The sequence below is a fragment of the Myotis yumanensis genome, unplaced genomic scaffold (genome assembly GCF_028538775.1).
Source record: "Myotis yumanensis isolate MYYU_CA2020_CCGP unplaced genomic scaffold, mMyoYum1.0.hap1 SCAF_4, whole genome shotgun sequence".
Lineage (NCBI taxonomy): Eukaryota > Metazoa > Chordata > Mammalia > Chiroptera > Vespertilionidae > Myotis > Myotis yumanensis.
Window position 1 is genome coordinate 67,561,356 of NW_027223755.1, and position 144,179 is coordinate 67,705,534.

The window sequence follows — 144,179 nt, forward strand, 5'->3', positions numbered from 1 at the left end:
AGTGGCCCCTGTCTAGCTCTTCTACTGTCATTATTCTCTGCAGTCCTTTAAAGCCTGGCCCATGCTAATAGGTATGCCTCATGCTAAGTCTCAGCCTCTCTTCATGCCCCATAAAGCTAGAGTAGCCCACCATACTTACCATCCAATCTTGATTTAGGATCCCCAGTCAGAAGGGGATAAGGCCCTATTGTCAGTTTTGTGAAGCTAAACTCTTATGGAGTGCCCCTGAGGAACTGTCTGGAGTCTTACATTGACGGTAGATTTGTGTTATAAGCATAGGGTGCTTCCCTTGAGAAGTAGAGATGAAATCCTCGGGAACAGACTGGCGAATGTATCCTTGAAGCGGAATACTGCTGTGCTCAGCACAATCCTATTTAGGCTCAGTTCAATTCATTTTCCATGATTTATTTTATTTTGGCTGTATCAGTGTTTTCCATACCTTTTGGACAGGCTTCAATTCCTTAGTCTAGGGCACCCAACCTAAGAATACAAAAAATAAATAAAAATAAATCCCTCATCTTCTAGGCCTCTATTCAAAGTAACCCTCTTGGTCATTTGTAGAGGACAGGCATGTTTCATGCATCCATCCATTTACTGATTCATTCAGTCACACGTTCTTTCAACACATTTTCTGCTGACTCTGCTCTGCCCAGTGATGAGGCCTGGGAATACAGGGTGTGTGAGCAAGGTCATGCTGAACGTGTCCTCGTGCAGCATCTGAAGCACCTCACCTGGGCTGGGCAGTGGGGTAGGGGCCGGGGGCTTTCCAGAGGCAGCGATGATTATGCAGAAATCTGCACAGACGAAGAGGGGATATGAAGAAAATTCTAGACAGAGGGAAAGACTCAGAGGCAAGAGAATGCCTGGTCACTAAAGAATTGAAGTTCCGTAAGACTGAGAAATAACTTGCAATGGGAAGTGGTGAGAAATACAGGCAAAGTTTTGAAGGAGTCAGGTCAGGGAGTAGCTTAGAAAGCCACGTAAAATAATTGAACTTGATGCCATACAGCTTTCCTCGGGTGGAATTCAAACCTGAGCAAATGGTTCAGGACCAGGTGTGGCCTAAAGGGTGCCAAGTAAAAACCAACTTCTGCTTTTACGGGTAGGAAACTGGATATGATGCTGGAAACTAGCTAAGTCACTGGCTCCTTAGCCCGAGGACAAGTCTTTACCTAGATCTCCAGGTCGGCCTTCTGGGTCAGTGAGTAAAAAAAAAGGCAATATTTCCATGTTCCATCTCCCTCTCAACAACAGCAAAACAAACAAACAACAGCACACACCCAAACTCTAATGCAGTGCATCTATTCAGTAGGTTCTGGCACTAGAACCCCATATTGTTCCTGCCCAGAAGAGCCCTATCTGTTAAAGTTCTATCTCATCTGCCCTCAGAATAAACAATAATATCCAAGGTGTTTGTTTTAAGTATAACCGTTAACCTGGGTCCCTTAGCTCCAAAAATATAACTCATGTCTGAGTCTGAGTCTGAGTCTCTTTCTATGTCAGGTACCCAGCTGGACCTTGGGCAGGAAGACTTAGCCTCTGCCCTACTTCCCAGACCAAACCTGACACAGGCAGGCAAACCCAAATGTCCTTACTCGTCAGAACAGCAAGAGCTCCTGACCTTGAGGAAAGGATGTGTCAGCTGAGACCTGAAGGAGGTGGGGAAGTTGTAGCCAGATACTGAGGAGGGAGATGAGGTTCCAGGCATGTGGAATATCATATGTGAAGTCCTGAAGGGAAAGAGGGGCATGGTGATTCAGAGGTAGCCTCTGAGGGTTCTAGTGCTGATCATGGGTTTCCCAATTAGTACTTGCTGCTGCTGACAATATCAGCCTTTATTTAGTGTTTCTGTGTGTAAGGAGCTGTGCATAAAAGCTTTAGGATTGTTACTGCATCAAATTTTCCTAACAAATACTGTTAAGTACTACGACACAGATGGGGAACCCAAGGGGTCAAAGGTTGAGTAACTTGAGCAAAATCACATGGTTAGTCAGTGACAGGTGGAATTGGTATCTAGACAATCTGACTCTAGGACTTAATCTCCTAACCATTGTGCTACACAGCCTCCCCACTACATTTCCTCTGTTTGCTTCCCAGGCTGCCACAACCCTAAGTCCCCAGGTGCTGGAGTTGAGCTTCCCAGGCTGCCACAACCCTAAGTCCCCAGGTGCTGGAGTTGAGCTTCTGCTTATCGTTGCCTCCTGACAGGGTTCCCACCCCCCTGCGACCTGCCCTACAATCTTCAGGTGGCAGGCCTGCCCCTCTGCTGCTGGGGAAATACCAGTGAGAATGGGCCCTCCACCTTGGTCCTGCTCGTAGTTTATATCCTCAGCTATTTCTTTCATTGCTTCCTGTCTGCCTTCTCACCATTCCTGACTCCTAGACTCCTGCTCCCTGAATTCACTGCCCATTTGTAGACTTATTTGCCCCTTAGATCTGACATGTGACCATATGGCACTGGAACATCGTGGATGGCTCATATTGATTATGGTTCAATATGATCAATATTGAACTCACCCCTTGCATGCTGATGTTTCTGGCTGCTTTGAGTAAACACCTCATCCAGGAAATTCCACTCTCTGAACCTGGCTGCCTATGTGAGGCCTCCATGAGGGTGTCCATGCTAGTGTGGGGGCTAGATGTTAGGTCTTGGCCTCTGGTCAGGGTAAATGTGGAACATTTTTGTTCCACAAGGTAAGAAGGAACTGAGGGTAGTATTAGCTCCAGGGGTCAGATGGCAAAGGTTGTGATAGAGGTAAGTACTTACTTAGTTTGTGCTTTGTTATCCACTAGACAAATCTTTATTGAGCATCTATTTGTATAAGCATAGTGCAAGGCATTAGAGATTTAGTCTCTGCTCACATGGAGGGTAACCTACATTCGCTGGTTGCCTACCCAATAGCCAACCCTCTCTCCACTCCCTAACAGCACCCAGACCTCACTATTGAGAATTCTCCTTTTCTCATTTTATATTAGCCTTGAAACTTCAGTGGGGTGGACATCACCCCCACCTCCTGAAGATGGGGAAATGGTGAAGGCCCAATTGGTCTATGACCGTGGTCGGCAAACTGCAGCTCACGAGCCACATGCGGCTCTTTGGCCCCTTGAGTATGGCTCTTCCTAAGCCTTAGGAGTACCCTAATTAAGTTAATAATAATGTACCTACCTATATAGTTTAAGTTTAAAAAATTTGGCTCTCAAAAGAAATTTCAATTGTTGTACTGTTGATATTTGGCTCTGTTGACTAATGAGTTTGCCGACCACTGGTCTATGACAACAAGAGTGGTTGTATGCCACAGTCCTTCTGGTGTGATGTGGTGTGTGAATGTAAAATAATTGAACTTATATTGGAAATCAATTTGGGGATTTCCAGTACATCTGATGATTAAAAAAAAAAAAAAAGTCTGGAAATGCTGCCATCATTTTGCCATGATAAAGAAATCCAGACAGGATGGAGCTTACACAAAAATGTAAACCCAGCCAACAGATCACAGAGCCTGAATCAAATTGTCCTGAAGTTCACTCTACTTATGGAATTTTCATTTACATAATTCAATAAATCGCCTTTAAGTTTATAAAAATTTGAGTTGAGTTTTCCATTGCGTAAAAACTTAAAACCTAACTGATGCATGGAGCTTAAATCTCAAGACCCAGGAACCATTCTCCTTTCTTTGGATAATAGCACTCATTTGTTTTGTGTTAGATTTCAGGAAAATGCTTCTAAGGGAAGAGATCGTGTCCTTCCTCCTCTCATGTGTTTATGGCTAAAGCTGGAGCAGCTGCATGGGGCCATCAAGTAGAAGTGGACTGAGGAAGATGTAGGAGTTTGGGTCCTGAGAAGAAACATGCAAGCCAGAGACTACATAATTCTGGATCTCTTTTACCTGAGAGAGAACTAAACTTCCTTTTATATCATACTCTTACTGGTATATTGGAAATTAATTTGGGGACTTACAGCACATCTGATGATTAAAAAATATATAATAATAATAATAAATCTTTTCCCAAGGGGTTTTCAGCAGGGAGAAGAGCAGCCTGAAGCTACTGGGTGCCACCACATGAAGCACGCCTACCAGAAATCAACATACATGAAGGAGATGTGGACAGACACCGTGACTAGCCTGATGGCCTTGCCTAAGCCCCTGAATCCTGCAATTTCAGAGGCAGATCTCCTCCAGCCACTGGGTTGCTTACCTCCAGAATTGTTGAATGGTGCTCCCTGGAGTCAGACTCCATGCTAATCCTGTCCCAGCCACTCAGTTATGTGAGCCAATACATCCCTCCTCCCACTTTTTCTGGTTTTTGCTTCAGCCAATTTCAGTAGGTTTCATTCATTTGCTAGCAAAAGATTTCTGGGGGGAAAAAATAACCAAATAAACAATATATACAAAGTGAGACGAACACTAGGAAGGAGAAACACAGGATGTTTTTGAGAGAGTATGAGAGGGGGCCTGGCCTATTTTTAGCGCACAGGGTAGGCTACTCTGAGGAAAGGACGGTTGATAAGAAAGCTGGAGGAGAAGCAGTTAACTAGTGGAGATGAGTAAAGCAGGGAGAACGAGTAGTCCAAATGGAAGTAAATACCAGTCACTAAGAGCCCGGTACGGGTGAGGTGAAAAAAGAACTCAGTGCACTTGTGAGAGTGAAAGAAAGCCAAACCATGCATAACGTAGTAGATGAGAGTCTGGATGGACAGGCTGCGGAGTAGGCAGGGGCCAGACTAAGCAGCCGCAGAACTGCTCTGTGTCCAGACTCCTGATGGATGCAAAGTAGCTTTCACCCGGCAGAGAAATAACTTGGCGGTGGATGTAGTAGTGGTGCTGCCAGGGGGCAGACTCGTTTAAAGACCGTCCCATTAACCCTGCCAGACTCAGGCATTCATCTCCTAACAGTTGCTCTTGCCTCCTCCAACCGATTTTCCACTCAGCTAGCCAGAGAGAAAAGCATACATATCCAGCTACCCTTCTAAATTCAGTGGCTTCTCTCTGCTCTTAGGAAGAAGTCTACAGATTTTAATGTGGCTTAAAGGCCCTCCAGGATCTGGCCTGTACCCATTGTACAGTCTCATGCTTACCATTCTTCTCCATGCCTTCTATCCGCCACCTTGGTCTTGCATTCTGCCTCTGTGACACACACTTGCTCACCACTTGGCTTCAGTCCTCACAATGCCTTTCCAGCTAATGCCCACGTAACCACGCTGCCTTAGGCCTCCACTTAAATATCCTTCACAAATTCCCAAAGTCTGAAAACTAACTGGGGTCTCCCTAATATGTATTCCCATAGGTCCTTGCTCTTCACCATTATCAGGCCTTGGCTACTGTCTGCTACTCTGTGAGCTCCATGGGCCTGTGCCCCATCCTTTTCTGTTTCCTAGTGTCAAGCAGTAGTGCCAGGAACATGCGAAACATGCAGTAATTATCTGTTTAATATTCTGTGTGCTCTAGAAGGTGGGGTGGGGGTCGGGGTGGAGAGGAAGAAAGAATTTCTACCACAGTTTTCCATGTGTTGTCATGGAGTCCAGTTTCTTACCATCAACAAGAAAAATTTGCATGAATGAAGAATTTCAAGAATTCTTCCAAAGAGGACATAGGTCATTACTCGGAGGCCTTCTAATGCTAAAACTCTGCACTCTCCTTGCCTGCAAGCCTTAATTGTGTCCCTGCCACATTTTTATAATGTTCTTACATCTACTAAGCTTAGGCAGATAAGAGCACAGGCTTTAGCAGAGACAATTCAGTTCAACACACATGCATTGTCTGCACTGGGTTCAAAATAAGAGAGTCCCTCTCCTGGTGAACTTACAGTCTAGAGTGGGCAAAAGACATAAGCAGGTCATTTCGATTTAATGGGCAAGCTATGAGGAAATTATGCAGAGTGCTTCAGAGGCAACCACCATTTATAATTGTGTCCTTGGGCAAATAACAACCTCTCTCAGAGCCCCAGCTTCCCCAACTATAAAATGGGTCCACAATTCTTACTGCCAAAGGATTGCTTTGAGAACTAAGTGAGATAACATTTGTAAAATACACAGCACAGTGTTTCACACACAGGAGGCACTCAATAAATGGTATCCATTCATTATGTAATAAGGCCAGAAGCCAGCATTCTTGTTCTATCTGTGCTGGCTAAATTTGTATGATTCTCCCACCACAAACTGAATGTTCACATAACCCTATGCACTATAGTAATTTTATCAACACACTGTAATACTTGTCCTTGCTCACAGGAGAGTGTGGACAAGAAATGATGACAATATCAGCACAAATCCATAGCTGCTACTCAAAAAACACCTCAGAGAACATCCTGTGCTGACAATGAGCATGAACCGTTGTTTTAATATGTGAAGAACAAAATGTCCACGTTGTCACTGTAACTTCTTCCCACTAGTCCATCTTTTACTCTACTGCCAATGTTATATTTTTCCTGCTGTTCCAACAACATTAACCCTATTCCCTCCATTTAGAAACATCAAAGATTTCCTCTCAATCAGAATCAGACTCATGATTATGTTCTAGGCTTTCCCTTCCAGCTGGTCCTTATGTCATGCCTGTCTGCTACAAATTATTAAAGTAAATATTTTCTCTGTCTTTTGCCCATATCAGCCCTCCCATGACTCTGTCCCAAGGTCCCACTCAGGACAGCCTTCGTGGAAATAGTCTCCAAGGCTGTATGATTGAAACTCCCCTCCCCACTCCCCCCGCCGACCACCACCAAAGAGTCTTCCATATGCTGGTCACTGAGATTAGGTTTTGGGGACTTACCCAAATACAAATGAGATTTGGTTGGCTTTTTCTTACTGCTGAGATTTGACTATTCTAGATGAATCCTTGGTTTAAAGAACTAGTGGACTTTGTTTAAAGCATTTACTGTGTCATCCTGGCTGGTTTGGCTCAGTGGATAGAGCGTGGGCCTGTGGACTGAAGGGTCCCAGGTTTGATTCTGGTCAAGGGCACATGGCCCGGTTGTGGGCTCAATCCCCAGTAGGGGGTGTGCAGGAGGCAGCCGATCAATGATTCTCTCTTATCATTGATATTTCTATCTCTCCCTTCCTCTCTTCCTCTCTGAAATCAATAAAAATATATATTTTTAAATAGCATTTACTGTGAACTTTTCTCTCAGTTCTTTAATTTCCTCAAGATACCTGAAATGTGGGCTACACACAAAAAAATCCAGTAATTGCTGCAGTAGCATTATTCTAATAATGACACTCACCCAGAGGGCAGAACCAAAAGCCAGGAGAGAGAAACCAACAGCCTAGATAGTGAAGCAAAGAGTGAGGGAGAAATGGAGTCAGCCCACCTGGATGTCAAAACTGTTTTGGACTGATAACTCCTTTGTACCTTCCACTCCCTTTTTGAACTGAAATGCTGTAACTGTTAGCTTATGCCAGTCCCACCATTGGAAGTTGGAAGTGAGGGGACGGGTAACTGGTCTCGTTAGTTTCACAAGTCTACAAATAGAGAGGAATTGTGCCCAGGAGCCTCATCAGTGCCTGACTTACATGATGACATTTTTTACTTTTGAGTTGATAATATTTAGATGAGACTTTGTACTTTGAACTGATGCTGTATAGGGATAAGGCCCTGGGAAGTTTGGAGGAGGTACATGTATTTTGCATGTGGAATAGGCATAGATGGTGGGGGTTCAGAGGGTGGACTGAAGCAGTGTCCCTCAGTCCTGTATCATCACCCTCCTTTGAGTGTGGGTGGAACCTGTGAAGAGGATGAGATATCATTCCTATGATTGTGTCACCTTTAATTTCAAAAGGGAGATTATCCATCTAGGCCTAATCTGATTATGTGAGCCTTTCAAAGGAGAGAGTTTTCGCTGGCTGGTGGAAGCAGATTCAAAGCATAAGAGGCTTTAATGCGAGGAGATTCCCCTGCTGGCCTTGAAGGGTTCTGCTGCGGCCATGTTGCAAGAGAGCCTGTGAAAGGAACGTCAGTGATCTTTGAGAGAGGAGATTTATCCTTGGCCGACAGAAGCAAGACAAGGACCTTAGTCCTACCATCACAAGGAACTGACTTCTGCCAACAACCTGGATGCGGATGGAAGCAGATTCTTGCCTAGTCGAGCCTCCAGAGGAGAACGCAGCCAGCTGACACTGACTCCAGCACTCCGCAGCATCAAGCAGGGAACTCCACTCTTGCTTTCCAGGCTTCTGACAGACTGACCGTGAGCTAATACATGAGTATGACTTTAAGACATGAAGTCTGTGGTAATTTTATTATGTAGCAAGAGAAAAACAATACAATTCTTAAATACATATGACTATATTCAATGTAAGTTTGCATTTGTAAAATTGAAGCCAATTATTATTCAAGTCATCAATTGCTGACTCTCTTTTTAGTTATAATAATTCAACAGCTAACAATCACATATCCCTACTGTACTTCCAAACTCAATCAAATCACACATTTCTATTTCCCTTTTACCCCTAAGGAAATTTTAATCCATCATGTTAATCACAGCCATGGAACTATACTAAATCAAAATTCTATATGTAGTAAGTTTTACAAGGGACTTGGGTGATAACAGAACATGTCAGGCCAAGAATGGTAGATGCAGGCAGAAGACGGGTTGGCAGGCACTGCAAATTACATGGGTGTGGGAGGCAGGCTTGAAGTCAGGCCAAGAAATGTTTTAAGGAACATTATGTGAGCCCTTCAAAGGAGAGAGCCCTTCAAATGTTTTAAGGATGCAGAGCCCGGGCTAAAATATTAGAGAAACAAAGGGTCAAGGACATGAGAAAAGAGCCTGCAAAATTCTGGGATCCAAGACTCAGGCTCTAGACAAGAGTCCAGGAAAGAGACTTGCAGATTAGCAACAAGAGGAGACTTGAGACTAGGCTACCCAGAACTGATCTCAGCGTGTTGAAAGGTAAATCTAAAAGAAGGAACATAAAATCCACACAGCTGGAGCAGGGGGGGGGGGATTTCAACAGATAGAAATATACTAATAAAGGTTTTTAAAGTGTGGCTTCTATCAGCACTATGGGCATCAGTTGGGAACTCATTGGAAATGCAAATTCTCCAGCCTTACCTGAGAACTCAGGAATCAGAAGCTCTTGGGGGCAGGGCTCAGCAATTGGTGTTTTAAAACACCCTCTGGGTCATTGTGATGTGCAGTGAAGTTTGAGAACCACAGCAATAGTGTCTTCACCCTTACCTTCCACTGACGCGTATCTCAAGAACTGCAGGACTAAGCCATTAGCCTAGCTCCCTCCTTCCTCCTGAGCCTGCTTCCTCTATTTTCACACTAGAGCCTTTCTGTCAGGGCATGTGGAAGGGGAGCAATGGTCAAAATGCTGTCCATTTTGCTTTTCACTTTGGGAATGTCATGAAGTAAATGACTGTTGAGCTGCATGTATGCATATTAATTCAGGACAGGTTTATAACAGATTATAACTACAGTTGTGAGTATGTGAAACAGTTTATTTTGTATTATTATTGATTAATTATTGTAATATTATTCATATGAATAACTGTAAACCTACTTTTGCCCCACCCTGCATTACTGCAGGAACAAGTGTATGTGGAATATGATCTGGAAGGGAAGGGGGAAAAACAAACAGTAGTTTACTATAGCCAGGCACAAAAGCAAAAGAACAAAGCAGTGAGAAAGCTCGAAGGTAATTCTCACCCGTCATATTGTTCACATGAAAAACAAAAATATTTTAGAATATTAGTGTTTATATAGTTTTTCTGACTGAAGAAAATGGTTTTGCAACACAAATGAAGGACATTAACACAATACTCCTAGTGTATATTATGCTAAGGGAAATTAGACAGAGATAAATACCGTATGATCTCACTTATATGTGGAATATAAAAAACAAAGTAAATGAATAAAACAAAACAAAAACAGACCCATAGATATAGAGAACAAGTTGATGGTTGCCAAAGGAGAGGAGGGCGGAGGTAGGTGGGTGAAATGAATGAATGAATGAAATAAGAAGATCCTGTCTAAGTTAAAAGCACGTATATTAGGAATGTTGTGTGTGTGTGTGTGAGAAAGAATTTCGTGCTTTTTTTGGGTCACTTTATTATCCAAGTACTATCATTTATGAAACATCAAAGAAATAATATTTACTAAATGCTTTGATTGTTTCCTTGACTTTTTCTTACACAATATATTGTACAACTTGTAATCCAGAATCTAATTGTAGCTTTTATCATTATTCCTCTGTGTCTTTATGGTTTATTATTAGTGTGCAACTAGCCACATGGCATTACACTATTTCTAGAACTGAAACACATCAACTGAAGCTCATATATGACTTATAATATCATTCTCTGTACATTGATTAACAAGTTATTACCATGATCCTTTGTAATCTTTTGTTAAATGTAAACAAAAATAGATAAAAAGAGAAACCAGGAATAGTCAAATTATTATTCTTTTTAAAATTATTATTATTTTTTTTTAAATATATTTTATTGATTTTTTTACAGAGAGGAAGGGAGAGAGATAGAGAGTTAGAAACATCGATGAGAGAGAAACATCGATCAGCTGCCTCCTGCACATCTCCTACTGGGGATGTGCCTACAACCCAGGTACATGCCCTTGACCGGAATCGAACCCGGGACCCTTCAGTCCGCAGGCCGACGCTCTATCCACTGAGCCAAACCGGTTTTGGCAAAATTATTATTTTTTAAACTAAGAATGATTACTGGTATTTAATTGCCAAAGAATAATAAGTGTGGCTGAATAAAACATAAAGTTGAAACTCCTTTTTTAGAAATATTTTTTATTGATTTCAGAGAGGAAGGGAAAGATAGAAGCATCATTAATGAGAGAGAATCATTGATTGGTTGCCTTCTGTACATCCCCTACTGAGGACTGAGCTCAAAGCCTGGGCATATTCCCTGACCCAGAATCGAACCAGGAACTCCTGGTTCACAGGTCAATGCTCAACCACTGAGCAACACCTTTTTTGTTCTTCTTTCATACCAGGATGAAAGATATGTCCAGTCTGAGACACACCCTTCTGAGGAAATATTTTCCTGCTATCGTTGGGGTACTCCCAGTCTAACTTCCTTAAATCAGCCAAAGAGAATTATAAAATTTCCATAATGTTAACCATTAAAAGGAACAACAGCATTTCTCTCCCTTTATATTAAAGTACCATCATCTGAATTTCAAAACACAGCATTATATATAGAAAATAATGTGTGCATCTTGTCGTGTTGCACTTTGCATTGAGAAAGAAAACAAAAATGACAGTCCCTGACATTTAGAAGCTTGCCTTAACCTCACAATTAGGCCATGTTATTCTCCTACTAGACATAAATCATCTCACAGAACATTATGTTTTTCTTTTTAGACTTTATTTTGTTTATTTCTGCTCTGATCTTTATTTCCTTCCTTCTACTCACTTTTGGTTCTGTTTGTTCTTCAAGTTCCTTTAAGTGTAAAGTGTAAACTGTTTATTTGAGATTTTTCTTGTTTCTCAAATAGGCCTGTAATGCTATCAATGTCCTACTTAGGACTGCTTTCACTGTGTCCCATAGATTTTGGGTTGCTGTGTTTTCATTTTCATTTGTTTCAAAGTATCTTTTTATTTCTTCTTTGATCTCATTGTTAACCCATTCATTGTTTAGTAGCGTGTTATTCAGACTCCATGTTTTTGTGTTTTTCAGTTTTTTTCTTGTGATTGGTTTCTAATTTCATACCATTGTGGTCATAGAAGATGCTTGATATGATTTCAATCTTCTTAAACTTATTGAGACTTGTTTTATGTCCTAACATGTGGTGTATCCTAGAAAATGTTCCATGTGCACTTGAAAAGAATGTATATTCTTCTGCTTTGGGATGAAGTGCTCTGAAGATATCAGTTAAATCCAACTGATCTCGTGAATCATTTAAGGCCGCCATTCCCTTGTTGATTTTCTGTATGGAACATCTATCCACTGATGTTAATGGGGTGTTAAAATCCCTGTATTACTGTTGATCTCTCCCTTTATATCCATCAAGATTTGCTTTATTTATTTAGGTACTCCTATGTTGGGTGCCTAAATATTTACAAGGATTATATCCTCTCATTTGATTGCTCTCTTTATCATTATGTGGTGTCCTTCTTTGTCTCTTACTATAGCCTTTGTTTTTAAAGTCTGTTTTGTCAGATATAAGTATTGCATCCCAGTTTTTCTGTAAAAAAAAACCACAGGAATTGGGCTTGACAAGAGTCCATTTTAAAAGTTGATTTTAGAGAGAGGAAGGGAGAGGGAGAGAGAAAGAGTGAGACATGGATTGGAGAGAGAAATATTGAACATTTGCCTCCCATGTGCACCCCGACCTGGGATCGAACCTGCAACCTGGTTATGTGCTCTGACCAGGAATTGAACTCACAACCTTTAGGTGCACAGGATGACACTACAACCAATGGAGCCACATCAGCCAGGGCCCAGTTTTCTTTCTTTCCATTTGCATGAAGTATCCTTTTCCATCCCTTTACTTTCAGTCTATGTTTCATTCTGAAGTGAGCCTCTTGTAAACAGCTTATATATGGATCTTGTTTTCTTATGCATTCAGCTACCCTGTGTCTTTTGATTGAAGCATTTAAACCGTTTAAATTTAAAGTTAATTATTGATAGGTATATATTTATTGCCATTTTATTCTTTTAACTATGTTCCTCTGATCTCTTCTTTTTCTTCTCTTTCTCCTTCTTAAAGAAGACCCTTTAACATTTCTTGTAATACTGGTTTGATGGTAACAAACTCATTTAGCTTTTTCTTACCTGGGAAAAAGCTCTTTATTTCTCCTTTAATTTTAAATAATAGTCTTGCTGGGTGGAGTAGTCTTGGTTGTAGGCCCTTGCTTTTCATCACTTCATGCCAATCCTTTCTGGCCTGAAATGTTTGTGTTGAGAGATAAGCTGTCAGTCTTATGGTAACTCTCTTGTAAGTAACTAACTCTCTTTTTCTTGCTGCTCCCCCCGCCCCCCCCCCCCCCCAATAATAGTTTATTGATTTTTAGAGGGAGAGGAAGGGAGAGAAACATTGATGTGAGAGTGCAACATTCATCAGCTGCCTCCTACACACCCCCCACTGGGGATTGAGCCCCATAACCTTGGCATATACCTGACCAGAAATTGAACAGGCAACCTTTTGGTGCCCAGATGACACCCAACCAACTGAGCCAGGGCTCTCTTGCTGCTTTTAAGATATCGTCTTTGTCTTTAACCTTTGCCATTTTAATTATGATGTGTCTTGGTATTGGCCTCTTTGGAGTACTACTTTGCCATAAGAAGAAGAAAATCTCACCTTTTGCTACAGCATGGATGGACCTGAGAGTATTGTGGTGAGTGAAATAAGCCAGAGAAAGACAAGTACCATATGACTTCACTTATATGTCAAATCTAATGAACAAAATAAACTAACAAATGAAATAGAAACAGATAGAGACACAGATAACAGACCGACAACTGTAAAAGGGGAGGGTGGTTGGGGGCCTAGTGAAAACGGTGAGGGAATTTAAAACAAACAAAAATTTCTAGATGGTTGTTCAGAGCTCAAATGTTCTTCCTCCACCTTTCACAGTACCTCGTACAGGGAGTTTATGTCATTGCTGTGGCCATACTTTTACTTTACTTGTGTCTTTCACGTATCTGAACACTCACTGAGAGCAGGGACAGCGTCTTCTTTATATCTTCAGCCTCTTATTTAGTATATCACTAAATGCATGATGCATAGTGTGTGCTCAATGAAAAGGCTTTGAATGAAGGTGTACGAATAGCTCTATACTGCAACAACTGGGAACTATGAAACACTACAGAGTCTAGGAACAGGCCTAAAATACATGTTACTGTTTAATAGATCATAAAGTGGCATTTAAAAGTACTGGAGAAAGATAAATTATTACAAAAGGGTATTACAGCAACTAGAAAAAATTACATCAACATTTCTCACTTTGCCAAAACCGGTTTGGCTCAGTGGCTAGAGCGTCGGCCTGCGGACTGAAGGGTCCCGGGTTCGATTCCGGTTGAGGGCATGTGCAACTATTAGTGTGCACATGTTTCTCTCTCATCGATGTTTCTAACTCTCTATCTCTCTCCCTTCCTCTCTGTAAAATAGCAATAAAATATATTAAAAATATATAAAAAAAAATTTCTCACTTTACACCAAAATAAATTCCATAGAAGTCTAAGACTGTAATGTGAATAAATCCACAAAGGTACTAGAAGAAACCATAGGATAATTTTTAATAATCTTTACTTTAGGAAGTCCTTCCTAAGCATAAAAAGGTTAGGAAAAAAAAACAACTCAGATAAGCCCTAGCTGGTTTGGCTCAGTGTCGGCCTGCAGACTGATGGATTGCAAGTTTGACTCCAGTCAAGGGCACATACCTCGGTTGCAGGCTCAATCCCTGACCTTGGTTGGGGTGCGTGTGGGAGGCAATTAATCAATGTGTCTATCTCACATCAATGTTTCTCTCTCTCTGTCTCTCCCCCTCCCTTCCACTCTCTCTAAAAATCAATGGAAAAATATCCTCGGGTGAGGATTAACAACAAGAACAAAACACACAGACACAGACACACAGACACACACACATACACAAACTCTGATAAAAGAAAAATTGATAAATTCTATAATTTACACATTTAAAATAAAGTTTATGTAGAAAAAAAACTACCATAAGTAAAGTGAAAATTTACAATGAGAAATATATTTGCAACTTAAATCTCAGTCAGTGGCTAATTTATCCCACACATAAAAAGCCCCTATAAGTCAATATGAAAAGACCAATAATCCAATAAAAACTTGGGCAAAAGGCATACACAGATAGTTCACAAAAAAAGGAACACCAAAGATGTTCCACCTCACTTTTAAAAAGATACCAATTAAAATTTTGATGAGATACTATTTTTTGAGATGCTATTTTTTTATCTACTAGATTGGCAAAGATCAAAAAGTTTGGTAACATCCTTAAAAGGATCTGGGAAAACAGTCACTCTTGTATAATGTTGGTGGTGATATAAATTGATACAAACTTTGTGGAGAGTATTTTGACAGTATCTATAAAAATTTCATAGACACTTGCTCATTAGCCCAGCAAGTCCACTACTAGGCTTTTATCTTACTGATATAATTATTCATGCATGTGCAAAATTTCACACATATTATTTGTTACTAGAGGCCCAGTGCACAAATTCATGCACCAGTGTGGTCCCTCGGCCTGGCCTGTGGGGATCAGGTCGAAACCAACTCTCCGACATCCCCCAAAGGGTCCCAGATTGTGAGAGGGCGGTTCTCAGGTGATGCACCCCGGAATCGGGCTCCTTCCTCTCTGGTTCCAGGTGCATCACCCTAGAACCACAGCTGCCAAGTCACTGCAGCTTGGCAACTCCTACGTTGAGCGTCTGTCCCCTGGTGGTCAGTGTGCATCATAGTTACCAGTCAGACAGTCAGACGGTCGGACAGTCGCTTAGGCTTTTATATACATAGATAGGACCATTGTAACAGCAGATTGGAAACAACACAAAAGCCTATCAATAGAGACTGATTAAAATAAGTCATCATACATTGAAATAATGAAATATTTGAGAGTCAAGAAGAACAAAATAAGGAAGCTCTTTATGTTTTGATATGGAATGACCTCTGAGATTGATTGATTCATAAGTATGGATAGATATATATGTATATAATATATATCTATCCATACTTATACATATAGGTCTTATCGACAACATGCATAGAGTATCTTTGGAAGAGCAACCTAGGAACTGGTAATATTAATGGGCTTTGAGAATGGAAGCTGGATTGCTTCTTTGTATCCTTTGAATTTTGAAGCATTTGAATGTATTATTTGTTTTAAAAATTAAATAGAACTATGTTAATTTTTTTAAGTTGAATGGGCCTTTGTAACCACAGAAAATCGCTTGGATTCTAATGAGGTAGTCCAAGGAAGAATAAGAGAAATATCTCAGCAGAGCATAATAACCAAGACCTATTGTTCCCCTAAGTTCCCAGTTGTCAGGTAGACTGAATTATCTACTCCCCGTGCCAACCCCATGGCAGAGTACTAACCAATGCCAGAATTCCCCCAGCAACCGAAATCAGGGCTACAGCCGCCCTCACCTTCCTCTCCTTGCCTCCTAGCAATGGAGAAGCCACCACAGCACACACTTGGACTGATCAATGAAAGAATGGCTGGAGCCTTCCATTTCTTTAGCTGACATAAAACTCAGAGAAACAAAGAAAGTGTTGGAGTCCTTAGGACCAGTTACTACCAACCCTATGTCACCTCATCTTCAGAGCACAGCCTTTGAGTTCTCTCCCTTGGATCTGCTCCAATGCCTGGATGTCTGACCACATCAGGCACCTAGCCTTGGCTAGAGGGAGGCAGTGCAGCTCATCTTTACAGACGTTCTTTTTAAAGGTAATGCAATAAATCTGTTTCTGTTTAAGTGGCAGATGGGTTGTTCTTTGGCTTTAGGAAAACTTATGTGAGGAAAGTGAACCCATATGGTCTGGTAGGAAAAAAAAATAGGGCAACTATCAAGATCTGGATCAAATTACTTAGCTAATCGCTTAGCAGTCGGCCATGATTAATGAGCAAGGTCAAGATAAAAATGACTTCCTAGAATGCCTTACTCATGTTGTCTTTAAGCACTCTATTATTATTATTATTTTTTAATCCTCACCTGAGGATATTTCTCCATTGATTTTTAGAGAAAGTGGAAGAGAGAGGGAAAGACAGAGAGAAATATCGATGTGACAGAAACACATTGATGGGTTGCCTCCTGCAGGTGCCCGGACCAGGACCTGGCCGGAGAGGAGCCTGCAACCGAGGTACGTGCCCTTGACCAGAATCAAACCTGGGACCCTTTGGTCCGCAGACCGACGCTCTATCCACTGAGCTAAACCGGTTAGGACTTTAAGCACTTTACCTGTAATAACTCATTTATTTTTCACAACTCTTAAGAGGTAGTCATTACTATGATTTCCATTTTACAAATGAGGCAACTGAAACATGGAAAATTAATTGACCCAAAGTTACCCAAGGGGTAAATAACAAAACTGGGATTGAACCCAGATAATGTGGCTCCAAAAGCTGCACTCTTATGAAAACATTTGGCATTAAGTCATAGTAATTTTACCTCTACCGTGATCTAAGCATGAAGAGTAATAATTTTGTTAGAACCAGCCCTACTGAAACTCATAGATCAGAGTATATGTGAATGGCTATATTTCCTTTAGTCAATGTTTTGTACATTGCTGAATTTTTTTGTTCTGAAGACATAATAAACAACATAGTTATATGTATCCAGAAGCTTTGCAACACTAATTTTCCTGAGATAGATACAATTCCCATTCATTTTTCTTCTTCCAAATCAAGGCAGTGTTTCATTTAACGTACATATCATCTAGTGTGAGTAAAGAAAGCAAATAAAGCAAAACAGGAGTCCTCAGCAAAATTTAGGACAAAACTTGAGTCCTTAAGACTGAAGACTGGAAAAGTTAGCTAGACAGAAGCACAATGGAGTTGGAACATGTATCTCCTGACGCCCAGTCATGAGTTATTCATACGAGGCAAAAACTAGAAACAGGGCACCTTTACCTCACCACGCCATTTCTTGATTTTACCTAGAAATTGCTATGGCTTCTCCTCATGCTACTGACCCACCTCTCCGAAGATTCTCCACCCTGGGAAGAGCAGACAGATTCACGAGAAGCACCAGACTTACAGCCAGATCACTTGATATTCCAATGACTCCACTATCTACCAGCCTGTGATCTTGGGCTTATTACTTATGTCTCCAGCTTCATTATCCAGGGACTAATAAGACTAATCATGTGAAAACATGGAGACAATGTAAATTAAGTGACCAACACATTAGGTGGTAAAAAATGAAACCACAACTCAGCAGCTGCTGCATTGAGCGTGTGCCCCCTGGTGGTCAGTGCGCATCATAGCTACTGGTTGGATGGTCGGATGGTCCCTTAGGCTTTTATATACATAGATATTATTCTTATCCAGCTACTAAGTAGTCAAATTCTAATACATGCATCTAATCTCTAGTTTATGCATCTATTGAGTCTTCCTCGTTTTTTCTTTTTTCTTTTTTTAAATATATTTTTATTGATTTCAGAGAGGAAGGGCTGATAGAGAGATAGAAACATCAATGATCAGAGCGAATCATTGATTGGCTGTCTCCTGCACACCCCCTACCGGGGATCGAACCCACAACCCAGGCATGTGCCCTTGGCCGGAATCGAACCTGGGATCCTTCAGTCCGGAGGCTGACATTCTATCCACTGCACAAAATCAGCTAGGGCCCATTTTTTCATTCCTCAAATCATTGCATGTATAATAAAATTCTACAGCACTTAACATGACTTCAAGTATGTGCTAACTTAAAAAAAATGACTATTAACTATTTCAAACATACAGAAAAGCATGGAAAATATTATACTATCACCTATGTATGTATCCATTGAAAATACAGTGCTGTCTTGTATATTTTAAAACTTTATATGTGGTATCAGATTGTCCATATTATTCTATAACTTGCTCCATCCTCTCTAGCACTGTTTTTTTCAGATTTAGCTAGGTTGATATATGTAGCTTTGTCAGTTATTTTAAATGCTCTATAGTATTCAATTGTGAACCTACCACAATGTATTTCTACATTCTCCTACTGGTGGACATTTAGATCCCCCCTCCCCCCCCTCCTCCCCCCCCCCCCCCGCCCCGTTTTTCTAAGCTTACAAAGAATATAGCAATAGACATCCTCCTCATGAGTGCTTCTTTGGGTACCCGTGGGAGAGTTTCTCTAGGGTACAAATTCGGAGGAGGAATTGCTAGGTTCATAAGATATGCCCATTTCAACATAATTAGCTCTTAACAAATTATGTTCCAAATTGCTATAGCACTTTCTTGTTGCAGTTTGTGGGGTTTCTTTGTTTATTTGTTATTGAGATATATTTTACATGCCATAAAACTTACCCATTTGAAGTGTACAATTCAATAGTTTTTAGTATATTTGCCAAACTGTACAACTGTTACCCCAATAGAATTTTAGGTTCATGTAATAGTGTTTTTATTTATAAATATACTTAAGACATTTCTTTGTAAAGATGGTTATATGTTCTTTCCAGTGTATCCATGGAAATCCCCTGGGAGGAGCTAGTTTGTACAGATTTCCTTGTTTTAAACCTGTTTGAGTAGGTAGCTGGAAGGAACATTCCTAATTAGATTATGAAACTGCTTAAATGCAGGTTCCTGTTATTTGCTATAAAAAGCATTCCTATTTATTCACCTCAGAGTAAAATGACTCAGAACTAACTCTATTTGAAGAGAATGGGAGGAGTGTTATACCAAATAAAGGAGTTATTTTCCCCCAGAACAATTCTTGCTGAAGCCAGAAAGGGAGGGAGGTGTGAACCAGCATAGATGTTAGAGTAAACAGTTGTGAAAGCCAGTGCATTGGCAAAGGAGAAGAGAGCAACCATTTCCCTCCCTCTTAATCCTCCCCTACTCCCCCCCACACACAGGTTAGCTTGTTGAGCTTTTAATCAAATAATTTTCATGCTCTAAGTTATTAATTAATGAAACTTTCAAATACTGTTTACTCCAATTCAAACTTAATGTGTTCATTGACAATGTGGATTGTCAAATATGACTTAAAATAAAAATTGATATAAAAACTAGAGGCACAGTGCACGGATTCGTGCACTGGTCGGGTACCTCGGCCTGGCCTGCGGGGATCAGGCCGAAACTGGCTCTCCAACATCCCCTGAGGAGTCCCAGATTGCAAGAGGGTGGTTCTTGGGTGATGCACCCCAAAACTGGGCTCCCTCCTCTCTGGTTCAGGGTATATCACCTGAGAACCGCAGCTGCCAAGTCACTACAGCTCAGCAGCTCCTGCATTGTGAGTGTGCCCCCTGGTGGTCCGTGCGCATCATAGCTACTGGTTAGACGGTCGAACGGTCGGATGGTCGCTTAGGCTTTTATATACATAGATATTATTCTTATCCAGCTACTAAGTGTTCAAATTCTAATACATTTTTTTCTACTTGGGAGCTCATAAAAAAAATCAGGTTAATGGACAACAACATTGTACTAGCTCATTCCTTTTAGTCATTGGCTTAAGGACATCAATTTTCAGATGCTATGGTTTCATTTCCTCAGGTGCGTGGCAGCTCTCTGAAATTTCCTCCTTGCCCTTCAGACTTTCCTTCACGTACAGAGGGTACGGTCACATTCTGAGACCCACCCAGCGGGTGACATTAAGACCTGGCAATGTAAGACTGTGATGAGGAGGAAAGGCACAGGGCAGACTGCCTAAGGCAAATACACTGTATCTCACCTTGCCAGCAATGCAGCTATGGCAACAGCTTCTCAACCTTGGGCTGACCCCACCCAGTCATGAGTCAAGAGGCTTTACCTAAAGAAAGAAACGGCCTGACTCAACAGTGAAGTGTGGCACGTGGACTGAGACAATTCTGAATTGGATATTTATACTAAGCCACCCTCAATCCTCAGCAACTGGAGTGCCAGCTCAGATTTCCCTATGAGTTTATGAAAATCACTCTGCCCTCTCTCCCCTCTGCTCTGCAAGACCTCATCTACATGTGAATTTAATATTTACCACCTGGAGATGAAGTGATTGGGCTTCTCCGGGCTTTGGAACAACACTCACAACTGCAGCCAGCTTTGGGGTTTAAGAATGAGCTGCAGTCAACGTGAGGACCCAGGGAAGCTGCTTCTGTAACGGCCTGTTACTCCCCACGCATTGAAGCCTCAGGCCCACATAGGAGGTTCTGGGTCCACCCCAAGGCCCAACTAATACCTTAGGATCTGCAAAGGTGAAGAGCAACGGAATGAAATGGAAAACAGCCATGCCTTTCACTGGAAGGGATTAAGCCCAGCAAGCAATCTGAATTCAGGGTAGAAATCCAGTTAGTCTGGAAGGAGCAAAGTGAATGAGTTATTTTCTCACTACCCCCTCTGCCCACCCTAAGAAGGAACAGTCTAACTACTTCATCAAACCTTGTGTTCCCAAATGAGACAAAATTATCTAGGTGTTGCTCGGCCCCAGAAAATAATTGAGTTAAATGAGGCCCTCAAACCCCAACTCAACTGCATGCTCCATTTGTCCGTCGCTTATGAGTGTGAGGAGCAACGAACAGTGGAGGCATCCGCATCTGGGCTATTCCCCGGAACTGCTTCAGAGCTGTTACTCCTGGGCTCCCACCACCCTGCTTTCCTAGCTTATGGCCCCACTTCCCTAACTTGTCACAGTCCCAGCCATGCTCTTTCATCCCCGTGGCCTAGGCTCCCTCCTACCACAACAGCTCACACATCTCTTGCTGTTCAGGGGGCTTCTCTCAACTTTCAGAGTCCCGATGGGTACTGCCCCTAAAAACAAGGCCCAACATCTTTCTTTCTCTGTTTAAAATCTATTTCCTGAAAGCAGCAAGAGTTCTAAGAATTGGGGTATGAGTGGTTATAAACTCATATTTGCCCTTTCCCCCATCCCATGGTGCAGATTAAATGTGCATAGGCAACACTAATAGTTCTAGTAGCATAGAACTGGCATAGTAGCTATGTGTAAGACACTCTTTGAATGCTTCCCATGTATTACTTAATCCTCAAAATAACCTTACCAGGGAGGTATTATCTTTATTTTTGGATAAGGACTCTGAGACTCAGAAAAGCTAATTAAGATCACATTTTATGAGGACGAGGCGGGATTCAATCCCAGATGGGCTGACTCCACAGCAGTGGCGTTGGAAGGGACAGGGCAGGGGAGGTGGTGGGAGGAATCCACTTGGCTGCAGGTGGAGAAAATTTTAAAATAATAAAATCAACTCAAATTATTACACCAGGTATAAACTATTTTCAATATAGCAGTGATGAAATATTGTTCCTTACTTGGGTGGATCCCTCCCATCATCTTAATAGGCTAGACAGTGTTGTGTCTGTATATGGTGCCTGACAATGGAACAATCATGGTACAACTGAGGGGAGCTTGACTGCAACACTGCGGATGGCTGAGCAAAGATATGGAAAGAACCTGGGGTTTTAGAATTATTGTGGTAAAGTACACACAAAATTTACGATTTTAACCATTCAGTTCAGTGGCATTAAGTACATTCACAATGTTGTGCAACCATCACCACTATCCACTTCCAGAACTTTTTCACCATCCCAAAAAAGAAACTCTGTACCCATTAAACATGACTTTCTATTCTTCCCTCCCCCAGCCCCTGGTCACCTCTATTCTTCTGTCTCAATGAATTTGCCTCTTTTAAGTACATACAATATTTGTCCTTTTGTGTCTGGCTTTTTTTTCACTTAGCATAGTGTTTTCAAGGTTTTATCTATGTTTTAGCATGTATTAGATTTTATTCCTTTTTAAGGTGCAATATTATACTGTATGTAAGAAGCTGGGTTTTTAATGATACCTCTGAGGCACCATATATTAGGGGACCTCTTGTTAAGGTGGATGATAAGTTTACCTTATGGAGTAGGTCATGTGCATTCGGTTTTATTTCTCACAGCTGAAAGAATCCTGATTGACACATAAGGCACAATTCAGATTCTTCTGTGAAGCTCTAGGGTAGGCAACAGGCCCAGAGTACTCAGAATGGAAGCCCTCCAGCATGTGGCACAATTCTCCAGCAATTCCCCTGGGTGTGTGTGTGTGTAAATCTAAATCTATGTATGTGTACGTATGTATAGGCACACAAACACATGACCTAGCCCACACCTTTACCTCTTTCCATCCTTAGTTTAGCTATTTTGATAAATTTTTTAAAAAATGTTATTGATTTTAGAGAGAGAAGTGAGAGGGATAGAGAGATAGAAACATCACTGAGAGAGAAACATTGATCAGCTACCTCCAGTACACCTCCTACTGGGGATCAAGCCAACAACGGGCATATGCCCTGACGGGGAATCAAACTGGTGAACTCTTGGTTCATAGGTCGATGCTCAACCACTGAGCCACACCAACCAGCTATTTTGATAACCTTTTGTTAAAACTCTTGAGTTCAACATATATAATCATTCGGTACTTAACATTTTTCATCATAAAAAAACTATATTGAACTCCAAATCAAGTGAGACATTGTGTCTGGTGCTCTACAGAGAAGTACAGATTGATGCTTCTTTTGAAAATACTTTTCCACAATCTTCAATAGAGTTAGTAATAATCAAGTTTAGTCGAGGATAAAGAATAAAAACATTTATTTAAGGAAAACCATCCAGCATCAATAGCTCTGAGTTTGGCAAGTATGAAGAGTGGATGATTAATGATTTGTTGGTGTATGAAATTTGAGATACAGGAAGCAGTATGGCAAAAAAAAAAAAAAGAATACTTATTATTAAAACTGAAAAAGAAGAGTTAGTAAGCTACTATGATAGAAAAGAACTTGAGATTAAGAAAATGTCACCATGCAATGAAAATCATCATCTCTTTAATAAGTACTAGTAGAGAAGGAGGCCAGACTTACTTGCAAGATTATGGGTGAATGGTCCTCATGGAACATTTTGGTTCCGGACTATAAAGAGGTGGACTGTACAAAGATATGAGCAGACCCCAGTACTAGAAGGAGACACGGAGAAGTGGGATAAAGAAAAAGAAAAAATCAGGCAGAATGTCTTTGCTCGAGGGTCCCTATAAAAAAAACTTATTTTTAAAAATCAGAGTAAACATGTATTATAATTTTTTTCTGTGACTATAAAAATATAATAAACAGCATGAGAACTACTGTAAACATAAGAATCCCCTTTCATTGTAAACATATATAAAGTCTCCCGAGACTATATTATACATCACATTACAAAATTCTATTTTTTGCTGTTCCCTTTTCTGGTTCCTAGTTGTTCACATTCTTGGAGAGAACCAAGGCCTTTAGAGACCCATCAATCCAGTCCTTTTATTTCATAGATAAAGCGGGTAAGCAGCTTGCCCAAGGTCACATTCATCCTCAGTGGCAGAGTCTGGACTAGAACCAGGTCTCCTGATCTCCCATTGGGTGCTCTTCACATTATAACATGACCTGGCTCATACCCCAACTCCTCCTGGTCTGTACCTAATGATTCTCCCTGAGTCTCAGCTGGGCAGAAGGGCTGTGAGGGAAAGGACAGGTCTGTCTGGGTTGCTATGAGTGTGGGACACTAAAGTCCTGGTCACAGAAAATGTCCAACATGAGGAGCTTCAGGCTCCAGGGGACATCTCCACCCTCCTCCATGGAGTCTCTAACCACCACACGATCAACTGAGCTACTAATCCAGTGATGGCAAACCTATGACACGCGTGTCAGAGGTGACACGCGAACTCATTTTTTTGGTTGATTTTTCTTTGTTAAATGGCATTTAAATATATAAAATAAATAAATATCAAAAATATGTCTTTGTTTTATTATGGTTGCAAATATCAAAAAATTTCTATATGTAACACGGCACCAGAGTTAAGTTAGGTGCTGACACGCCGAGCTCAAAAGGTTCGCCATCACTATACTAATCAGTAGTGGGACTTGCCTCCAAGTATGTAAATTCCAGCAAAAAGAAAAACACACTTAACTGGATTTTTTTGAAAAGCCCCACCATTCTCACATCTATTTCTGATTTCATGTTCATCAGCACTCAACATTCCATATGTTCTATTCTGGCTAACCAGATTTCTGGGTGACAATATGGGGGATGCTTTATCACAACATTCATGAGGTGTCCCAAGAGGAAGGGTGGTCAGATCTCTTGGAGCCATTCTTATGTGTTTCCTTTGAGAATATATTTACTATTATTTTTTAATCCTCACTCGAGGATATATGTTCTTATTGATTTCAGAGAGAAAAGAAGGGAAGGAGGGAGGGAAAGGGGGAGGGGGAGAGAGAGAGAGAGAGAAAGAGAAACATTGATGTGAGAGAGAAACATCAATCAGTTGCCTCCTGTTGCACCCGAACTGGGGATCAAACACACAACCTGGGTATGTGCAGGAATCAAACCTGCAACCTTACAGTGTATCAGACGACACTCCCACCAACTGAGCCACATAGGCCAGGACGAAAGTGTTAATATTTTTTAAATGTCTATCATGCAAGTTTTTGTTCAAGGTTCAACACAAGAACTGTGAATTGAGAATATCCTTTGTCATATTCATGAATTAGGAAAACTGTGACAGCAAAGTTCTTGAAACTTTCTCGAGTTTACTGAAAATTCAAAAAGTACCACAGTTCTTTGATTGTCTGGCAGAAATTTATCTCCCTTGTGCTCTCTAGGTTCCTGTAAGAAAAGGATCTCTTTTATTTAAACTTTTCCTGGATTTACTTTCTCAAGTGAAGATAAATCATTTGTTTTATAAGTCGAGAGCCAGCCACGTGTTCTGTGGTCCACCTCAGGCAATAAATTCCCTTTGTGCCATTTTTCTTGTCTCTTTCCATATAGTTTGCTGTGTCTTATACACAGACTCCTGAAAAATTCTTTCCACTTGTGTACGAAAGCCACGACTTCCTTCCTCCAGGGCATTGATGGTTCGCAGAGCAAAGGGAGTCCTTTCCCGGGTCAGGGGATTGTTCAGGGGCCGCATGGGTATAACAGAGTTGTATTTGTGCTGCCTGTTCACGGAGTTCATTAGGGACGTATAGAACTGGAACCTACACCAGGTATCTCTTAAAAAGTTTTCAGTCAACAATAAGATGGTCCACGCAGACCCATTCACAGCATCATCTAAATTCTGTAAATGCTGTCTGCCACATGGCATCTCAGCAAAGATGATTCCAGGTTTGATGCCAAAGTCATTTTGGAGCAGATCCTGGACTCTGAGAGCTTCGTCTGTGTCATCCTCTGCGTGCAATATCACAAATTTGAAGAACACCTCTTCTTCTGCTTCCTCTTCAGACATCCCATCCACGCCCGCAGCTCCCGCCAGCTCTCCTGTTGGCATCTCTGTTGTGCAGCTGTGCTCAGCAACATCACGCAGGGAGATGTCAGATTTCTTGGAATTGGACTCATGATGTCTCTGACTTGTGGCCATACTGTGGCTTTTTCCCAAAGAGAGAGAAAGAGAGCAGTGATCTATTTTAGATTTCGTGATACCCATGATAAATATCCAAGTTAGAAGATAAAAGTTTTATTTCTCAGCATTTCTTTTCATTCTAAAAGAAGAAATAACAAAGAGAAGAACATTGTAAATTTAATCAAAACATTAAAAATAGAAACTTGCATTCAACATGAAAAGCTCAAAAAGATGACAATATATAGGTCCTAAGGAAGAAATGCCACACAGATCATTGGGAAACAAAATCAACTGTCTTTTGTGAGCTTCACAAGGGCTACTACAGGTAGTCAAAGGTAAGTTAAACCGAGTGTCCAGGCAAATATAATAGGAGACATTTGGAAGTTTTAAATGACATTCTATTAGCACTATAAACCTCCAAATTAAAATGAATTACTTTGGTATTATAGTGAAGAGGTATCATACCACTCTATCCATCTGCAGCTAAAATCCAACTTCTCTATTATCAAATTATTGTATAGACTAGAAACATGAACATTTAAAGAAATAGAATATTCAAATATTAAGTACAAAATTTATATCTGCATCAAATACAAAACATAATACAAATATTCTGAAGTTGGCCAGCAGGCAGCTCTACTGACTCAACACAAAAAGATGAAAAATGTCAAATCTCACTGGTTCGGAGCTTTTTTGTTTGTCTAAGATCAGCCATTATGGCTATAGTAGGGCTGGTGGAAAAATTATAGTAAGGGTTGTAAAAAGTAAGGAATTCTTTTTTCCAGCTAATCGTGGAAATACTGAATAAAAGTATTTATTTACATAAGGAAAAATCTCAGTTTGGAAGTGAAATCTAGAAACAAACACTTGTGATTTTCTCCAATGAAATCAACAAAGAATCATTATTGTCTAAATTCATTATTTTATTTTAAATACTAGAGGCCCAGTGCATGGGATTCGTGTACTGGTGGGGGGTGTGTGGCCTGCAGGGATCCGCCCACTATGGGCGTGCTGCTCATCCCAGTCAGCCCAGCGGTGCTCCCACTGTGTTGAGTGTCTGGCCCCTGGTAGTCAGTGTGCATCATAGCGACTGGTTGACCGGTCATTCTGCTGTTTGGTCACTGGGCTTTTATTATATAGGATTCTAATTTCAGAGTGGAAGAATTAAATCAGACATAAAAGAAAAGTATTCCATGTGAATCTAATTTAAATAAATGTTCAGATAATGTTGGTAATGTTGGTAATGTAACTCCAAAATAGGCAGTGACAAGGGGGATTCTTTTATCAAAAGACAGAAAGTTCAGAATACATAACTATAGGCTCCATATTTTCAAATATGGGCCCATTCTGTTTATTTTCCACAGCATTTTTATTTATTGTTCATGGGCAAAGACCATAGTTCAGGAAGAAATCAGAATTACATTGATATTGACACAACACAGCTTCATATACCAAAATAATTCATGTTTAGAAGAAACCATGCAAAATGGTGAAAAATTGTTATGGGAAGAAAAGATAAGGAAAAAACACCTAGAACTTCTTTCTCATATATATAAAGCATGAAAGGGTTTGCTGCTGCCCCTGAAACAGTGAAGGCATTGCCAGCTCCTGTCTGTCATTTATTATATCTGTACTTCAGGTTCTCACTCCATAGTATATTATGCCAACTACCAAGAGATATTCTAGGCATAATAATTCTAAACTGCTACATACATACATATGTACATTCCAGGTAATTAAAAACAAATGAATCTGAACTCTCTTCACTGGTTAGGATTAAGTGCCGACTTTGTTACTGCATTATGAAAACAGTTTGTACCATGCAAAGTTGCAGGAAGAAGCTTCCCCTGCCTAATAAAATAACTGTTAAGCCATTCAGACACATTGATTTACTGTGCCAATTAAAATGATCTTCACTTCTTCACTGAGTAAGTTTGTTAAAGCAACTTACTATCATTGTCTTGATCACTAGCTGCTGCAGGTAAGTGCACTTAAGTAATAAACGATATTCATAAAAATGTCAAAAACTTCTAAGGTAAAATGCTGTGTCAAGCCAGATCACAAAATCTTTTAAACTAAATTTTTTTTTAAATGACAACTTTATGCCTTAGTTTTCTTAAATACCAGTCAGCAAAAAGAGCAAAACACTCCAGAAACCTCTGTGTGCTATTCAACTTTCAAGCACTCCCACCCACCCTTAAGCAGAAAAAAGTGAATGACAGTATCTGAAAAGCTTCACTATGACCTTCTAATTTGGAGGGAGAGAGTAAGGAGATGGCCAGGGGGAAAGGATGTGGAAAGCTGTGTGCTGAGACCTGCCTTTCCTACCATCAATGATGCACAGCCAGGCAGATGGTCCAGATTCATCACTGGGGTTTGCAAGGCTGGGAGAAAGGAGAGAACCTGAGTGTGCTCACTCTGAGCCATTAACTCCATTGATAAAGGGCTTTACTAGATCAGAAGGAAGGCTTGGAATGCTGAAGGAAAAGGAGGAAGAGTGAAAAAGAATCATGGGAAGCTCCCTTTAAAGTTCTCCTTTCCATATCAGCACATAGAGAACTTCCTCACTCTTACTTACAATGACACAATCTTCCAGCATGTGGATGTACTATAACTGCCCCCTGTTCCTGCATGTGTGAGTTGTTTCCAGTCTACTACTATTATGAACAATGCTTTAATGAATAACTTTGGGCAAAAGTCATTTCATATGTGTGCAAGTTCATCTGTAGCAGAATTCTACCAAATGAGATTTATATATCAAATAACAAATGCCTTGTGATAATGATTGATTAGACCAAATTGCTCTCTATGAGATTGAACCTTTTTTGTTTGTTTGTTTTTAACTTGATACAATGACACCCCCATCTCCCGTCCCTTGCTCCAGCAAAGATCTAAGGCCATGGAAGCCATCAATTACTATTGATCACAGCCCAACAGAGCTAATCACATCCCCTTAGGCAAGCGAAATGTGGAAAAATATAACCCATCCGAATGAAGCCCGAAACTGAGGTTTTGAAGGAAAGATCAGAACAGGTCTGAGATAAGAGGGAATGAAGGCCCACAATGTACCCACTTTTTATCTAGGCTAAAGAGGTTCCGATAGAACCCCATATTAAACAGGAGTAAGAGGGAAAGAACAGCTTGCCAAATATGCAAAAATATTACAGGAAATAAAAAAGAATATAAAGAAGAATCATAGCATGCAAAAGACAAATAAAAAATTCCATTTTCCGCCGAAACCGGTTTGGCTCAGTGGATAGAGCGTCGGCCTGCGGACTCAAGGGTCCCAGGTTCGATTCCGGTCAAGGGCATGTACCTGGGTTGCCGGCACATCCCCAGTAGGAGATGTGCAGGAGGCAGTTGATTGATGTTTCTCTCTCGTTGATGTTTCTAACTCTCTATCTCTCTCCCTTCCTCTCTGTAAAAATTCAATAAAATACATTAAAAAAAAAAAATTCCATTTTCCTTAAGGCTCTGGAATCAGACTGTCTGAATGTAAATCCCAGCTCTGCTATAAAAAAACTGGGAAACCTTGTGCAAGTTACCAAATATTTTTGTGCTTTGATTTCACCATGTATAAAATGGTAATAATTACAGTACCTACATTTAGGGGTCTTAGTATATAATTATAGTACCTATGAAGATCAAAATGGCTTAGAACAATGCCCCCAAAATTTTGGCAGCAATTTCTGTTATTAAATACGTAACAAGCTAAAGAAAAATTTACACAACAAACGCTTATGCTCTGGGACAGTGCAACTCAAAGTGTAGTGCGTGGACAAGTTGCCAGTCTCTGAACTTTTTGGTGCCAGTCTATGTCACGATAAGGAGATTGTGCCAGAGTGTCCATCAACTACATCCGTTAAATATGCTGTTTAATTCTGCAGACTTTTTTTTTCATAGTAAGACATTCTCAATGAAGAAAGCAGCATGGTTTACATTGGATGCATGCTTCTTACATTACAGACAAGCACTTTGAGTAATACCGCTCTAGGAGACACAAAAGAGAATAGGTAATTCATAAAACAAAAATATTAAAAATGAGATTAACAGAATTAGATGGAAAGGGAAGCTATAGACAAATCAAGGACCTAACACTATTAGGAAAAAAATAGAAACAGCAAAGAGTGAAGTAAATATGAAATCAAAACCATATCAGTTAAACATGGGGGAAAGACTTGAAAAAAAATCACAGAATATGGAAAGGAAAAAAAGACACCCTCCACCCCAATAAAGCAATTTGAAAAAAAGATAAAGCTATGGGGATTTCTTTTTTTAAAAAATACGTTTTATTGATTTTTTACAGAGAGGAAGGGAGAAGGAAGGAGAGTTAGAAACATCGATGAGAGAGAAACATCGATCAGCTGCCTCCTGCACAATCCCTACTGGGGATGTGCCCGCAACCAAGGCACATGCCCTTGACTGGAATTGAACCTGGAACCCTTCAGTCTGCAGGCTGACGCTCTATCCACTAATCCAAACTGGCCAGGGCTGGAGATTTCTTTTAAAAGACAACCAATAAAATGAAAACCAATGCATCTGAAACAGAAAACCCAATGATCATAACAAAAAAATTCAAAGATATAACAAATTCATCACCCTAATCCAAATGATCAATCTTACTGATGACTAGACATCATGTACCTCCTGGTGTAATTTGATATGATATGCACAGCATAATGTATGACAAGATTTGCTAATGATGTCGAGTAAGCACAGCATACAGTCTGGGTTTGGAGAAGAGGCCCAGCCAGGAGGTGGGTATTTGGCATTTAAAACCTAAAGATTATATGAAATTATTAAGGGAGTGAGAAAAAGGAAGTGGATTTTGCCAGTCCCCACAATCATGTGAGCCAATTCCTAAAATAAATCTCCCTTCCTCCCTCCATCTCTCCCCTCTCTCCCTCCTCTAACCTAGTATTAGTCATGTTTCTTTGGAGAACCCTAATACCACCTTCTTTAAAAGTTTGTTGCCCTAAAATTAAGAGTTAATGTTTGCATTTTTGAAACATTATGACCACTTGGGAAAAGAGGCTCCCAAACAATAAATAAAATAAAAATCATTAATAATTTGATAATAAAATACACGCACATATACAATTTTTAAATCTGTCCATGTATTTACTACAAAAAAAATTTTTGTGTTTAAATCACAGCCCCTGAAATTTAACACATTTAAAAGTAATGCATCTAGGACTAGACTTGAATCCTCCAGCCTTTCAGTTTTCTGTCTTATCTAAACAGCTCCATCTTGTGGCAAATACATGCAAAACCAATGGGTTCTTGTCAGTTAATACATTTTCATGTTAGTAAGAAGTAAGTGTTGTTGAAAACTTACTCTGTACCAAAACCTGCTGGACTTTGGGGCTGTGAAGCCAGGATAAGTAGACGAGTAGGACCCACTGCACTGGGGCTTCATTCAGGAGAGCAGGTGCTACGCAAGCACTCGGGAAGGACACCTGCAGTGGGGAACACGGGTGTTAGCACGGCAGAGAGAGATGTGGACGTTTTCCACGCAGTGGGACCAGCATTTGCAAAAACACAGGCACCAGAGGGCAAATTTTGTTAGGATCACTTTGCACTAGGTGTTTATGTGGCTCGAGTCCACGTATATGAGGGTGGGCAGAAGGTAGTGATGAGAGATTAGAATGGAGAGATAAATAGGATTAAGAGCATAGGGGCCTACTCTGTTCAGGACTTCCAATCTGATCATGCTGGCAGAAAGAGAGCCCCTGGTAGGTGTTCAGTTTAGACAGGTTAAAATAGTTGCAGTAAGGAGACGAGGCTAGAAGCCTGTAAGGCCTTAGACAGGCAGAACAGTCCGTTGGGAGGCTGGTGCAACAATAACCTCGGTGAGAAAGCAGAGTCCTGCCCTAAGAAGTGATCATGGAGACAAGACCTATAGTAGGTAACAAAGGCAGGCGGGTGGCAGAAAGCAGAATCAGGTATGCCTTCCAAACCTGTGCCTGCTGTAATTTGGTGGTACTGCCATTTGCCTAGAATGGGGGTGGAGGCGGGTGTGAACAATTAATCCAGCTTGGGATCTAGGGAGCTTGGGGTCCCCATAACCTAGGAGATGAGCTGTCCAGTAGGCACATACACAGATAAGTTCAATGCACAAATCGGAGAACATCTTCATGGGGGATAAAAGTTTGGCACTACTTCAATTCTGTGAGGAATTGAGCATAGGCAGAAAGTAAGGTGAGAGAACAGACAGAACCAATGCCAGAGGAGGGGCCCACAAAGGAGAGGGAGGAGTGGCCCTGGAGCAGCAGGAAAATCAGACACAGATCAGTACCTGGAGCTGAGGGAGGAGAGTGTTCTGAGCAGTGATTGGTGTCCACTGCTTTTAGCACCTGGAGGTTGGGGGGAGCAATGATGGAACGATGGGAGCCCCCACGCCAGACTGCAGTGTGCTTACGAGTCCAGGAAGTGAGGGCTCGAGGAGGGGGTTTCAAGAAGGAAAGGAGAGACCAATAGTTACAAATGAACGTAGGGTCCAGAGATCTCATTAAGAAAAGTGATACTTGGAATGCCTAGGAACTGAAGGAATTCGCTAGGAGAGAGAAAGAGGATGAGAAATATGAGTGGGAGCTTCTTAGAGCTGAGCTATCTTCTTGGTGGTTGGGCAGTTCTGCCTCTCTTCAACTTCCCCTTTCCTGAGGAAAGCAGAGAGAAGCCTTAGCTCCTGAGTGTGCTAGGTCGTGGGACCACGCTCCTGAGGAACACTGCACAGTGTGGTGACCTAGCGGCTTTCAGGAGAAGGCGAGTGCACTTCTGTTCGTGTGAGGGCTTGTTGCATTATCTAGAGAGAGATATTGTTGTCCGGAAGTTTCAGTATGGATGTGAAGGGGCCAAAGGGGTATTCTGTAGCAGATACTACAGATTTGCTTACGCAAAATTGATTCCGACTTCCTTTTAATGTTCCTTCCCGAAATTCCTATACCAAAAGTACTTAAAGCTGTATTTCCTAGACTCTCTTGAAGTTAGGGTTCAAGATGTTGTTTAAGTTCTGCCTATTAGATGTAGTACTTCCACGTCTGGGTTAAATATGAAGGCAGGCAGAGCATGGGGCCCCTATTTAGCTGGTTAAGACGTGAGCAGAGTTGTGATTCAGGACCCGGCAGCTTCCCGATTTGACAGGTTTCCTGGTTGTGGCAAAAGCCCCAATGCTGCTAGGTGGTGCTAGGAGGTGTACCTAGAAACTCAACCTAAAGCCTAGCTCTTCAACTATCCCGATGAGACTGTAAATTCTGTAATATCTTCGTATGCATACCCCTCTGCTTCAACTAGCTAGAGTAGATTCTGTTCCCTGCAACTAAACTGTGATTGGTACAACATCCAAATTCAGGGCAAAACATAGCCTGCCACCTGTTTTGTAAGTACAGTTGTATTGGAAGACAGCCATGCCCACTTACTTATGTATTGTCTGTGACTAATTTCATGCTACAGAGGCAGAGCTGAGTAGTTACAGGAGAGACCATAGGGCCCATAAAGCTGATGATATTTACTATCTGACCTTTTCCAGGAAAATTTTGCCAACCCCAAGATGACAGCACAGGAATGCCAGGACACAAGAGAACAGACCTATCAGCCAGACAAGGAACATGTGGACTTGTCTTTCTTCACACTGAAAATATTTTAAAAATCCCAACTATGGTAACCAACACCAGCATAAACAGGTAGAATTTTTTAAAAATTTCTTTTATTGATTTCAGAGAGAAAGGGAGAGGGAGAAAGAGAAACATCAGTGATGAGAGAGAATCATTGAGTGGCTGCCTCCTGCACACCCCCTACTGGAGATCGAGCCTGGAACCCAGGCATGTACCCTTGACCGGAATTGAACCTGGGACCCTTCAGTCCACAGGCCGAACCACTGAGCCAAACCAACTAGGACAAAAGGTGGAATTTTAATCTATCCTGATCTTATACTGAAATAATATTATTTAGAATCAGCTGTCATCTATTTTCTTCTTTTGGATGTTGTGCAGAATTCATAAGGATGGCAGAGGCCCAGTATAAATAAAATAATTAGCAAATATTACCTAATGATACTTATTTATAGCCCAACTAATTAGTCCCTGTATTTTTCATATGAGATACCAGAGCTTGCATGAGAAAAGTTAAGGTTACAGGCTATCTAGGAGTGTAGCACCCTGCATCTTTCCTTCATGGCACTAATCATAATTACACTTTATTAATGATATGTATTATTTTCTGCTTAGTTTCTCATTTTTCCCACTGGCAGGCTGTAAACTAGTAGATTGTAAAATCTACCAGAACAATGACCAAATCTGCCTTGTTTACCACTCTACCTCCAAAGTCTCACTTACAATCACCACTCAAGAATACCCTTCTGAATGAATGAATGAGACAATTCCAAATATGACTAACAGTTTTGTTTTTGTTTTTGGTTTAGAGAGATAGCCAAACAGATAGCTTTTTATCATCTGTATTAGGTAAATTACTGGTTCAATCAGAATAGGACTAGCCAATCCAAATATATCTTGGATTTTAAAAGAGCAATTATGTTGCATTTTTTAAAAATTATGTGAACATAAATATGGTATATTCATTTCAAGACACAGCTCACGGATCATATTTGGCAGAAAGCATTTTCTGTTATCTCTAGGTTAAGTACTCCTCCCCTGGACACCCATAATGTCCTGTTCACATCTCCTATAATATGTACAGCACAGCAACCTTAACCTGTCTTCCTTGGTAGCCTGGGAGGTAGCTTCCATTCATTTTCTCATACTTCGTCAAGGTACATGGCTTCACCACTTTCCAGTTATGACTGCCAGCAACTTGAGGCATCACTGACACATTCCTCTTCCTCTCTACACTTTCACTTCAAGCTACCAAAAATCCTGTCATTCAACCTCCAAAATACATTTCTAATTGTTCCACTTTCCCTCTGCAGCACATCTTCACTCTAGATCAACATCTCTCCCCTAGTCCACGGCACTGCTTCCTAATTGGTCAATCTAATCCTTTCTCCACTCACAGCAATGATCTTTTTAAACACATACTTTGGATCAAGTTACTTCCACTTACAACCCAGGATTGGCTTCCTACTGGTCTTAGAATAAAAATTTCTTAATATGGTCAATGCTGCCCTGTATCTGACTTCTTCAGCTCCAACCCCAGCTCCTGCCTCGCTCCCCACTGTTCCTCCAGGTCCCGCACACATGTCTTTTTTTTTTTTTCCCAGATCCTCCAATTTGTTCAGCTTTTCTCCTGCCACAGGATCTATGAAGACATTTTACTGCAATTTTGAAGAATGAGTTATATGACTATATTTTCCTTTTATTAGAGAACTTGAACATAGTATCATGGACTAACCAAAATTCTATTGAAGGTAAACAATCAGAATGTCCAAAAGCTGGGAAATGGCAATTACATAAACTGTATTATATTATTTATATGACTGAATCCTATTAAATCATTTAAAATGTTTATGAATGTTATGAATAATTTTAATGACATGAGGAAATGTTTCCATAATAATAAGAGAAAAAAAGTAGAGTATAAAATAGCATATACAGTGTGATCTCAGCTTTGTAAAACAAACTGGAGAAAACAGATTGGAAAGAAGTACACCAAAAAGGTAACATTGATTATCTGTGTTTCATAGGTGTGTGAACGTACGTGTATCTACATGTATATCTATATATATATATCCTTTTTCAACAATGATAATGCAACCTGAAAAAAAACTTATTTTAGAAAATAAAAAAATTGTTTTCTGGGTTTTATACTTTTAAATGGAGATTTTGCTATAAAATCTTGATAGTCTGATGTCTGCTTAGTCACTTAAAAATTTGTGTAATATTTTCTGAACAAGCTACTTCATTTTTCTTCTTTCTATTTAAAGTACCTGTTACTGGTACCTTTAAGAAATTATTTAGAGACCACTGCTTCCTACTGAAGCAAAGGAATTAACAAAAATAATTATTACATATTCTTTTCAGTAAACTGGATGGTATTTTTCTTTCATTTCCTATATTTAAAAATGAGAACTGGCATTAAAGGGCAAATCTTCTCCCCAAACAGGAAGAACATTTTATAAAAACACAGAATTTAAGGGTAAACTGTATATCTCATCAAAATGAGGCCCAACAGAAAGATGGTTGTGCATTTTAATAATAGAGAGTCCAGCCTGGCTGGCATGACTCAAAGGTTGAGCATGGACCTATGAACCAGGAGGTCACAGTTTGATTCCCAGTCAGAGCACATGCCCAGGTTGCAGGCTGGATCCCCAAGGGGGGCCGGGCGGGGGGGGGGGGGGGGGGGGGGGGATGCAGGAGGCAGCTGATCAATGATGTTTCTATCTCATCACTGATGTTCCTATCTCTCTCTCTCCCTCTCCCTTCCTCTCTGAAATCAATTAAAAAAATATATAAAATATATTAGAGAGTCCTAGTAACCTACAATGTTCTAAAGGTGCCATATGCTTTATGGAATACCAGTATCTAACAGCAACCCACCTGAGGGTCAGTAGCAAAAAAAATTTTTAAAAATGGCACAACAGGACTATGGCAGCACTGAGACAGAGCACGTGCACTGAGAAGTGAAGGTGCACAGCCTGTGATGTCTACCAGAGGCCATCGCAGTCAAAGGGAACAGCCTCGCGGTCAGTGTCCCTACAGTGGAGTAAGCAAGGGAGAAGGTCAGAGAGGCAGCCAGGAGTTAGATCACACAAAGCTCTGAAGCCATATGAAGAGTTTGTTTTTCATGACTGTGGTAAGTAGCCATCAAAAGGTTTTTAAGGGAAGTGAAAATTCTGGTTATACTTGAAAAAGTCACTGCTATTTGTAGAAAGACTGAGGAGGAATAAGGACAGAAGCAAGAAGAGTAAATCTGAGACTTCAGTCATCTAGGTAAGAGAGACTGTGTTTTGCATGAGGGAGGCAGTGAAATGTGGTCAGATTTGAGGTATCTTTTCAAGAGTCAACAGAAAGAATTTGCTAGATGCTTGGATGTAGGGTCTGAGCTAAAAAGAAGCATCAAGGATGATTCCTGGAGTTTCAGCCTAGTTGAATGGCAATAACATTTACTGAGATAAGGAAGGTAACTGAGGGGAAAATGGAAGGGAGGACTGTGTTCTGTCTGGACTAACTCCATTTAAATGCTTCTTAGACTTCCAAGTAGAGATGGCATGTAAACAGGTGGATGTATGCATCTGGTGCTCAGGTGAAGCAAAGCTAGAGATAAAAATTTGGAAGTTTTTCAGCTACAGATGTTATTCACAACCATGGGATATGGCTTGGGATAGAAAGTGCCTTGGGATGAAGTATGGCTAGAAAGAGAATATGGCCAACAGAGCTCTGTGGTACTCTTAACATTTAGTGGTTTCGGAGAGGAGAAGCCTGCAGACACAGGAGTACCAGTGAGGTGGAAGGAAAAGCAGGACTGGTGACCTGGAAGCCAAATGAAGAAAGAGTAACAAGGAGAAGGAGCTGTCAACCTCATCATATGAAGTGGAAACTATGCACAGATACTGGATTTCACCAATGGCAAGGGGGTGATGGAGACAAAAAGCCCAGAGGAGAGGGTGGAGGAGGAAACTGGAGGAGTGGAAATAGAGACTTGGCCCCAAGTCATTGAAAGAAGTGCTGTTGTTTTTTAAAATCTTTATTGTTGAAAGTATTACAGATGTTCCCTTTTGTTGTTGTTTAAATAAAAGGGAGCAAAGAAATGGGTGGGACCTAGAAAGGATGTTTGGTCTGGGGGAGGGAAGAATTATTTAAAGACAAGATTTATCAGCAGTCCCGAATTTGTTAAATGAATAATAATAATAAAAAAATACCACGAGGAGCAAATGATTCAACAGTATAAACGTGGTTTATACTTCAAGTGCCGTACAGCTGGGCATGCGTAACATTTACTTTGTCGAAAGGAAGTAAGGCATTATTCTACTCCAGCTCATCTACTTTCAGGTTTAAATGAAATATAAACTGGAGTTGCTTAACTCCATTTATAACCAACACACTATTTAAAGTGTTCAACTCTCTCCTATTTTAAAGACACCCCCTCCCTCCCTCCTTCCCTTCTTTTTTAAAGTTTACTGCCAGAAAAAACTGGAGAGGCCTTAACTAATACAATACCGTTGTCAGCCCAAATTATTTTTATCCAAATTAACTTTTGGACAAGAAGCCAAATAAGACAATGGAAACCTTCAGCATTCTGTGCCTGGCTGAGGCTCATGCAGAACCAAACCATTTAAGACGCTGGGCTATTTGCATATGGCTCGAAGGTTTCTTTTCTTTAAAAAAATGGGTTTTCCAGTCAACGTGAAACTTACAAGGGCAGCAGAAAGTTCGCGGATATTCTCTTCAGAGTCAGGCACCGTCGGCCTGAAGAGACGGCGCTGGGCCCACCCGGGGACCCCAGGAGCGGGCCGCGCCCCGTTCGCCGCTGGGGCAGCTGCGCGCGGCCGCCCGGCCCCCCAGCGCACCGGAGCCCGGCGGCGCCGCCCCGCGACGCCCTACTTGCCTGGAAGGAGTGCGGGCCACACCGGGCCCAGCCTCGGGGCTTTTTGGTCTTCGTCTCCCGCTGAGCGGACCCACTCGGGGCGCGAGTTCCCCGGGGCGTCGGGAGGGCGAGTGTCCAGTCCCCGCCCGGCGGCCCGCCCCGTGCCCACGCCCACTCACTGCGCCCCGCGGCGCTGCGCGCGGAAGTCCCGGCGCCCGGAGTCCCCACCCCTCGCAGACGCGCTGACTCAGGCCTTGGAGGTCGGCGGTGCGGGCGGCGCAGCTCCCCAGGGCGAGTGTGCGTGCAGGCGGTGGTTATAACGTGGCGGGACCTCTCCGCGCAGGAGGGGGAGGCGGACCATTCAGAAGGGCGGAGAAGAAATCAGAACTCTGGCCCAGGCAAACATGGACTCTCTCTGCGCTGCGGCGGCTTCTGGTCCCCACCCCCAGCCCTGACTTGGAGGCTCGGGAGTGCGGGGGACTGCACTGTATCTGCTCCTAACAGACCTGGGTGCACTGCTTCCACCTTCCCGGCGCGCCCAACACTGAACCCGCCAGTAAAGCCACGTACTTGATCCTACCATATCCACCGTCGCTTCCCAGACGGGAGCCCCTGAACTCCAAAGGAAGGAACGGCCTGTCTTACCCAAACAGGCAGACCTAGACCTTTCCCGAGGTACAGCGACTCCCCTGGACCCTCCAAGAGGGTCCCTTGGCGTTTCCTTTCCCATTGGGGCTCTGCCACCGCACGTTCCTGCAATCAACACGTCCCTGGCCAGGGAGACATAGCGCACCGCCCAGGCCCCTGCAAAGTCACCTTTCTCAGGTTCCTTTCCCACAACCGAAACAGGTGGAAACTTCGCTGAATTACGAAAGAAAATAAAAAAGCAATCAAGTAAAAGAAGCATAAAAAGCCTTATGGAAGAAACACCTGTAAGAATAGCTACGCCTTTATTTGAGCCAAACATGACAATTGCCAGGAAGCAAAATCTCAATGAATTGAGAAAAATGCTCCAGAAAATTACAGTTTTGCATCTTATGTTATACATTACAATAAAAAAAGGAGGCATAAGGGGGTTACATGACATTTATTGGTGATAGATTAGGGAAAGTAGGAGAAGGCAAAGTGGAGAAATCTCTGGGACAGAATGAAAAGACGAATAGACACATACTTCTTTTTAATAGGTGGGTACAGGATAGTTAACAATTAACATTATAACAATAACAATGAGGGGTTCTGTGGTCTCCCGCTCTGGTGGGAGATTGTGCCCTGAGGGGGTCTGGAACAAGGAAATTACCCTGACATTCCAAACACATGTTATCCTAGATGCAGACAGACTCAGTTGAGGTAAAGATTGACCTCGGTCGAGAAAGATCCTGGCCCAGGATATGACTACCTGCCAGGACCTGTTTTTGGTTAAAAAGTTTTAATTTTAGACCATCCTATGTGGGTACTAAAAGGTTAACATGGGTGGTGCACACGGGCAGGCTAAATAGCCATCTCAGATGGTGGATAAAGAAAAATTGGGGGGGTAGGGGATGGGATATCCCAAGGGAAGGGCTGCACAGCACTGAGCCAAGGGGACATTGGATGGATGATGGCAGCACTCAGGAGCTGGAGTTTCATTCTTATATGCCAGTGATGGCGAACCTATGACATGCGTGTCAGAGGTGACACTCGAACTCATTTTTTTTGGTTGATTTTTCTTTGTTAAATGGCATTTAAATATATAAAATAAATATCAAAATATAAATCTTTGTTTTACTATGGTTGCAAATATCAAAAAATTTCTATATGTGACACGGCACCAGAGTTAAGTTAGGGTTTTTCAAAATGCTGACTCGCCGAGCCATCGCTGTTATATGCAGTCACTGGCGGGAAGCTTTTGTGGTCAGTGGTTTTGGGGGCTGAGGTGGTGGGTTTGGAATGCGATGGAATGTAGGTGTGCAACAGGTGCCTTCAGGACAGTTTCAATTCCTTAGTCCAACTCCTGGTGTCTAGCAAGTTTTTCCTGGTCTTTCGTTCTCCTGCAGCAGGAAGCTTATAAATGGCCATTAAGGATCATATTGTCTTATAGTCCTATTTTAGGTCTCTGAGTTTGTAAGGCTGCCATGCAGGCCTCCCTGGAGCTTGTCAGGTTTAGTATGTGGCCCCTTTTTTGTTCACACTTATAAAGCCAAAAACTTGATCCTACCATCTCTACTTCAGGTTCCCAATCCTAGTCATATCCTAAGAACCCAGTTCAAAAATAGCCCCCTACTCCTTCTCTTTTAATTCTCAGGCAATCCCTACTTCCTGCCACAGGTAGAGTTAAGAGTTATTTCCTGTTCCTCTACCCCCACCCAACAACAGGATGGGCCATGGAAGGTAAGCACTGGCAGATATGTGTCAACCACCCCATGTGGACTTTATGCTTATCAAACTTGTTAAAATTCTTCTCTTTCAGTCTCCTCAGCCCGTACCTCTCACAATCCTTCAAATCAGTGTTTTTCCATTTTTTTCATTGCAATACTACTAATGGCAAATGCCATAAACATTTATTTCCCCATTCACCACCCACATCCCATGCACAAATAAGCCTAAAATCACTAATGTCAAGGACAAATTCACTTGAATTTTTTCATTTTATGTCACAAATTGCTCCAAATTTTGCATTGTTCTTCATATTCACATGCTGTACTAAGAAAATATTTTAAATTGATTATGAGTTCTATTACTTGAATTTTCTTTTTTTTAAATATATTTTTATTTCAGAGAGGAAGGGAGAGGGAGAGAAGATAAAAACATCAATGATGAGAGACAATCATTGATTGGCTGCCTCCTGCACACCCCACACTGGGATCGAGCCTGCATCCCAGGCATGTGCCCTGACCGGGAATTGAACTGTGACCTCCTGGTTTACAGGTAGACGCTCAATCACTGAGCTACGCAGGCCAGACCATTACTTGAATTTTCTATCCAAATTACATTTCAAGAGAGTACACTGATAACATCTGCCACAAATATTTGGTGTCTTCTACACTAGGGATACAGAGTGAATAAAACACACATGGTCCCAGTCCTCTTGGAGATTTTGTAGTCTAGTCCAGGAGACAGACAATAGACATGTAAACAAGTAAGAAAATTTCAGGTCCATTCATTGACAATGAATGAATGAAATAAAGCAGAGTAAAATGGGAAGGAGTGCTAATTAAATCAGAGAAGAGATGGCTTCTCTGACATGTAAAATGTTTTCCCTGTGGCTTCTTTCCCCTGACATCTTTGACATTAAATGCTGGTGTTTTCAAGGTCTTGATCCTCTGTCCACTTTAGCTTACTTTACCATTTCCCTGAACATCTTACATATGCCCAGCAGACTCTCACGTAAATCAGTAAGGATACAAATGATTTGAACATGACTAACGAACTTGACCTGATTGACAGACATAGATTATGGCATCCAATATAATTTCAAAACACATACTCTTTTCAAGTACACATGGAACATTAACAAAATGAGACATTAACAAAATTAGTCTATATTTTTTGCCATAAAGCAAATCTCAATAAAGCAAAATCAAAACAAATCAAAAGATTGAAATAACATAGAATATGTTCTCTTACCACTTACATATTAGTCTGAAAACCAAAAACAAATGATAACTAGAAAAGCCTCTGCAAGTTTGGAAATCAAAAGACATTTTAAAATAACCAATGGGTCAAAAATAAACCACAACAAAAATCATAAAATGTTTTTATCTGCATGTTACTAAAAATACTACATATTAGTATTTGTGGGACATAGCTAAAATCTAATGAGAGCAGGATTTCTAGTCTTAAACATACATATCAAAAAACAAAGCCAGAGAATCAATTATCTAAACATCCACATCAAGACATTAGAAAAACAGAAAATGAAATCCCAATAAAAAGAAATAAAATAAGACCAGAAAATAGGGGGAAAAAATTATCATAGTATCAACAAGAGCAAAAGACAGTTCTTTGAAAAGACTAATAAAATTAATAAACTACTGGTGAAACTACTTAGAAAAAAATAAAAGAAACAGAAAGGACATAATACTAAAAATAAAAAATCACTACAGATCATAAGACATTTAAAAGGTAAAAGATAACTCCATTCCAATAAATTTAAATGAAATGAGCTGGGAGACAGTTGTCTATGTGCCTCTTATGTGTGTGTTTTTAATACATACATATATATATTATTTATTGATTTCAGAGAGGAAGGGAGAGGGATAGAGAGGTAGAAATATCAATGAGGAGAGAGAATCGTTGATTGGCTGCCTCCTGCATGCCCCCTACTGGATATTGAGCCTGCAACCCAGGCATGTGCCCTTGACTGGAATCGAACCTGCGACTCTTTAGTTGAAAATCTGACGCTCTATCCACTGAGCCAAACTGGCTAGGGCTCTTGTGTTTCTATGTGTCTTACTGAGTACACCAATAATTTAAGACCCTGACTGCTCTTTACCTGAGCCATATCACAGGGTAGTATTTATGGTGAGCAACCTTGAGATAAAAGGTAATGTCTCCCACTAGGACCAAAGACCAGGCTTACTTACTGCTTGCTGTAACAGTGGTGGATTCCTCAAGCTCAGTGTTCCTCAGATGTGACACAAGTCCACTGTGTGTGCAATATCTACATGGATCTCTTCATGATACCCCCATGGGACTTGTGAGGAGGAACCAATGCAAATGTGCTGATAGTGGTGCTGCTTACTGTGTCATAAGTAACTGAAGTCCTCTGTCTCTGACCCAGGAATTCTGTCTTCTGCCAGCATCCATGAAACAGTAACAGGTTAATTTATTAGACTGTAAGTGGGGTAAAACCAAATCCTAGACCTGACAAAATTGGTAGGTGGAACTTCTAGAAAATCAAATTTTCTCCCCCAAAACAAATATACACTGGACAAAATTGTCAAAAATAATCATTCAAGGGCTCTGGAAATTGAGATAAACAACAAATTGAGAATCATGTATTCATTTTTAAAAAACCATGCTGAAATTTTGGTAGGAGCCTGTGGCATTCTTGCTAGAAGCTGCTCTCATCTCCCAAACTCAGCACATTTTCCAGTGTTGGTGTACCAGGGGGAGGCCAACGATGAAAGCTGCTGGAGAGGCCAGCCGGCATGGCCCAGTGGTTGAGCATTGACTTATGAACCAGATCATGGTTTGATTCCTGGTCAGGGCACATGCCCAAGTTATGGGCTCGATCCTCAGTGTGGGGCTATCCCTTGTGCAGGAGGCAGCTGATCAATGATTCTCATCATTGATGTTTCTATCTCTCTCTCCCTCTCCCTTCCTCTCTGAAGTCAATAAAAATGTATTGAAAAGAAGGGAAAAAAGCTGCTGGAGGGAACTAACTTGACTTGGAGTGGATGGGTGGCAAAGAGTTCATACCTAGTGGTGCTGTCAATAAAAATCACAAACTTGGGAGGAAATACATGGGGACACCACTTTGTTAGTCTGAACTTGTGGTCTCACATGAGGTGAGCAGCAGACCAGTGGTATAGCCAGCAATTTATCAGGAAGGTCCTGGAAATGAGAGAGCTATTGAGAGTCAAAATTAGCTCTTCACAGGTCTCTGCATGATTGGAAGGCTACACATACACATGGGAGACACAAGCCTGCCCCTGCAGATATGTGTGTGTTTGAACCCTGGTTCTAGCACTAATTGTGTGACCTTATGCAAGTGAAGGTCACACTTGCATAACCATTCTGTGCTTCAGTTTCTTAATCTGCAAAATGGTGGGAAAGCATTGTTTAGAAGAGTAAATAAACTATATAGCATGAATGTAGAACATAGTATATTAGGTACACAGTATTACAAAAGTGTTTTACTATTATTATTTCTCAAAATGTGGTATAACACTTGCATCGAACTCTCCGTGAGGATTTCCAAGATTCACTCCACATCTACTGAATCAAAGTCTCAGGGTCAGGGGAAGAAACTTGAGAAAGATCAGTTTTATACAAGTAGACTAGGCGATTCTTATATCACAATGTTTGAGAACTACTATTTTCAGGTTGTAGTTTTTAAGTTTACTATTGCAATTTTCTGTTTGGGATCTGTTTCCAGATGCCTTGAGAATAAGAAATTATCATATTTACTTCAGTATTCCCATTTCCTAGCACACAGTAAACATGTAGTCAAACATCTATTGAATAGTACAACGTTTTAAAGTTAATCTCCAATTCCCACCATGTAGAATAAATAACAAAATAGACTTAGAATTTAAAACTTTATAAGGCTAAAATTACTCTATCATACAGAATAATGCTTTACTATATATATATATAATTGATTTCAGAGAGGAAGGGAGGAGATGGAGATATAGAAACATCAATGACAAGAGAGAATCACTGATCAGCTGCTTCCTGCACGCCCCCTACTGGGGATCAAGCCTCTCATGAAAACTGGCTAACTCCTAGAACAAAATAATTAATCTGTTTATCATTGAATATTTCTAGAAAAAAGGATAGAACATACTTGGCACTAAATGAATATTTGTTGAATGAATAAATGAGTCACTAATAAAAAGATATCATCTGGGCATTATCTGAACTCTGTGAGTCATCCAAGGATGATGTAGAAAATGATAGTACAGAAGTTACACATTTCGCCCTAACCAGTTTGGCTCAGTGGATAGAGCATCGGCCTGTGGACTGAAGGGTCCCAGGTTCGATTCCGGTCAAGGGCATGTACCTGGGTTGGGAGCACATCCCCAGTGGGAGGTGTGTAGGAGGCAGCTAATCGATGTTTCTAACTCTCTATCCCTCTCCCTTCCTCTCTGTAAAAAATCAATAAAATATATTAAAAAAAAAAAAAAAGAAGTTACATTTCATTCATGACCCAAATGTAACCTTGAATTTCCGGAGGTGGGTAATGAGAAAGCAGTTCATTGGGACCAATGTTCCCACTGAAGATGAAACACATGTCTTCTTGAAGACATGAGAGAATTTCCCAAGTCAAAATCAGGGACAGGGTTGGAATTCAGGAAGCAATGCCAGAACTACTTTTGCCCTTGGAGTGGATTGCCAATCTTAGAGGAAGTAGCTGAGTGACAGAGCTGTCTTTTTTTTATTATTGATTTTTTAGAGAGAGGAAGTGGGGAGAGGGAAACATTAATGTGGAGAGAAACACCGATTGACTTCCCTGACAGGAATTGAACCAGCCACCTTTCAGTATATGGGATACTCCAACCAATTAAGCCACAGTGGCCAGGGCCAGAGTTGTTTTTTCATCATCAACTACAATAGGAAAGACAAGGGTTGGGTTTGGTATCCAAGGGTTGTATCCTGGAGTGGGGGTTACAAACTGCAGTGCAGTGTGTCATGTAGAGGAGCACAGAAAATCTAAAGTCTAAGTTCCAGACTGCACTTGGCAGAAAGAATAAAAAACTTCTGGCCTCGAATCTACTTAGCAGCATCAATGCTAATGCACCAAGATTCAGAATTATTGGTAAGTAAAGACCCATTATAGTGCCTCCTCAGGGAAATGGTGAAGAAAATTGAAGTCAGCCAACATGCCAAGTACACTTGTTCTTTCTATGGCAAAACCAAGATGAAGAGGTGAATTGTGGGGGTGTGGCTGTGGTTCCTGCATGAAAATGATAGCTAGTGGTACTTGGACCTACAACACTTCTGCCATCACAGTGAAGTCTGCCATCAGAAGACTGAAGGAACTGAAAAAACAATAGAAGCTCTGTCATTTGAAACATTGCTAAGCTTTTAATAAGTGGGTTAATTTACATAATAAATGAACAAATAAACCAAACCCCATAAATCTCTGAAGGAAGAGAAAATCATCTCAGATCTTAAGTTATTTTTTCTTCTTCAGGATTTTCAAGTAAACAATCAAAGATAATGAAGTATAAGTATAACTGAGACAACATTAATTAGAAGCAAATGGACTACAAATAGCATAAAAATAATCATAACAGGCTGTACATAATGAAATTACCAGATACAAAGGATAATCCATGGAAATAAAATCCTCATTTTATAAATGCAGCAAGGAACTAGATGCCATAAAAAGTAACAGAGCACATAAGAAAAAAGGACCTAACTGAAAAAATATAACTAAAAAAAATAAAAACAGAAATCATAAACTCAATGAATCTCTTATGATAAATTAAATTTAAAAAGTGAATTCATGACTTATAAGCTATATCAGACACTATCTAAGATGATGCAGAGAAAATAAATACAGAACATATAGAAGAAAAATATAGAGATATAGGGGATACACCAAGAAGGCCTAACATATATCTACTTGAAGTCCCAGAAGGCAAAGTGATAACACATTGGACAGAGGCAATATTTAAAGAGATTAGAGTTGAGAAATTCCCAGAACTGACATTCAAATTCACAGATCCAAGTTGCCAAATAAACCCAAGTAATCAAATACATGAAATCCTCACTTACAACATAATGAAACTACAGAAAATCAAATACAAAGAGAAAATCTTGAAAGCAGCCAGAGAAAAAAGATTAGTTTCAATAAAGCAACAGATGGATAGCTGACTTCTTCATAATAAAATAGAAGCCAGGAGACAATGGGAAGATATCCTATATAATAAAAGCCTAATATGCTAAGTGTCCAGTCATCCGTTCAACCAAAGCGTAATATGCTAATAATATGCTAAGACTGCTCAACTGCTCACTATGACGTGCACTGACCACCAGGGGCCAGATGCTCTGACTGGTAAGTTAGCTTGCTGCTGGGGTCCAGCCGATCAGATTGAGATGGGCTAGACATGCCCTGGAGCCCTCCCACAGTCCCTCCCTGGCCCTGATTGTGCTTTGGTGGGGTCCCTTGGCCTGGCCTGTGCCCTCTTGCAATCTGGGACCCCTTGGGGGATGTCAGAGAGCCGGTTTTGGCCTGATCCCGCAGGCCAGGTCTAGGGACCCCACTGGTCTATAGATATAAAACCCTAATATGCAAATAGACCAGAACAACCGGACAACCAGTCGCTATGACATGTGCTGACCACTAGGGGGCGCATGCGGAACTTGGCGGGCATTGGCAGCAGAGCGCGGAACATGGTGGGCATTGGCTGTGGCTGCGGCAGGATGGTGAAGCAGGTGAGCAGCGGGGGCGCCAGAACAAGGCGGGGTGCTGATGGCTGTCATTCGGGCAAGTCTCTAGTGCAGCCGTGGGCAAACTACGGCCCGCGGGCCGGATCCGGCCCGTTTGAAATAAATAAAACTAAAAAAAAAAAAAGACCGTACCCTTTTATGTAATGATGTTTACTTTGAATTTATATTAGTTCACACAAACACTCCATCCATGCTTTTGTTCCGGCCCTCCGGTCCAGTTTAAGAACCCATTGTGGCCCTCGAGTCAAAAAGTTTGCCCACCCCTGCTCTAGTGATTACTGAAAATTCTTTGCTCCTGCACACTGCAGTCCTGCTGGGTGCTTGCACCTGCTGCTGGCACTGGCCCCGCTAGCACCCACTGTTGGTGCTGGCCCCAATCATTCCACCGTCAGCGGGTGCAAGCGGGGCTGGTACTGTCAATGCGTGGGAGAGGTGGCGGGAGCAGAGTTGCTGGCAGACAGGAGACTGGGGGCCATGGTGGAAGGGGCAGGGTGGGAGCACAGAGGATAGGCTGAGACCTGCCTCTGTGCCCACTGCAGCCTAGTGGCCCACAGTTCCTTTCAAGGTACACTTCTAGACCCAGCACAAATTTCCTTCAACAATGAAGGGGGGGGAAAAATGAAGGCCAAGTAAAGACATTTTTTAAAAATAGAACAAAATGAACTTGCCACCAGCTGACCTGCACTAAAGGAAATTCTAATATATTCTTCAAGCAGAAGAAAAATTATTCCAGATGGAAGCTCAAAGAGCAGCAAGGAACAGAGAACAAAGATGGTAAATATATGGGCAAATCTAAATTAATATTGACTATATGAAATAGTAATAACTTATATTTAAAGGTATACAAAATATATGACAACATATAAATTGAGAAGGTAAATGGAGTCACAAAGCAATTGTCCATAAATTTCAAATAATTTAAATAGAGAATATGACCTCTGATCACAATGCTGTAATTACATTAGAAATCAATAAAAAAGAACTTAAATACTTATGTTTGGAAATTAAGAATTATAATTCCAAATACTATCTAGGGGTCAAATTAGAATAATAAAATCAGAAAATTCTTTGAAATTGATAAGTAGATATCAAGACTTGTAGAATGGAGCTTGTGTAGACAGACTTCTAAGATGGTCCCTGAAATCCCTCCCCAGCCCCTTATCTATACCTTTGTGTGGCAGAACTTGTAAGTTGCTTCTCATCAACAGAATATGGCAAAGGTGGAAAAATTTTGAAGATGCAATTAAAGTCCCTCTTCAGTTGACTCTGAAGGGAGAATATTCCAGGTGGATCTGACCTACTCAGGACCTGTCAGGCCTTCCCTGAAAGAAGAGACTCAACACAGCAGCTTCTCTCTCCTGCTGGCCTGGAAGAGGCAGTCACGATGGGGACTGCTTATGTGGAGGGGAAGCCTCACTGGCTGAGGGCCTCAGTTCTCCAGCTGCAAGGAACTGAATTTCGTCAACAACCTGATGAGTTAAGAAGAGGACACCAAGTTCCACAGGAGAGGACAGTCCAGGTGACAACTTCATTGCAGTCTGTGAGACCCTGAAAAGAGGACTCAGCTAAGGTTTGCCCAGACTCTTGACCCATAGGTATTGTGAGATAATAAAGTATGTGTTTGACACTGATAAATTTGGTAATTTGTTACGTAGCATAGAAAACTAACATAGCCCTGGCCGGTGTGGCTCGGCGGTAGAGCATTGTGCTAATTTTAAATTTTGTACAAAAATGCAAAAGACAGCCAAAATCTTGAAGAACAAGGTATGAAGACCTGTTTTACCAATTATCAAGAATTTAAAAAGCTTCAGTAATTAATACAATATGTTACTGGTGTAAGGACAAATAGATCAATGGAATAGAGCAGAGAGCACAAAAATAGACTTATGTAAATATGGGCACTTAATAGATGACCAAATTGGCATTATAAGTCAATAGAGAAACATGAGTTTTCAAGAAATTGGAAAAAGAAACCTGGTTACTCACCTTACCTTATCTCATACAAAACTCAAATCAAGTAAAAGGTAAAATTATACATATTTCAGAACATAATATAGATGTTCATGACTTCAGGAAAGAGAAATATTTCTTAAACGAGACATAAAACATCAATACAGGAAAAATTGATACACTAGGAACAGAAAAATAAAAACCAACAGTGAGAAGATATTTGAAATAGTTATAACCAAAAAATTGAGTTTCCTGAATACATAAAGGAATCCTGATAATCAAAAAATGTCAAACTAATGCAACTTTTTTAAATGGGCAAATTATTTGAACAGGGACTTTACAAGAGATGAAGTAAAAATGGTAAATAAGCCCATGAGAAAAAAAATTTACTTCTTGAAAATACAAATTAAGCAACGATGAAGTTTAATATCAGTTTAACAATACGCACATATATGTATAAAAATAACTGAAATACTCAGATTTTCAAAAGTTTTAAAGTCTGACAATGCCAAATGTGAAACATACTTCATTGTTGCTGGTGAAAGCACTAATTGGTACAATTGCTTTAGAAAAGTTAGCTATTACCTAGTAAAGATGAAGATACACACACACTAGGAGCAAATAATTCCACTCCTAGATGTATTCTCAAGAGATCATACACATGTACAATAGGACACATATACAAGAGTGTTCATAATGGATTTGTTCATATTAATAAAGAACATGAAACAATCCCAAAACTATTATAGTAGAAGAGACATATTACCTGTGGTACACTCATATGATGGACTACTATACAGTAACAAAATCAAACTACAGCCACATGTATCAACATGGATGATTCAGCAAAACAAAGTCACAAAAGAAGACATGTAATATGCAATTTATCAAATAGAACTTAACACTCCATTAAATTTTACTTATTAGTTTACTTTTTGCCTGATTAAAAAAGAAATATTTTTTCAGTAATACAGACATCAGTACTATTCAAAGTGTGGTCTATAGACCATATCAAACTGTTACAGGCTAATGCTGAGATAAGCAAATCAAGTGAGTTTGACATTGACAAAACATTCAAGTATCTGATTTTGTATTTATAAAAGTATCTGTGACATATGGAAATTATTTTAAAAAGTAGTTTGAGAACTATTATACATAACGGGTGAAAACATAAAGAAAAATAAAATTATTTTCATTACAAGCAGAACATTGGTTATTTCTAGTGGAGAAATCCAGGGATGTGGTCAGAAAAAGATACATAGGAACCTTCTAAGATGCTGGCAATGTTGTATTTCTTCAAAAAAAAAAAAGAATTTTATTTTTAGAGAGGGAGAGGGTAACAACGATGTGAGAGCGATACATGGATCTCCTGCATGCCCCCTATTGGGGACCAAGCCTGCAACCCAGGCATGTGCCCTGACCTGGAATCAAACCTTAACCTCCTGATTCATAGATCAACGCTCAACCACTGAGCCATACCGGTGGGGCTGAAACATTACTTCTTAAGTTCTTGTGCTGCCTTTTCTTTTTAAGGTAGTAGTAATCACTAGCAAATAGCAGCACTAAAAACAGATTATGCTAAACCAGTGTTACTTCTGGTATAATCTCGATTTCAGCAAGGAATGGGATAATTTCTAATGATGATATCTTGTGGATAAAATCAAGACATGCAGACTGAAAATTGCACATTTGATAGTTTAGGGATAACATCCTGTATATTCCTCCAGAATTTGGAAACAACTGAGGTGGAGAGGTTAAGAGATCATCACCTTTATTATTAACAAAGTTAAAGAACATGTTTTCCCCACCTGTAGCAATGTGGACAGGCTAATAGTCCCTATCTCTGAATTAGAGTTTACTCCACTCAATTGCTGACTTAGCTAGAACACAGACCTCCCCTGCGGGTAGACAAAGTTAAACTTTGTGGGATATGCCTTAGCCCCTTCAAGGCCATTTCTGCTTCATTCCTTATAAAACATTAGTTGCTCATATAGCTGTCCTGCCTCCCTCAACTAAATTATATTCCTGGAGGTCAGACTATCTTATTCATTTTTGAAACTTTTAACAGACTATTATATACATGATAGATGTTCAAACACTTTCATATGTGTGTTATATACTACTTAAGAACCATATGAGTAGAGACCAAAGTAAGAACTTTAGAAACAAAAGAACAAGAAACCAGAATTGGACCAATGATAAAAATATAGCTACTGTTGAGTGCTTGTATATGATAGGCACTGTTCCTAATCCTATATAATAAAAGGCTAATATGCAAATTGACTGAACTGCAGAACGACTGGTCACAACCGGTCACTATGACGCGCACTGACCACCAGAGGGCAGACGCTCAACACAGGAGCTGCCCCCTGGTGGTCAGTTCACTCCCACAGGGGCAGCTCCACTCAGCTAGAAGCTGGGCTCACGGCTGGCAAGCACAGCAGCGGTGGCGGGAGCCTCTCCTTCCTCTGTGGCAGCACAAAGGATGTCTGACTGATGGCTTAAGACATCCCCCAAGGGCTCCTGGACTTCGAGAGGTGCAGGCTGGGCTGAGGGACCCTCGACCCCCGAGTGCACGAATTTCGTGCACTGGGCCTCTAGTATTTAATAAACATCTCATTATATTATCATTATAGTAGATATCACCTTAGTAATAGATGAAGAAACATACTAATCAGTTGTGTGAAGTCATGCAGCCATGATTTGAACTTGACGTTAAAGCACTAAACTGATATCGAGCTACCCTGAAATCAAGACAGGTAAGCCTTCATAAATCTATCCTTCAATTGGTGTTTGTAAGGCAGTACTGCATGGTGGATAAGAAAAAGGGCTCTGGAGCCAGATTTCAATGTTTGTATTCAGATTCTACTAATTACTGTGATATGGGGCAGGTTTCCTAACCTCTTTGTGCCCCCGTTTTCTCATCTGTAAAATGGGAATTTGTTGGTTCATAGAATTATTGCAAAGATGAAATGTATCAATACAAGTAAAATATTTAGCACACCTGGCACAAAGTAAGCATTTAATAAATGTTAATCTCTATTTACTGTTATTTTTTATAGGATTGTGCCCAGAACCCAGAAAGTCTCCTATGACTACATTATAATTGGAAAGAAAAAAACTTGAGGCAACTTGGCATTATACCAGTGATGGTGAACCCATGACACGTGTCAGAGGTAACATGTGAACTCATTTTTTTGGTTGATTTTTCTGTGTTAAATGGCATTTAAATATATAAAATAAATATCAAAAATATAAATCTTTGTTTTACTATGGTTGCAAATATCAAAAAATTTCTATATGTGACATGGCACCAGAATTAAGTTAGGGTTTTTCAAAATGCTGACACGCCGAGCTCAAAAGGTTCGCCATCACTGCATTATACAGTCTAGGTTAATTTACTTAACAGCTAAGAGTTTTTTAGAAAACTGTAGGCTAAAGTGCCTTTCACCCAAACTTTCAGTAAGAAATGCAAAGGGCCCTAGCCGGTTTGAATCAGTGGTTAAGAGTGTCGCCCCACGGGCTGAAAGGTTCTGGTCAAGGGGATAGGCATGTACCTCAGTTGCAGGCTCGAACCCCAGCTGCAGGTCAGGGCACATGTGGGAGGCAACCAGTCAAATGTGTCTTTCTCACACAGATGTTTCTCTCTGTCTCTCCGCCCCCCCCCTCCACTCTATCTAAAAATCAATAGAAAAAATATTCTCGGATGAGGATTAACAAAAAGAAATGCAAAAAGGTTAAAAATGAGGCAATTTAGAAGTGGTACAGGTTTCCTGTGCTATCTGAAAGCTGAGTGTTTCTATGAAACCTTTCCTAAGCAGAAATGGGGTAAAGAAAATAAGCCATTACCATTTATGTGGAAAAAATTTTAAGCATTTCCAGACCCAAAAAATAACGTACTAAATAACATATAAAACCTAAAATAACATGAACATATAATGAAAGCAGTGCCACTCATGCTGCCTCTACAATGGCTCCCTGCAAAATAGCTGCTGAATGCTATTTTCACCATCCTATATAATAATCCTATATAATAAAAGGCTAATAAGCAAATCGACTGAACCGTGGAACCAGTTGCTATGGTGCGCACTGACCACCAGGGGGCAGATGCTCAACGCAGGAGCTGCCCCCAGGTGATCAGTGCAGTCCCACAGGGGGAGCACTGCTCAGCCAGAAGTCAGGCTCACAGCTGGTGAGTGCAGCAGCAGTGGTGGGAGACTCTCCTGCCTTTGTGGCAGCACTAAGGATGTCCAACAGTTTAGGCCAGCTCCACACAGAGCCATCAGTCAGACATCCCCCGAGGGCTCCCAGACTGCAAGAGGGTGCAGGCCAGGCTGAGGGACACCCCCAAGCACACAAATTTTGTGCACTGGGCCTCTAGTTTCTCATAAAAGGACAATCCTCTTTGGATTTCTTCGTTAGTGAAAACAAGAACATATAATGTAAAACTTTTTGTTAAAGGGAAGTGGTATATTGTGAACTTTCTCTTCATTTACTTTTTCTTGGCTGGTCCAAGATGTTTTGATGAAATACCAAATAAATAATCACTCTGTGGCTACAAAAATGTACTCCAAGCTGCAAGTTCATAAGGAGCTTAAATCCTAACAGAAACAAGTCAATTTGTTGATTTTTTAAAAAATTCTACACGTACTGATTGGTGCAACCCTACAGAACCAACACCTGTTTAGAAAAATTTGTTTTTCTTTTCAAAAGTAACTAAAAAGCCTCTCTGATTTATTTATATATTAATTTAATTTTTGAAATCAATAGTCATAAGGTCAGCTTTGTCCTATTTAACTATCAATGTTACACATTTATAAACTAAGCAAATATGGATAGTACAGAGATTTGAATGAAATCTAAAAGAATAAAATTGATTTTAGCCCATTGTATTTTCAAAGTTGATGAGCATCAAGCCAGAAGAAAAGTAATGACCACACACTGTTTATTTCTTTTAATAGTAAAAAGAATGTTCTGATTATTAGCAAAGTAATCTTATAATGTATCTTCACAGTTGAAATTTAAGTATTCACTTGATACACTTGTATATCAAAGTCCTTTTCCACTATTTAGTCTATTTTAAAAATATATACAGCTAATGATGTTTAAATATTCTGAACCATGTGTTCAAATATAAATATTTGAGAAATTCAAACTGTTGCATCAAGTTATGAAAGAATTAAAGAAGAAAAATGAGCTACAAATTATATAGGAGGAAGAAAAAAGTTTACTTAACACTTATGTCTGGCTAAATCTGTACTCTTTCATTTATATATACATACTCAGTTGAGTATAGGTAGCCACCAAACATTAACCAGTTACATACAGATTAGACTAAGCCTGTACTATTTTCTACGACAGGCAGCAGTGGTGATTTCAAACATATTAATATATCTAAATAGTTTCATCAAAAGTTATTTGTAGCAATAGTCTAATATTATGAAATTCTGATAGGCACAGATGAAATCACTACATTATCTATGCCAAACTCAGCACACTAATGGTACCTGACTCTGCTTATGGTCTAAGTATCTGAACAAAACAGAGCAGACAGGTAACCAGAAAGGACATTTAAGACACACCCATGCTTATGAATCACATTAACATTAGTGTTTAAAATTTCCAAATCTCAATATAGAGGGACACTTATAAAGCTGTGGACAACTCCCACATAAGAATCCAAGTGATAAAACTGCAAAATCTTAAACTTCAGTTTTTAATCTGATATTAAGGATTAGCTTATTTGGTCTTAAAAAATTTTAGAATTAAAGAGTTAAAGTTGAAAACATGTTTATCCCTTGCTACATTGCAGCATTTGAAATTAGCCAGCATGACAACTTTAATTCCTTTTTGCTCTTACATGCAGTAATATACGTATATACGCATTTTAAGACAGCTTAAAGTTGAGTTAACTTTTAGTCAGTAGTGGTGACTAGAATTGCTATCCAATCAGTATTCCATGGCACCACATATTAAAGTCTGTACAATATGAGTCTTTTTCAGCACTTATCACTTTGGGTGGGGAAGGGAGGCATGGCAAAAAGTAGTTGCATATATATATTTTTTTATAGCAGAAAAGCTTTAAACACTTACACAATTTTACAATATCTTGTATTCTATCTTAGAACAAAATCTTATTCCAGTCAGCTCAACCTATGTTATAAAATACAAACACATTCTAAACCATACAGTGTACAGAATATGCACTATTTAATATTCATTAAATGCAGTACAATCAAATAAAAAACACACACAGCATTCTAAATTTTTAAATCTTTGGATGCTAACCAGAAATTATACAAATTACATATGCAAGACAAAAAAAGAATAGAAAAGGAAAAGAGAAAGAAAATAAAAATCCAAAGAAATTAACTTCTCAGTGCATCACACCTATTGGGATTAAATGAATGGCACTTTTATGATACTAATATTATAATTATCAATTTAAGCTGGGAATGACTCAAAAACATTAAAGCCACATAATGGCAAGAACGAGCCAATTAAATGTTTAAATTAAACAGATCACCTTTTTTCTTTGTAAAAGCACCGAAAATGTAATGGGTGCAGATAACTCAATAAAATTTTTCGTATTTCATTTGCCCCTACACTATAAGACATTGCAGTACCTTAAATTATTCTGTATTTATTCTAACTGGTATGAAAATCTGATTTTTAAGGCCTGAAAACTCTATTATGCTACTGAAACATACTATTTTCTATGTGGTAAGAATGTCTTTATGAAAAAAATAATATATCTGGTTATAAGTCATAGAATAAACCCCCAAACCAAAAATCTGACATTTTCCAAGCTAGTGAAAAATAAGTTATACCATGATGTATCAATTAAAAATTATATCAATATTAACAAACATTTCTACGGTAGATATTTCCCCCATGAAAATTAAACAGTGCACAATAGGGCTTGGGCTATAGTGAGTCACATTTGGTTTTCTGAAAAACAAAACGTAATTTACTATAAACAATTAAAAGGCAATTTTCTTCCTCCATAACACATGTAGATATTAAATCGAAGGTCTTAAAAATATTCACTACCTATAAGAAAAGTAGTTTTAAAATGGCAAAAAGGAATCAAAATACCAAAGTTTAGTGTGCGAAGAATAGATATAAACAACCAAGAAAAGAGATCACTGGTGTATTGGTGTTGAATATTTAACACGAATAGCCCAAAATAAGTTCCAAAGTTTTTATACCTTTACAAATAAAAAAAGGTGTCCTTTCCATAGTTTGGGATATGCATTGTGTATTCCCCCAAACAAGTATATGAGTAATGTTTTTAAAACGTTGCCAATATTAAGTTCTTCAGTTACCTAAAATTAATGAGAGGACAGCAATATTACAGTGGCAATGGTGCATCAATTCCCAAAACGTAGTTATGATCCAACACGAGTTGTGGTGGTTCTTTTATCAGAGAAAAAGCTTTTCAGAAGAAATACCTGCCCTATGCTAACCACCAGAAGAATGAGGGCTTCTCCTACTGACCAATAGGCCACTCTTGTATTTAAATCCTCTGCTCGGCTTCGGCCTTGAGCTTCTCTCAAGCGGAAATGAGTCTGATAGTCAATGACAGACTTCAGAGCTTCATGAATCGAAACACAGGCAGATTCCATCTAAAGAGAAATATTTCCAGTTAGTATGTTTAATATTTTCTGTACACTCCATCTTTCGTTTTTAATTTCTCATTTCATTAACATTCACACATTTATGTCCGAGGTCCTGGCAATGCAACCATTTACTCATTCCCACTAGTACAACTGGTAAAGTTACAGATCCCATAAAGCAGCTGCTTGTGTCAAACTAAAATGTCACAGCTGTGGCATCTGTAAGGATGGAACACTAAGCTAACAGCAGCAGAAGTGCTAATCAGCTAAGGTTTGTGGCTATGAAATTTCAAACCCAGATTCCTCAAAAAGGAAAGCTTAGGAAGAAGAAATTGGGTAGATCAGCAAATACGACCCATCCTATATAATAAAAGGTAATATGCAAATCGACCAAATGGCGGAAAGACCAATTGCTATGACGCACACTGACAACCAGGGAGCAGACACTCAACGCAGGAGCTGCTCCCAAGCCCACAGGTCCCGGGAGGCAGGCTCCAACTGCCCATGGGGAACGGGGAACTGGGGGTGGGTGGCAACAGAGGTGGGCGGCATCAGGCCAAAGCCCCCGCCTTGCTGATCACCCCACACAGAGGACAACCCGCGGGGGGGGGGGGGGGGGGGGAGGGGGGGGGGACGGGGGACAGGGGACGGGACACACGGGATGGGGCTGGTGAGGGGGCAGGAATGACCAACCTCTCAGTTCCCTGCCCTGGCCAGCAGGCTCCGATTGATCGCCTGATGGTGAATGGGGAACCAGGGGTGGGAGGTGTCAGGGGGCGGGGCCAGCTGCCTGCAACTGGGGAAGATGGCCTTGATCACAGGTCAGGCCTAGGGACCATACCCGTGTACAAATTTCGTGTGCTGGGTCTCTAGTCAGAATATATACAAATATAAATCAAGTATGGCATAAAAATAGATTGTTAGTCAAAAGTTATTTATCTATTTTAAAAATAGGTGAATCTGAACATTCTGTATTTCTTATAAACTGGAGTATCTTTTTTTAAAAAATAGTTACCAATTCAAACCAATATATATATTCTCAATGGGATACAAGTTTCAGTTTCACTGTGTAATCAGTTTGTGAGCCTTCACTTTACTTTTTTTTTTTTAAAGAACAGTTTGCCCTAGCTGGTTTGGCTCAGTGGATAGAGTGCCGACCTGCAGACTGAAGGGTCCCAGGTTTGATTCTAGTCAAGGGCACATGCCCAGGTTGTGGGCTCAATCCCCAGTAGGGGGTGTGCAGGAGGCGGCTGATCAATGATTCTCTCTCATCATTGGTGTTTCTCTCTCCCCCTCTCCCTTCCTCTCTGAAAACAATAAAAAAAATATTGAAAATAAATAAAAAATAAAAAGAACAGTTTATTGATTTTTAAAGAAAGGAGAAGAGAGCAACATCAGTGAGAGTTTTAACATTGATTGGCTGCCTCCTGCACGTACCCCTCATCAGGGATCAAGCCCAGAACCCAGGCATGTGCCCTCACTGGGAATCGAACCAGCAACCTCTCCATGCACTGGATGATGCCCAACCAACCGAGCCACACTGGCCAGGGTGACAACTTACCTTTTAAGGGTTAAATGTCTAATTTTTTTTTTTGGTATCCCAGAGCTTAATATTTTTCTACTGCTGAAAACTTAATCTTGGTGATGAAATACATGCTTTATTATACTATACTTATTTTATATCACAAAACACATATTAAGAATTTAAAAAATCTGAGTTGGTCTTAATTTTAAATAAGGAGTGTAGACATTAGAAAATAATTCAAATATTTAAAAAAGTTCTACCAAAGTATGTATAAAAGGAATAATTACAAAAATATTCCATTAAAAATACTTTTAAAAAGTAGAAAATTATATTTGATGAACAAGAATAGATCCAGAGACAAATGGCAGTGGGGGGCGGGGGGGTAGGAGCAACCAAAGGACTTGTATGCATGCATATTAGCATAACCAATGGACAGACACTGGGGCGGTGGGGGCTTGCCCAGGGTGGGAATGGTTGGGGGCGGTGGTCAATTGGGGAAAAAGGAGACATATGTAAAACTTTAAACAATAAAAAAAAAAAAAGTAGAAAATTATGAGATCTACAGGTTGACTTTATCTATTAGAATACGCAAATATTTTTGCTGTTGTTGTTTTAGTTTGGCCCCTAGGAATGAAAGATTAGCAAAATGGTGCTAAAATGATTTCTAATTTGTGATAAGAGGCTAGAGAAGTGCTTTAGCATTTCTTTGCTTTCTATGTATCCTCAAAAATATGTGGTCTAAGGATTGTTCCCCTGGAAAATATGCATAAAAGCAAGGACTTAACACAAATTTAGAAAGTTTAAGGATTCCTTGAAGCCTGACCATGGGGTATGGATTAAGAACACAGTTGGATTAGAGAAAATAGATTGAGTATAATTTTTCAAAGTGTTGTTTTCTTTTCTTTCCTGTACGTTTAAAGTGAAAATATTCATACATATTCAAAAGTATAGATAATAGAACAATGAACCTCTATGTCAGTAATTATTAACATATGGCTAATCTTGTTCCATCTATATTCCCCACCAATTTTCCTCCCCACTCCAATTATTTTAAAGCAAATCCAAGATATTTTATCATTTCAGCTATACTTCTATACTTTATTTCTGAAAAGTAACACTTTAAATTAAAAATAGTTCCTTTATATCAAATATAAAATTAGAATTCAAATTTCCCCAAATGCCTCAAAAGTTGTTTACAAGTCAGAATCCAAACAATGTCAACACAATAATTTGGTTGACATGTCTTTTAGGTCTTCTTTAATCTTTTGATTCTCTCCCTTTTTTCCTTTCTCATCCATTTATTGAAGAAATTGGGGCCTCAATTCTGTAGCATTTCCCACTTTCTGAATTTTGGTAATTGTATTCCCATGGTGTTCTTCTATCCTTTGTATTTCTTATAAACTGGTAGTTGGAACTAGAGATTTGATGGAATTCAGGTGTAATGTTCTTAGTGGGAACACGGCAGAGGCAATGTTGTGTACTCCATTACTGCCTATTATCAGAAGACACATGTCTAGTTACCTCTCCATTTGTGAAATATCATTAGATTTAGTGATATCAGTCTCATCTACCCATTATAAGGTTTCCCATCTGCCTTTCACCTGATGATTTTAGCAGTGGTTTTACTGCCTACTCTATATCCAGCATTTTATTACTGGTTAAAAAATGGTGATTTAGTAAAACGATCCTTTTTTTAAAAAATTAATTTGTTGTTGTTAATCCTCACCCAAGGATATTTTTCCACTGATTTTTAGAGAGTGGAAGGGAGAGGGAGGGAGAGATAGAAACATCAATGTGAGAGAGACACATCTATTGCTTGCCTCCCACACGCACCCCAACCAAGGCCGGGGATTGAGCCTGCAACCACGGTATGTGCCCTTGACCAGAACTGAACCGGGATCCTTCAGTATGAGGGCCAATGCTCTAGCCACTGAGCAAGACCAACTAGGGCTTCTTACACATTCTTAAAAACTGCCTGTATCATCACGTGATTTTGTCAAGAAACGTGGGAACAATAAAATACCAGTTTAAGGTTTTAACAAGCAGGTGTTAAGTAATTCCTCTGAATACCTAAGTATCTTTTAGATATAATCTGAGCTCATACTGTATTTGAACTAGAACGAAGTTAGCCCTTTCATCACCTCAACAGTACCTGTTCACTGACTTTAAATTTATTTTGCTATCTTTTTCTCATTGAGCTATTCTTCAAAATAAAACCCAATTTAGCTTCCTTAACTATTTTTGTTAGATGACTTATCATTAATCTTTTAATATTTTACCTTAAGTTACAGCAAAAGTTATTGTAACAGTAGCTTGAAGAACATAAATATTGGTATACCACCTGTGTTATCTTTATATATTAATTAAGGCATCATTTTGCATCTAGTTATATTAACCTGCTAAGCTATGGTAGCAACATTCCTCCATGAAAATGCTTCAGAATGCTGGAAGCTGGTTAGACTTCCTAAATTTCCTTTGCCACTATGTTTCTACTTAAATGATCCTATTTTAATACTTATTTTCCTTACACTTAAAAGTTCATAAAATCCTTCAACACTGGTCTTCACTGAAAAGTCTGAGGTTCTCTGTAAAATGCCTAATCTACTGTAAGAGTTAAGATAAGTGTTAATGATTGTGTTAAAAAAATCAAAATTCTGTGTTTATCGAGTTAATGCACATAAACTATGTGTTTCACACACCAACATTGTATCGTTGACTTTTTATTTACCTGGGTAAGAGCACTGACTCGGTTCTCACTAGGAAACAAAGGGGGGTCTTCTCCAACTTGAAAATCAAAATATACGGTTTTATGTGTGAACGTAGAAAATTCATTGCTGAAGCAAAATTTGTATGTCCCATTTTTGGAGGCTGTGAAAGTAAAACTGTCATACTGTTTCTTCATCTCCTTGTACAACACATTACCATCAGGATCTTCTAATCGACAATCTACATCATAGTGACCACCAGTAATCACCTATAAAGAGAGAGAGAAAAAAAAGAGATCATTGCAATTAACAAGTTTTAGAAATAACCAGATTTCCTGTTAAAATGGCAATAAGGTTATAGGCTAAGGACCTTTATTATCACAGACAATTTTACATTTTTTTATTTCTACCAGTGGATGTAACTTGGGGAGGCAGATTTCAGTTTAACTAAAGGTTTATAAAAACTGAACAAATGTCCTCATGATAGGAGAGAAGGAACTAGCTAACTAGCCAGACAACTATTCTGGTTAATGTAGATCTCTTACATCACTTAATTCTCCCAAACAACCCTACCAGAGGTTTTTTTCACCCTTCCATCTGACAAACTGAGAAACTGAGTTAAGATGAAGCTTGACCTCCAAAGTTGTACTCTTTACCCTTAAGCTTAGTGTCATGTAATATTATTCTTCTGTAAACTTTCTCATCTAGTTTCCTATTAATATCATCCAAGCACACCCATAGATAGAGGAGTGAAATAGTAAGGTAGGTCAGTCCTTAGCATAATACCCCATCACAGAACTCAAACTGATTTTACTGCCAAATTACAAATAGGTTGTGTTTAAATTATTTTACAAGTCAGTTACATAGAATTTGATACATATTTTGTTTTAAACTACATTGTGAATTCAATAGACTTACCGGCTGTTCTAAGAGTATTATCATTTATAAACTTGTTTCCAAGAGAAACAGAAATGATTAATGACTAAAGCAAAATCAGAACAACATAAAAACAAAAAGATCTTTTATCTGGAAAGTTTGTATTTAAGGGCAAGTACATTGAAAGGAAAGCTGGGAATAGATAACACGTTTCTGAAGAGGATTTTGGAGCTATTTTCAAAGGCTTATGCTTAATCGGTCACCATTTGGGCAACTTGTGTTGTCCAAGTGAAGAGAGGAGGGGGAGATTTTTCCTGAAGTAACTGGACAAATCACCAGAGGAAAGGGGAAAAGGATTAAAGAGGAGAAAGGCCTCCTTATATGAGAAAACTGAGTGGGAAGAGGGAGGAGACAGGAGAAGAAATTAGGGTGCACATAAACACTTGGGTAAGAATTCATGAGGAAGAGACAATGGGTTTGAGGGTTCCCAAACAACATGAGACTGTGTGACACAAGCCTGTATTTTCAAGCTTGAACACTTTGGTTAGCATATTATTGACATTCTAGATCTGTAGAACAGAGATCAAACTTTGGACTTCAGAGAAGAATGGGTTACTTATATGACCTCTTGTAACTGTACTATGCTACAAGATCATTTTGATAATTAAATGAAATTATGCACTTAGGAAACTAAAAATATGTAAAACTAATATTAGAGACATAATGTTTTGACATAAAAACAGTGTCTTATCATTTTACCCCTCCACCCAAAAGTCAACAACTTTTCTTCCGGATTGGGAGGGGGGAAGAAATATATCATTTTATACACCCAATTATTCATATTGACTGTTGTACTTTAAATAATCAAATAAGTACATACATACAAACTGAATACGGCCAGAACTTATAATCTTGCCACTTTTCTTCCAACAAATTTTCAAACAAGTATTCTCATTTCAGATAATAGTAACCACTTTACAACCTGTCTAATCACATAAGATAGAAACTGGAAATCATCTCAAATTAAGTGGCCGTAGCAGTCCAGTTAAATCAAAGGAACCTCTTGATGTTTTTGCCTTTCTCAAATTCATCCCATTTTTTCCATTCCTAATCCACAACCCACACAGGACTATTGCCACAATTTACTAAAGTTCTTCCCACAACCCAATCGCTCATCCCTCTAATCAAGTGTTTCTCAACTTGGATTAGGTAATTCTGGGCTAGATAATTCTTTGTTGTGGGGACTGTGTTGCCTGTGCAGATGCCAATAGTCTCCCCTTCATCACATGTCTCCTGGAGGTGGGGCAACCTCCCTATTCTTCTCCATCCCCCGTTTGCTTAAAACCTTTTGATAATTACATTTCCTTTCAGAAATCCCCTTTTGATTTCCTCTACAGAAAAATCCAAACCTATTAACAATGGCATACTTTTCCTCTGTACCTGCTCCAGGTAGCCTCAGCTCTTTTATACCCTTTCTCATTCTGTGTTCCAAAAATAGCAGATTGCCAGAAGTTCTCTGAAGAAGTCCTTGCTTAATCTTTTCTAACAGTTAACAGAGTTTTTTTGCTGAAGAACCACAGGACCCAAAATGACAATACTTACAAATCTGGTTTTTTACAGGAAAAGAAAACATCACAGCTAAAAGGTGTTTCACAGAAACCGGTCAAGGAGAGGTCAGGTTTTGGCTTCTTTGTCCTCCCTCTGTGAGGGGTGTGGCTATACTAGTACTCTCTCTCTCAGATCAGGTACCACCAAGCGCGCAAGAACACCTTGGAACTAACCTAAAAGAGTGTTGGCTGGGTATTTTATATTTTGCTGGTCACACAGGCATATTCCTGATAGGTAACCAGTCTTAATACTAAGACTCTGGGCGGTCTCAAAGAGACCAGGTGCAAATCGTCAATCTCACTATTATCAATAAAAAAATGCCAACAAACTAGTACAAATTACCCCAAACCCCTTGGGTCCACAGTTACAAAGCAACACTATCACTCCGTGTATTTCAGTGCCAGCTAAGGCTAATTTCAGGCCTGCTGGATTTAAGTCTTACAGACATAACACATCTGCTAGGATGTCCTTTTTCGTCCTATTTATCCTTCTAGACTCAGACCAAACATCAGCCCCTCAGCTGAATTTCCCCATGATCCTTCCTCCTTCAGTCAGCACCAAAATTTTGCCACCCCAAAATGTGCCTTTTGGAATATTGATTTTTAAGCTGGTTAAGAAACCAAAGACTCTCAAAGACGGTTACCTCCACTTTTCCCACCCAGGGTTTGGCCCCTGCTGACCCCCATCTCCACCCCCTTTCCCAAAGAGCTTCAGATTAAAAAACCTGCTTCAGGAAGGGAACCTCAGCATATTCACTTTATCACATAAGACAGGAAAAAATTTAGCAAAGCCAGTTTGTCCCTAGCCTCCGCCCACTGTTCCTGGTTTGCCTAGCAGGCATTTGTTTGCCACATGTTCTGCTCTTTCTGGGTTACCTGTGAATTGCCTATTTCTCCTCTGAAATCCCAGACCCTGACCACACCTTCTGCTTTGTCCAACATGGAGATAAGCCTCAACTGCCCAATGGGTTTCGAGTCTCATATATGGTGCCCCTGCATATACATCCGTAATAAACTTTGTACATTTTTTTAAAAATATATTTTATTGATTTTTTACAGAGAGGAAGGGAGAGAGACAGAGAGTTAGAAACATCGATGAGAGAGAAACATCGATCAGCCGCCTCCTGCACATCCCCCACTGGGGATGTGTCCGCAACCCAGGTACATGCCCCTGACCGGAATCGAACCCGGGACCCCTCAGTCCGCAGGCCGGCGCTCTATCCACGGAGCCAAACCGGTTCCGGCAACTTTGTACATTTTCTCCTGTTAATTTGTTTCTGTTAATTTGATTATAAGTCCAGCTGGAAGAACTGTGAAGGTGGGGGAAAGTTATTTTTTTTTATGGCCCCACAATACCTACTGTGTACTTTCACTGTTGCATTTAATATTAAATGACTGTACATGTCTACATAAGCTCCTGAGGTCAAAGTAAGTCTTGAGTTTAACCTGGAACTGCATACTGATTCTGCTACTTGCTATGTTTTATGTCCTTGTGTTTTAACCTATGGAAGCCTCAGTTTCTTCATCAATAAAAAAGGAATAAGAAATATACCTATTTCATATCGAGTTGCCCTGAGAATTAAAATACCTGAAATGCTTGGCACACTGTCTGACACATAACAGGTGCTGCTTGCAGTACTACATGGTTTGGCCCCTGCTGACCCCCCTCCTTTCTGCCCCCCTTTCTGGCTTCTTATTCCCAAATATATAGGACCTCTCTATGGTTTTCAAATGATCAGGTACACAGCGTCCTTGCAAAGCCTTTTCCCTCTTCCCCCTTAATGAAATATGTGCAACTCATTCTTTACAATTCAGCTTACAATCACTTCCCAAAGGAGGCCTTCACTGATCCCAAAGACCAGGTTGTCTATCCCCTATTTTCTGCTCTTACAGCAGTTTTGATGAATGAGCAGGTACTAATTAAGAAAAGAAGGATAGGATAAGCGGGGAATCAAGAATGAAACAACACCCTTCGGTGTTTTGATCACAGCACACGGCACCGAACAGCTATTCAAACACGTGAAATTAAGTCTACCAAAGAGAACAGAAACAAGAGTAAAGATTGTCCTAACCAACTTAAACTACATCCTGCCAAACAAAGTTTCTTTTTTTTAAACTATACTCCCACAGACAGAAGGGGCCTTTCATTTATTGCAGTTCTTTTTACACCACCTTGATGGTCATCTGGCCTAGAAGGATGCTCTTCCAAAGAGAGGGCGGCGTTAACCAACAGGTCTACTATCAATGAAAAAACTTAAAAAGCAATGGAGGTAGGTATTGGCAGCATCTCAAATCTGATTAAAGCAGAGGTGGGGATTAGAGAGTGGGGACAGACACTGGGCACTATAGAACAGGAATAATTTTTTTTAAACAAGTAAAGTCTTTTTTAAAAAGAAAGTCCAATGGCCTTCAAATGAAGGACATTAGAGAATGGGGGAAAACCACAGCTACGGAAAGCATTTGTGAAACTCCTGTATCTTAATATCTGGTCTTAAATGTCTCTCGCCCACGGTTTAGAAGCGGGAAACTAGAAGCTCTCTCTGCTACCTAGAGCGGATTCCCGATCGGCCACGGAGTAAAGAAACAAGGTCAGGAGGGGCACCTGCAGATTCCTCCCGACCCTGGACCCGAGGGCGGGGCCCCGGGCCGAGCCCGGAGTACCTGGAACTCGAGGGTGCACTTGGTGCCTTGCGTGATATCCTCGTAGAAACACTGCTTGGCATTGTCGGGCAGCTCGAAGGTGATCTCGGAGGCGCCGCCGGGTCCCGGAACGAGCAGCAGCAGCAGCAGCACGAGCAGCCGGCAGCCCCAACGGCCCGCGGCGGCAAAACCCAGCCGCGGCATCCCGAGGCGGTGGCGGCGGCCTCAACGCAGCAGAGGAGATGCGGAGTCGGGTCTGCGCGGACTCACCGCGCCGCAGGCCTCAGCCTCGGTGAGATTGGGGTCGAGGAGCCAGCCGCTGGGGCAGATGGGGGTGCGGAGAGACCCGGACCTGGCGCCGAGAGCCACCTGGGGAGCAGGCATTAAAACCCGCACGGAACCGGCGGAAAGGCCTGAGGTGGCCGGAAGTGGGGAGCCAGCGCTTGGGAAGGGGCGGGGCCTGAGGCACCTGCCCCAGCGACCCGGATGTACTCTCTTCGGACTGAGGGGAGAGACGTGGGAGTGTATACGTGGAAGCTCGCGAGGCCTCCGCCCCAGCCTGGGACGAGGGGCGGGGCTCACGTAGGGAGCGGATTGGGCGGGGCCAGCGTAGGGAGCGGGTGGAGCGGGGCCAGCATAGGGAGCGGGTGGGGCGAGGCCAGCGTAGGGAGCGAGTGGGCGGGGCCAGCGTAGGGAGCGGGTGGAGCGGGGCCAGCGTAGGGAGCGGGTGGGGCGAGGCCAGCGTAGGGAGCGAGTGGGCGGGGCCAGCGTAGGGAGCGGGTGGAGCGGGGCCAGCGTAGGGAGCGGGTGGGGCGGGGCCAGCGTAGGGAGCGAGTGGGCGGGGCCAGCGTAGGGAGCGGGTGGAGCGGGGCCAGCATAGGGAGCGGGTGGGGCGAGGCCAGCGTAGGGAGCGGGTGGGGCGAGGCCAGCGTAGGGAGCGGGTGGGGCGGGGCCAGCGTAGGGAGCGGGTGGGCGGGGTTAGAAGAAGGGGTGTGGCCGGCGGGCGCCTGTCAGCGCGTTCGGACTTAGGAGCGAGCTACGGCCAGGGAGAGTACTAGTAAGTTGCACGGGAGCTGAGCGCTCCGGCGGAGTGGTGAAGAGCTCATTTTCACCATCGGGGGCTACCCACCGGTGGTAGAGTGCTTAGCTATTTGCAGAGAGTTTTCTCTTAAATAATAACAAATATGGGGAAAGCAGGTTAGCAAGGAGCGTGAATTCTGGGACCGTCTATTGAGTGTTCATTATCATCAGGCACTGTGCTAAGCACATTACATTTATTGTGTTTTTGGATCCTTCAAATAACCCTAGAAAGTAGGTATTATGCCTGTTTTACTGAGGAGGAAGTTTGTCTTGGAGTACTTAAAAAATAAAAGAGGGTAAAATTAATAGTAGCTAACAGGTGTTGATTTCATAAATTATACATTTTCTCGTGTTTATAAACATGAATTAGGTATTATACCTTTTTAAAATAAATGACCATGGGGAGGCTCATGCGCTTTAAGATGATCAGCAGAGAAGGAAACAGAGGCAGGTGGGTGGGAGCCAGGCACGGAAGTGAGGGGGGCAGTGAGGAGGTGGGGTAGAGCGATGGGGTGGAGGGGGTGTTCCTGGGCAGTGAGTCGCAGAACTTCTATGGCAGGATGAAGGAGCTCCAAGGAGCTGAAATTTGGGGGAGATCGCACCTTCCTGAGAACTGGGCTAAAAAGAAGCATTATTTCTTCTGTGAGTGGGAAGAAGACAATTTCAAAGTCGAAATTGTGGGTTCTACTTTCCAACTCTTGACTTTGGGCAAGTAATATTGCTCTTCTAAACCTCAATTTCTTTATACATAAAATAGCAATATGAACAAAGAATGAAAATGAACTAGACTAAAATCACAATGCAATACATTACATACCACCAGATAGGCAAAAATTTTAAAGTGCAACACTACCAGATATTGGCGATCATGTAAAGCAACAAGACCCCTCATACACTGCTTGTGGAAGTGGAAACTGGTTACAACCGCGTTGGAATACAATGTTTTATGTTTTAAATAAAACATAAATTTAAAATTTAAAATTTAAAAAACTTTACTTTTAAAAATTCTGGGATCAAAAATTTGAGGACAGCTATTTCAGAGAAACTTATGCACAGGTATATCATGATACATATACAGGAATATTTAAAGCCTAATAAGAGTCCCAACCTGGAAATACCCCAAATATCCATAAATTTGAGTATATTAATAAAATGGGACATTACATAGCAATGAAAATGAACATATAGCAGCATAGGAAAATTCTATAAACATAATGCAACAGAAGCTAGGCAAAAGAGAAATAATAGGCAAAAACTTTAAAGTGCAACACTACCAGATTGGGTGAGCATGTAAAGCAACAAGACCCCTCAACTAAATGATACTACTTTCCCTAATACAGTGATCCAAAGAAGCAAGGGAATGACTATCTCAAAAGTCAGGGTAGTAGGGAAGAATAGGGTAATAGATGAGAAGCAACACAGGGTGGCCTGTGAGGTGAGAGCTCTTCGGTGCCTGCAATGCTTTTTTTTTTTTTTACTTTTTTTGCCTAGAGGTAGTTACATTTATTTCAACTTTATAATTACTTGTTAAACTCACATGTGTTTTATGTATTTTTCTATATGTTTGTTATATTTCACAATAAGAGAAGAGAAAAAATGGGATGGCGGGGGGGGGGGGGGGGAAGGGGTCCTAATATATGGTGACAGGAGGAGATTTGACTTTGGGTGGTGGGCACATGGTGCAATATATAGATCTTGTAACATAGAAACCCACACCTGAAACCTATATGTTCATGTTGATCAATGTCACCCCAATAAACTTTAAAAAATAATAAAGTGGCAATTAAAAAAGTAATATGTAGATGTTAAGTTTGAAGAATCACATATTGAAAGCTAAAAAAAAACCCTTGTGTATTTTATGATTAACTATAAGTGAATTTCTTTGAACTGTCCTGAAAAAAAAAAGGAAACATTACTATGTTGGATGCAACACTTAGCTATTATTTTGGGGAAAAAAACACCTCAAAACTTGTGGCTTGCACAATATATATTACTGCCTGGAAGACTATAGGTCAGCTGGTGCATCTGCTCTCAGATGGGCTCACTCATCATCTGTGGTCAGATGGAGGTTGGGTGGACAGCTTTGCCGATCTTGGCTGGGTGTACTCATATTTTGGTGGAACAGCTGGTTATAGGCTGGTCTAGAATGGCCTTGGCTAGGACAACTGGACTCTCCTCCATATGGTTCATGTTGTAGCCTCTCATCCTCCAATAGGCTAGCCCAGGATTGTGCACTCGGTGGTTATAGGATTCCACAAGAATGTGCAAGGCTTCTTGAGGCCTAGGCTCAGAACTGGGCCCTGTCACTTCTGCCTCATTCTATAACCCAAAACAAATCAAATTATAAGGCCAACCTAGTTTCAAGGGACAGGGAAGAGCTGCAAAGTCAGGGCTCCATTAGGGAAGAAGAATGAAAAACTATATATATATATTAAGGAGTTGACTATAGGAATTTGACATTTCTAGTTGGGGTAGCTGGTTAAACAGTTTTTGGGAGGCTGTTATTTCTTCATCTGGTGCCGGAGCCTGAAGTCTGCAAGTAAAGCAGTCAGAAAGGGAAGATGGATGTGAAGTGGAAGAAGGAAGAGAAACTGGACCTTCAAGGATTGGCCACAATCCACATCACTTTCTTACCACCTCCAAGCCTCCAACTTCCATGATGGATGGTCTACAGGAAGAGCTGGTGTTCTTCATTGAGTTAAACATGCACCTGGCCCAGAGCCATTCCTTTCTTTGGGTGCAGAAAGGAATATTGCTGCTGCTTCATCACTTCTGTCTTTCAAAATGTCTCTTGTGGACCACTAACCCACAACTATGCAGGGAATGGAATTTGAGGAAAGAATAGTTCCAGCTGAGCTAAGTTAATACAGTACAAATGCACCACAGACACTGCAGAAGCTGGGGGTTGGGGGTGGGATTAGGGAAGAATTTTGTTAATTTTTGCAATCAATCTATCCCACTGGATAAAGACAGAAAATGAATAAAATTAGATTCTTGCCCTTGGACAGTTCATAGTCTAGAAAATAGAAATTTAACTTTGTTCCAAATTTTTAGTTTATCTTTTCCTCATTTCCCAGGATTATTATAAGAACCAGAGAGTATATATTGTGAAAAATCTTCATAAAATACACGACATGATATGATCTTTATGTCAGATACACATTCTTGTAGGGACTACAAAATAGTACAAGAAAAAAACAAACAAGCCATGATTTGTTCAGGTTACAATAGAAATTTTGACCTAAACATAGGCTTTTTGCCTAGGCCATCTCATACCCCTTCCTAATGTAGGTAGTGTCATGTAGTCTTGGGCAAATTACCTAACTTTCTGATACCCAGTTTCTTCATCCACAAAAAAGAGGTAATAATGCCTATTTTATAGGTGGCTGAGAAAATTGAATGAGATGAGATAATATCCATACAGCATACAGCTCACAGCATAGTGCATTAAATGAAGTAGAGACTATATATAATTCTCCTTCAAAAAGCTACAATGAAAAAACTTTATCTTATTACTCCTATACCAGTATATGGGTCTATGCTTATTTCTGTATGTTAGACTATTAAATCAGGTTAAGTGATCAGGTTGGAAGGTAAATATAGGGCAGCGACCTGTGGGTCGAGACCCCTTTGGAGGTCGAATGACCATTTCACAGGGGTTGCCTAAGACCATCCTGCATATCAGATATTTACATTACGATTCATAACAGTAGCAACATTACAGTTATGAAGTAGCAACGAAAATAATTTTATGGTTGGGTCACAACATGAGGAACTGTATTTAAAGGGCCAGAAGGTTGAGAACCACTGATATAGGGTGTCCCCCAAAATGTAAACACACACTTTGAATAATTATATATAACAACTAGAGGCCCGGTGCATGAAAATTCATGCACTGGACGGGAGTCCCTCAGCCTGGCCTGCCCCCTCTCACAGTCCAGGAGTTCTCAGGGGCGGGAGGCGACCCGGCGATCAGGGGAAGGCGACACCCCATCACACCTCTGCTGCTGCCACTGCCAGCAGCGCAAGCCTCAGCTGACCCTGGTTACCTGAGCCTCGGGCGGCCCCGGGCTGCTGGGCAGCCACCATCTGAGGCTTGCCTGTGCCTCGGGCCAGCCCTGGGCAGCTAGGGGGCTGAGGGGACTGGAGGACTTTGGAGGCAGAAGGGCCCAGCCTTGCTGCGCGCCTGCCAACCCGGAGGGCTGAGGGGACTGGGCGCCGCCATGTTGTGGCTGTGGGTGCCACCATCTTTGAGGGTGGGGCAGTGAATTAACATATTCCCTTCTTATTGGCTGTGGGCACCGCCATCTTTGTGATGGTGTGAGGGTCAATTAGCATATTCCCTCTTTATTAGATAAGATAAATGTATTTATTAAAATACATTTCATTTTCAAAATTGAGCTACCAGCTGTTACAGTGTGTATATATATTTTTTGAGACAGCCTGTATAAAATCAAGAGAGGTTTCAAATGACAATGTTTAGGATTAGGGGGGAGACACTTCCATGACCTCCTTGGTGTCAGCATCAGATACAGATCAGAGAAGCTGTAGGATGAAGCATTTGGCCATGCAGAGATGAAGATGACCTTTTATTTATTTATTTTTTAAAAATATATTCTATTGATTTTTTACAGATAGGAAGGGAGAGGGATAGAGAGTTAGAAATATTGATGAGAGAGAAACATCGATTCAGCTGCCTCCTGCACACTCCCTACTGGGTATGTGCCTGCAACCAAGGTACATGCTCTTGACCGGAATCGAACCTGGGACCCTTCAGTCCACAGGCTGATGCTCTATCCACTGAGCCAAACCGGTCAGGGCTGAAGATAACCTTTTAGACAGCACCTGCCACAAAGGGAGGGGGGGGGGGACCAGAAAAGTCAACATCTTCACTGTTTTACCTACAGCCTGTATTCATCATTATCTGAATCTGAGATATTGAGTAGCAATTTAGACACTAGAGACTGCTTTTATTTCTAGTATTCTTAGAGGTGGTCTAATATTCTAGTATTTTAAATGGAAAAAATAATCATGTAGTCCATATCCATACAAAAAATCCAACCAATTTTTCTAAATATCATTAACAACAATGTTCAATTCTATAACAATCCTTAAATGTATCTGCATGATATAAGTATTTAAAATATTAATCATCTAATTATTTAACACTTAATGGGCTCATCAATGGTATGTTTGTATGTAGCTCTCAAGGATACTATACAGTGAGTATCAGATATAAATTCTGTTTTTCTTCTACACTATACTGAACATGTACTGTAATGTAAATAAACAAGGATATACTATATTAAAGATACGTAACACTTAAGAAACTAAAATTTGCCAAAACCGGTTTGGCTCGGTGGATAGAGCGTCGGCCTGTGGACTGAAGGGTCCCAGGTTCGATTCCGGTCAAGGGCATGTACCTGGGTTGCGGGCACATCCCCAGTGGGAGATGTGCAGGAGGCGGCTGATCGATGTTTCTCTCTCATCGATGTTTCTAACTCTCTATCTCTCTCCCTTCCTCTCTGTAAAAAATCAATAAAATATATAAAAAAAAAGAAACTAAAATTTTATAAAATGAGACAATTAAAAAATAGTTACTTTTCAATTGCCCAAATAAGGTTTGATGGTGGGAGGGAAGGGGCACTGTGGTCTTGGTAGAGGTTTGGTGATGGGTAAGATTTGAGAGAGCATGAGCTAGCAAAGGAGTTAAGTGACTCAGTACATGTCAGCGGCATATCCAGGTCTAAATTCAACTTGGCAATTAAGACACTGTCAATGACTGAGAAGCCTCACCTGAAACAATAGGATAAAAACCAAAACAGCCAATAAAACAACTCCTCAAAATGGATAGCATTCCCTTAACACAATTATATGTCTCCCGAGTATAAGGTTGTACATGGAAATGCATTTCTGAATGTGATTCTTCTGCTCATGTCACAATCAACGTCATTTACAATTCCAATCATCTCCTATGAATGATAGTAGATATATTCTAAACACTTGGCACTGAGTATTCAGAATTGTTCTTTTTGTCTCTTCTTATGACTCAATGAGCATTAAGTTGAACAAGTTTTTCTTTAAGTTTTTCTACATTTTTCCTGTGTAACCCTAGCAATATCTGTAATTTTTTGCTTTGAGATTATCACTTCCCCAAACATTGGTAGTCAAAACTAATTGGCAGGATCAAGTCTTTAGAAGACATTGTTAGTTAATGGCCTAGTCCATTTGAGCTGCTATAACAAAATAGCACAGACTGGGTAGCTTTTAAACAGCAGAAATCTATTTCTCACAGTTCTGGGGACTGGGGAGTCCAAGGTCCAGGCACCGGTCTGGTTGCCTTCTGGTGAAGGCCCTTTGCCTGGGTCACAGTCAGTGCCTTCTTGCTAGGTCTTCACTTGGTGGAAGGGGTTAGAGAGCTCTGTGAGGTCTCTCTTATAAGGGCATTAATCCCATTCATGAGGGCTCTACCTTCATGACCTAATCACTTTCCAAAGGTCCCACCTCCTAATACAATCACTTTTAGAGATTAGGATTTCAACATATGAATTTGGAGGGGAAGGATGACAAACATTCATATCATAGCACTTAATAATGTGAAGATGATGTCTATAACGTACAACCCATGTACACAAGGACAGCAAAGACCCATCCTACCTGAACTAGGTCTGCAACGCATTCTGCATCCTCTCCTCCAGATGTGTAATCTAATCTACATATTGTAGCTAGCAGATACCCAAAGATGCATTATAGTGGGTTTTGATTTAGAGTGAGTTTGGAATAAAATTGTTTGTGATCTTCAGACGGTGAGAAATCAGAAAATGAGGGAGGGGTTCCTGTATTTTTACCCAGCTCCCACAATTGCTCCCTAGTGAAGACTTGTCTGATATCTCTGGTATTTAAGAGAAAGTCAAATAGGTACATTAATTCATTATCTTCAGTTGCTTAATCTTTCTACAGACACACATATATGCACAAAGGATACATATTCAGTCTTGTGAATCTGTGAGTACTTCTACAGCATATAATATTTCCACAAGTAGGAAATCAATTTGAAATTTAAAAATTCAAATTCAGAATTCTATTGAGAGTGATTGCCTACTTGACAGTGAATAAAAAACAAAACCACCAGGAAAACCTGATGTCCAGTCATAAAAACCACATTTGTGTCTCAGGGAAAAGAACAGATTGTCAGAAGCCCTGATCTTCAGAAATCTCTCACTGATGGCTGAAATGGAAAATACAAAATCTCTGAAAGCCAGGAATCCACTCCACTGTATTGTCAGCTCATCAGAAAGCTCTGTGGTCAGACCATGTTGTGCCCCTCTCCAAAGAAAATTTTCAACATTTTAGAGTTGTCAGGTTATGAACATAACATTATGGGGCAATATTTTAAAATCTCATTTGAAAAATGTTTTTGTGTTTCACAAAAGTGAAGTTGAACACAGTAATTTAGGCACTAGAGTTAAAGGAAACACTACCTTCCTTCAGAACATCAGCTAGCATTCTCCAAAGTGCAGGAAGCAATGGATGAAGAAGCTTCACTTATGAATGGGCTGTGGTCCTGCAGACATTGTAGGCTTCAGATGTCTCCCTTCAATTCTCTCTTCCATGCCACCAACATCCTACTGGCCGCTAGGGGATGCTGCTCCCTTTCTAATATTTCTGCCCAGGCAGAAACAATTGATTCTTTTTCATCTGGGATTTACAGTAGCATAGCTGATATATTTAAGCAAAACTTTGCTAAAGGTACCAGGATAACAAAAGGGAGCTAATATTTAAAAGTAGTTAGTGAATGGATCAGAAAGCTTCTGGAAAGTCATGTTAATAGATTTGGACTTCTTCCCAAGGCAGTGCAGAACTATTAAAAAGTGGAAAGCAGCCTCAAACTGATTGTCAAACTGCAGTGGGAAGGCCAGAGAGGGTTGGGGGGCAGAAGGGAGGGGAGTAAGAGATCAACCGAAGGACTTGTATGCATGCATATAAGCATAACTAATGGACATAAGACACTGGGGGGTAAGAGAGTGCAGGGGATTGTCAAGGCGGGGGGGGGGGGGGGGAAGGACACATATGTAATACCATTTGTAATACTTATTATAATATTTTTTTAAAAAGAATTAAAAAAAAGTGGAAAGCATGAGAGAACCTAATTAGAGTGGTGTTGTAAAAGAGCATTCTAGTGCCATATCAAGGCTGCATTAGAGAGGTGGAAATATTTAAACAAGGAGACCAATTGCAAGACTGTTTACATTTTTAGTTTTTTGAGGAAACTCCATACTGTTCTCCACAGTGGCTGCACCAGTCTGCATTCCCACCAGCAGTGCACGACGAGTGTTCCTTTTTCTCCACATCCTCACCAGCACTTGTCGTTTGTTGATTCGTTGATGATAGCCATTCTGACAGGTGTGAGATGGTACCGCATTGTCGTTTTGATTTGCATCTCTCGGATAATTAGTGACTTTGAGCATGTTTTCATATGTCTCTTGGCCTTCCTTCTGTTTTCTTTTGAAAAGTATCTATTTAGGTTCGTTGCCCATTTTTTGATTGGGTTGTTTATCTTCCTTTTGTTAAGTTGTATGAGTTCCCTGTAAATGTTGGATATTAAACCCTTATTGGTGATAACATTGGCAAATATGTTCTCCCATGCAGTGGGCTTTCTTGTTGTTTTGTTGATGGTTTCTTTTGCTGTGCAAAAGCTTTTTATTTTGATGTAGCCCCATTTGTTTATTTTCTTTTTAGGTTCCATGCCCTAGGAGCGGTATTGGTGAAGAAATTGCTTCGGCATATGTCTGAGATTTTGCTGCCTGTGGATTCCTCTAGATCCCACTTCTAGAAATATATCCCAAGAAACTAGAAACACCAATCAGAAAGGATATATGCACCCCTATGTTCATAGCGGCACAACTCACCATAGCTAAGATTTGGAAACAGCCTAAGTGCCTATCAGCAGATGAGTGGATTAAAAAACTGTGGTACATCTACACAATGGAATACTACACTCCAGTAAAAAAGAAGGAATTCTTACCATTTGCAACACCATGGATGGAACTGGAGAGCATTATGCTAAGTGAAATAAGCCAGTCAGAGAAAGATAAATATCACATGATCTCACTCATTTATGGAATATAATGAACAACATAAACTGACGAACAAAAACAGATCCAGAAACAAAGAAGCATCGATCAGACTGTCAAACCTCAGAGGGAAGGTAGGGTTGGGTGGGGGTAAGGAGGAAAGATCAACCAAAGGACTTGTGTGCATGCATATAAGCCTAACCCAGTGGTTGGCAAACTGCAGCTCGTGAGCCACATGCGGCTCTTTGGCCCCTTGAGTTTGGCTCTTCCTAAGCCTTAGGAGTACCCTAATTAGGTTAATAACAGTGTACCTACCTATATAATTTAAGTTTAAAAAATGTGGCTCTCCAGTCAATGAAGGAAAAATACCACATGATCTCACTCATTCATGGATAATAAAGACCATTACAAACTTTTAAACAATAATAGATACAGAGGCAGAGCTGCCTGAAACTGATTGTCAAACTGCAGTGGGAAGGCCAGGGAGGGTTGGGGGGCAGGAGGGAGGGGGGTAAGAGATCGACCGAAGGACTTGTATGCATGCATATAAGCATAACTAATGGACATAAGACACTGGGGGGTAAGGGAAGCCAGGGGATTGTCAAGGGCGGGGGGCGGGGCGGGGCGGGGCGGGGGGGAAGGACACATATGTAATACCCTTTGTAATACTTTTAGCAATAAAAAAAAATTGACTCTCAAATGAAATTTCAATCGTTGTTCTGTTGATATTTGGCTCTTTTGACTAATGAGTTTGCCGACCACTGGCCTAACCAATGGACACAGACAACGGGGGAGTGAGGGCATGAGTGGGGGTGGGGGGTGGGGGATAAGGACACATATGTAATACCTTAATTAATAAAGAAATAAAAAAAAGAAAGAAAGACTGTTTACAGTAACCAGATAAAAGATGGTGGTAACCAGAACTAAATTGGTGTGTCTGTTGGTGGTTGACTAGCGCCTGTTGTGATGGCTGTAGGATGGAAGAGGATATGAGTAGGAGGTGAAAATATTGGTCTCTAGACGCACTGGTTCTCAACCTTCTGGCCCTTTAAATACAGTTCCTCATGTTGTGATCCAACCATAAAATTATTTTCATTGCTATTTCATAACTGTAATGTTGCTACTGTTATGAATTGTAATGTAAATATCTGATATGCAGGATGGTCTTAGGCGACCCCTGTGAAAGGGTCGTTCGACTGCCAAAGGGGTCGCGACCCACAGGTTGAGAACCACTGGAGAGTAAAGGACTAGAAGATGTGTGTGTGTGTGTGTGTGTGTGTGTGTTGTGGGTGGGGCAGAAAGAGAGATTAGATTGATTTTTCCTGAGGTTGAGAAAAAGTTTCCCTAACAGAGCCAAGTTACTCAGCTATTCAGATACATCTTGGTGATGCCAAAGAAACGAAAGCAGCCTACCAGTACAGACCAGAGGGCAATGATTTCTTGGATAAGGTGGCATTCTATAAACAACCATCTCTGTTTTCTAGGCATTGTGATAGGTGTTTGAAGTACCAAGAAATCAAGCATCCTTATTTTTATTGTAATTTCCTCCTTAAAAAAATCACACTATAAGACAGAGAACTGTCATCTCTTTGCTCCATTATTTTGCACATAAGTGGTGGTAAATAAATATTGGCTAAAAGGATGGATGAATGGAAAATAAGAATGATAATTGTTTGGATTTGGAACACCATTCGAAACTCAGCTCTTTTCTTTTGTATTGTTACATATAGCAGTCTTATTTTAACCCTGTGAAAATATTAGGGTTATATAGCATGCCACTTTCAAACAGCTATGTTTACTAGATGACCCTAATCACATATGATTTTTTTTTTCATTTAGAGTAATATTATCTTAGTTGAAAACAAAGTTACAATGAATAGTTCCAGATGGGTGGTCTGGACAGGAAGCAACTGGAGATGATATTAGTTCATTTGCATTGAGCTTAACTGGCAAGGCTTACAACATACAATGGTAGTGAGATCTGATAACAAAATGTCTTTTAGCTTAAGTTTGGCACTTGGAAAATAGCATCAGCTGCGGTCTTGCTGCATGTCTCTGAGCAGTCGTCTCATTTTATTGTTGTCATGTCTACTTCTTTAAATGTAGGAATCATCCTGGATTTCCCTGTATTCCTCAGTATTACTCTTAGTAATTAGATAGTGAGAAGGAACTCTGATAACTTCTATCTGGTACTTCTTGCCATAATTTTCCTTACTCCAGAGGTCAGGAGTCAACCAGGAAATGTTATCAATTGTTGCTGTACCAGTCCTATAGTCAGAAGTTGAGGAGACAACTACAGAATGTATCTTGGGCCCAACTGGATTTAGGATGATGCAGACTTGGATTAAAATCCCATTTATTACTTGGTCCCTGTCTGATTGGGGAATCATACTGATGTATGGAGTATCCAAGAATTTGTGTTAATTAATTAGTTTTGAATAACCCTCAAAGTCAGAATTATTTCTCCAAATGCATGATTTTCAAGGTAAATGGCCAAGATCCCTAGGAGAAAGGCTAGCAGGCTGATCATGGGAAAGACCTTTCTCAAAGATACCCAACATCTTGCCCAGCAGGTGTGGCTCAGCGATTGAGCTTCGACCCATAAAACAGGTCATGATTCAATTCCAAGTCAGGGCACGTGCCCAGGTTGTGGGCTCGATCCCCTGTAGGACGCAGGTGATCAATGATTCTCATCATTGATGTTTCTATATCTCTCTCCCTCTCCCTTCCTCTTTCTGAAATCAATAAAAAGATTTTTTAAAAAAGATAAACCAACAGCTTATTCAAAACATTCTAGGGTGGGGAATTGACTCAGGCCTGGAAATGGATGAAGACCATGGTTCTCTAAAGTGGACATTCAGGTCAGGTTTCTCCTAGCCTTTACTTCCCAGGAGTCTGTGACTATAATAAATTAAGTAGGACTTTACTACGTTGCTTATCAATTTTATTCCAGTGGATTACATGAATTAACCACAAATAGAAATCTCTGCATATTATAACCTATTCTAAGTCTGATTAGCAAAACAACTCTGCTTATTAAAATGAGCAGAACCTTATTTTTTAGGGCACTGTCTTTAAGGACCCTCCCAACATCACTGAGCTCAGCTCATTTTTATTCACCTTTTCCCACCAGCCTTCCCAGCTTACTAAGGACAGCTGGTAAAGCATGTTATAGTGGGGGCAGTGCTCTCTTCACCAATCTCATTATCATGGCAAGAGTGGCAGTCTTCAGGGCTGCAATGATGGAGAGAGGGTGTGTATGTGTGTGTGTGTGTGTGTGTGTGTGTGTGTGTGTGTGTGAGGGGACATGAATGCTTACGATATTGAATCCAACATGAATGTCTTCTGAAGTCTTTGAATTCATTCCCCAAACTCATGCAAAACAAATTGTTGCCTTTTGATAGCATTTAACACCATCATCCATTGCAGGTTGTATTTGCTAGTCCAGCCAACACACTTTTAGGATCAAGGTTGACTTCCTGAGCCAGCCCAAAGGATGACAGCACCTGCATCAAAATATAAACTGTCTTAAAATAGCTTCTTCAACTGAGCACTGTCAAAATCCATTTCCATTAATATTTTTCAAATTTTGTGTGCCATGAATTAGTAAAGTCCTTATAATGTAACTACTCTGTAGTGTTCCCTACTCTGGTTCTATACCCACACTGAGTTTGAACTCTGGTCACCAGTCAAGCCACAGTGAGACATAGGCGTGATTTGTTAGTTCTCTTCTCCAATGCAAGCAGTGGCCAAGTATTTCAAAAAATTTGGGGGGGGGCGGGTTCTGGATTCCCCAAGTCCTAAATACCAGGTATGTTCTGATAGTTGCTCTTCTAATTGCCAGGATACAAGTTTTTCTTGATCATTGTCCTAATTTACATAAAAGACATAGTGAGGTTGTGAATTCAACTAATCTATAATAATATAAGTGTAATATGCTAATTAGGCTGGACATTCTTCCTGATGTCCTTCCAGACAACCTTCCCGATGAAGCCAGGGCTGCGAGGGAAGCCCAGGTCCCAGGTGCCTGCTGGTGGCCGGAGGGAAGCCGGGTCCTGGGTACCAGAGGGAAGTCCGGGTGCCAGAGGGAAGCCGGTGCTGGCAGCTGGGGGAAGGAAGGCCTACTCTTGCACGAATTTTGTGCATTGGGCCTCGAGTAGTATACATAATAAGGCAGCCTAAGAATTAATCTCTAGATTTGGTTTTTAGTGATTTCAGGCTCCATTAATCATTGGAAAGGTTTTGAGTTTTGTACTGTGCTTTGAGGAAAAAATTTCAAGATTTGAATGTGCCTTTCTTTCACTTTATTATCTGGTGTCTATAAGAACAACTCTCTTGCCCAGCCAATGTGGTTTATTGGTTGAGCATTGACCCATGAACCAAGAGGTCCCTGGTTTGATTCCTGCTCAGGGCACATGCCTTGTTGCAGGCTCAATTCCCAGTAGGGGGCATGCAGGAGGCAGCTGATGGATATCTCTCATCGATATTTCTATCTCTCTATCCCTCTTCTTTCCTCTCCCTCTAAAATCATTAAAAGCGTATAAACATAGTATATACATTTTAAAAATAACAACTCTCCTGCCTAGTTCTGTGAACACAGATGAAGATTAGCCAAGGGCTGTGACTGCACAACCTGGAGTCTGAACTTTTATCCCTGCCTGATTTTTTAGGGAATATGTATGGAATACACGACAATAACCATTTGCATTGGCAGGGGGCTTGTTATTAAAAACAGACGAATAAAATGCTATGTTATTGGGCGTATTGATATTTATGCTGATTACATGTGAGCTTTGGACTGGTCTCCAGAGGTCCTGACAAAATGATGACAGGCCGTTGTTCTGAGAATACAGATCCTCAGATATTGTGATAGCATATGCTCAGCAGTTCACCTGATGATTGCTCTTCTTCGACTCATCTTAGCATATGACACACATTTAATTCTGATAACTAGTGACTCATACTTTACACTGATGATAGCATATTAAATTTCTGTGACTTACATGGTTTAAATCTGATCCCCATCAAGAAAAAGCACAGATAATCACTTCAGAATATTAATATGATTAGACAGCTACACACTGTCCTTCCTGAATAGATAGAAGAAAATTCTGTTTGTTGGTCATGCCCAGATGGCTCATTAGCTATTTAGACAAATATAAACGTATTACCATGGTGTTGACTAAACAAGAAGAAAAACATTCACCAGTAACTAGACAAATGTTATATACAATATTGAGTATTCATATTTCATATCTTATGTATTTACTTAATTCAGATGAAGAATAGGGTAAACTTTTGTTTTGAGGTTATATTATTTTTTTTAAAATATATTTTATTGATTTTTTACAGAGAGGAAGGGAGAGGGACAGAGAGTCAGAAACATCGATGAGAGAGAAACATCGATCAGCTGCCTCCTGCACACCCCCCACTGGGGATGTGCCCGCAACCCAGGTACATGCCCTTGACCGGAATCGAACCCGGGACCCTTCAGTCCACAGGCCGACGCTCTATCCACTGAGCCAAACCAGTTTCAGCGAGGCTATATTATTTGTAATGAAAATAACCCATTCCTGAAGGTACATGGGATGAAGTAGTTAATCTTACGAGTGGGTGAATTTACTGAGGTTTCCTAATGTTAAACTAAAATAAGTTTTTAAGTTGTTTTTAAAATTGGGTGGGGGATACGGATTCTGATCTAGGTTCTACCATACATATGTATATGTCTGATTTGAAAATTCACTTCAGAAATAGGACAGGGAAAAACAAGAAGACGGACAAAACAGTGTGCCAAAGGTAAAGATGATAGTGAAAAGGTGAGTGTCCAGATAGTAATCTTACATGACATACAGTAATCTTATTACACATTACTACACAGGAATGAAAGATAACATATTGTTTTTATATAACTCTGGTCTCATTAATGATAATGTTTTTTATATGGTGTTATATAATACTGTGTTTTCTCTAAGCTCACACATGATACTTTATACTTATAAAAAAAACCCATGTACAGTGAACATACAGACTAGCTCAGGGGACAGAAATCAAACCAGTAAGCTCTCTTTTTTTTTCTTTTTAAAATTTATTGATTGATTTTAGAGAGACAGAATGAAGGAAGGGGGGGGGAGAGAGAGAGAGAGAGAGAGAGAGAGAGAGACTTGCTGTTCTACTCATTTATGCATTTATTGGTTGATTCTTGTATGTGCCCTGTCTGGGGATCAAACCTGCAATCTTGGCTTATCGGGGATGATGCTTTAATCAACTGAGCTACCTGGCCAGGACCAAGAAGCTTTCTGAGGAACTGTGGTCACAATGTGAGGTCCAACCACAAAATAGGATGGGAGCTAGAAAGAATGGGGCGGATTGTAAATATTTTGGGAATGTGGTATGAAGAATTAAGTTGGATATGTATGAGGGGCAACTATGAAGTGACATGCCAGATCTAACTCATGTACCGAACATAACTGTGTTCCCCTCCATCCTCAAAGTTATGTAGCCTAAGGAACTAACGATCCAGGCTGCAAAAGATTCTTTTGGGTTCCTCCTTTGTTATTGCTGAACGCATATTCTTCAGAATAAAGGGCTTGGAAATATTTTAGATTTAAAGAAGAAGATGATTTTAAGAAATAACCAAACATCTTTGGAATGTGAATAATTTAGCTGGGTATTGCTATTTTTAAATTTTTAAAAATATATTTTTTTATTAATTTCCGAGAGAGGAGGGAAAGGGAGAAAGAGAAACATCAGTGATGAGAGAGAATCATTGATTGGCTGCCTCCTGCCTGCCTCCTACTGGTGATTGAGCCCTAACTTAGGCATGTGCCCTGACTGGGAATCAAACTGTGATCTCCTAGTACATGGATCGACACTCAACCACTGAGTAACAGCAGCTGGGTGGAATTGGTATTTTTTTTTAGAGGAAGAAGGTGAAAGAGAAAGGTGATTATAAAATAATGAAGCTTATTTTCTTACATATCTTTTTTATTTTTTGTTAATCCTCACCTGAGGATATTTTTTTTTTATTGCTTTTCAGAGAGTGGAAGCGAGAGAGGGAAGGGAAAGGAGAGAGAAACATCCATGTGAGAGAGACACATTGATTGGTTGCCTCCTGCACATGCCCTGATCTGGGCCAGGTATGTGTCCTTGACCGGGAATCAAACCTGAGACCCTTAGGTTCGCTCTAACCACTATACAACACCGGCCAGGGCCATATCTTTGGTAAATTTATTTAAAAACTGGAGGCCCGGTACATGAAATTTCATGCCCTGGGTGGGGGGAGGAGGGTGCTTCAGCCTGGCCTGCGCCCTCTCGTAGTCCGGGACCCCTCTCCTTACTGTCTGCCTGCAGTGGAGGTGGGAGAGGCTCCTGCCACCGCCACTGCCACCGCGCCTGCCAGCCATGAGCCCAGCTTCTGGCTCAGCAGCACTCCTCTGGGGGAGCGCACTGACCACCAGGGGGAAGCTCCTGCATTGAGCGTCTGCTCCCTGGCGGTCAGTGCTCGTCATAGTGACCGGTCATTCCACCATTCGGTAGATTTGCATATTAGGGTTTTATTATGTAGGATAATTACATTTTAGTGCCCATCTACTAAAAATTTACATTTATATAACATAACCAAGTTGTTCTTAAAACAGGAAATGTAACTACTTTCAATTTGGACTATAGGTTTTACATGATTGATTGATATGAAATATGTCCATGTCAACTCTGGGGATGGATAAAAATCATAGGGAAGTCCCACTGGTATGGCTCAGTGGTAGAGCATCGGCCTATAAACCAGGAGGTCACGATTCAATTTCCGGGCAAGGCACATGCCTGGGTTGTGGGCTTGATCCTGTGTGGGGCGTGCAGCCAATCTATGATTCTCTCTCATCATCAATGTTTCTCTCTCTCTCTCTCTCTCTCTCTCTCTCCCCTTTCTCTTCTTCTCTGAAATCAATAAAAAAATATATTTTTGAAAATCATAAGGAAACACAATACAGGAATAAAGCATAAATTGGTGTAAACATCCATAACGAATGGTAGCTTTAATTGCATCAAACTAGTGAAAATGTAAAAAGGAGCTGGCACAAATCAGCTCTTGGTACAGGATACATGAGCTCTACCCACAGATAGAGCTGCCACTTACAGCACTTACTGTGTACTAGACACTCAGTTGTGTTACACGCATTATATTGCCTCTTTCTAGGGCAGTCCTTTCACGTGCTTATTAGCATTGCCACTTTTAATAAAGGGAGGTTTAGAGAGATTAAGTTAACTAAGGTCACAGAGCTTATTAATGGCAAAGCCAGTTTTTGAAACCATGTTTGTCTAACACCAGGTTCTGCACTCTTAATTCTTTAAATATTTTAAAAATGATTTCTTAAAAAGTAAACAAAGAGTTGCTCTGCTTGCACTGAAATCATTACACTGATAGTCTGTTCCTTGGCCGAAAGTTATGCGCAGGCACAACTCTTTCAGACTTATACACATGCCCGCCTCATGTGGCTGGAAGAATCCCTTCTCTCTTGCATTTTATCTTTTTTTTTTTTTAATCATTGGTGTTCCTTTATTGCCCTTCCATCAGATTCTGCCTCAGCCTAGCTATTCCCACCGCTTTCAACACAGTCCCACCCTTACTTCTCTCCTTTCCTAAAGAGAAAGGCTTTGGGGGGGGGGGCGGGGGAGAAGAGGAAGAGAACCTCCACCCGCAGTGTCCTCTTCTCCCCAGTCCCAGGCTACACATGCACCTAGCTTGGTAGGAAACTTCTGGTTTCCCCAGCAGCCTTCTTGCCTCAGTCCCAAAGCCCTTCCCCAGCCCATACACAGAGATGCTCTCGGTCTAGTTTTCCTCTGAATTGCAGCTTACCCTCTTCCTTTACGTCCTCTGAGGCATACTTTCCCCATCTGTTTTCTTTTCTTAACAAGGTTAGAAGGAGGAGACACAAAGACAGGGGTGCAGAAGGAAACCTTTGCTACATTTAGGTGGTTTCTAGGTTATTCCCAGATCTAAATAAGCCTTGTTAAAAGAGTATTCTGTAAGTGAGACTGCTCATCTGATACTGCCCCCTCTGATCCTGTCCACATTCCCAGTGTTCTGGGGAGAGGGGGTGGGGTTGGGGTTCTCCAACTCCAGAATTCATTAATATATCAACAGGGCTTGTGAGAAACAACTAGATCCACAGTATGGCATGAGAACTAATTTAACCATAATTATCTCTCTCTATAAAAGCCTAAGTGACCATTACGACTGAACAACCGGAACGACCGGTCGACCGGTCCCTATGATGCGCACTGACCGCCAGGGGACAGACACTCAATGTAGGAGCTGCCGCCTGGTGGTCAGTGTGCTCCCACAGCAGGAGTGCCGCTCAGCCAGAAGCTGGGCTCATGGCTTGAGAGCACAGCTGCAGCCGTGGGAGCCTCCCCCACCTCCACGGCAGCGCTACCGAGCGGTGGTGGTGGTGGCAGGCGCAGGGGCCAGGGTGAGCGACAGCGGAGCGGCACCCGGCCCCAGCTGGGGCTCTTCCCCTGCTGCCTGCCATATCCCTCAGGAGGATGTTGGACTGCTGGGTTTCGACTTGACCTATGGGGGATCGGGCCAAAACTCGGCAGTCCGATATCCCCCCCAGGGCTCCTGGATTACGAGAGGGCACAGGTCAGGCTGAGGGACCCCACCTGAGCACGAATCTGTGCACCAAGCCTCTAGTATATAATAAACAAATGCTACACAATGCTGCTAACATTAATTTCAAATTCCTTTATCAATAAAATTTGTTTTAAATATGCCCTAGGCTAAGAATGGTTAAGAGTCTCTGCTTTGCTTTAGTCTAAATGTCTCTTCTCTAATGTGTTCTCCTAATTCTGCTTATATTTTCTTTCTTTCTTCTTTCTATTTTTTTTTTAATGATACTGGTTGTTCCTGTTTCATGCTGGGATGTCACGCCTGTCTATGTCTGAAACAGTGTCACTAATCAGTAAATTATCTTTATCTGCAATTGCTTAAAGTTCAGATTTTAAACCACATAGTCATTATATAGAGTTGCCAATGTTTATTTTCAATATGCTCATGAAGATGCCTGGCACTAGGTACTTTTTATTCCAGGAACAGTGTCAGGAGCCCATTGAAATCAACTGGTGGGTGTGAGGGTGGGGAGAGGCAATTTAATAGAAGGATACAGGGGCAGTTTGTGGTCCCTAAGGGCAGGAAATACAGCTAGGCTTCTTCAGTGGGGACTAGAACTAGGAACTGGGAAGTTATGAACCAAACGTATTCTGCCCACTTGCACACAATCTCTTGTTTCTGTTTCTCTATGTGCAAATGTTCCGTTTTCCCTCTTCCAGGCTGGCTTCTTTTGGTTTTCCCAGCACACGGCCACCTCACCAGCCCCCAAGTTGTAAGGCCCTTCCAATTCATGTTTTCACTGAAGATTTGGAGTCTCTACGTCCCAAATCCATATTTATAAGGAAGTGAACAGATTGATCAGGGGAATCAGGTTTCCACTCTGGGCCCAATGAACTCAGGGTGTAGACCAACATGGGAGTCAGATTTCTGAGAAGGAGGTGAAGGAGGGTTTTTTAAGGAGGGGCCTTGGGATTGGGGAACCATGGCTTCTCTTTGAGACACATGGCTTCTTTCTGATGATACGGTGGTGATGCAGTTCCTGCTATCACTTCTTTTGGACTCCTCTGTCTTTTGTGCTTCTGTACCCTTTGTTAGGACAAAGAATTTTCTGACCAAGCTGCAAACTGATCAGCCACTGGGCTTAATAATGGACTCCAGGACATGTCCCTGGTGTTGCCATTAAGTCTCAACAATGTAGCTGTTTAACCATGGTTTCCTCTTGCTTCAGAGACAGAAGAGTAGAAGCAAAGAGGGGATACCCAAGCCTCTTTTTTCTGGAGTCAAGATGAAAGGAAACAGCAGTTATAAGAAGATATTTGTGTCTCACCCCTTATTCTAGATTGTAATCTCCTATTAGGATTTAAATTATACCTCAGGGGAGCTCTCTCCCCCATGCAGTCGAAGTTAGAAATCAGTCAATTAATAAAGAAAACAAAGGAAATTATTAAAAAATGCACACATACCTTAAACATTTTATTTTAATTTAAATTATGATTAATCATTTGCAAATCTTTTTTGAAAAATATAGAATCATTGCTTGGTATTCTGATTCACATTTCTTGCCTAAATCACATTCATTTTCTATGACCTTTGAATTTGATTTAAAGTGGAATGAATATTTACAGACTCTTATGAAGCAGAGTTTGTGCAAAACACTAGCTCTTTACTACTTTTTCTCCTTTCAAGAACATTTTTCTTAGTGAGTTGTCTTCACTTGCTAAAAGATTCAATTCAGTTTTCATAAAAATAACAATTTTTTTTTCATTTTGCCCTTGCAATTCATTGGTAAATATAATAACTAATTAAAATATCTAAATAGAGTGACAAGTAAAACTGGCATAAACAGGTGTGGGAGCAAACCCAGCAGTCTCTTGGTGAGGCTACAACTCAGCTGGTGAGTGTGAAGCGGCACTGTAGTTGGGGGCGTGGCTTTGCAAACTTGAGTGAACCGAAGAGTCTCCTGGAGAGATTGCTAAAACACAGATTGCAGAATTTTAGCCCACCTGGTCTTGCATTTCTTGCAAATTATCAGAAGATAATTCTGATAATTTCTTGTCTGGGGCAGGGTAGGGTGGGGTTGTAGAGAGTGACCTGGTAGTCAGCCTAGGCAACAGTGTAGATTTTTCAGAGTGATTGGAGAATGCCTGATAACCCAGTAGGTGGATTAAATAAAGTCTGACTATAACAGCTATCAAGTTGCTTATCAAGGGATTCTGTGCACAGCTGTAGAGGCTCAGTTGCCCTGGACTATGTTCCTGTCTCTCTGAGTAAATGATTGTGTGATCTGGGACGGTTACTTAACTTCAACAATCCCCCAGATTACTTAACTTCAATAATCCTCAGTTTACTTGTCTGTGCAGAACGGGTATGATAATTTTTTCCCCAGAGACAAAGGATTTTATTACTCATTTGCACAGCAAGCAGCATGAGCATCGACATGTTTGTGTTCTCCTTTGCCACCAAGTCTCATAAAGGGGCACAATATGGGCCAGGTGGATACTACGCTCACAGTGGATTTGTGCTGCAGCTGAGGAACGCTGAGCTTGGAGAATCCACTGCTTTTCTAGCAAGTGATAAATAACGCTGCTCTTGATCTAGAGCAGTGGTTCTCATCCTTCCTAGTGCTGCGGCCCTTTAATACAGTTCCTCATGTTGTGGTGGCCCCCAATTTCATTGTTACAAATTGAACATAATGAAAGCATAGTGATTAATCACAAAAACAATATGTAATGATATATGTGTTTTCCGATGGTCTTAGGCGGCCCCTGTGGAAGGGTCGTTCGACCCCCAAAGGGGTCGCGACCCACAGGTTGGGAACCGCTGCTCTAGAGGAAGACATTAGCTTATTTCTCAAGTTTACCAGCTATATAAAATAATGCTGAGAAATAGCCCCAGTAAAAGAATGGACAGGGTTGGCACACTCAGCAAAAAGGGCACTGTACAGAGTGCAGATATGCTGCAGCCGAGCATATTCACATCTTACAACTTGATGCCCATTGCCAAGTTGCCATTCAACAAACTGGTACCAAGTTATAGTCCTACCAAGACTGCATAAGAGGGCCCATTTCTCTCCATTCTTCCTACCAACTTTTTAGTCTTTGCTAATTTTGTAGGCAAAAGGTAAATTCTCATTTCATTTGTGGCTCTTTTATCAACAGTGGATTTGAATATCTTTTCATATTTACCGGTCATTTGTATCTCTACTGGGATAAATTGCACGTGCTTGTTTTCTTAAGACTAGTTGGTTTGGTTCTTCTTTTTCTTCCAGGAAAAATGCATCCTAGACCATCATTTGTAAGTATTGAGCATTGAGCTATAAAAACAACTCTGGATCTGCCTTTGGGCTTCCCCAGAGGAGTTGGGGAAAGAAACCACACTCTAATAAAAAGTGACTTACAATGCCAGCCTCTGAATGCTAAAGATCAAAGGTGTAATATAATCATTTATTCACTCAGCATTAACAGAGCCCCTTCCAGTACCAGGTGTTTCTCCAGGCACTGGAGATATAAGACTCAGACATAGCCACCAACCTAAGTCACTCACAGTCTATGGAAAACAGGCAAGTAGAATAGAGTGAGGAGAGCTATGATAATAAAGATGTACATAGGGTGCTGTGACAGCAAATTAGGAGATAACTTTTATCTTTTATAACAGAAGATAGTTTTTATCTTTTGTATGTAAAGATAATATATAAGAAAGTATTATATAAATGTGATACTCTAAACATATACCTCATATATTTTTATTTTTTACCCTATTAATTTTTGTTTATACTTGGGTTTGGGTTTGAAGATTCCTGGTAGGAGGTCAGAGGGAGGGAGAAGAGGAGATCTGAGATATTTATTTCCCTATCTCCCTTCAGGGATGCCATGGGCTGGGGACAGCATCTCTTGCTCAAAGGTCTTTTATCTTATCAGCTGACTCTCTAACCAGCGACTGCTCCCTTTCACTGCCTCTTCAAGTATGTAACTCTATAGTTTATAGTCCCGGAGGGTTGTACTACTCTTTGTGGTTTGCCTTATTCTGCATGCATTTTTATAAATAGTCATTTTGTAAAACTCTCTTCAAATTACCCAATTTGAGTATGCCATCGTTTTTCTGCTGGGACTTTGATGGGCTTAGTAATGGGTACTGTAAGTGGCCCTAGGAAACCAACCAGAATCTCTAAAATGGGATCAGATCAGTATTTAAAGAGAATAGAGGAAATAGGGCTGTGGGTCGTCCTTGATATACAGTAGTATCACAATTACTCAAACTGTCACTGGTGATGACATGGAAGAGCAAGATACTAGTAAAATGAATGTCAGAATTCAAAAAAATTTTAAGTATCATTTTAAATAACTAAACCAATCAAATATCCAGAAATAAACTCTGGGGAAAAAATAAAACATCAATGGGAAATTTAAAGCAGGCCTAAAGAAATGGAGAGAGATAGCATTTTTATAATTGGAAGAGTCAATATTGATTAAATGTCAATTCTATTCAAATTTTTCTATAGACTCTATGTAATCCCAATCAAAATCCCAGCAGGTTTTTCATTGTGGAAATTGACAAACTGATTTAAAAATTCACATGGTGCCCAGCCAGTGTGGCTCTGTGGTTGAGCATTGACCTATGAACCAGGAGTTCACAGTTTGATTTCCAGTCAGGGCACATGCCCGGGTTGCAGGCTTGATCCCTAGCGTGGGGCGTACAGGAGGCAGCCGATCAATGATTCTCTCTTATCGTTGATGTTTCTATCTCTCTCTCCCTCTCCCTTCCTCTCTGAAATCAATAAAACTGTATATTTTTAAAAAGAAAAATGAATAGCAGAAATGAATTAGGAGCTACTGAAGAGGAAGGAACAGAGCACCGAAAGGACCAGTCTTACGAAATGGACCAGGAAGCATCCATCATGTGGCAATCTCTAGAGTGGCTGTTTAGTTCCGGAGTTGCAGTTAGACCACTGGAGCTACAGCTTTATCAGGGGCTGTGCTTCTTTTCTCCATGACGACTGTTGGTTGAGACTGTTTCATGCCTACCCTCATGTCCACGTGAATTCTTGCAATAGAATCTTATCACCAGGGGACATTTAAACTTGTCTCGAATTCTTTCAACCTGTTGTGTTTACTGGGCCGATATTGCTTTCCTCTTCTGTTGCTAACAGCATGCCATTTAGGCTTCTGGAAACCATTTCTCACACAATCCAATTACATCCGGTTTCGTTGCCTGAGATGCTGCTGCAGTCCCCACAGTTCTACATTTGGCGCATGAGCCAGGCATGGTTAAGTATAGCAGCCCTTTTCCATATGCTTGCTGGCTGCTTGCGTATCTTCTTTTATGAACTGTTTGGTACAGGGACGGGCACCTGCCCAACCAGGCCCATCAATGTGATTTCCATGACCTTTCCTGAAATCACTGGGAAGAAGGCAATCTGTTTCCTTGAGGTCACCAGCTGGTTGAATTAAGCCTGGAGTTGCTGATGACCATCTTTCCGAACTCAATGGGAAGAGTGACTGGCCTGAGGATAAAGCCAACATAGAGGAAAGCAGAGCAGAGGAGGAGAATGAGAGAAGGTGTAAGAGAGATGCTAACAATTTTTTGGAGGTCTTGAATCCAGCATTGGCTGAACTCATAACCAAGTGCCTTCCACACTTGCAACCCAAATTGTCCCAATAGCAACAGTTGACCAAAATAAAAACCTATCTCAAATATTAAAAAAATATATCATGGCCTTCAGTATCCCACAGGGTCTCCACATAGGTTTTTTCTTACTATTTTTTTTTTTATATTTTATTGATTTTTTACAGAGAGGAAGGGAGAGAGATAGAGAGTTAGAAACATCGATGAGAGAGAAACATCGACCAGCTGCCTCCTGCACATCTCCCACTGGGCATGTACCCGCAACCCAGGTACATGCCCTTGACCGGAATCGAACCTGGGACCTTTCAGTCCGCAGGCCGACGCTCTATCCACTGAGCCAAACCGGTTTCGGCTCTTACTATTACACTTACTTTTTTCCTTTCAAATTAGTGCTTAAAATAGGTTTCTATTTTATATGCATCAACATGTACAAATTTTTTTTTCTAATTGTATGAGTTTTTATTGGAAATTTTAGAAGATTCAGCCGAAGGCTTAAGTTTAAATTTGGACATGAGTACAATAATTTGGCAGAACCCATGTACATTCAATAGTTGTAATACAAAGATAGTTTCCCTTAAAAATTGTTCTCTCTTTTGTAAATGTCCTAGAGAAATATAGTAGCTTTCTGTTCACACTTTGCAAGTAAAAAGGGTGGATCGTTCCATTACTGACATATTTTTTAAAAAAAATGTTCTCTCTTCCTTAGGGGCTCCTAGGCATAGGCTGCTAAAAGGAGATTTACAATTTCTAGCCCAGTCAAAATGCTCAGAAAGATCAGGGCCTTTAGAAACTGTTCTGAGCTCTTATGTTTTTTTCAAATACTTGGAATTCAACCCTTTTGAGTGTTGCCCTCAATTTCCACACAGAATCCATGAGTAAAGGAAATAAAAACTAAGCAACACCAACAGAGCCAGCAAAATAAGTGCTGAGCTAATCTCCATTTCGCCCTGTGATCTGCTCCCAGGCCCAGTCCTTGCCCAACGGCTCCCTGTGTGCCCTCTCTCATGAGTGTGCTCTCATCCAGAGAAAAGCCCGCATTCCTACACCATACGTGCCAAGAGGGTTCTCTGGTGCTTTCAGAGGACATAATGTGGTACTAAGAAAGCTTGCAGTTTTCATTGGCATGGTTTTCAGTTCCTGTTTTAGTAGAATGAATTCTGACAGCAGAAATTTCTTTTAGGTAATGCTAATCTAGTTCATCAGATTAACTTTGGAACTGGCAGATGACTGGATTAGTCTTCCTTCTACATTAGAGTCTTAACTAACGAAATGTACAGCTCCCTGAAGGAGGCTATTCAAACAACAATCCTGCAGTCCCCACACACAAATTCTCTCACAATGGCTTTAATGGGTCTTGTGTATAGATTTGGCCTTTCTGACTGGACTAAGCAAGATACGATCCCATTTTAAGAGATGCTGAAAGCACACCACTTTTCAGCAAACAGGCAATAGGAGTATTTCTTTTTGGCTTGCTGCCTTGTTTGTTTTCTTTGTAAACACTGAGAGTGTGACATCAATGTAAAGCAATATGCCCAATCAGATTTACAAATATTTAAGTACTGGAATAAAATTCAGATAAGACCACATCTAAAGTTCTCTAAAGAACTGAAAAACGAGAAACATACCTATCTCCTACCAGGAGTATCTAGAATTTAATACTTGCAAGTAACTTTTGCTAAGAACACTTTTCCCCCCTCATTTTATTAATGCTCCTCATATCTCTGGTGCCTAGTATAAATTTGTCTTGAATAAGTGAACAAATGAATGAATAAATTCTAGTTCATCATGAAAATTTTATTTCTTTTAAAATTATACTCTGGCATTTAAAACAAACTTTTCATCATTCATACAATTTTAACAACTCTGGTGTCAAATACTTTGCAATTAAACTTTTGCTGCTTGAGGTCAAAAGTAGAAACCTTTGGTTAATTGATCACTTATTCAGATGTCTTCCTTTTAAGAAACTGCTCCTTTCTTAGAGTTTGTCCAAAAACATAAAGAGTGGCAACTGAAAAGGAAAATACAATATTCATCTTCTTTCTTAGGATTAGCCAGTAATTGCATAGAATGAGAGAATTCCCCTGTTCACTAATTTGTGAAACTCATATGGATGGATAAACAGTTCTGTGTAAGATGCTGATCTGCCAAATCAAATCAGACACAGAGTGTCAAATTAGAGGCAAAACTCCACTTCGCTGGAGGGACAATGTATTCTGAAGAAAGAGAGCAAAAGTTTTCAGAGTTTTTAGATTACTCTGCACACCACATCCAATGTACTTTCTGCTATAATTTATCTCATTTACTCCACTGGGAATTTTTAATATAGAAAGGAAACTCTTTTCAAGCACTTCCAAGTTATTTGTTTAATCATCTGTCTCTTTTGCATAGTGATTGCCTTTTAGAGTGAGGATTACGCCTATGAGAGAGAGAGAGAGAGAGAGAGAGAGAGAGAGTGTGTGTGTGTGTGTGTGTGTGTGTGTGTGTGTGTTTCAATTGAGGCATGTTTGCTCGATTTTAGAGCAGCATTCCTGGCTTTAACTGTTTCAGTAACTTCCAAAATCTACAAGATTTTTTAAGAGCTCAACTTTTGCTAGCAGGCACCTGACACACTGTCTTTTTTGCCTTTTTTTTTTAAAAAAAAGCCGTGGCTGGTGTACTCAGTGGTTAGAGCACTGGCCTACATCAAAGGGCTGTGGGTTTGATTCCTGGTCAAGGGCATGTACCTGGGTTGTGGTTCAATCCTCGGGTCTGATTGGGCATGTGCAGGAGGCAACCAATCAATGTGTCTCTTTCACATCGATGTTTTTTTCTCTCTCTTTCATCTCCCCCTCCCTCCTTTCCACTCTATGTAGAGACAATGGGAAAGTATCTTCTGGTAAGGATTAACAAAAACTTTTTTAAAAAAAGACTCCTGGGCGCACCATTCTATCAGGATTTAGAGTTATGTTTTGGTCTATTTGAGGCATCAGTGTCAAACCCTGTGGAGGCATTCAACTGGTCCCTTTGCTCCTATGCCACTAACTCAGTGTTTTCTCTTACCCATCCTCTATAGAGGCTCTAATTCTTATACACAATGAGTGATTTATGGTTTTTATCTCATGTAAATTATGACTTCATTTAAAAAAATTAAAATGACTTTTATAAAATATTAAAGTGTTTTCTTCTTCACCACAGCTTTTTTACTGTCATATTCTGGCCTTCTGGTCACCCTCCAATGAGGTCCATGTACTTGACTCAGTCTTCTTCATTGCTAGCTGGTCACATCCTGAAACATCTGACTGCCCATCACCAATTAAATATCCTAAATTCGGAGTTCCTTGACCTTCGTCAATGCCAGTCTACAGTCCACAAAAAACAACTCTCATGGGCAACACTCTCTGGACCATGTCATAATTTAAAGTTCATCTTCCACTGATATCCTAAACATTAATAGTGTACCCAACCTCTTATTCTTCTAGCTCACTCTTTTGCTCTCAATATATCTAATCTTATTCATGTCCAGTTATTTGAGCTACATTCTTTTCTTCCAATTTACCACCTCCCATTAGATGACATTTTTGGCCCATCACTGTATTTGCTATTTAACTGGACTCACAAAATCACAGCCCAGGATCCATGCCATCATACTTTTCTTATTTGCTCCTACTCCTAGGTGGGTGGATATGGTGGACAAGATTGTTCAACATTATAAATGAAAAACACTGGTACTTCATGGTCTCCAATCACAATGCTAATCCCTCTCCTACCTCTGGCCTCAATTAGCAGATGGCTTTGTTCCTGACTTTATTGAGAAAATCCAAGTCATTGCACCATCATGATCTCAACTGACTATCCTTGCCAACTACAAGTGCATTTAACCTGTATCCCCACCTCTCTCCTTTCATGCTGTTTCAATAAAAGAGATGTCCTTCTCCCTGAAAAATGAGCTATCGCTCCACTTTAGTTTTTTATCTTGTCCCATCACTCATCTTTTTCTCTTAACTTGCGGGCTGCTCTAGGTCATTCTTTCTGAACACATTCTTACTTTGCACCACATTCCTACCTGCTTCTTTCTTGAGAAATGCTTCTGCCCACCTCTTGCCCCCATCTCCTTAGGTAGCTCAACATCACTACATACCAGTCTCAGCTGATTCTCAAGGAAACTTTCCTAGATCAGCATTGGGAATAAGTGGAAGGTGAGACCCCCAAGGACCTGAGTATTCATTCAGAGAAGTGTTCAAGCTTTTCTTTCTGAGACAATGGAATGAATGAGGTTGTTGTTCAAAACAATGGAGAGAAGAAAACCAAGAACAGAGAGAAGAGGAGAATCAAGAGGAGTGCTGGTGAAAGTCTAAAATTGAGGGAGGGGGAAGGAAGAAGGAGAAGAGAGAGAGGGAAGTGAAGAATATTTTAAAAATGGAAAATCTATTCCTTTATTTGACAGTGTTTATGTTACTGTCATTTCACTCCTCCTCCATCTTCCCACACATCTTCACAAAACATCTTTCTGAGGTGATTTTGTTGTTGATGTTGGGATTTAAAGAGGAGACTGAGGTACTGTGATGCAATACAAAGACCTCTTATGTGGAAGAGATAATAAAACAATCCTAAAATTTATAGAAATTATATGAAGAGCTTTGGAAACTTGCAGACATTATGAGAAGAGCTTTGAACTTCCATGTGATTTGGCTTCAACTCAAAACTTTATCATATTTTTTTTTCTGTAAGGATAGGAGGAAGGCCCTGCTGACACTTGGTTATATGTTATATGCCCAAGTAGATAAATGGCAATCCATGTGCAGTTGCAAAGCAGTGATTCTCAAAATAAGATTTGCCAAACACTGATGGACTTGGTGTAAGCCATTTTTTATTATTATGGGTGACTGACTAATGCACTATTATATAGACTTACTTCACTCAGTGAATGTTAAAATTAGCCAGTTAGCAGAGCTGCCACTGAATGCTGCAAAATTCCAACTGTGCCTGATGCACAGAAAGAGAAAATTTCCATAATTCTCAGACTGAACTGTATTATCTGCATCATCAGTCCTGGCATGAGTGGGTCACCATTTTGTTTGCTGCTGTTCCTAAAATAATGATATTTTACTTTGGCGGGTCATTTTGTCTTTATGTAATTGTAATTTTTTGTGTAATTGCTATAATATTACCATTTTTACTTTAAGTTGGACCCTTCCTAAGTCTTTGTTATCACCAAGTCCCTTTTTTCCAGTGGGAGATGGGAAGAGCTTGGGTAGACCATAGTGCCTTCTGTCCTGACTATGTTGGCAGAGGTCCAAGCAATTTAAAAACTATTAAGCTGAGGGGCTTTCACTAAGGACTTTGTAAAAAGCTTTTCACTCTGTTCTTCAAGGGGAATGGCGCTAGAGGAGAGGAAGGCTGCGCTCACCTGCACTTTGGAAAGGGTGGCAGCCCCATTCTGATACACCCTTTTTAAAAAAAAAATTTTTTTTTATTGAAATCAGAGAGGAAGGGAGAAGAAGAGAGAGATAGAAACACTAATAATGAGAGAATCATTGATTGGCTGCCTTCTGAACAACCCCCACTGGGGATCGAGCCCGCAACCCAGGCAAGTGCCCTTGACAGGAATCGAACCCAGAACTGTTCAGTCTTCAGGCCAACGCTCTATCCACTGAGCCAAACCGGCTAGGGCTGACATATGCTTTTATATTTCTCTACAGTCAGTAATGATGTCTCCTCTTTTATTTCTACTTTTAGTAATTTTAGTCTTCTCTATTCTTTTCTTGACCAGTCTAGCTAAAGATTTGCCAATTTCTGGTAAACTTTTCAAAGAACCAACTTTTACTTTCGTTGATTTCTCTACTGTTTTTCTATCGTCAATTCCATTCATTTCTACTCTAATCTTTATTATTTCCTTCCTTCTGCTGGCTTATGATACTTTGCTCTGAAGTAAGTTACAGTGGAAAGTTAGGCTATTGATGTGAAAGCTTATTTATTTTTTTAATATAGGCATTTATACCTTTTAATTCTAACTACTACTGCCTGGCTGGTTTGGCTTAGCAGTTGAGCATCAACCTATGAACCAGTAGGTTGTGGGTTGATCCCAATCAATGATTCTCTCTCTTATTGATATTTCTACCTCTCTCTCCCTTCCTCTCTGAAATCAATAAAAATATTTTTTAAAAGAAAATGTGGTATATATACACAATGGAGTACTACATGGCCATAAGAAAGGATGAAATAGCGTCATTTACAACAACATGGATGGACCTTGAGAACATTATGTGAAGTGAAATAAGTCAGACAGAAACAGTTAAGAACTATATGATTTCACTCATATGTGGGATATAAAACTGCAACTTATAAACACAAATAGCAGTGTGGTGGTTGCCAGAGGAGGGAGGTGGGGGGAGAAAGGGGTCCTAATATGAGGTGACAGGAGAAGATTTGACTTTGGGTGGTGGGAACATGATCCTATATACAGATTTTGTAAATTAGTAATCCACACATGAAACCTATATGTTCATATTGACTAATGTCACCCCAATAAAATTTAATTTAATAAAATTCTTACTACTACTCTAGCAGCACCCCATAAATTGTTTTAAAATATATTTTATTGATTTTTTTACAGAGAGGAAGGGAGAGGGATAGAGAGTTAGAAACATTGATGAGAGAGAAACATCAATCAGTTGCCTCCTGCACACTTCCAACTGGGGATGTGCCCGCAACCAAGGTACATGCCCTTGACCGGAATTGAAGCTGGGACCTTTGAGTCTGCAGGCTGATGCTCTATCCACTGAGCCAAACCGGTTAGGGCCCCATAAATTTTTTTATTGTTGTGCTTTCATTTCTGTTCATTTCAAATTATTTTTAAGTTTCCCTTGTGACTTCTTTGACCCCTTGGCTATTTAGGTCTATGTTGTTTAATTTCCATGTATTTGTAAGTTTCCCGATTATATTTGCTATTGATTTCTAATTTCATTCAACTGTGATTAGAGGACACATTTTGTATGATTTCACTGCTTCAAAATTTATTGAAGCCTGTTTTATAGCCTAGCATGATTTATACTAAAGAGTGTTTCAGCCCTAGCCAGTTTGGCTCAGTAGATAGAGAGTTGGCTTGCGGACCAAAGGGTCCCAGATTCTATTCCGGTCAAGGGCACATACCTTGGTTGCAGGCTTCTACCCTGCCAGGGCCCTGGTCAGGGTGCATGCAGGAGGCAACCAATCAATGTCTTTCCCTCTTTCTTCCACTCTCCCTAAAAATCAATGGAAAAATATGCTCGGGTGAGGATTAACACTAACAATAAAAGAATGTTCCATAGTCACTTGAGGAGAATATATATTCTACTGCTATTGGGTGGAGTATTCATTGGGTATTATTTTCTTACTCCAGTACAGCTTATTCCCACCTGTGTTCTTTGTGCTGTTATTATCAAATATATTGCATTTCTATAAGTTATATTCCCAATAATACAATTATATACATATTATAAGTTCACAGCCAAATTAAGAAGAAGCTACAGAGATTTCCCATATATCACCATCCCATGCATGGCCTCCCCCATTATCAACTTTCCCTCATCATAGTGGTACATTTATTACAATTGATGAACCTACACTGATACATCATCATCACCCAAAGTCCATAGTTTACTCTTGGAGTTGTACAATCTAAGGGTTTGGACAAATGTGTAATGACATGTATCCATCAGAAAGGTATCATTTTTTCCCCGCCCTAAAAATTTTCCGTGTCCCATTGATTCATCCTTTCCTGATCCTCACAACCTTTGACAACCACTGATCTTTTTACTGTCTCCATAGTTTTGCCTCCTCCAAAATGTCATGTAGTTGGAATCAGTGCATACGCTTTTCAGATTGGCTTCTTTCACTTAGTAATATGCATTTAAGGTTCTTTCATGTCTTTTCAAGTTAAATTCTTTTCAGTGATGAATAATATTCCATTTTATGGATGTACTAAAGTTTATCCACTCACCTACTAAAGGATATCTTGGTTGTTTCCAAGTTTGGGCAATTGTTTTTTTTTTGTTTGTTTGTTTTTTTAAAAATATATTTTATTGATTTTTTACAGACAGGAAGGGAGAGAGATAGAGAGTCAGAAACATCGATGAGAGAGAAACATCGATCAGCTGCCTCCTGCACACCTCCTACTGGGGATGTGCCCACAACCCAGGTACATGCCCTTGACCGGAATCAAACCTGGGACCTTTCAGTCTGCAGGCCGACGCTCTATCCACTGAGCCAAACCGGTTTCGGTGGGCAATTGTTAATAAAGCTCCTATAAATATCCATATGCAGGCTTCTGCATGGACATATGTTTTCAGCTCCAAGGAGCATGACTACAAGATTGTGTGTGTAAGACTATATTGCGTTTTGGAAGAAACTGCCACACTGCTTTCAAAGTGGCTTTACCATTTATATCAGCAATAAATGAGAGTTCTTGTTGCTACACATTTTTATCAGCATTTGATGTTGTCAGTGCTCTGGATTTTGGCCATTCTTACAGGTATGTAGTGGTATCTCACTGTTGTTTTAATTTGAATTTCCTTGATGATACATTATGTGAAGAATTTTTATATGCTTCTTTGATATCTGTATATCTTCACTGGTGTGATGTCTGTTGAGGTCTTTTGTCTATTTTTTTAATTGAGTTGTTTCTTTATTGTTGAGTTTTTAGAATTTTTGTATATTTTGAATAGCAGCCCTTTATAAGATGTGTCTTTTGCAAACATTTTCTCCCACTCTGTGTCTTATCTTCTTGTTTCCTTAACATTACTTTTTATGGAACATTAGTTTTTAATTTTAATAAAATTCAGCTTACTATGTCTCTCAAGGATAATGCCTTTGGTACTGTATCTAAAAGGTCATTGCCTACCCAAGGTATTTTCTTCTAGGACTTTTATAGTTTTGTGTTTTAGCAGCTAGGTGTATGACCCATTTAAGATAATTTTTGAAGGGTATAAGGCCTGTGTCTAGATGCATTTTTTGGATATGGTTTTCCAGTAGTTCTAGCACCAATTCTTGAAGAGACTATCTCTGCTACATTGTATTAACATTTCTAGAGTAAGATGTATAATATAAAGTTAAATAGTTCTGACAATATACTCAGAAATCTCATAGCTCCTTTCAGTTTGCCTTTACAAATAATTTAAGGGAAAGTTTTATCCAAATTAGTTTCCTATGGAGCAAATATCTCTCCATAAATAGTTAAGAATGTATGCTTTCGAGTCAAACTTGACTCTACCATTTTCTAGTTGTGTGGCCTTGGGTAAATGATTTACATTTTTAAATTTCATTTTCCTCGATTTGAAATGGGGTCAATATTTTTCTTATAGGGTTGCTGTAAAGATTAAACAAGGTGCTTTTTTCATAAAGTGCTTTTCACTAATAAATACTCAGCAAATGAGAGCTATTGCTATTATTTATACCAGGAGAATGATCCTTTAGCAAAGGAACATCACAAAGAATGTTTAAATATTGTTTTCTTTTTCCCTAGAAACTATAATAATAAAAAATTCCATGCCCTAGCTGGTTTGGGTCAGTGGATAGAGCATCGACCCACGGACTGAAGAATCCCAGTTTTGATTCCGGTCAAGTGCACATATCTCGGTTGCAGGCTCCTGGCCCTGGTCGGGGGCATGCGGGAGGCAACCAATCGATGTGTCTCTCTCACATCAGTGTTTCTCTCTGTCTCTCCCTCTCCCTTCCACTCTCTGTAAAAATCAATGGAAAAAAATATCCTTGGGTGAGGATTAAAAAAAATTCCAGGTAATCTAATATGACAATTGAGGCTTAATCCATAGAAACCACAAGTTTTCCAAAGAACTCTGGCTGAGGAATAAAATCCTTTTGGAAGGCATGAGATACTGTGTGGAAATTAAGAGTGGTGTACATACACAACGTATTATGGTGACACTCTGTGCAAAATGAAAGAGATGAGTTTCTGAAGTTTATTTCTGGTGTACATATTATACTCTGCTATACTCCAAACTCCCTACTTCAGTCCTTCCTTTTCTGACTGCTTTTCACTCTGGCACTGCTACACTAGGGTTTCCTAAGAAGAAGAGGTAACTGCAGTAGAAATACTCTACTCCCCACTCTCAATCAGGTTAGAATATGGATCAACCATGAAATTTATTCACACCCTGAGGAGTTAGAATCTAAAAGAGTAGTATCTGTACTTAAGGAAATCAAGTAACTCAATGGGCCAGGGTTGTTCTAGGTATTGGAGACAAATTGGTGAACAACATGGACAAAGAGAGAGTTCATGAAGGTTCTATGAATTAACGTTACAAAACCACTAAAGTTATTACAAATAGTCTTTTTTGAAAAATGTTATTATGGAAATTGTCAAACACACAAAAGCAGGGAATGATGGCACAGTTCTAAAAAACTGGACACAAAACACTTTTGGAATGTATTTGTTTGTTTTATCCTGATTTTAGAGATAATACATGCCCACTTTAGAAAATTTGGAAAACACACAAAAGCATTAGAAAAGACTAAACATCACCCCTGTAAACATAGTGTGGCAACCACAAAGCTGGGCCTCTCCAGCTGGGGCAAAAAGTGGAATGAGCTGACAGCTTCCAGACGTCAAGCTTTCGGGATTCTAGCAGTAGCCACCGCGGGTCAGGCCTCTACCCACTTCCCAGCCAATGGCTGAGCTGGGCAGGGGCGGGGGAGGTCCTAAAACCTGGCCATTTCTGCCTGACGCAAGACTCCCCTGACAGACAAGAATATTTATTTACAGTTTTGCTCCTGGGCTCTGTTAACCCCTCTGCCTTCCATCATAATATAGTCTAAAGTGGTCTGAACTTTCAGGAGCGCCCACAGAACATTACACCGATCTGTTTCCTTGATGGCATCATGCTCAACAGACAGGTTGAGCAGGAGGCAACTAATATGCTAGAGGCTTTGGTAAGACAACTGTGCTCCACAGAGTGGGAGACAAGCCCAAGGAGACTCAGAAAGCCACCACTCGAGAATACTTTTTAGAGTTCAATATTCAGGGCTTTGCCAAGACATCATCTCCAAAGTAAAAGGCAAATTTCTGAATCTTGCATTCCCTACTTCAAAGATGGAAACAATGCTTGGTGAGCCATTTTGGATTCTGAGGGAACATATTACACATCTAGGAATACTTCTCTTGCCCTAGGGATACAGAAGACTGACAACTTTGAATGGTGCCCAGAGCAGGAATGAGCTCTATGGCAAATCTAGGCTTCAATGCAAGCAGCTCTGCTGATATCAGGGATGAAAAAAGTTGCAGTGTGGCAAGCCCCAGTGAGAGAAGCCCTATGAAAGCACTTGGGGTTCTGGACCAATGCTGTGCCACTTGCAGTTGGGAAGTATATGTCTTTTGATAAATAGCTCCTAGCATATTACTGGGTCCTGTTAGAGCTGGAAGGCTTGACTATAGGGCATCAAGTGACCATGCATACACAATTGCCTATTATGAGGTGGGTTTTGTTAGGCCCACCAATTCATAAAGTAGAATAGGCCTAACAGCAGTCCACAGTAAGATAGAAATGGAATGTCTGGGATTAAAGCCAGGGAGGACCAGAGGGCATGAGTAAGCTGCATAGGCAAGTAGCTCTGACTGCCATGTCACCACCATGGTTACACACCAGTGACACTCCTTCAGCTCACACAAATGGTCACCTATGCAGAAATTTCATACAACCAGATGAAGAAGGAGGAAAAAGCCAGGTATTTTGATGAGTTGGCTTGTTATGTGAATGCAAGCTGACAATGAACAACAGCTGTATTACAGTCATAGTTAGGCTTGAAAGACAATGGAGACAAAAATCTCAATGGATGGAGCTGGAGCAGTACATTGGTCATCGACTTTGTGTGGAAGAAAAAGTAGTCCCCAGTGAGAAAATGTGTAGAGTCCTAAGCAGGTGCCAATGGCCCAGGCAACTGGATAGGGGCCTAGAAGCAAAATACACACACACACACACACACACACACACACACACACCAAAACCCCCCACAAACAAACAAAAAACAAACAAACAAAAATCTGGAAGATTAGAGGCAAGGAGGTCTTGAGTAAAGGCATTCGAATGGAGTGGGCATGAAGTATGAAGATTTTTGAATCACATATTAATGTCCATCAGAAGCCACCCATCGAAGACATTCAACAACCCCCTAGACACAGGGCTTGGCCAGATGACATTTGTCAGCCTTCATCATTGATCATCCCAGAACTGGCACATTGTGCACATGAATGGAGTGGCCGCAACACCAGAGACAGAGGTCACGCATGAACTCAAGAGCATATATGCCTGTCACTGAGGCTCATTTAGCTACTCCCACCTCTGAGAACTGCCAAGAACACAGGCCAAACTGTGTCCCCAAAACAGCATTATTCTTTGAGGAGACCAACTTATCAATTTATGGCAAGTAAACTATGCGGGGCCCCTTCCATGCTAGAAGAGCCAATGGTTTATCTTCACAGGGAAAGATAACTGTTTAAGGTACGGGTTTGTTTTTCTTGCCCACAGAGCCACAGTCAACACCACTGTCCAGGGACTAAAGAATTTTATGGCCTAATTTACAGCCATTAAATCCCACACAACACATAAGCATCTAACCAGGAGACTCTCTCATTATATCATACACAGCATTCTTTAAAAGCAGCTACCTTCCATTGATGGCCTTCTAAAGGTAGCAACTGATACACCATCTTGGAGACAATACAACAGTGATTTTCAACCTTTTTCATCTCATGGCACACATAAATTCTTTATTAAAATAGGGAGCACCAAAAAATATATATTGTTTTGCCAATCTGACAACAAATAGATATACTTTTGATTGATTTACAAAAAATAATAAGAATAGTAATTACCTACCCTTTTTGCTCCTAAGTGACTTTTTAAAAAAAATCAGGTGCCAATACTTGTATATAAGGATTTCTAGTACCAAGAATTAACCAATCAGATGTAACCTTATTACACAACAACCTATATAATAGAAGCCTAATATGCAAATCAACCAAACGGCAGAATGACTGGTCACTATGATGTGCACTGACCACTAGGGGGCACATGCTTAATGCAGGAGCTGCTCCCAGCCCACAGGCCCCAGGCCAGCCAAGGCAGGTGCCAGTAGGGGGGCCCCCCAATCGTCTCACCAGTCACCCTGTAGAGGGAGGTGACCAGCCATGGCGGCAGGGGTGGGGCTGGCAAGCGAGCAGCGCCAGGCTGGCCAAGGTGGGTGCCAAAAGGGGGACCCCCTCCCAGATCACCCTGCTGGTTGCCCTGCAGATCAGCCCTGATTGCTGGCCAGGCCTAGGGACCCTACCGGTGCACGAATTTTGTACATCAGGCCTCTAGTGACTAATAAGATGCAACTCTATTATATGACCTTTATATTTATGGATCAAGACAGGGCATTCACACCAGATGACTATTGTGTTGGCTGTTGTCATTTTTAATTTGACAATCTAAGGGAAAAGAGGTCAGTGCCCCTGACTATATAGTCAGGTATTGCATGTTTTAAAAATTCTTGCAGCACACCAGTTAAAAATCACTGCTCTACAAAAATGGAGTGTCTTCCTTTGGCATGTAGCTAGACACTAAATCAGAGAACTTTATATGGTGATGTGTCCCCTATAGGGAACATACAAGTGTTTGAGACCCAAGGTAGGGAAGCAGGACAGATCTGCTTTATTCCAGTGATGCACTGAGGGATTTTCTTGTGAGAGTACACAGCAAGGGTCCCATAGGACTACATACTCTATTGCCTGGGCACTTTGGACTCCTTGTACCCATGGACCAGACGGTAACAAGAGTCACCTTCATGGCAGGGAACTGACCCTGACCAGCAGAAGCATGAATTAGGATGGTTCATCTCATGCGCATATGTGAGAGCAAGACAGAATTAATGTGCAACCCATGTAATTGGCTTAGGTTCTTCTTGGTATTCCTTGCCCAGCTGAAACAGTGGATGGACATGTGCAGCAACCCTACCCTGAAATGGGTCCAATTACTAAGGATTCAGACCCTGCAAGAATGAGGGTTTGGGTCACAGCACCAGGTGACTCAAGACTTTACCCTAGGAAGAGAGGCCCACAGTTCCTCAAATACATGGAGCAAAGGATCTGTGCAGCACAGGGGTGGCCTGGGGCAGTCATGAGGGTGCACACTCAGACCCCCTTCAAGAGAATCTGCTGCAATGAGTATAGTTAACTGTCCAAACTGGGGCCACTCTCTTCCTAGGCTGCACCCTGCCAGTGACAGAGCATGTGGGTGACTTCTGCTCTAGAGTTGACTAACTTTCTTAGAGCTGTCCTGCAGTCTGAATCTCTTCTACCCAATCTTCCCTCCCTCCCTCCTTTCACAGGTGTCAGCCTTGCATTGCAAGCAGAAGTCTCTGTGTCTTCCAACTTCCTCCTGCTTTTATTCCTCATAGGCATTTTCCCCAATAAATCTCTTGAATTTATAATTCAATCCTGGCATCTGCTTCTCAGAGGACCTGGACTGACATATTAATGTACAATAATAAACATTATCAGCACTGTGAAATATTTGCTTTGAGTCATAAAGTGTTTATTTGGGACCACACTGTACCTACTGAATTAATGTCCACACATATATAAGCAGCTCTACAAGCTATGCAGGCTAGGGCCCCTCATACCATCCTAGTTCCAGTAACGTTTACTTTGTGGCTGGGATATCAGTTCCTACATTTGCCTTAGCTTTCTTGCCAGTGCCACATATTTAGTATTTCAAGGTAGATCTTTTCATACTTCTAATATTTGGGTCTCTATTATCACAATATCTGAATTACTGGAGCAGGGTCTACAGCTAAGATGGTAAATTTCTGTAAAGTTGATTTTACATTAAGTAATGTATTACTGGGAATAGCAAGCAGCTCTGATCATGAGTGTGATATTTTACATTCAGTCCTAGTTAATGATACTAAAAGGACAAGATTCTTCTTTTACCTCTTAAATGTTATCAAATTATTAAATTGGGTCCCAAGGCTGGGATGCAGCTCAGAAACAGAGGTGGTGGAATCTGGGAAGGAGCAAGGGTGGGCAAGAATCAGAGATGTGTGTGGGGAACAGCTATGGAAGTGGGATTTGGCTGTAGGATGAGGAAATCTATTGCACACATTATTGGGCAATTTAAAATAACAGGTTGGATATATATATAGGGTGTCCCAAAATTCACGCAAGATTTGAAATTGAATTGAATTGCAAATCTTGTGTGAATTTTGGGAAAATATATATATATATATATATATATATATATATATATATATTTTTTTTTTTTTTTTTTTCAGAGAGGAGGGAGAGGGAGAGAGAGAGATAGAAACATCAATAACGATGAGAGAGAATCATTGATCGGCTGCCTCCTGCACGCCCCTACTGGGGATTGAGCCCACAATCCAGCCATGTGCCCTTGACCAGAATGGAACCTGGAACCCTTGTGTCCACAGGCCGAAGCTCTATGAACTAAGCCAAAATGGCTAGGGCCAGGTTGGGTGTTTTGTGTGTGTGTTTTTTTTAATTGCAAAGCTTTGCACACACACAGAGTTGGGATTGCCACAATTTTTAGATAAGAAAAATTTAACTGTGCCTCATCAATGTCGCCTTATATGGGCCAAGGATTTCAATTAATATATAAGATTATATTAATAATATATTTGTGTAATTACTGATAGATTTTACTTCTGTTGATCATTTCAGATTTTATTTTCAATTACTGCAAAAAGACTATGTTAATTATAATTTTGGTCCTCTCCTAATTCTTTGTAATTCTCAAATTCTTTTTTTCAGTGAGGTTGACTTAGGTGGACAATTGTCTCTCTTAACTGAACAGGGTTCAATAAGGTCAAAAGGGTTTGAGAATATTGAACAATAAGACTTTCAAATATGCCATTGAAAGTATTTTATCACTGCCCTATAAATAGACTTGTACTCCCATCTTAACCTAAATGCTTGTGGCTCTGGGAACTTTGGTGCTCACTTATCAAGGGCCTGGACTTAGCCCTGCTCTTTCTTTGAATGATTTATGCTCACAGCCAATTACTTAGGGCACAGCCCCTACCAGTTTGTCTGGATTGCAATGAGAACAAGTGGCCATCATCCCACATGGATAGTGGCTTACGTCAACAGCCGCTATCCTTCATATCCAGAACCAGTTCTTTAACCTTTATTTCCCTCCTTCTCTGTCTTCCTTGCTCAGTCATTAGGGACACTTCTTCTTTCAGGTGAAAGCCCTACCCAATTAGATGATACAATTACTAGTAAATTAAAAAATAAAGTACAAAATTGCATTCACAACTTCATATTTTTAAGGAGTGTAGAGAGAAAGTTCCAGAAGAAAAACATACCAAAATATATAAACAAATGTACCTCTTGAGTGAAAGGATTGTGGGTAATACTTTCACTGCCTCCTAGCAGCGTTATGCAATTTCCAAATTTCCCCCAATGGCCATGTATCTGATCAACAGGAAAAAATGGTGTGAAATGCTAGGGAACAACACAAAATATAGTATTATAAATCATTGTACACCAGATAAGTTGTAGTGGCAGAGAATGCACACAGTTCCCAGAATAAAGACCCTTGCAGCTAGGTATGGTCATGTGACTACAATGTGGGGAAGAATGAAAGGAAGGAACTGATCAGCTTGGGTCTTCCTCCTACTGTTCTGGGGCAATCGCCACTTAGCTGAGTCAGGGTCTTCCTGCTCCACCATCTGCTGCCTCAGGGCTGAAAGCATCTCTGCTCTTTTGCATAGATTTGGAGCTCTGGCACCTTCTGCCCACTCAGAACACTCCTTTTGTTCCAACCTGAGTACAGATTTAAATATATATATATCTATCTTCCTAGTCATGTCTAGGAATTTAGGAAACATTCACATTTCTTTGCTTTACATATTTATGTGAATAGTTCCTTCTCTTGATTACCTAAAATTTTTATTCTAATCCACTAGTACTGTCTCTGGGTTGGCTTAGGTGACATAGGTGGTCTGTAGACTCCCTGAAACTATGGAGCAAACTACTGCATGTTTGTAAATATGTGCATTTTCCTAGAGCATGGGCCAATAATTCTTACTTTCAAAGAAATCCATGAACCACAAAAAAGTTTAATGACTGTGCAAAAATGAAAGACAGTAAGATAATGATTTCAGGATTTTTAGACCTCGTCTGGAAGTTTATATTTTCTTTTAATTTTTATTTTAAGATCTGAGCTCAAGAAGGGAGGGGGGAGCAGGAATCTGCTATAACCTCAACTAATTTTGACATAGATTTGGAGCTGATTGCAATTGCAAATACAAAATAATAATTTATTTCCTTCCCTTCTTCATATACGGCACAGAAGTTAAATTTATGAGAGGACAAAATAAAACAATCTCAGCATGTAGATGAACAGTATGTGTTTTAATAATTGCACTTGGGATTGTCAACAAAATGAATACAGGGTCAAGTAGCATGTTGCTTTTGGAAACTGTTTAATGGATCCTTGTCAGCAACCTAGGAACAGAACCTGAATGGTGATAACTGTGAATAATGGGACACAGTTGGATTTTGGGAGAAATAACTTTGCTAATCTCTAGAAGAACAATCAAGAAAATGCCTGGAATTCATAAATAACAGTGGAGGGAAAGCTATTATTCATCTGCTTGGCTTTTAGCAGAGTCTGGGGAATTTGCTTGGGTTATTTGAGAAAGTCTTGTGGTAATTATGATATAATCAGACAGTTTTTCATAGCTCTGTTTGCCTTCCAAATGCTAACGATCACTGAATGCAAGTTGTACAGAGGAGCTGTTGAATGAGTTTTCCTTCACATCATCTGTGGGGTGTTTGGAAGTATGAGGACCTGACCAAGAAGTATGCTGTAGGGGACACCCAATCCCCAACCTTTTTTTCTACCCTGGAGGTACTGAGGTTAATCATCAGGCCCCATTTACCTCCCTGACTTCTCTTAGAACCTTAGAGAGGTTCCAGAGTTTTTGGTGGCATGATGGCAGGCTTAGTTGGGGGCTGAGTAGGCCTAAGAAGGCTTTGTCACACAAAGCATTTGCCTCTCCACCCTCCCCATTCATCAAGGGTTCTGCCCACAAGTTTCTGGGCCTCTTAGTAGCCTCAGAAGCAGCCAACAGAGAAAACATGGCAGAGCTTCAGCCATGTGTGCAGAAACTCATCCAAGTACACAGCCTGGAGAATACTAAGCATGCCTGTGTGTGTGCATTCTAGAACTCACCCACTTGGCCTGCCACTGAGCACCCCCTCTTCTCGAGGTTCTGTACTCAGCATGGGCTTTGACTGTGAGGGGAAGTGAGCCCCTGGTAGCTCATTCTTCTGAGCCCAGAAGTGCAGGCTGGGATAGTGAGAAAAGGGCACCTGGCCTGGCATGTTGACAGCCATCACTGTCTAGCCACTCTGGCCAGTGGGTCTCCATCTTGGCTGCACATTACAATTACCTGGAGAGCTTAAACACCAAACAAAAAGCTGTGCCTGGATCTGACCCCAAGGCTCAGGTTTAATCATTCTGGGCCAGGGTGTCAGCACTGGCCGCAGATGGTTCTGATGTGCAGGCAGGCCTGACAGTCTCAGATTGAAACCTAGGTCACAATCAGATTTCATGGTTATAGAAACTGATTCACTGAGGTAATATCAGTCCCTGTTCTCCCATTTGTGTCTGCAGAAAGAACCAGATGGAAATGTTTGGGAGAACAGTGTCTGCTGGGAGGGGGGAAGGACATCTTATCCTCTAGAACAGCGGTTCTCAACCTGTGGGTCGCGACCCCTTTGGCGATCGAACAACCCTTTCACAGGGGTCGCCTAAGACCATCCTGCATATCAGATATTTCCATTACGATTCATAACAGTAGCAACATGACAGTTATGAAGTAGCAACGAAAATAATTCTATGGTTGGGTCACAACATGAGGAACTGTATTTAAAGAGCCAGAAGGTTGAGAACCACTGCTCTAGAAGCAGTGAGGGCCCTCAACTCTGCAGGCAGGAGCTGACTAATGTACTCAAATGCTTCAATTTGTTACAGTTTTCTTTTTAGTTGAAATTTTTACTGAGATAATTGTGGGTTTACCTGACATTGAAAGAAATAATACAAATTCCATGTATCCTTTACCCAGTTTTTCTCTGTGATAACATCTTGCAGAACAATAGTACAGTGCCTCTCAACAGAACATGACATTGCTACAATCTGCTACTCTTCTTCAGACTTTCCCAGTTTCACTTGTACAGTGTATTTAAGTGTATACAGTTTTAGTACATGTAAATTCATGTGTCCACAACCAGTCAAGATACGAAACAGTTTAATCATCACAAGGATCCCAGTGTTGCTGTTTTATAACCTGTCCACACCTCCCCATCCCGAACCCAGGCAACCACAAATCTGTTCTTCATTTCTAAAGCTTTGCTATTTCAAAAATGTGCTATAGGTGGACTCGTAGAGTATGTAGCCTTTTTTCTTTTTTTTTTGTTAACCCTCGCCCGAGGATATTTTTTCATTGATTTTTAGAGAGAGTGGAAGGGAGGGGGAGAGACAGAGAGAGAAAAACATGAATGTGAGAGAGACGCATGGATTGGTTGCCTCCAGCACATGCCCTGATCAGGGCTGGGGATCAAGCCTGCAACCGAGGTATGTGCCCTGGGTCAGAATCAAACTCGAGACCTATCAGTCTGCGGGCTGACACTCTATCCACTGAGCCAAACCGGTTAGGGTTGGGATTGGCTTTTTTCACTCAGCATAATTCCTTGGAGAATCATCAAGGTTGTTGCGTCTATCAGTAGTATTCTATAAAATGTGTGCATCACAATTTAACTGTTCACCTATCGAAGGATCTCCAGTCTGTTTCCAGTTTTTAACTATTATAAATAAAGCTGCTATGAATCTTAATTTTTGTGTTAACATAAATTTTCACTTCTTCGGAATAAATACACAAGAGTACAATTGCTAGATAATAAGGTTTAGTTTTATAAGAAATGGCCCAACTATTTTCCAATGTGGCTATACCATTTTATATTTCCATCAGCAATGGGGTCCAGTTTTTCTGCATTGTTGCCAGAATCTAGTGTTTTCACTATATTTTAGTCATTTTGATAGTATGTAATGACATTTACGTCTGGTTTTAATTTCTATTTTTGTTATACCAATGACTTTAGACATTTTTTATGTGCTACTTGCCATATGGACATCCTCCCAGTGAAATGTATATCATATCTTTTGCCCATTTTCTAACCGGATTGGTTTTTGTTCTCACTGTTGAGTTTTAAGAGTCTTTTTTTTTTAAGGGTATTACAAATAGTAGTTCCTTGTTGAATTCATGTAACTTTTAACACGTTACTCATAAAATACAAGATTACATTTTCACTGTAAAAGTAATACAGTAGAATAGTATTTAGCATACCCCCTATCTAATCCCACTCTTGCCCCATAAAAGGGGGTAACATTCTTTAACAATTTAATTCAGACCCTTCTTTAAGCTACACCTAGACATAATGGGCTTGATCTCTATACATTTTTGGCAATTTGCTTTTTTTTTACTTAACATCTTGACATGATGGAAAATACATAATTATGTTATTTTTCTCCAATCATTCAGCTTTTTAATTGTTCCATAATCCAGAAGGGAAAAGCACACCACAAACACTTCCTGTCTCCAGGAATCTGAAAGTTTAGAACATTGTTTTTACAAGTGTTTAAAACCTTAAACTTAAGTTGAAATAGAAAGTGGAGAACATGTGGATGAGGACTGCCCTCCCAGGTAAGGGGAAGAGCCTTGCACCACCTGGGTACAGCCAAGAGACTCAATTTCCTCTCCTGGTGCTGCATGGCTAACTGGGAATTCCTTGCCTGAAAGAGCTCCTGTCTCATTCTCAGTAAAACCACAACATTGGACACAATGCTTTCCCAGTCCTGCCAGATTTAACATACTGTCACCCGATTCTCCATAAGGGTGGGAGCAGAGTGTAGGGCCTAGCACAGAATATTGATGTCTATGCGAGTAAGGGTGGAAGCCCTTAGTCCCTTCTTTTGCTCACATACAATAGAAGCCAACTCCAGGACAGGCAAAACAAATCATCTTTCTTCTCACTACTTGGGAAACAGATCTCCCAGAGAAAAGAGGAGAACGATGCTGTCTGTAACATAAGTGAGCCTCGGGGAAAAGAGATTTCTGGTTCTCTGAGCTACTCTGCTATTGTAAGACATAGTGCAATGTAATAATCGTGACTAGCTTTACTAAGTTGTCTTTCCAAAAGAGCTAAAGGTACTTTTATCGACATTGTTACCCACATTAGTGGGGTGAAATAGAGAATATGGGGAGGAAAAACCTGGATATTGTTAAAGCTGTAATCCCAGCAACCTAAACACACACACACCTTATTTGATATATTTATTCACCTAACAAATATTACTGGATGTCTGTGATGTGCCAGGAACCCTGTCGGGCAATGAGATACAATGGTGACCATATATATTGGGCCCTAAAATCTTCAGCATCAGGAAATGGTCCCAACACTGGGTCCTCTTGCTCTTGTGGCTTATTAAGGCCTTCTAGAAATGTCCACCAACTAACAAAATCTGCAGGACAAGGTGGACTCATGATGAAAAGCAGAGTACTTGCAAATGAGGGTTCTAGCAAAAGGGCTCAGTGTTTCGAAGCTGCTCTCCAGGGCTTACAAGGTGTTTAGTCACAGAGAGCAAGAGGGGGTACAACAGGGTGGGGGAGGGTGCTAAACAAGTATAATGGACCCCAGAATGTCAAGCAGCCCAGGACTGAGCACTGGACACTCTGGGTCTCATCCCAGTTCTGTCCCTTCTGTGGCTAACATTTTGTCACCACAACTTTCATGACCACAACTTTCTGGATGGGTTCATCTAAAATTGGATGAGAACACTGAGTTTCGGTAATGTAATGAGGACAACCCACAAATGTCTGCTTTTACTTTTACAAATGATTTTAGACAGGGTGAGGCAAGAGTTGCTAATGTCCTATGAAACTGTAAAAAGCTCTGGTGGTTTTTTTTAATGTTGTTTGGTTATTAACAAGGTCTGAAATACTAGACACTGTATTTGAATAGTCTTTTACAATGACAATGGATTGTATTGAAATGGCTTGGTATTTCCTCCCATCTGAATCCTGTCACATTACCCTCTCAGGGAAAGTTATTGGCAACCATGGCATCTATTTTTAACTAAAACTAAACTATTACAGAACTAAAACCAGATGCCAAGCTGCATACTGACTATGTTCTAATTGCTCAATATACAACTGCTTGTAATACTGACGCCTTCAGTATTAACTTGTACTTCTTGTCTGCCCTCTGGGTATGGGCCTGAAGTCATCTGTATTGGATATTTTTTTAATTATTCCCATTCCAAACCTTTAAGAAGGCAAGAGCTATTCAGTATCCAGCTATTCTCAGAAGCTGAGAGAGAAAAAGTATTGCTCAGGGCAGTGATAAGACTTTTTCAGGGAAGCAGTTAGGTCAGATAATTTGTTTGTTAAAGGAGGGTTAGGACTATGGGTAGGTGGACTCGATATGTCATTAAAAGGGAGGGGGGAAAGATCTTTAAAATATCTGTTAACTAACCTTTTTAAAAAAATTGCAACACAAGCTCACTTGGGAAATTCTGGATACAAAAAAGTATTCACATTAATGCTACCACCATTTTCATTTCTAGAATGTGGAATAATTTTGCATTTTTAATTCAATGTCAGAAAAATGCTTGAATGTTTCTCACTCTTGTTTTCCATAGCATCCTGATCTCAAATCCTCCTCTTATGCTAGCTAGCTCTCCATCCAGAGCTTCTAACCAGGCATCTGGCATGAGAATGCTTGTAGAATATAAAGAAATCAAGAAAAGAGGACAAGGAGCAAGCTGGGTCAGAATAAAAGGGGGAATGATCACTAATGCTTATTCCTAAGAATTAACCACAACAACAACAACAAAAATAATCCAGTCTTTTTGTTGCTGTTGTATCCCAGAAAGTAATTCAACACTATTATTAAGTATCCAATTTATACTTCAAACAACCCTTCCCCATTTTCATTTGTTAAAATTTATCTGTTCTGAAAACCTGACTCACGTGCCACCTTCTTTCCTGATTTGTTTCTTTCTCTCCTGTGACACATAACGAATTTTGTCTTGTGTTTGTAGATTTTTAAAGAAATCTTACCTACTGCAAAGTCAGTTCCATGACAGCCTCTGAGCCTAGAACAAATGCTCAAAAGATCATTCTCTCCCCATTTGCTGGTCTTTCTCATCAAACTATTACAGGTACACCTTGTTTAGAGTTGCCCCCTAGCCTGCTGAATCATTAAAGCCCTGCTCATCCAATTCGGAAAAAAATCTCTAAACTGCAGTGGACGGACCCCAGCTGTATAAATATGTGAATTGTAAAAAGCTACACATTTAATTAGCTCAACACAATTGTGAGAGCTGTCCTGTTACCACTCAGTATCGGCGGGGAGGGGAACCTCTCTCCAGTCATAGGCTCTCAATCTCTCTAGATTAATTATAAATGTTATAAATGTAAATGTATTCTTATTTTCAGAATACTTATAAACCACATACATTAATAGATTATTCTACTTTTCTTTATTCTAATAATTCTGGATAATATCACATATTAATTACAGTGATTCAATTTTTGTCATTAATAGATGGTTTCTGCTTTTCCCTTACACTTGCCTAAAAGCTCCTGCTACAAACCATCGATGGGAGATTCTGGACAAAACTTCAAAATATCTTCAAGAAAGAACTGTTGGCTATTTGAGTCCACAAGAAAATATACTCATGGATCCAAACCCCTTCCCCCCACTCCCCAAAGCTGATATTATTGCAAAGAGACACCTGTCAGACTTCACAAAGACTGCCTTAGAACCTCCAACACCTCACTCAGAAGGGGTCACCTTACAGAAGTGGACTCCTAAACCAAGATGAACAAAACAAGAATTAATTAAGGCTAAAAGAACTGATTTAATTATGATGAATGTTCCATTTATAATGAGCATGTTAAAATTTAGGTTCTTTTTTCCTTTATAACATGTATTAATATTCTCACGAAATATTTTCCTACAGATCCTATAGCTAATGATTAGTGCGATCCATACAAAACTATTATTCTTTGAGCTAATATGAATAGTAATTTAATTAGTGAACTTTATTAAGTACCTCTCTACATATGATATTTTGCTATCCAGAATATAATTACATCACTATAAATATTATTTGTGCCTCTAGTTGTTTACACTCTACTACATTAATGATGTGTTGATATTAGTGACATTTTAAACATTAACAATGTATTAATTTCATTTGCCTTCTAAAATACATCTAAAATTGACCACTGTTATTGAGAATGTGTGCTGCTTTTTCCAAAAGGGGTAGTTATGTTAGCATTTATCAGTGTACCCTGTCCAGCTTGTCCTGTTCTTTTTAACAGGGAACTATGACAGTTAATTTTATAAGTCAACTTGGCTTTGCTACAGTACCCATTTATTTAATCAAATAGTAATCTAGGTGTGGCTGAGAAGACATTTTGTGCACGTGGTTAATATCTACAATTATTTGACTTAAGTATATTATGCTTGCTAATATGGTGAGCCTTATTTAATCAATTGATGGTCCTAAGAGCAAAATCTGGGGTTACCCAGAAAGAAGGAATTCTGTCTCAAGAATTTAGCATCAGCTCCTGTCTGACTTTCAAGCAAGCCTGCTTGCCCTGCAAATTTTGGACTTTCCAGTTTCCCACGTGAGTCAATTTCTTAAAATAAATTTACTTGTATCTATCTATCTATCTATCTATCCGCTTCCTTTCTATTTACTGATCTACCCTATGGGTTTTATTCCTCTGGAGAACCCAGACTGATGCAGAAACAGATTTGCACAGAAGTTGGCTAACATTAGGAGTAGTCTCTGTGCCTGTAGGAAGGAGGTACTCTATGGAAAGCTGGCTAAAGCCATTTATTTTATTTTTTAAAATATATTTTATTGATTTTTTACAGAGAGGAAGGGAGAGGGATAGAGAGTTAGAAACATCGATGAGTGAGAAACATCGATCAGCTGCCTCCTGCACATCTCCTACTGGGGATGTGCCTGCAACCAAAGTACATGCCCTTGACTGGAATCGAACCTGGAACCCTTCAGTCCACAGGTTGAGGCTCTATCCACTGAGTCAAACTGGATAGGGCTGGCTAAAGCCATTTAAGGATCAAGTTCATTAACTTGATCTCCTAGGACCCTAATACTGTATAATGAGAACCCAAAGTGATGAACCCAAGAACTATTTTTTAAATAAAGTCTTTTGTTCTTTAATTGAAGTATATGTTTATTTCAAGGTCATAATGTGAACACTCAGAATGCCGTGAGTTATCGCAGTGGAGCTCTCTTTGCCCCATTTGTTCAGTTTCATGCTGACCGATAACTCTTCCAGTGACAGACCTGGCTGCGTGATGTGTCCCCTGCTAAGGAGTGGACCTTCTTTTCCACATCAGGCCTCTCTTCAAGTGCTGAATGCTCCAGGGAAATAAGCATTCCACAATCAGCAAGGCAGAACTGGAAAAATGCATTTAAAAAAATCATAACCACACATGACCACAATACAATTTTGTCTTCTTTTGGAGATCACATCTATTTCTGTTCCAACCACCAAGAACAGCTAAAATGCTATTTCCTCTGTTCTCAGTGAAAGAAGCATTTTCAAATTCGTACTCATGTGTATCCAAAGTCTTCATATAAAAGTTATTTTAGAAACTGTTCTCATAAGACTGTTGTAAAATTAGTTAATTTCACAAAATAGATGGAGAAAAAGGAGCAACAGGACTTTGAGTGACTTCCAGGCCCGTTTCAAAGACTAACAAAGGATTTCTCTCCCTCAAATAGTTTCCCTAGTGCCCAATAAAACAAGACTTCATTTCTGACCTGTTGTTAGTTTGTTTCTATGTTATCTGAATTTAAAATACCAGATTGAATCCTAGAACAACAACACACAAAAAGTATCAGTGGAGAAAGGTGAACTACAAATAAACCTGTAGTTTAATTAATAGTATTGTACTTATGGTAATCTTTTTAAAAATATGTTTTTATTGATTTCAGAGAGAGGAAGGGGAATGAGAGAGAAAGCTAGAAACATCAATGATGAGAGAATCGTCGATTGGCTGCCTCCTGCACACCCCCTACTGGGGATTGAGTCTGCAACCTGGGCATGTGCCCTGACCAGGAATTGAACTGTGACCTACTGGTTCACAGGTGCTCAACCACTAAGCACACCAGCCAGGCTTATGTTAATTTCTTAGTTTTGATGAACTGTACCATGATTACACAAATGTTTGAAACCAGATGAAGGGTATAGGGGAATTCTCTGCAACTCTTCCATAAATATAAACATATTTCAAAATAAAAACGTTTATAAAAAAGGAAAAAGGAGGCACTGGTAAAAAATACACATTCCTATGTCCCACCTTACACTTATAGAACCCAGATGAGCATGGAAATCTGCATATTAAATATGCACCCAGCTGGTTCTGCTGCATGTCAGAGTTTAAGAAGCTTTATTCCATATATTCTGAAAAATGTTTTAAAACTAAGAACCATGTTTGAGAAAATCAACAGGCATGTGTTAATGCATTGCTTGTGTAACTAAAAAGAATATGAAAATGCCAGCCTTCTGGACTTCCAGTCAAGATGGCAGAATAGATAAATGCTGTGCTCACTTCCTCCCACAACCACATCAAAATTGCAACTAAGCTATAGAACAACCACCCTTGGGAACTCCCACAGACTGACTGAACAGAACTCCTATAACTAAGAATATAAAGAAGAAGCCATGTCAAGACTGGTAGGAGGGGCAGAGACATGTGTGGTGGTTTAAGGATCAAGAAAAATATCTCAGCTGCAGAAGTTCCCACTTAAAAGTGAGGGGTCCCAGCCCCACACCAGGTTTCCCACCTGGGGCACCTGCAGGGAAGAAGACTCCCCATAACAGCTGGCTGTGAAAATTAGTGGGGATTGCATCTATAGATGAAGATGTCCTCTTAAAGGGTCCGAGCACAGACTCGCTGGCCATGGCATGGTCTGTACCTCTTGCTAAGTGGCCCCAAGCCCAGCACTAGTGGCAGCCAGCCTCAGTTGACAACATAGTCTCTCCCAGGCACGTCCAAGCCCAGCACAGGGAGCTATTAACCACAGATCACCTTGTAGCACCTACCCGGAAGCCCTGGGTCACACCCAGGCAGAGGCCGACCTTGGCCAGCACTGGAGCTCCTCCCCAGAGGCCTCAGAAACAACACACCTGGTGGTCAGCTTCAGACCCCACCAGAGCACCACCCAATTAGTGCCCAAAATGACACACCCAAAGAGTGGACTCAGCAGGCACTAGAGCCCCACAAGCAATTCTGCTCCACAGGGTCAGCCCCCCACACCAGCTTGTCTACTATAGTCGTGGCCAGTTCTCACAGTGAGTCAGAGGGTCAGTCTCACTCACTGACATGCCAACAGCAATCAAGGCTCAACTACAACAGAAAAGCACACACAACCCACACAAGGGACATCCCTAAAGCACCTGGGTGGTCAGGGACTGTGCCATTAAAGCCCCATAAGACCCCTACTACATAAGACCACTCTGGCACATGGACACCACAAACCAAAAATCTATAGAAATATACAAGAAATAAAGAGAAATAAATCTAAACACAACACTACAGAACGTTATCAACAAACAAGAGAAAATAAAATAAGAAAGGAACAGGAAAGAAAACAAACAGAAAACAAATTAATAAAATGGCAATCACTACACACCTATCAGTAACTGCTTTATATGTAAATGGGTTGTCCTCCAATTAAAAGATGAATGGTAAAGAAGGAGTAGTACATATATACACTGGAATATGACTCAGTCATAAATAAGAATAAAATCTTACCACTTGCTACAACATGAATGGATCTAGAGTATTAAGATAAGTGAAATAAGTCAGAGAAAGAAAGACAAATACTATGATTTCACTTAAATGTGGGATCTAAAAAAACAAAAACAAAAATCCCAAAATAAATGAACAAACAAAACGAAACAAATTCATAGGTACGGAGAACAAACTGATGATTGCCAGATGGTAGGGAGGTTGGGGGGCTGGGCAACAAAGGTAAACTGTTTAATAAGTACAAATGGGCAGTTAAAAAATAGCCACAGAGATGTAAACTACAGCTTAGGGAATATAATCAATAATACTGTAATAACTATATATGGTGTGAGTGGGTGCAAGATCTATTGGAGAGATCACTTCATAAGTTACCTAAATATCTAACCACCATACTGTACACCTGAAACTAATATAATATTGAATTCTAACTATAATTGAAAAAATTTTAAATATGAGAACAACCTAAGTGAGTGGCTCTCAACCACTTTTTATTTAAAGTAACACAAATTATCTTAAAACAGCATGAACTATTGGTCCTTGTTCATAACAAAGAAAAAGGTAAGCCTAGTACTTTCATTTTCCATGCAAGACTCCATTCTGTTTCAGGCTGAGGACAACGTGCATCAGCCTTTTAGAGGTCGGTTGGTGGAGGCATTTGCTCATTTCTCTTTGAAGAACAAAATTGCTCAACCCACGTATTTATATGGTTGCAGCAGAAACACCCATGTATTATCTTGATCCAACTCTCCACCCATTCCAGCCAAGAGATAGGAGCAAGAGTTGGTATCTGACCCAAGCTGTGTCTGAGAGAACTTCGCTGGGATTTTTTGCATGTAAGAAAAATATAGGTAATCTTTCTTTGGGGCCTGAATTACAAGATATTAAACTTGATAAAATAGATTGAGTACTTTCTTTTCCCCAGCTGCTGTTAAGTACAATAATACATCGATGTTCCCACTGGCATATGAAGATCAGGGAATTATAAAGTATATATCACACATAAATGCATTATCAACAGTGATTCCCTTCTCAGCAAGAGAGTGGAAGTAGGGAAGGTCAGAGAGTTTGATCATTACAGTTTCTGGAATTACATCAGAAGTCAAGAAGGTTTCCCCTCAAAAGGACAATAGTCTCCATTTGTTAAAGGCTGGCTGATTCACAGAAAACCTTTCCTTTGACTTTATTAAAATTTAGAGTTCAAGAAAAGAAGCTCAGAGGGAGGGGAGACATTAAAGTCAGAGGTGCTTTAGGCAGATTTCCTCAACCTGTGGTCCACTGACCCCCAAAGTTGCCTATGGGTAGAATTCATGGAGTCCATGGACCTGCATGAGAATAATTGTACCTTTATTTTCACCAAACTCTATCAGAAATCTAGAATTTCCTTAAATTAAGAATGTAGACAGTAAACCGTAAGTATAGACCACTGTGTCTTTATCTGCAATGGAAATCATAGCTATATTCATACTCAGTTTAGTTAATGCAGATACCTCAAAATACTGTTTCTGCTCATCAATACTTAGTAATTATAGTAGGTAGTAGGCCAGCTACTAGACCATAGTTAATGCATTCACAAAGAAGTACATGTATCGCTATATCACAAATTTGACTTGTTATTTAAGTAAGTGTATTTATAAATGGCTAGAGGCCCAGTGCACAAAATTTGTGCACTGGTAGGGTCCTTAGCAGCTGCCGGCTGCCAACCAGAGCGTCCTTCCCCGGCTGCCGGTTGCTGGCTGAGGCCTTTCTTCATTCTATGCCACCCCCTGGTGGTGAGTGAGTGATTGAACTCCTGGTCAGTTGAACTCCCAACGGGACACTTTGCATATTAGGCTTTTATATATATATATAGATTGTTTTTATTTGGAGCCCTATAGATGGTGTTTTTGATGCATTTAAAACATTCTAAGAAGGCACCAGATTTCCAGAGAGGCTCATGGCACAAAGTAATTTAAGAATCTCTGCTTTAAAGCAAAACAAAATGAAATAATAATTTAACAAATAAAAGCAATAATGATCCTTTACTCTGATGAAAGGAAAAGAGATTTACTGTTATGTACAAGTCCATATGTCAAACAAGTCTTTTTCATTTTGTAGATGTACCACAAAGGAAATAACATTACTGCTATTATCTGAAGATAAACCATCTTCCTGTACCTTTTATATAGAAAGAGGACCTAAGAAAAATCCAAAAATCTATCAATTGATGACATTTCTGCTCTTTCAAATGGTGGAGAGGATGCTTTGGAATTTCAACTGGATTTTTCCAAATAATGGACCTAAATCCCATTTTATCTTTCTGAATCTTAAAAATAGAAACCAGGATCTAAGCAGCCAATCAAAGGAATGTGGCATGTAAAATTATTCAATGTAAGAGTTCAAGATTACTGCCTGGAATCACTGTATTGAGGTTTATGGCCATTTCATAGCTCAGATCAAAGATCTTTGGAAGGACAATGCAGAGGACTGAGCAGGAAGTCATTAGCATTTGTCTGTGTCAATACATTCCAGTGTGTCCTTTGACATTATGAAGTTCATGGAAGGGCGGCAGCAAGGAAAATAAAGAAGAACAGAATTTGGTGAGGGGATAGTAACAGAGGTTGGGGATGGAGAGAGGCTGCAATACTATATGAGGCGCTCAGAGTCCACATAGCATGTTGTGCAATCTTCCTGCTTGTCCCTCAGTGGGACACATGCTCTGTCCTCGTGCTGAGTTGCATAAGTAGAGAGTTCAATGTTTTGTTTTGTTTCATTTTGTGTGTTTTTTTGTTTTGTTTTTTTACCTTATCAGTGAGGATGCTGTTTATGATGGCAAGGGCATCAAACCCCTTTTTCTGACGTATGGGCTAGGGAAACACCACTCATGCTGTACTCCTCTCCCTTACTTCTCAGTGGTCTGAGTTTGTGGCAAGTTGCAGGGCATCCCAGGTTACCACAGGAGGGCAGTCCCATCTGGGAACCAGGGTGGAGCACTATCAGGGCTCAGGTATTAAAAAGTATGGCACCGCCTGGCTGGTGTGACTCATTGGTTGAGTGCCAACCCATGAACCAGGAGGTCATAGTTCGATTCCTAGTCAAGGCATATGCCGGGGTTGCAGGCTCAATCCCCAGGAGTGGGTGTGCAGGAGGCAGCCTATCAATGATTCTCTCTCATCATTGATGTTACTATCTCTCTCTCCCTCTCCCTCTCCCTTCCTCTCTCTGAAATCAATAAAAACATATTTAAAAACAAAAACAGTATGGTACCAATTAGCAGATATGCTACATGTTTTTGAGGTTTGTCAGCTTCTGCCCATCCTGGCTCTATCAGACATACTTATCAATATACATAAGGATGTGTGGCCTGTGGACAGGAAGCATCGTCTGGGGGCTTATTAGAAATTCAGACTCTCAGGCCCCAAACCAGACCTACTGAATCAGAACCTCTGGAGGTGGGGCCAGAAATCTGAGTTTAATAAGCCCTCTAGATGATTTTTTTAGGCAAACTAAGGTTTGGGAAGTGCTGGCCTAGACAATCCTCTATAGGCTGCTCTTCCAAGGAAGGAGGATGTCACTGTGTCACTGGGTAGCAGCAATGTGATGTGGGTGTTTATAAAATGGCCAAAACGCCACAATGACGTGCACCGAAGCCATGATCTTATTGGACAATGACCAAGGGGGAAGATTCACTAGTTTTTCTCTAACTTTCCCAAGCTCCTCCATGCCAGTGAGTTTGCAAAACATGACACCTCACCCACCCCCCACTGTGATTAATTGTTTTGAAATTGTAAACAAGAGGTGAGGCTGAGTAATTCAGAGAATTAGGCATAACAAGCTGTTTGGTGAGTCAGAAACCTTTTTCTGTTCCTTCCACTGACTTTTTATAAATAGTTGAAAACTGGGATTGGGTCTTACTCACACAATTTTTTTTTTTTTTTCGCTAAAAGTATTACAAAGGGTATTACATAAGTGTCCTTTTTTCCCTCCCGCCCTTAACAAGCCCCTGCCCTCCCTTACCCCCCAGTGTCTTATGTCCATTAGTTATGGTTATATGGATGCATACAAGTCCTTCGTTGATCTCTTACTCCCCTCCCTCCAGTCCCCCAACCCTCCCTGGTCTTCCCACTGCAGTCCGACAATCAGTTTGAGGCAGCTCTGCCTCTGTATCTATTATTGTTCAAAAGTTTGTAATGGTCTTAATTATCCATGAAAGAGTGAGATCATGTGGTATTTTTCCTTCATTGACTGGCTTGTTTCACTTAGCATAATGCTCTCCAGTTCCATCCATGCTGTTGCAAATGGTAAGAGTTCCTTCTTTTTAACAGCAGCATAGTATTCCATCGTGTAGATGTACCACAGTTTTCTAATCCATTCATCTACTGATGGGCACTTAGGCTGTTTCCAGATCTTAGCTATGGTGAATTCTTACTCACACTTTTATTACCAGCAACTGGCTCAGTTCCTGGTTCACTATAACTGCTCAATAAATGTTTGAAAAAAAAATGAATAAATGAAATTAAATGAAGCTTTTGTCTATACCACGGTGTATTAGTTTTATATTGCTACCCAAACAAATTACTACTAATTTGGGAATGTAAATAACAGAAATTTACAGAATTTTACAGTTCTGTATGTCAGAAGTCCTGCGTGGGTCTCACTGAGCTAAAATAAAAGTGTCAGCAGGGGACACAGCTTTCTTAAGGCTCTAGGATACAATTAATTTCTTTAGTTATATGGGTTGATGGCAGAATTCAGTTTCTTAGGATTGTAGAACTCAAGTCCCCATTTCTTTGCTGGCTCTCAGCTGAGGGCCTTACCAAGGTTCTAGGCTGCCTGCATTCCTTGGCTCATGGCCTCCTTCCTCCATCTCCAAAGCCAGCAATAGTAGGTTGAGTATTTCTCAGGCTCTGACTCTTTCCTCTTTCTTACTTGGCCACATCTCTCTGACTGACCCTCTGCCTTCCTCTTCCACTTTTAAGGGCTACATGGTGAGATGGGTCTTAGTCAGATAAACTAGGATAATTTCCCCATTTCGAGATTCATAATCTTTATTACACCTGCGAAGTCCCTTTGCCATGTAAGGTAACATACTTATGAATTCTAGAAATCAGGACATTTTGTGGGTCATTATTCTATCTACCACACTCTACTGGACAAAGTATATTAAAAGCACCAAATCCCAGAAATTTGGTGGGGAACAGGTATGTCGTCCTTGAAGAATGCATTAACACAAGTTATCAACACCTAGAATTGGTCCTTTTTGAAATGATGAGAGAAATTTGTAGCTTTCCACTATCATCACATCTATTTATTTATTTATAATATATTTTTATTGCTTTTACAGAGAGGAAGGGAAAGGGATAGAGAGTTAGAAACATCGATGAGGGAGAAACATCCATCAGCTGCCTCCTGCATGCCCCCTCCTGGGCATCGAGCTTACAACCAAGGTACATGTCCTTGACCGGAATCAAACCCAGGACCCTTCAGTCCATGAGCCAACACTCTATCCACTGAGCCAAACTGGTTAGGGCCCACTATCACCCATTTTAAAACTCTCCCTCCTGAACTTCCCCATCTTCCATACAGTGCTAGATGATACCCAAGTTCTTCACTCTTCCCCCTTTCTTTTTTTGTACTCTTAATCAAAACATAACAGGAATAGTTAATTAATATTGATTGCTTTACTATATGTTGAGTATTTTCACAGAAACCATTGCATTAAATTATCATATGATCTCAATTAAGTAATTGTATTCTCATTTTAGAGGAAGAAGATCCTATTCAAGATACAAAATAGTAAAGCTCAGATTCTATCACAAGTCCCACTTTTTAATCATTACAAACCTTACTTCCTGTGATGCCCCATTTTCACATTTCCCTCTTCCCAAGAAATAAACAGCAAACCTAACATGCTCATTATCTGATAGGCAAAGAAGTATGTATTAATCATGGTTCCCCAGAAAACAGAACCAAACACACCCAGGAAAATTGTTTTATCAGCATTCTGGGCATTTGTTAGCCCAGTCAAGTTATTACATAAAATTAACCAACATAAGGTCTTTAATAAAAAGATCTCAAGCTATGCCCTAGCCAGTTTGGCTCAGCGGATAGAGCGTCGGCCTGCGGATTGAAGGGTCCCAAGTTCAATTCTGGCCAAAGGGTTGCGGGCTCGATCCCCAGTGGGGGGTGTGCAGGAGGCAGCCAATCAATGATTCTCTCTCATCATTGATGTTTCTATCTCTATCTCCCTCTTCTTTCCTCTCTGAAATCAATAAAGAAACATATTTTTTTAAAAAGATCTCAAGCTATAAAGAACAATCTCAATAGTGAAAATCAAGGAGAGAGAGACTTATTATAGAAATTATGGAGTGGGGAAATCCCATGATGTGCAGTCTGCAAACTGGAGAACCAGGAAAGTTGGTGATATAATTTAGTCCCAGTCCAAAGGCCCTGAGTTTCGGGAAACTGATGCTATAAATGCAAATGCCAGGAAGAGTCTGAAGGCCAACACTCTGGGAGAACCAGGAACTCAGACATCAAAGGAGAAGATGACTGTCCCAGTTCAGTTGAAAAGAGCAATTGGCCTTTCCTCCACCATTTTGTTCCATTCAGCCCTTTGTTGGACTAGAGCAGTGATAGTGAACCTTTTGAGCTCGGCGTGTCAGCATTTTGAAAAACCCTAACTTAACTCTAGTGCTGTGTCACATATAGAAATTTTTTAATATTTGCAGCCATAGTAAAACAAAGATTTATATTTTTGATATTTATTTTATATATTTAAATGCCATTTAACAAAGAAAAATCAACCAAAAAAAAAATGAGTTTGCGTGTCACCTCTGACATGCGTGTCATAGGTTCGCCATCACTGGACTAGAGGATACCCACTCACATTGGCAAGGGCACCTTCTTTACTCAGTCTACCAATTCAAATGCTTATCTCTTCTGGAAATACCCTTACAAACACACCCAGGAAAATTGTTTTACCAGCATTCTGGGCATTCCTTAGCCCAGTCAAATTATCACATAAAATTAACCAACATCAGGTCTTTAATAAAAAGTTCTCAAGCTAGAAAGAACAATCTCAATAGTGAAAATCAAGGCAGAAGAAGAAATCAAAACATCTGGTTTCACTTGAAACACAAACATTTATAAATCCCGGCAGAGTAGGAGTTGAGCAAAAGAGCACTGGGGAATTATTTTTTGTTCTTTTTATGCCAGAAAAACAAAGCATTAGTTGTATGAAGTAGTTAGGAAGAAGGTCTAGGGGAGGTCTCAAGAAACTGGTTATTGCTATAGACACAATATTTGAACAAAGTTCCTCATGTCTAGATTGAACTTGTATTTCTACCAGAATTGTATCCAAATTGGTCAAAATGTTCCCTCAATGTGGGAACCTATAAATAATAAAAACTATTGAGTAACAGAGTTATTTTCCCCCTTTTTTGAATATTCTTTGTCTAGTTTTATTAATCAGCATTCAGTGACTCACTATTTGTAAAAACAAATAGAATATTTTGCTATTTGAAGACACCAGGCTATGTACAGAGGCACAGATTGAGACACAGTGTCAGCAACCAATTATAATATGAAATGATCTCATAAAGGTACAATCTCATTTTTATCCTTATCCTGGATGATACCTTAATCAAGAAACCCCAAGGAAACATAGATTTAGTTCTTAATGGCTTGTTGGTTTGGAGACCAAGGCCTTCCCTAAGAGATTCATTTTTAACACCTGTCCCATACAGGGCATTCACAAAAAGGAACTGTGTTCCTGGAGAACAGGAAGCAGACTGCTCTTCCAATAATCTGTTCCTGCCCAACACCAAAGATTATTTCACCCTTAGACTTCCCACTAGCTTTCCGGAGAGAAGAGCAATCAAATGTAAATATGACTTACATTTTAATTGAAGTCATAAATATTTATTGCACCCTGTATATAATTTATTATGGATAATAATCTTATGACTGAGTGTTTTTAGTTTAATTCTTTTGCTTTAGCAGGACTGACCTATGAAAATGATAATGTATGTTAAGTTTGTATTCACCCATCTCTTCTCTCTGACTGACTCCTACGGTGCCAAGAAGACATAGGATGATATTGGATCCATCTTATATAACTCCCACCTCCAGACTTCACCCATCTGGAATGTACTTTTCCAGTATGCATTATATGTGGTTCTGAAATTTGTATTGCTGATTTCACACCCCCACTCTTTAAAACTTCCTGCTCTGCTCACCTCTCTGTTAAGAACTTAGCTCTCTAACAGATAAAGAACTAGCTACAGGGCAGGGTCTATGACATACATATCTGTATTCCCAATATCTAGGTCTCTGCCTGCATATAATAAGTATCAATACTATAAATAATAATAATAATAATAAATAGTAAAATAGCATACATTTATGTAGTACTTAAATGTGTTAAGCAATTATTTATACAATTTGTATAAACTCATTTCTTCTCCTGACAACTGTAGGAGACAGGTACTCATTTTACAGATGAGGAAATTCAATCTGTTTGTTGAGCTAATGCGTGAAAGAATGGAAAGTTACCACATGTAATTAAATGGACTACCTTGAGACAATTCCTCCAACAGTGGGGATTTGTGGTCTAGAAAGGTACTTGGGTGTGAGGAGGACTCGGGCAGGAGAGGACAAATCTTTTGAATCCCTTCAGTGACACAGTGCCCAACTTACACAGTTTTTCAGGGATCTCTCCTTGTCTATGGTCTTGTTTCAGACAACTCTGCTCCATCATTTTTCAGATTTTAAGGAGTTCTAGGAGTCAGGGAGATTGTAAACACGTTTGCCCAGCTTAGGGAAGTTCTGTGAAGTCACAACTCTGCAACCCTAGGATCCTAAGGAATGTATTGGAGATGAATAGAGGAAGCCAGCTTACCCAGTTACAGGAGCCTACGGGACAAGAGATTTCTCCTCTTGTCCATGGGGGTCTCTGTATTAGTTTTCTATGCTACTTCAGATTTCCACTATCTTAGCAGCTTAAAGCAGCACCCATGTATTATCTCATAGTTTCTGTGGGTCACGAGTCTAGGAATGGCTTATCTGCAACTCACAAGGCTGTAGTCAGAATGTCAGCCTGCCTGTGTTCTCCTCTGGAGGCTTGACTGGGGAAGACTCCACCTCCAAGCTCACTCTCAGGTTGATGACCAAATTCAGTCCTTGCAGCTATAGGCCTGAGGGCCCTGGCCACTTGCTGGTTGTTTTTCAGCTCCTTATCACATAAGCCTCCCAATATAGCTCCTTATTTCTTCAAAGTCAGTGAGGTCGTTTCTAGAGTGAGTGTGCAAGAAAAGTGAAATATTAAATGTCCTATTACAATCAGTGAAGTGACATTCCATCACCTTTGCCACATTATATTGCCAGGAATCCCAGGTCTTGTCTGTACTCAAGCAGAGGATATGAGTACCAGACGATGGAATTGTCGGGGGCCATCAAAGAGTCTATCTGCGACAGCCCCTTAGCCCTCTTGAAGCTTCAGCAGAAATGTTATGTGCACTGCATTCACCTCGCATGGGAATGGGTGAGATCAGAGACTCCGTCAGACTCGTTCACAGAGGTTATCACGAGTCTGAAACACTACCTCCTTCTGAACAAACATCTGTCCTTGAATGAATGAGTGAATGACTTCTGGTGTCACGCCTGTGGTAAAGGGAGGAAATACATATGATGGGCAGGAATGAGGCTAGAAAACATGCTTTCCATTAATCTGATGTATAAAAGATGGCTCTTTACTACTTTTTACTCCTAGTTAACTCGTCCATTTGCTACTACAGAAGGCTGTAGACAAAGAAATTGCTTAGAAAATTGGGTCAAGAGATAAGAGAGGAAGAAACAGACCCTCTGTGGGGGCACCTTTCTGGGGGACAGAAGTGCGATCTGCTCCCAGGAAGACCAGTGCCCAGACTCCTGGGTTGTTCTGTTTGGCTCTGCTCTTCATAGAGAAACTTTGAAGAGCTGCACAGATGTTAACAAGGGTGCTATGCCTTTCTTTTTTTATAGTAGTTGTAACTTACAGACTCTTAGGCACATTGTGAGTCTCAACCTGCAGGTAGCAACCCTGGACACAAAGAGAAACCAAATGAAAACATAGAAAAACTGAAATGAGAAGAGAAAAGTTTAAAGTAGCCTCCCTCTTGGAGCTTTTTCTGGCCTGATTTCAGGGCCTGCCTCTTGGTTATGCAATATGTTCTGATTCATAAATTTTTGTGAAGGTTCAGCCTGTGAATAAATCCTTTATCCTGTTTGAAAGGCTCTGTGAGGTTGGATTTTAGAAACTCTGCTGAAGGAGCGGCCAAAGGCAGTCTCTGAGTTCTGATCACTGTAGTTCCCCTCACACACCTCGGGTTTCTATGCCGGGAAAGTCCGATGTTTTCTCCCAAGGAGAAAGAAATCCACCCATGACTCTGAGCTGCTCTCTGTACAGGGGGCTCCTAACAGGCAATTCTCATCTCCTGGGTCACTGGCAGGTCATCCTGACCAGAGGCTCTAGGGCCCTGAGCGACCGACCCACTATGGATCTGGAGGCCTGAGGCTTTCTTAGCCGTGTTCCTTTACCTCCTGGACCTGCCTCGTGGTTGATGATGAGACACGTCACTGTCTCTAACACTCACCCATTACTCCTGGGTGAACTGGTTGAATGAGAGGCCTCAAAGCACTCTTATCCGTCCTGGCCTGGTAGCTCAGTTGGTTGGAGCATCATCCCGTACACCAAAAGGTTGTGGGTTCGATTCCTAGTCAGAATATGTACAGGAGGCAACTGATGGCTGTTTCTCTCTTTTTCTCCCTCTCTCTAAAAATCAATAAACATATCCTTGGGCGAGGACAAAAACAAACCACAAAAGAATAATCCTTCTTGTCCTTCCATAAACACCAAGACATCTTCCTGTCTCAACTAATCAAGTGGTTAGTCAAAAAGCACTTAACCTCCTTAAGTGCTGGCCTAACTGGCCAATGTTTGTGACTGTGGATGATTTCCAAAGCAGTTATAATTGAACTTCCAACTCACAAGGCTAGGAAAACTTTTCTCAAGAGACAGATTATACAATGGCAAGTATATTACACATTAATTAGGGGCAGTCAGATTCCATGGAGCAGGATACACACAGTCACAAAGAGAAGATCCCCTTAGTCCTAGGAAGGAAAGCATTTGAGAGTCTGGTTGTGCTGCATGCTTTGGACACAACATGAGCAGAGAGAAGAACTTAATGGACTTAAAGGTTAACTGGCACGTTAGTAGCATGCCATACATGCCAAGGGTGGTTAGAAATGCACAGGAGTGGTGGGGAAGATGACAGAGCTCAGGTTAGAGCTTTTAGTTGACACAGTGATGATAGAAGGGGGAGGAAAACGTGAAAAAGGAGAAAGGACACAAAGATGGTAAACAGGTAAGCGCCATCTCAGAACGTAGGGACAAGACAAAGTTTCAATAAAGTTGAAATGCTATTTTTGTTTTTAAGGAATAAAAGCGAGGAGGAAAAGGTCAAACGAGGTTATCTGGGACTTGAGCAGGTTAAGAAACAATTCTGACATTTAAGATAATCTAACTCATCAAGATTATATAAAACACTAACATTTTGTCCTTTAAACTGACAAAATAACCAAGTCTTTTCTAGACCCCCCTTTTTTTTTTTTTGCCACTGAAGAATTTAAATAGCCACATTGAGAGAATGGTAAATGAGAAAACATATGCATAAAATCAGACAATCCTCCTCTCTCAAACACACCAGTCTGTGTGTGACATTGAGTGTCATTGCTGATGAGCGATGAACTATTCAGCCCTGTCCCCTTCGTTCAGATGGAAGCACTGACAGTACAGTTTGCTAGGGCTGCAAAAGCCAAGTACCACAGACGGGGTGGCTTAAACAATATAAGTTTATTGTCTCACAAGTCTGGAAGTTAGAAGTCTAAGATCAAGGTGTTAGCAGGCTGGGTTTCTCCCGAGGCCTCTCACCTTGGCTAGTAGATGACCATGTGCTCCCTGTGTATTCGCATGGTCTTCCCTCAGTGCGTCTGCATCTCAATCTCCTCTTCTTATAAAATGCAAGTCATATTGGATTAGGACCTCCCCCCAAAGGCCTAATTTTAACTTACTTATCTCTTTAAAGACCCCCATCTCCAAGTACAATCACATCCTGAAGTCCTGGTGGTTATTCAGCCCATAGCAGACTCTAAGGAGGTAGAGACCAGGACAGGATCTTCGTCTCCTGTTTCTCCCATCACTTTTGAAACACCACTCCTGGCTGAGAGCTCTGTAGATGGAGAGTGTTCCCAGCCTCCCCTGAGGCCAGGAGTGATTTTTTCCTTTCAGAACCCATTGTTGGGTCTAGGATTTGACTCAAGCAACAGCCAGAGGGAGCCTGCAGCCGTCTGTCCCTTCCTTTCTTCGGTGACAAAACTGCACTTTCTAAGTGGATACAAGATCCAGGGCAGCTGCATCTTTGAGGTGTATCTGTCATTTCGCTGAGAAATATGAAACCGTCCCAAATTTTATCTCCGCCTTCTAAAATGTGACACATTCACCACCAGCCACACCTGGGACAATATTATGCGGCACATAAACAGGGTGTTAACGTGCAGCGGATCAAACTGTGAAAAAGTTACTCCCTCTTTATCTTTTTTCCCCCAGTTATTTGATTAAATAAAAAAGAAATGGTCAGGTTGGGGCTAATATATCTTTAACACCTATCAGTAATCTTTCTTTTTAATGAAAAGAGCAGATCTTAGGGCATAGAGTTTAGCAGGCAGAAAGACCCAGCTGGAACTTAGTAACATTGTTTAGTTTCCATTATATTTATTTTTATACTTAAATTGTAGAACCAGAGAGGTAATAACAGTGTTCATTTACCTTTTAAAATTAATCTGTATTAAAAACTGACTTAATTTAAAGGAAACACTAAGGAAATAATAGCACAGGTGATATTAAATGTGGGGAAAAATGTCTAGGCAAGTTGCAAATGATTGAAATTTGGGAAAACCTACTTTATTTCTTTTAATTTTTCCAGCAACGTATAAGGTAGGTCTTATTTGGCACGTTTTAATGAAGAAGAAACTGAGACTTCCAAAAGTCTGTTGGTCACGATCACCCGTCCAGTTAGTTACAGAGTGCACAGGCAGGTGTGTTTGACTGCAAAGCTTATGCTCTTAACTACTGACCACCACCACTTGTTCGTCTGGCCCACACAGCTTTTTGAGTAAAAGAAGGTAAGTGCTTAAAAGAAATCACCTCGGGTGTGGGAAATGTGACTAAAGGAGGTTTGGGTTTGACTGGTTTGTGAATAATCATTGTGCTAGCTAGTCAGTCAATAAACCTGTACAAAGTGTCTGCAATCTTCTGGCCAATAAACTTAGTACCAAATTATGATTTTTCTGGGAGCAACCAAAGACATTAGTTTCCAGACAAGGAAAATAAAAATCAAACAAAGCAAAACAGAACACAAAACGGGGTGATTTGTTTTTCCCTGGGGCTCACTGAGTGGTTTGAGAATGATAAAATGACCAAAGGATCACCAGGATTGTCTGTGGCCAAGTATACTGGCCTCCTGTTCTGGACCAGAAAGTAAATATTAATGATCTCCTCTCTAAAAGAACATTGCACCCTAGCTATTTTAAGGCATGGGACTTTAAAGAAAAAGGTAGGAGGTTCTCTCATATCCAATCTCTGCCTAGCATGAGTTTCTTAATGTTGGCAATAGTTCCCAGTAATTTTGCCAGAAAAGTCATTGCAGTCTTTTAAAGACTTTACCTAGGAGGTCTGCCAAGACAGAAAATTAAAACTGTGACAGAAACCAAATCCAACTCACTCATGCTCTCCCTCTCCACCCACACATGGTGCCATCTATTAGAAAATGAGGTATTCTCTTTTTTAAAAAAATATGTTTTATTAACTTTTTACAGAGAGGAAGGACAAGGGATAGAGAATTAGAAACATCGATCAGCTGCCTCCTACACGCCCCCTACTGGGGATGTGCCCGCAACCAAGGTACATGCCCTTGACCGGGATCAAACCTGGGACCCTTGAGTCCGCAGGTCGACGCTCTATCCACTGAGCCCCTGGTGGGCAAACTGCGGCTCGAGAGCCACATGCGGCTCTTTGGCCCCTTGAGTGTGGCTCTTCCTAAGCCTTAGGAGTACCCTAATTAAGTTAAGAACAATGTACCTACCTATATAGTTTAAGTTTAAAAAATTTGGCTCTCGAAAGAAATTTCAGTCGTTGTACTGTTGATATTTGGCTCTGTTGACTAATGAGTTTGCTGACCACTGACCAAACCAGTTAGGACTGAGGTGTCCTCTTAACTGAAGAACTTACATGCATATGCATAGCCCATGGACACAGACGATAGTGTGGTGAAGGCCTGGAGTGGGGTAGGGGGAGGCTAGTGGGGGGGAGAGAGGGGAAAAATAGTGGATATCTGTAATACTGTCAACAATAAAAAAAACTTTTTTAAAAAATAGAAAAAAGAAAAAGAGATGTTCTGAGAACTTATACCTGCTTGTTAGCCACTGACCACGTGAGGATGAACAATTTCATACTTTCTATAGCGCCAGAATAGCAGCAGGGAAAGGGGAGTCAAGTGCTTCTCTTCAACCTCCTTCATCGTAGCCACATCCACAAGGACACAGAAGTCCAGCAGCAGCTGCCACAGACTGGCCCCTCTGACTTTGTGAATCTCCCTCTCCAGCGCGATCAAACAGCAGCAGAGTTTGCTCGCAAACAGGGGCCCTTTCTGTTGGGTCAATGTGGGAATTTCTCTCTACATCTTTCTTCTCTGTGAAGGTTCCCAACCTTTCCAGGAGCACCTGGAAACTTCTGATTAAATATTCCCTGTGGTACGTTGGTACTGACTGCCACCCTTCAGGGCACAGTTCCTGCATGCCTAAGCAGACAGGATTATTTGCGTTTCTATCAGACTATACCACCCACTCCATCAATAGTCCTGGACAATTTGATCATAAAAGCTATTTTTAATATCCTCCAAAAATATGTTGGGGACCACCACATGATCACATTTATTCCCTTAATATTGGTTGAGGTGATCTGTAATGATTAAAAATTATGAAATAGGGAGTCCTTCTAAGTGATTTTAAAATTTATTAATCCCATAGCAACTACATATGTTTCTGAAATAAACCATATATGTTTGAGGCAGGTTAATTATTCAGTCTAAAGAACAAATAAATTCTCGGAAAAAGGCTTTCCAAGGAATCTTCACTCTAAAGGTTGAAAAACATTACATTATGCCATGGGCTCTTTGAGGAAAAAGCTTTGTTTTGTCCAGCTTTCTATCCCTGATGCCTACCCCAGTGCCTAGCCCATGACAGGTGCTTAATCAGAAACAGATATTTGGGAGGAGTTTTGTCTTAGTTGGCACTTGTGACACTCGTGGAGCATTTATCATGTTCCAGACACTGTTCTCAGTGCTGTACATGCAGTAACTTAATTAAACGTCAAGGCGGGTAGATATTCTTCCATCCAAATTTACAGATAACAAAACCGAGGTTCAGAGATCTTCAGCAACTTACTCAAGGTCACACTGCAAAGAATATTGAAAGCTAGGATACAAACTAAGATTTTATTGTTGTTGTTCTTTCTGTGTCTTATATGTAACGTCCTGGAGTCCACAGCTATGGGTGTTCAGTGGGGCCTTGGGCCCTGCTGACTGCGACATTAATGGGATGTCCCTGGGCAACTCCCTCACACATGAGGAGGAATGAGGGCCCTTCATGAAGAGGCATTAATCTCCCTGGCTACTAAGGAACAGTTTCACAAACATGCATCACAGTGTGTCTATCCTGCCAGTCCCGACCTGATGTATTTCAAATGTAAGCTATCACCTGGTTTTTAAGGAGAATGAGAGGCTTGCAGGAATGATTGAATGAATGAATATCTATTCTTGGAGGAAGACTTTAAATGACATCAATTACTTATCTGGCTGTGAGGCTTGTGGCTACATTGTAAATCCTTGCATGAAAGAAAAATTATGTCAAGGCTTTATTTCTTGAGGTTGAAGAATCAGAACCCATTAGTGAAAGAGACAAAAAGACACGAGGCAGAGAGAGGCAGGAGGCAGGGGCCAGCCCAACACGGTCAGTCTGACTCCACTGTGTCCCTTTGGCCCTGCGTACACCAGAGAGCAGGTACTTTGGAAGATGCAAAGAGAAATGTGGTGGCACCCAGCTCTCGAAGAGCTCATGATGGATTAGAGAAGGTGAAACATGTACATTAATAAACACAAGACAAGGCCAAATGGGACCTGTGTTTAAAAAAACAATCCAGAGAAAGATTTGAACCAAGTGTTCTGGGAGCACAGAGCGGGGTCAGAGGACTTCCAGCAGGGAAGCAGGAAATGCCAACCTCTGAACAAGCTGTGTTTTGATTAACAGAGATTAGAAAGGACAGACAAGCGAAACTCCGGAGGTGTGGTGGAGGGTGGGAGGGGAACTGGCAGTTCATCCTGGTTGATCAAACAGTGGCTGCGCATTGGCCAACTCTGGGCTAATCTTTATTTAGCTGTAAATTATTGTTTGTTTGTTTTTGTCAAAAACAAAGGTTGTAAAGGTTGTATTTGTATGTCCTGAGGGAGGACGTGAGCTTTGTATCTGTCATCATTCTCCACTGTCAGACCTACTGGCTCATCCACATATTCATGTTACCAGCCCTTTGCTGGGTTTAGGATGGGTGACCCCTGCACTAAAGCAGGGGGTGTCTTGGGGCTTGTTGGGGAACTAGGGCATAGGCAGGAATTCTCAACTGGGGATTAAGGCAGGCAAGGGGTGCGTGTGTGGAGGGAAATTGAATTTGATGGGGGGGAAATGTACCTTTATTTTTACTAACCTCTCATTGAAATTCAGCATTTCCTTTTGTTTCAAATGTGGTCAAAAAAAAAAAAAATTACAATAGTATCAGCCGTATGTGTGACTGTCACCAATACAACTCACAGATCATTTCATTCCACATTATAGTTGTTGCAGATATCTGAAACTACTGTTTCTACCCACCATCACTTTGAAAGTATGGTAGTTACGAGACTTGTGCTAGCTCTTGTTATTTAATGAATTTATAAAGAAGTACTTATACTACAATATCACAAATTTTATAATATTTTAATATAATGTCCATATAATTGGTTTCTCTTGTATTCTTATGTTTTTTATTTTCTGCATTTAAACAGATTGCTCTGAGAAGGAGGCAGTAGTTTTCACCAGATCACCAAAAGGGTTCATGATACAAAACAGGTTACAAATCTTTGCCAAAGGTAGCTTGGGAGCATAGAGCAGGGAGCTTTAACTATCTCCTTTAGCCGTGTGAATACAATCTTATAGATAAAGGGAAACTACTGAAGTGTTTTTTCTTTTTTGGGAGGCATGGGGGGTGGATTAATATGTCAGTTATTACTTTTTAATAATCTGATTGGAGCATAATTACTTTTAATCAGTTTATTGTGGTATAATTAAATTGAGGTATAATTACAATTAAGTACATCCCTTTCAAGTGTAAAATTCAGTAAGTTTTGACACATGTATATACACACATGGAACTACCAATACAATCAAGATACAATCTGGGTAGAAAGTAAAATTCCAAAATTGCGCATCCTGCTCTCCCACCCTCACGGGATCCCCACGCCGAGCTCACAAGTGCTGCGGCGTTTCCCTGAGGAGGGAGAGCAGCCACCAAGCGGTCCAGGTACACAAAGGGATGGCACAGTGGAAATCAGAGGCTTAAGTATAGATGTGATGCTCACATGAACAATGTAAGGCAGTCTTTGACTTCATGTCTATTAATAAAGAAGCACTTATTCTGCAATATCACAATAATTTCTGTAACCATGACCAAGCACAACTTTTTCCTATTTAAGAAAGGGCCAGAATCTGATCATCCGTTCTTATCTGTTGATAGCATGTGACCCTGATAAACATATTGGCACATGCACTGATGATACCTGTTTTATATTAGCCACAACTTAAGCTATATCGTGTTGGGACTTGTGAAAACAGCAGACATTCATTTTAAAAAAAAAAAGTCACTCATCACTCTCTGGGACTTTGGGAAATCAGCGCAATTTGATTTGTCGGGCCCTACAAACATTTTTACCAAGATGGCATAAGGCAAAGGAAAAAGTCACAAAGCTGCTTGCATTCCTTGTTAGTTTGGCTGCATTAAGGTAAATCTCTACTACCCTAAAGTAAATTAGCCTTTTCCCTTTTAAAGACAGAGAATCTAGGGGGAAAAAATTATTCACTTTAGAATAGCTCTCTTAACCCTCTTAAATTTTGAAGTTACTGTTGAACTCTCCACACATATATTTTTAAAAATATATTTTTATTGATTTCTGAGAGGAAAGGAGAGGGAGAGAAACATCAATGATGAAAATCATTGATCAGCTGCCTCCTGCATGCCCCCTATTGGGGATCAAGCCTGCAACCTGGGCATGTGCTCTAACTGGGAATCAAACCGTGACCTTCTGGCTCATAGGTCAATGCTCAACCACTGAGCCATACTGGCCGGGCTCCAAACATTTTTAGGGTGTGAAAGCTTCCAAGCTTCCCAGGGCTAGTTAGCTCCATTCTTCCTCCCAAGACCTTTACTCTGAGATCCTTCTCTATAGACTGAATGTCTGTGTCCACCCCACCCCCCACAAACCCTAATCCCCAATGTAATGGTATTTGGAGATGGCAGGCTTTTGGGAGGTGATTAGATCATTAGGGTGGAGCTGTATGATGGGATTAGTGCCCTTTTAAGAAAGATAGAAGAGAGCTTGCTTCTTCTCTGTTCTTTCTACTGTGTGAGGATACAACTAACAGGCAGTCATCTGCAAACCAAAAAGGATGCCCTCACCAGACATCAGATCTGCACGGCCTTCATCTGGGACTTCCCAGCCTCAGAACTGTGAGAAGCAAATGTTTGAACCAAGAAACAGCTTGAACTAAGAAACTTCTTTAACTCCCAGTTATTACACAGCCATACAAATGGACCTAACACTATACTTGACCATATTTTCTTTTCACTCTTACTAAACTATTCTTGTTAGTTATTCTTCATAAGAGCAAGTTTTCTAGATAATTTAACAATAATTGTAGAGACTGGTCATAGGATTAATGCAAGGTCTGCTTTAGCTCTCAATAATTAATTCATTAATAAGCACAACCATGAGATGTGAGTGAAGGAAGCTTGAGCTTTGTCTCCCATTGTCTCTTTAAAATATGTTTAGTTTCCAAACCCATCAATACAGAACTCATATTGATAGTCTCCCGGTTGGGGGTGGAGGGTGGAGCAGGTAAGAGGATAAGTGAAAAAAGTGAAAGGGATTAAGTACAATTTTCAGTTATAAAAATAGTCACAAGGATATAAAGTAGAGCATAGGGAATACAGTCAACAATATTGTAATAACTGTGTACGGTGTCAGACGGGTACTAGACTTCTCAGGGTGATCACTTCATAAGTTATACAAATGTCTAATCACTATGTTGTATACCTAAAACTAATACAATTTTGTATATCAACTAAAACTAAAAAATAAATTAAAAAATAAAATTTAAAAAGTGGTTTAGTTTCCCCTTCCCTGAATAAAATCCAGCATGTTCCATGATTTTTCTGTTCACTGTCAGGAAACAGATCACCCTAGGTCACTTTATGTCACAAAATAGTCTCCATTCAGTATGAGAATGCCCAATCCCATATGACATGCAGGACTCTTTCTTTGATTTAGTTTAAATCTTTTTCCTCTCCTAGCCAGTTCAGGCTTCAAGGAGGAATGATGGTTGGTGCCTTTTCTCTCTCTCACCCTGCTAAGCAAGGCCCTTAGGGCCTGGCGGTGGGAGGGAAGTGGGAAAAGGAGTACAGATGGGTAGTCCCTGACTATTGTCATTCTACAGGACTTTGCACTATCTGGTGTGGCAGACACTTAAAGCTGATTTTCCCTTGATAGTTCCCTCCCACTGCAACTCTGGCTTGAGAAAGCAGCTCTCCCACAGTTCCTTTAACAATTTTCATTTCCATCTAACTCATTAACCTCTTTGGTACCTAGTAGTTATCATATCTCAGAGCCTCAGATAGATTTCCTACTTACTAATAAAATCTTTAACACTTGCCATTACATTAACCCTGAATATCATGGCTCATTGTCCCTCTGGTAGGTATGAGTGCAGCATGATATTCCTTCCAAGCCAGTAAAGCTCTATGTGAAAAATGTTGGCCGGCCCTCACTACAGTGCCTGGAAATTCTTTTTATTACCTTTCAAAGTTTTGCTTTGACTTAAATTTGAAAATGGGTTATAACACCTCTTCCACAGACAATTCTTTTTCCAGTTTTTGCCCCCCCCCCCCGCCACCTCCCCTCCCCACCCCCGCCCTCTATTTTGGTGGTTTTCAGTAAATGGCACTCTCAGCTCTGGTCATCTTGTGCCTAGACTTGAAATCAATTCTGTGTCTCCTGCTGATGGAAAATTTTCATATGAGTTCATCCTGTTCTATGTTTTCTATGTAAAAATGCAGAGGAGATTATAAACTCAAATTCCCAATCCCCAGAAGATTTGCTTTCTAACTCAAGTCCAGTGCACCACTCTTGGTCAATACCATCTGTGCTTGTTGATGGGCCCATTACAGATTCGTTGGAGTCGTAAATGTTTAAATAACAGTAGCGTGTTAATTTTTAAACACACTAATCCCTTTCCCTCTCTCTCATCCCGCCCACGAATTTTATCAGAGACTGCTACTATACAAAATTTAAGGAGGCACTCACTCCTGTGGTCATGCCAGCTCAGTGACTCCTTAAATTTTGCACCCTAGGTGCCTCACTCACCTTACCCTAGTCCTGTCTCTGTGTATCAGACTGTCATTTATTCGCTAATTTTCTCAAGTACCTTCTCTGAGTCAAACACTGTTCTTAACGTTCTTAGGAGGAGCAATCAAGTAAGAGTTTCTGTCCTCAGTATTGGGCCGCAATAAGTGCTATGGAGAAATATGAAGCAGAAAAAGGGAATAAGGATGTGCCAGGGTAGGAAATAGGGTGTCATTTAAAACAGGGTGGTCAGGTAAAATAAAATTTAAAAAAATAATAATAATAAAATAAATAAAGTGCCCAAGCAGATTTTGCTCAGCGGATAGAGCGTCGGCCTGTGGACTAAAGAGTCCCTGGTTTGATTCCAGTCAAAGGCCTGGACCTTGGTTGCAGGCTCCTGCCTGGCTGGGGCCCTGGTCGGGGGCTCATGCAGGAGGCAACCAATCGATGTGTTACTCTCACATCAATATTTCTCTCTGTCTTTCCCTCTCTCTTCCACTTTCTCTAAATATCAATGGAAAAATATCCTTGGGTGAGGATAAAATTAAATAAATAAGTAAAACAGGCTGGTCAGGGAAATCCTTCCTGTGAAGATGACATTTAAGCAAAGACTTGATGGGGTGAAATGTTTTTGAGCAGGACAAAGTGTTCAAAATGTTTTATAAACCTGTTGCCACTATTTATAACGAATAGATTTCACATGTATATCTGACCTCTCTTGACAAATCCAAAGATCTGGCAACATAAAGCCACACTGTTGTATGACAACTACTTGTTGTTGAGAAGGGCCGGCCACTTTAAAGTGTCAGGGCCTTTATATTGAGAAAGAGTTCTCTTATTTTTCAAGTTTCCACCTGCCTGCCTTGCTCAATTATATCACCTGTCTGTCCCCTGTAAGCACTTGATTTTGCAAACCTTGGCTAGAAGCCGAGAGCCAACAAATGCTGCCACTCTCCTTCCAAGCGGTAACTCAGAGGCTTAGTGGCTGTTGCCATGAGGTGGTCTGCTCACCAGACCACAGTGAGGCAGGGAAGGCCTGAACTCTGGACTCCAGAGATGAGTGTGTTTACCTAGTTGCTTGAAACTAAGGGACACAGATATCACTGGGCTGTTCTCTTGCACAGTGACTGACATTACCAGAACTTTGTTAAAATCCTGCTTGCTGTCTTTGTCTACACCCGTTATAACTTTCAACTAGTCTTTTCTCGGAGCAAAAACAAAAACAAAATATTGGGGTGTGCAAGACATGATGTCCTGTCTCAGCAGAGTTTCAATACAACGAGCAGTCACAGGCCTTTGAAACCCCACCTACTGGCTGGCACATATGAAGGACAGGAATTTTCCACTTGGGTGAGATGCCCATCTGTGGAAACCACCCTGAGGAAGAGATGTGTGGTGGCAGACTGCACAGGCAGAGACTTCTGTGGGATAAAGAGCCATTGCTAGCATAGCCTGGAGAGGCAAAGGCACATCGCCATAGCAACTATCACTTCCCCTTTCCATGCTTAGGTGGATTTTTATTTCTGCAACTATCTGCCTAAGTTATAAGAAGATTTTAAACTGAAGCCCAATAGGTGAGAATGAGTTAAGGTGTCTCAACTTAAACTTCCGTTAACATCTCAACTGTGAAATTGCATGAATGCGGTTTTGTTGTCAAATGAAAAATAGCTGGGAGTGCTATGACTTTGAAGCGGACGTGGCATTAAGTGTTTGACAGATGGTGAGAGATTCTGGTTATTTTCAATCAACTTACTGTATTTGCACTGGATTAAAAAAACCTCAATCTTTGCCTGGAGTACAGAGTACATTACGCCTGCTTTATTTCACAATCACTTAAACAAAAAGGGAAGGGGGAGGAGATTTTCAGTTTTAATTCCAAGTGGGGTATTGGAAAGTTAACTTTCATGTTAGTGAAAATAAAAACCATGGATTAAAAAAAAAAATTAGAGCTATTTTTAAAACAAGTTTGCAAGTAATTACTGGGCTATTCACACATGTGAATACTAAACTCACATGAACTGAGAGAATTTGTGAAACAGGAGAAATTTCTCTTTGCTGTGCAACATCTGTCTTTCCTGTGCATTTCCTTCACTTTTAGCAGGGTCTCCTCCCTGTGCTCACCACACAGTTCCCAGGCATCTTCTCTCCCACACTTTTGCCCGCCTCCCTGTACCAAAATATGGGCCAAAGGAAGGGTATAAGAAACATGTTTCAAACATTTTTTTTAAAGCTCTAATTCAAAAGGTTGCTTCTGATTTTAAGGGCATGAGAAAAAAGAAAGTCAATAGAAGTAAGAGACTTTGTCTCCTTTGCAAGTTCTTATAAGACATGCTTCTTCTCTTGAGCAGACTTTTCCAAATACGTCAATCATTTTTATAATGAAAGCTTTGTGTTGTTTTCATTTGGAAATCAAACATTAAGCAGCAGCATCTGGCCTGCAGATTGTTCTATTAACTCTCATACCTTCCTGTTACATCCATTGCGTCAATAAAAGCAGTTGGCAAATGTTTCCTTGTGGTGTCCTGAATAAACATAGACTTTAAAAATATATATCTATATATTTATTGATTTCAGAAAGGAGGGGAGAGGGAGATAGAAACATCCATGATGAGAGAAAAATCATTGATCAGCTGCCTTCTGCACATCTCCTACATGACCTCCTGGTTTATAGGACGACACTCAACCACTGAGCCATGCTGGCAGGGCTCTTGTTAGCCTTTTTAATCTTAAAACAGCTCAGGGAGAACAAAGATTCCTCTGTTGCTTATTATTTTATTTTGTATCCCCTGGTATCTAACATGGAGCAGGCGCTCAGTAAGTGATTTTTAAAGGAACAAAGCAAGGAAGGAAAGGGAAGGCTCTAAGACAGTGGTTCTCAACCTTGGCTGCACATTAGAATCACCTGGGAATCTTTTTAAAATCCTGATTTCTGGGCCTCATCCTCTGGAAATTCTGTTTCTTTGTTACTAATGTTGTGGCCCCACCCCATAACAAAGAAACAGAATTTCTGGAGGATGAGGCCCAGAAATCAGGGTTTTAAAAAGATTCCCAGGTGATTCTAATGTGCAGCCAAGGTTGAGAACCACTGCTCTAAGCGATTAAGCAACTTGCCTACAGTCACACAGTTAATGGGTGATCGAGTAGTGTTTCTATACCCACTCTGTAAGTGGAAGCCTGTGTTAAGGACACTGCCTTTCTGTGTTCCCAGATCTGAAGTAGGTACCCCAGGAGGAAACCAAGATGTATAAGACAAAAGCTTTACCCTAAAGAAGTATATAATTTAGTAAGGAAGCTAAAAGACACACATAACTGTAATATAAAGTAGGGTATAATCATGAGGTCCCATTTTCTAAAAAATTTGTTCAGAACCTAGTTTCTGGCTAAGTAATTATAGTGTATGGCAGAATAAAACAAGTTAATAAACAGTGTTCAGATGGAGGGCCCTCCTTCTCCCTGGAGCCTTGTGGTCAACATTACTAAGAACAAGAGTCTTGAAATCCAAGCAAAGAAGACTCTCCATCACATGCCAGACCCAGAGGCCCAGGTTAATGGAGATTTCAATATAGTTCTCAGTCTAAAATCAGAACCAAGGTGCTTAGGAGCAATTCTTACCTGCTGGCTAGAGAGAGCAGGGACAGTGTCGTTAAAAG

The 144,179-nt window shown here is 40.5% G+C and overlaps 1 protein-coding gene and 1 pseudogene across 2 annotated transcripts; one reads left to right on the plus strand and one right to left on the minus strand.

The window, feature by feature from the left end:
* Positions 1 to 23,183: 23,183 nt before the first annotated feature.
* On the minus strand, positions 23,184 to 66,916 carry TICAM2 (TIR domain containing adaptor molecule 2). 2 transcript variants are annotated; one of them, XM_070412489.1, is made up of 4 exons: positions 66,493 to 66,916; positions 61,372 to 61,617; positions 57,000 to 57,127; positions 23,184 to 25,995 (listed from the first exon to the last, which is right to left on the minus strand). In XM_070412489.1, exons 1-4 carry the CDS (start codon positions 66,673 to 66,675, stop codon positions 25,350 to 25,352), a joined length of 1,203 nt encoding a protein of 400 aa, XP_070268590.1. In that variant the 5' UTR covers positions 66,676 to 66,916; the 3' UTR covers positions 23,184 to 25,349. The 2 variants fall into 2 exon arrangements, with proteins under 2 accessions (XP_070268590.1, XP_070268589.1); XM_070412488.1 differs by lacking the exons at positions 57,000 to 57,127; positions 61,372 to 61,617; positions 66,493 to 66,916 and adding exons at positions 31,309 to 31,429; positions 38,469 to 38,582 and having other exon boundaries at positions 23,184 to 26,109.
* Positions 66,917 to 92,391: 25,475 nt separating this feature from the next.
* On the plus strand, positions 92,392 to 92,530 carry LOC139009658 (small Cajal body-specific RNA 24; annotated as a pseudogene).
* Positions 92,531 to 144,179: the final 51,649 nt, after the last annotated feature.

What these genes read in the sequence shown, in the direction of transcription:
- TICAM2 (XM_070412489.1), bottom strand. Translation starts at nt 66,675, where the DNA reads ATGCCGCGGCTGGGTTTTGCCGCCGCGGGCCGTTGGGGCTGCCGGCTG. An exon ending in AGTGCACCCTCGAGTTCCAG is followed by an intron (nt 61,618 to 66,492) that starts GTACTCCGGGCT and finishes CTCTCTTTATAG; the next exon opens with GTGATTACTGGTGGTCACTA. An exon ending in GAGTCAGTGCTCTTACCCAG is followed by an intron (nt 57,128 to 61,371) that starts GTAAATAAAAAG and finishes ATTTCTCTTTAG; the next exon opens with ATGGAATCTGCCTGTGTTTC.